This window comes from Macaca mulatta, chromosome 9, assembly GCF_049350105.2.
Source record: "Macaca mulatta isolate MMU2019108-1 chromosome 9, T2T-MMU8v2.0, whole genome shotgun sequence".
Classification (NCBI taxonomy): Eukaryota; Metazoa; Chordata; class Mammalia; order Primates; family Cercopithecidae; genus Macaca; species Macaca mulatta.
The window spans coordinates 42340956-42485134 of record NC_133414.1 but is presented as its reverse complement, the minus strand read 5'-3'; positions in this window follow the sequence as shown (position 1 = coordinate 42485134).

Genomic DNA, 144179 nt, shown 5'->3' with positions numbered 1-144179 from the left:
AGGATATTTCCTTTGGCCCTATAGTCTTCAAAGGGATCCGAAATATCTGTCCTCAGATTCCACAGAAATGAGGCTACCAAAGAGATCCACGACATACACATGTTACTCTGTGAGATGAATTAACAGAACACTAAGCAGTTTCTCAGAAAGCTTCTTTCCAGATTTCATCTGAGGATATTTCCTTTTTCACCAAAGCCCTCTAAGGGCTTCCAAATATCACTTTGCCAATTCCACAAGAACTGTCTTAGCGAAAGGCTTCTTGAGGAGAAAGCTGTAACTCTGTGAGATGATTTCACAGAACTCAAAGAAGTTTATCAGAAAGCGTCTTTCTCTTTGTTATCGGAGGATATTTCCTTTGGCCCTATAGTCTTCAAAGGTATCCGAAATATCTGTTCTCAGATTCCACAGAAATGAGGCTACCAAAGAGATCCACGAAATACACATGTAACTCTGTGAGATGAATTAACAAAACACTGAGCAGTTTCTCAGAAAGCTTCTTTCCAGATTTCATTTGTGGATATTTCCTTTTTCACCATAGCCCTCTATAGGTTTCCAAATATCACTTTGCCAATTCCACAAGAACTGTCTTAGCGAAAGGCTTCTTGAGGGGAAAGATGTAACTCGGTGAGGTGATTTCACAGAACACAAAGAAGTTTCTCAGAAAGCTTCTTTCTCTTTGTTATCGGAGGATATTTCCTTTGGCCCTATAGTCTTCAAAGGGATCCGAAATATCTGTTCTCAGATTCCTCAGAAATAATGCTAGAAAAGAGATCCACGAAATACACATGTAACTCTGTGAGATGAATTAACAGAACACTAAGCAGTTTCTCAGAAAGCTTCTTTCCAGATTTCATCTGAGGATATTTCCTTTTTCACCAGAGCCCTCTATGGGCTTCCAAATATCACTTTGCCAATTCCACAAGAACTGTCTTAGCGAAAGGCTTCTTGAGGGGAAAGCTGTAACTCTGTTAGCTGATTTCACCGAACACAAAGAAGTTTCTCAGAAAGCTTCTTTCTCTTTGTTATCGGAAGATATTTCCTTTGGCACTATTGTCTTCAAAGGGATCCGAAATATCTGTTCTCAGATTCCTCAGAAATAGTGCTAGAAAAGAGATCCACGAAATACACATGTAACTCTGTGAGATGAATTAACAGAACACTAAGCAGTTTCTCAGAAAGCTTCTTTCCAGATTTCATCTGAGGATATTTCCTTTTTCACCATAGCCCTCTAAGGGCTTCCAAATATTACTTTGCCAATTCCACAAGAACTGTCTTAGCGAAAGGCTTCTTGAGGGGAAAGCTGTAACTCTGATAGCTGATTTCACCGAACACAAAGAAGTTTCTCAGAAAGCTTCTTTCTCTTTGTTATCGGAAGATATTTCCTTTGGCCCTATAGTCTTCAAAGGGATCCGAAATATCTGTACTCAGATTCCACAGAAATAAGGGAGCAAAGAGATCCACGAAATACACATATAACTCTGTGAGATGAATTAACAGAACACTAAGCAGTTTCTCAGACAGCTTCTTTGCAGATTTCATCTGGGGATATTTCCTTTTTCAGCCTAGCCCCCTATTGGCTTCCAAATATCACTTTGCCAATTCCACAGGAACTGTCTTAGCGAAAGGCATCTTGAGGGGAAAGCTGTAACTCTGTGAGATGATTTCACAGAACACAAAGAAGTTTCTCAGAAAGCTTCTTTCTCTTTGTTATCGGAGGATATTTCCTTTGGCCCTGTAGTCTTCAAAGGGATCCGAAATATCTGTTCTCAGATTCCAAAGAAATAAGGCTTGCAAAGATATCCACGAAATACACATGTAACTCTGTGAGATGAAGTAACAGAACACTAAAGAGTTTCTCAGAAAGCTTCTTTCCAGATTTCATCTGAGGATATTTCCTTTTTCGCCATAGCCCTCTATGGGCTTCCAAATATCACTTTGCTAATTCCACAAGAACTGTCTTAGCGAAAGGCTTCTTGAGGAGAAAGCTGTAACTCTGTGAGATGATTTCACAGAACTCAAAGAAGTTTATCAGAAAGCGTCTTTCTCTTTGTTATCGGAGGATATTTCCTTTGGCCCTATAGTCTTCAAAGGTATCCGAAATATCTGTTCTCAGATTCCACAGAAATGAGGCTACCAAAGAGATCCACGAAATACACATGTAACTCTGTGAGATGAATTAACAAAACACTGAGCAGTTTCTCAGAAAGCTTCTTTCCAGATTTCATCTGTGGATATTTCCTTTTTCACCATAGCCCTCTATAGGTTTCCAAATATCACTTTGCCAATTCCACAAGAACTGTCTTAGCGAAAGGCTTCTTGAGGGGAAAGATGTAACTCGGTGAGATGATTTCACAAAACACAAAGAAGTTTCTCAGAAAGCTTCTTTCTCTTTGTTATCGGAGGATATTTCCTTTGGCCCTATAGTCTTCAAAGGGATCCGAAATATCTGTTCTCAGATTCCTCAGAAATAATGCTAGAAAAGAGATCCACGAAATACACATGTAACTCTGTGAGATGAATTAACAGAACACTAAGCAGTTTCTCAGAAAGCTTCTTTCCAGATTTCATCTGAGGATATTTCCTTTTTCACCAGAGCCCTCTATGGGCTTCCAAATATCACTTTGCCAATTCCACAAGAACTGTCTTAGCGAAAGGCTTCTTGAGGGGAAAGCTGTAACTCTGTTAGCTGATTTCACCGAACACAAAGAAGTTTCTCAGACAGCTTCTTTCTCTTTGTTATCGGAAGATATTTCCTTTGGCACTATTGTCTTCAAAGGGATCCGAAATATCTGTTCTCAGATTCCTCAGAAATAATGCTAGAAAAGAGATCCACGAAATACACATGTAACTCTGTGAGATGAATTAACAGAACACTAAGCAGTTTCTCAGAAAGCTTCTTTCCAGATTTCATCTGAGGATATTTCCTTTTTCACCATAGCCCTCTAAGGGCTTCCAAATATTACTTTGCCAATTCCACAAGAACTGTCTTAGCGAAAGGCTTCTTGAGGGGAAAGCTGTAACTCTGATAGCTGATTTCACCGAACACAAAGAAGTTTCTCAGAAAGCTTCTTTCTCTTTGTTATCGGAAGATATTTCCTTTGGCCCTATAGTCTTCAAAGGGATCCGAAATATCTGTACTCAGATTCCACAGAAATAAGGGAGCAAAGAGATCCACGAAATACACATATAACTCTGTGAGATGAATTAACAGAACACTAAGCAGTTTCTCAGACAGCTTCTTTGCAGATTTCATCTGGGGATATTTCCTTTTTCAGCCTAGCCCCCTATTGGCTTCCAAATATCACTTTGCCAATTCCACAGGAACTGTCTTAGCGAAAGGCATCTTGAGGGGAAAGCTGTAACTCTGTGAGATGATTTCACAGAACACAAAGAAGTTTCTCAGAAAGCTTCTCTCTCTTGGTTCTCGGAGCATATTTCCCTTGGCCCTAGAGTCTTCAATGGGATCCGAAATATCTGTTCTCAGATTCCTCAGAAATAAGGCTAGAAAAGAGATCCACGACATACACATGTAACTCTATGAGATGAATTAACAGAATACTAAGCAGTTTCTCGGAAACCTTCTTTCCAGATTTCATCTGAGGATATTTCTTTTTTCACCATAGCCCTCTACTGGCTTCCAAATATCACTTTGCCAATTCCACAAGAACTGTCTTAGCGAAAGGCTTCTTGAGGGGAAAGCTGTAACTCTGTTAGATGATTTCACAGAACACAAAGAAGTTGCTCAGAAAGCTGCTTTCTCTTTGTTATCGGAGGATATTTCCTTTGGCCCTATAGTCTTCAAAGGGTTCCGAAATATCTGTTGTCAGATTCCAAAGAAATAAGGCTAAAAAAGAGATCCACGAAATACACATGTAACTCTGTGAGATGAATTAACAGAACAGTAAAGAGTTTCTCAGAAAGCTTCTTTCCAGATTTCATCTGAGGATATTTCCTTTTTCGCCATAGCCCTCTATTGGCTTCCAAATATCACTTTGCCAATTCCACAAGAACTGTCTTAGCGAAAGGCTTCTTGAGGGGAAAGCTGTAACTCTGTGAGATGATTTCACAGAACACAAAGAGGTTTTTCTGAAAGCTTCTCTCTCTTGGTTATCGGAGCATATTTCCCTTGGCCCTAGAGTCTTCAAAGGGATCCGAAATATCTGTTCTCAGATACCTCAGAAATAAGGCTAGAAAAGAGATCCACGACATACACATGTAACTCTATGAGATGAATTAACAGAACACTAAGAAATTTCTCGGAAAGCTTCTTTCCAGATTTCATCTGAGGATATTTCTTTTTTCACCATAGCCCTCTACTGGCTTCCAAATATCACTTTGCCAATTCCACAGGAGCTGTCGTAGCGAAAGGCTTCTTGAGGGGAAAGCTGTAACTCTGTGAGATGATTTCACAGAACACAAAGAAGTTTATCAGAAAGCTTCTTTCTTTTGTTATCGGAGGATATTTCCTTTGGCCCTAGAGTCTTCAAAGGGATCAGAAATATCTGTTCTCAGATTCCTCAGAAATAAGGCTAAAAAAGAGATCCACGAAATACACATGTAACTCTGTGAGATGAATTAACAGAACACTAAGCAGTTTCTCAGAAAGCTTCTTTCCAGATTTCATCTGAGGATATTTCCTTTTTCACCATAGCCCTCTACTGGCTTCCAAATATCACTTTGCCAATTCCACAGGAACTGTCTTAGCGAAAGGCTTCTTGAGGGGAAAGCTGTAACTCTGTGAGATGATTTCACAGAACACAAAGAAGTTCCTCAGAAAGCTTCTTTTTCTTTGTTTTCGGAGGATATTTCCTTTGGCCCTATAGTCTTCAAAGGGATCCGAAATATCTGTTCTCAGATTCCACACAAATAAGGCTAGCAAAGAGATGCACGAAATACACATGTAATTCTGTGAGATGAATTAACAGAACACTAAGCAGTTTCTCAGAAAGCTTCTTTCCAGATTTCATCTGAGGATATTTCCTTTTTCACCAAAGCCCTCTAAGGGCTTCCAAATATCACTTTGCCAATTCCACAAGAACTGTCTTAGCGAAAGGCTTCTTGAGGAGAAAGCTGTAACTCTGTGAGATGATTTCACAGAACACAAAGAAGTTTATCAGAAAGCGTCGTTCTCTTTGTTATCGGAGGATATTTCCTTTGGCCCTATAGTCTTCAAAGGTATCCGAAATATCTGTTCTCAGATTCCACAGAAATGAGGCTACCAAAGAGATCCACGAAATACACATGTAACTCTGTGAGATGAATTAACAAAACACTGAGCAGTTTCTCAGAAAGCTTCTTTCCAGATTTCATCTGTGGATATTTCCTTTTTCACAGTAGCCCTCTATAGGTTTCCAAATATCACTTTGCCAATTCCACAAGAACTGTCTTAGCGAAAGGCTTCTTGAGGGGAAAGATGTAACTCGGTGAGATGATTTCACAGAAGACAAAGAAGTTTCTCAGAAAGCTTCTTTCTCTTTGTTATCGGAGGATATTTCCTTTGGCCCTATAGTCTTCAAAGGGATCCGAAATATCTGTTCTCAGATTCCTCAGAAATAATGCTAGAAAAGAGATCCACGAAATACACATGTAACTCTGTGAGATGAATTAACAGAACACTAAGCAGTTTCTCAGAAAGCTTCTTTCCAGATTTCATCTGAGGATATTTCCTTTTTCACCATAGCCCTCTATGGGCTTCCAAATATCACTTTGCCAATTCCACAAGAACTGTCTTAGCGAAAGGCTTCTAGAGGGGAAAGCTGTAACTCTGTTAGCTGATTTCACCGAACACAAAGAAGTTTCTCAGAAAGCTTCTTTCTCTTTGTTATCGGAAGATATTTCCTTTGGCACTATAGTCTTCAAAGGGATCCGAAATATCTGTTCTCAGATTCCTCAGAAATAATGCTAGCAAAGAGATCCACGAAATACACATGTAACTCTGTGAGATGAATTAACAGAACACTAAGCAGTTTCTCAGAAAGCTTCTTTCCAGATTTCATCTGAGGAAATTTCCTTTTTCACCGTAGCCCTCTATGGGCCTCCAAATATCACTTGGCCAATTCCACAAGAACTGTCTTAGCGAAAGGCTTTTTGAGGGGAAAGCTGTAACTCTGTGAGATGATTTCCCAGAACACAAGGAAGATTCTAGAAAGCTTCTTTCTCTTGTTATCGGAGGATATTTCCTTTGGCCCTTAGTCTTCAATGGGATCCGAAATATCTGTTCTCAGATTCCACAGAAATAAGGCTAGCAAAGAGATCCACGAAATACACATGTAACTCTGTGAGATGAATTAAGAGAACACTAAGCAGTTTCTCAGAAAGCTTCTTTCCAGATATCATCTGAGGATATTTCCTTTTTCATCATAGCCCTCTAAGGGCTTCCAAATATCACTTTGCCAATTCCACAAGAACTGTCTTAGCGAAAGGCTTCTAGAGGGGAAAGCTGTAACTCTGTGAGATGATTTCACAGAACACAAAGAAGTTTCTCAGAAAGCTTCTTTCTCTTTTTTATCGGAGGATATTTCCTTTGGCCCTATAGTCGTCAATGGAATCCGAAATATCTGTTCTCAGATTCCAAAGAAATAAGGCTAGCAAAGAGATCCAGGAAATACACATGTAACACTGTGAGATGAATTAACAGAACACTAAGCAGTTTCTCAGAAAGCTTCTTTTCAGATTTCATCTGAGGATATTTCCTTTTTCACCATAGCCCTCTAGGGGTTCCGAATATCACTTTGCCAATTCCACAAGAACTGTCTTAGCGAAAGGCTTCTTGAGGGGAAAGCTGTAACTCTGTGAGATGATTTCACAGACCCAAAGAAGTTTCTCAGAAAGCTTCTTTCTCTTTGTTATCGGAGGATATTTCCTTTGGTCCTATAGTCTTCAAAGGGATCCGAAATATCTGTTCTTAGATTCCACAAAAATAAGGCTAGCAAAGAGATCCACGAAATATAGATGTTACTCTGTAAGATGAATTAACAGAACACTAAGCAGTTTCTCAGAAAGCTTCTTTCCAGATTTCATCTGAGGATATTTCCTTTTTCACCATAGCCCTCTATGGGCTTCCAAAATCACTTTACCAATTCCACAAGAACTGACTTAGCGAAAGGCTTCTTGAGGGGAAAGCTGTAACTCTGTGAGATGATTTCACAGAACACAAAGAAGTTGCTCAGAAAGCTTCTTTTTCTTTGTTGTCGGAGGATATTTCCTTTGGCCCTATAGTCTTCAAAGGGATCCGAAATATCTGTTCTCAGATTCCACAGTAATAAGGCTAGCAAAGAGATCCACGAAATACACATGTAACTCTGTGAGATGAATTAACAGAACACTAAGCAGTTTCTCAAAATGCTTCTTTCCAGATTTCATCTGAGGATATTTCCTTTTCACCGTAGCCCTCTCTGGGCTTCCAAATATCACTTTGCCAATTCCACAAGAACTGTCTTAGCGAAAGGCTTCTAGAGGGGAAAGGTGTAACTCTGTGAGATGATTTCACAGAACACAAAGAAGTTTCTCAGAAAGCTTTTTTCTCTTTGTTATCGGAAGATATTTCCTTTGGCCCAATAGTCTTCAACGGAATCCGAAATATCTGTTCTCAGATTCCAAAGAAATAAGGCTAGCAAAGAGATCCAGGAAATACACATGTAACTCTGTGAGATGAATTAACACAACACTAAGCAGTTTCTCAGAAAGCTTCTTTCCAGATTTCATCTGAGGATATTTCCTTTTTCACGAAAGCCCTCTAAGGGCTTCCAAATATCACTTTGCCAATTCCACAAGAACTGTCTTAGCGAAAGGCTTCTTGAGGAGAAAGCTGTAACTCTGTGAGATGATTTCACAGAACACAAAGAAGTTTCTCAGAAAGCTTCTTTCTCTTTGTTATCGGAGGATATTTCCTTTGGCCCTATAGTCTTCAAAGGGATCCGAAATATCTGTACTCAGATTCCACAGAAATAAGGCTAGCAAAGATATCCACGAAATACACATGTAACTCTGTGAGATGAATTAACAGAACACTAAGCAGTTTCTCAGAGAGCTTCTTTACAGATTTCATCTGAGGATATTTCCTTTTTCACCATAGCCCTAACTGGCTTCCAAATATCACTTTGCCAATTCCACAGGAACTGTCTTAGCGAAAGGCTTCTTGAGGGGAAAGCAGTAACTCTGTGAGATGATTCCACAGAACACCAAGAAGTTTCTCAGAAAGCTTCTTTCTCTTTGTTATCGGAGGATATTTCCTTTGGCCCTATAGTCTTCAAAGGGATCCGAATAACTCTTCTCAGATTCTACAGAAATAAGGCTAGCAAAGAGATCCACGAAATACACATGTAACTCTGTGAGATGAATTAACAGAACACTTAGCAGTTTCTCAGAAAGCTTCTTTCCAGATTTCATCTGAGGATATTTCCTTTTTCACCATAGCCCTCTATGGGTTTCCAAATATCACTTTGCCATTCCACAAGAACTGTCTTAGAGAAAGGCTTCTAGAGGGGAAAGTTGTAACTCTGTGAGGTGATTTCACAGAACACAAAGAAGTTTCTCAGAAAGCTTCTTCTCTTTGTTATCGGAGGATATTTCTTTGGCCCTAGAGTCTTGAAAGGGATCCGAAATATCTGTTCTCGGATTCCTCAGAAATAAGGCTAGAAAAGAGATCCACGAAATACACATGTAACTCTGTGAGATGAATTAACAAAACACTGAGCAGTTTCTCAGAAAGCTTCTTTCCAGATTTCATCTGAGGATATTTCCTTTTTCACCATAGCCCTCTAAGGGCTTCCAAATATCACTTTGCCAATTCCACAGGAACTGTCTTAGCGAAAGGCTTCTGGAGGGGAAAGCTGTAACTCTGTGAGATGATTTCACAGAACACAAAGAAGTTTCTCAGAAAGCTTCTTTCTCTTTGTTATCGGAGGATATTTCCTTTGGCCCTATAGTCTTCAAAGGGATCCGAAATATCTGTTCTCAGATTCCTCAGAAATAATGCTAGAAAAGAGATCCACGAAATACACATGTAACTCTGTGAGATGAATTAACAGAACACTAAGCAGTTTCTCAGAAAGCTTCTTTCCAGATTTCATCTGAGGATATTTCTTTTTCACCATAGCCCTCTATGGGCTTCCAAATATCACTTTGCCAATTCCACAAGAACTGTCTTAGCGAAAGGCTTCTTGAGGGGAAAGCTGTAACTCTGTTAGCTGATTTCACCGAACACAAAGAAGTTTCTCAGAAAGCTTCTTTCTCTTTGTTATCGGAAGATATTTCCATTGGCCCTATAGTCTTCTAAGGGATCCGAAATATCTTTACTCAGATTCCACAGAAATAAGGCTAGCAAAGAGATCCACGAAATACACATGTAACTCTGTGAGATGAATTAACAGAACACTAAGCAGTTTCTCAGACAGCTTCTTTGCAGATTTCATCTGAGGATATTTCCTTTTTCACAGTAGCCCTCTATGGGCTTCCAAATATCACTTTGCCAATTCCACAAGAACTGTCTTAGCGAAAGTCTTCTTGAGAGGAATGCTGTAACTCTGTGAGATGATTTCACAGAACACAGAGAAGTTTCTCAGAAAGCTTCTTTCTCTTTGTTATCGGAGGATATTTCCATTGGCCCTAGAGTCTTCAAAGGGATCCGAAATATCTGTTCTCAGATTCCTCAGAAATAAGGCTAGAAAAGAGATATACGAAATACACATGTAACTCTGTGAGATGAATTAACAGAACGCTAAGCAGTTTCTCAGAAAGCTTCTTTCCAGATTTCTTCTGAGGATATTTCCTTTTTCAGCCTAGCCCTCTATTGGCTTCCAAATATCACTTTGCCAATTCCACAGGAACTGTCTTAGCGAAAGGCATCTTGAGGGGAAAGCTGTAACTCTGTGAGATGATTTCACAGAACACAAAGAAGTTTCTCAGAAAGCTTCTTTCTCTTTGTTATCGGAGGATATTTCCTTTGGCCCTATAGTCTTCAAAGGGATCCGAAATATCTGTTCTCAGATTCCACAGAAATAAGGCTACCAAAGAGATCCACGAAATACACATGTAACTCTGTGAGATGAATTAACAGAACACTAAGCAGTTTCTCAGAAAGCTTCTTTCCAGATTTCATCTCAGGATATTTCCTTTTTGACCGTAGACGTCTATGGGCTTCCAAATATCTCTTTGCCAATTCCACAAGAAGTGTCTTAGCGAAAGGCTTCTTGAGGGGAAAGCTGTAACTCTGTGAGATGATTTCACAGAACACAAAGAAGTTTTTCAGAAATCTTCTTTCTCTTTGTTATCGGAGGATATTTCCTTTGGCCCTAGAGTCTTCAAAGGGATCCGAAATATCTGTTCTCAGATTCCTCAGAAATAATGCTAGAAAAGAGATCCACGAAATACACATGTAACTCTGTGAGATTAATTAACAGAACACTAAGCAGTTTCTCGGAAAGCTTCTTTCCAGATTTCATCTGAGGATATTTCCTTTTTCACCATAGCCCTCTACTGGCTTTCAAATATCACTTTGCCAATTCCACAGGAACTGTCTTAGCGAAAGGCTTCTTGAGGGGAAAGCTGTAACTCTGTGAGATGATTTCACTGAACACAAAGAAGTTTCTCAGAAAGCTTCTTTCTCTTTGTTATCGGAGGATATTTCCTTTGGCCCTAGAGTCTTCAAAGGGATCAGAAATATCTGTTCTCAGATTCCTGAGAAATAAGGCTAGAAAAGAGATATACGAAATACACATGTAACTCTGTGAGATGAATTAACAGAACACTAAGCAGTTTCTCAGAAAGCTTCTTCCAGATTTCATCTTTGGATATTTCCTTTTTCACCATATCCCTCTATTGGCTTCCAAATATCACTTTGCCAATTCCACAGGAACTGTCTTAGCGAAAGTCATCTTGAGAGGAAAGCTGTAACTCTGTGAGATGATTTCACAGAACACAAAGAAGTTTCTCAGAAAGCTTCTTTCTCTTTGTTATCGGAGGATATTTCTTTTGGCCCTATAGTCTTCAAAGGGATCCGAAATATCTGTTCTCAGATTCCAAAGAAATAAGGCTAGCAAAGAGATCCACGAAATACACATGTAACTCTGTGAGATGAATTAACAGATCACTAAAGAGTTTCTCAGAAAGCTTCTTTCCAGATTTCATCAGAGGATATTTCCTTTTTCGCCATAGCCCTCTATGGGCTTCCAAATATCACTTTGCCAATTCCAAAAGAACTGTCTTAGCGAAAGGCTTCTTGAGGGGAAAGCTGTAACTCTGTGAGATGATTTCACAGAACACAAAGAAGTTTCTCTGAAAGCTTCTCTCTCTTGGTTATCGGAGCATATTTCCCTTGGCCGTTGAGTCTTCAAAGGGATCCGAAATATCTGTTCTCAGATTCCTCAGAAATAAGGCTAGAAAAGAGATCCACGACATACACATGTAACTCTATGAGATGAATTAACAGAACACTAAGCAGTTTCTCGGAAAGCTTCTTTCCAGATTTCATCTGAGGATATTTCTTTTTTCACCATAGCCCTCTACTGGCTTCCAAATATCACTTTGCCACTTCCACAGGAGCTGTCGTAGCGAAAGGCTTCTTGAGGGGAAAGCTGTAACTCTGTGAGATGATTTCACAGAACACAAAGAAGTTTCTCAGAAAGCTTCATTCTTTTGTTATCGGAGGATATTTCCTTTGGCCCTATAGTCTTCAAAGGGATCCGAAATATCTGTCCTCAGATTCCACAGAAATGAGGCTACCAAAGAGATCCACGACATACACATGTTACTCTGTGAGATGAATTAACAGAACACTAAGCAGTTTCTCAGAAAGCTTCTTTCCAGATTTCATCTGAGGATATTTCCTTTTTCACCAAAGCCCTCTAAGGGCTTCCAAATATCACTTTGCCAATTCCACAAGAACTGTCTTAGCGAAAGGCTTCTTGAGGAGAAAGCTGTAACTCTGTGAGATGATTTCACAGAACTCAAAGAAGTTTATCAGAAAGCGTCTTTCTCTTTGTTATCGGAGGATATTTCCTTTGGCCCTATAGTCTTCAAAGGTATCCGAAATATCTGTTCTCAGATTCCACAGAAATGAGGCTACCAAAGAGATCCACGAAATACACATGTAACTCTGTGAGATGAATTAACAAAACACTGAGCAGTTTCTCAGAAAGCTTCTTTCCAGATTTCATTTGTGGATATTTCCTTTTTCACCATAGCCCTCTATAGGTTTCCAAATATCACTTTGCCAATTCCACAAGAACTGTCTTAGCGAAAGGCTTCTTGAGGGGAAAGATGTAACTCGGTGAGATGATTTCACAGAACACAAAGAAGTTTCTCAGAAAGCTTCTTTCTCTTTGTTATCGGAGGATATTTCCTTTGGCCCTATAGTCTTCAAAGGGATCCGAAATATCTTTTCTCAGATTCCTCAGAAATAATGCTAGAAAAGAGATCCACGAAATACACATGTAACTCTGTGAGATGAATTAACAGAACACTAAGCAGTTTCTCAGAAAGCTTCTTTCCAGATTTCATCTGAGGATATTTCCTTTTTCACCAGAGCCCTCTATGGGCTTCCAAATATCACTTTGCCAATTCCACAAGAACTGTCTTAGCGAAAGGCTTCTTGAGGGGAAAGCTGTAACTCTGTTAGCTGATTTCACCGAACACAAAGAAGTTTCTCAGAAAGCTTCTTTCTCTTTGTTATCGGAAGATATTTCCTTTGGCACTATTGTCTTCAAAGGGATCCGAAATATCTGTTCTCAGATTCCTCAGAAATAGTGCTAGAAAAGAGATCCACGAAATACACATGTAACTCTGTGAGATGAATTAACAGAACACTAAGCAGTTTCTCAGAAAGCTTCTTTCCAGATTTCATCTGAGGATATTTCCTTTTTCACCATAGCCCTCTAAGGGCTTCCAAATATTACTTTGCCAATTCCACAAGAACTGTCTTAGCGAAAGGCTTCTTGAGGGGAAAGCTGTAACTCTGATAGCTGATTTCACCGAACACAAAGAAGTTTCTCAGAAAGCTTCTTTCTCTTTGTTATCGGAAGATATTTCCTTTGGCCCTATAGTCTTCAAAGGGATCCGAAATATCTGTACTCAGATTCCACAGAAATAAGGGAGCAAAGAGATCCACGAAATACACATATAACTCTGTGAGATGAATTAACAGAACACTAAGCAGTTTCTCAGACAGCTTCTTTGCAGATTTCATCTGGGGATATTTCCTTTTTCAGCCTAGCCCCCTATTGGCTTCCAAATATCACTTTGCCAATTCCACAGGAACTGTCTTAGCGAAAGGCATCTGGAGGGGAAAGCTGTAACTCTGTGAGATGATTTCACAGAACACAAAGAAGTTTCTCAGAAAGCTTCTTTCTCTTTGTTATCGGAGGATATTTCCTTTGGCTCTGTAGTCTTCAAAGGGATCCGAAATATCTGTTCTCAGATTCCAAAGAAATAAGGCTTGCAAAGATATCCACGAAATACACATGTAACTCTGTGAGATGAAGTAACAGAACACTAAAGAGTTTCTCAGAAAGCTTCTTTCCAGATTTCATCTGAGGATATTTCCTTTTTCGCCATAGCCCTCTATGGGCTTCCAAATATCACTTTGCTAATTCCACAAGAACTGTCTTAGCGAAAGGCTTCTTGAGGAGAAAGCTGTAACTCTGTGAGATGATTTCACAGAACTCAAAGAAGTTTATCAGAAAGCGTCTTTCTCTTTGTTATCGGAGGATATTTCCTTTGGCCCTATAGTCTTCAAAGGTATCCGAAATATCTGTTCTCAGATTCCACAGAAATGAGGCTACCAAAGAGATCCACGAAATACACATGTAACTCTGTGAGATGAATTAACAAAACACTGAGCAGTTTCTCAGAAAGCTTCTTTCCAGATTTCATCTGTGGATATTTCCTTTTTCACCATAGCCCTCTATAGGTTTCCAAATATCACTTTGCCAATTCCACAAGAACTGTCTTAGCGAAAGGCTTCTTGAGGGGAAAGATGTAACTCGGTGAGATGATTTCACAAAACACAAAGAAGTTTCTCAGAAAGCTTCTTTCTCTTTGTTATCGGAGGATATTTCCTTTGGCCCTATAGTCTTCAAAGGGATCCGAAATATCTGTTCTCAGATTCCTCAGAAATAATGCTAGAAAAGAGATCCACGAAATACACATGTAACTCTGTGAGATGAATTAACAGAACACTAAGCAGTTTCTCAGAAAGCTTCTTTCCAGATTTCATCTGAGGATATTTCCTTTTTCACCAGAGCCCTCTATGGGCTTCCAAATATCACTTTGCCAATTCCACAAGAACTGTCTTAGCGAAAGGCTTCTTGAGGGGAAAGCTGTAACTCTGTTAGCTGATTTCACCGAACACAAAGAAGTTTCTCAGAAAGCTTCTTTCTCTTTGTTATCGGAAGATATTTCCTTTGGCACTATTGTCTTCAAAGGGATCCGAAATATCTGTTCTCAGATTCCTCAGAAATAATGCTAGAAAAGAGATCCACGAAATACACATGTAACTCTGTGAGATGAATTAACAGAACACTAAGCAGTTTCTCAGAAAGCTTCTTTCCAGATTTCATCTGAGGATATTTCCTTTTTCACCATAGCCCTCTAAGGGCTTCCAAATATTACTTTGCCAATTCCACAAGAACTGTCTTAGCGAAAGGCTTCTTGAGGGGAAAGCTGTAACTCTGATAGCTGATTTCACCGAACACAAAGAAGTTTCTCAGAAAGCTTCTTTCTCTTTGTTATCGGAAGATATTTCCTTTGGCCCTATAGTCTTCAAAGGGATCCGAAATATCTGTACTCAGATTCCACAGAAATAAGGGAGCAAAGAGATCCACGAAATACACATATAACTCTGTGAGATGAATTAACAGAACACTAAGCAGTTTCTCAGACAGCTTCTTTGCAGATTTCATCTGGGGATATTTCCTTTTTCAGCCTAGCCCCCTATTGGCTTCCAAATATCACTTTGCCAATTCCACAGGAACTGTCTTAGCGAAAGGCATCTTGAGGGGAAAGCTGTAACTCTGTGAGATGATTTCACAGAACACAAAGAAGTTTCTCAGAAAGCTTCTCTCTCTTGGTTCTCGGAGCATATTTCCCTTGGCCCTAGAGTCTTCAATGGGATCCGAAATATCTGTTCTCAGATTCCTCAGAAATAAGGCTAGAAAAGAGATCCACGACATACACATGTAACTCTATGAGATGAATTAACAGAATACTAAGCAGTTTCTCGGAAACCTTCTTTCCAGATTTCATCTGAGGATATTTCTTTTTTCACCATAGCCCTCTACTGGCTTCCAAATATCACTTTGCCAATTCCACAAGAACTGTCTTAGCGAAAGGCTTCTTGAGGGGAAAGCTGTAACTCTGTTAGATGATTTCACAGAACACAAAGAAGTTGCTCAGAAAGCTGCTTTCTCTTTGTTATCGGAGGATATTTCCTTTGGCCCTATAGTCTTCAAAGGGTTCCGAAATATCTGTTGTCAGATTCCAAAGAAATAAGGCTAAAAAAGAGATCCACGAAATACACATGTAACTCTGTGAGATGAATTAACAGAACAGTAAAGAGTTTCTCAGAAAGCTTCTTTCCAGATTTCATCTGAGGATATTTCCTTTTTCGCCATAGCCCTCTATGGGCTTCCAAATATCACTTTGCCAATTCCACAAGAACTGTCTTAGCGAAAGGCTTCTTGAGGGGAAAGCTGTAACTCTGTGAGATGATTTCACAGAACACAAAGAGGTTTTTCTGAAAGCTTCTCTCTCTTGGTTATCGGAGCATATTTCCCTTGGCCCTAGAGTCTTCAAAGGGATCCGAAATATCTGTTCTCAGATACCTCAGAAATAAGGCTAGAAAAGAGATCCACGACATACACATGTAACTCTATGAGATGAATTAACAGAACACTAAGAAATTTCTCGGAAAGCTTCTTTCCAGATTTCATCTGAGGATATTTCTTTTTTCACCATAGCCCTCTACTGGCTTCCAAATATCACTTTGCCAATTCCACAGGAGCTGTCGTAGCGAAAGGCTTCTTGAGGGGAAAGCTGTAACTCTGTGAGATGATTTCACAGAACACAAAGAAGTTTATCAGAAAGCTTCTTTCTTTTGTTATCGGAGGATATTTCCTTTGGCCCTAGAGTCTTCAAAGGGATCAGAAATATCTGTTCTCAGATTCCTCAGAAATAAGGCTAAAAAAGAGATCCACGAAATACACATGTAACTCTGTGAGATGAATTAACAGAACACTAAGCAGTTTCTCAGAAAGCTTCTTTCCAGATTTCATCTGAGGATATTTCCTTTTTCACCATAGCCCTCTACTGGCTTCCAAATATCACTTTGCCAATTCCACAGGAACTGTCTTAGCGAAAGGCTTCTTGAGGGGAAAGCTGTAACTCTGTGAGATGATTTCACAGAACACAAAGAAGTTCCTCAGAAAGCTTCTTTTTCTTTGTTTTCGGAGGATATTTCCTTTGGCCCTATAGTCTTCAAAGGGATCCGAAATATCTGTTCTCAGATTCCACACAAATAAGGCTAGCAAAGAGATGCACGAAATACACATGTAATTCTGTGAGATGAATTAACAGAACACTAAGCAGTTTCTCAGAAAGCTTCTTTCCAGATTTCATCTGAGGATATTTCCTTTTTCACCAAAGCCCTCTAAGGGCTTCCAAATATCACTTTGCCAATTCCACAAGAACTGTCTTAGCGAAAGGCTTCTTGAGGAGAAAGCTGTAACTCTGTGAGATGATTTCACAGAACACAAAGAAATTTATCAGAAAGCGTCGTTCTCTTTGTTATCGGAGGATATTTCCTTTGGCCCTATAGTCTTCAAAGGTATCCGAAATATCTGTTCTCAGATTCCACAGAAATGAGGCTACCAAAGAGATCCACGAAATACACATGTAACTCTGTGAGATGAATTAACAAAACACTGAGCAGTTTCTCAGAAAGCTTCTTTCCAGATTTCATCTGTGGATATTTCCTTTTTCACAGTAGCCCTCTATAGGTTTCCAAATATCACTTTGCCAATTCCACAAGATCTGTCTTAGCGAAAGGCTTCTTGAGGGGAAAGATGTAACTCGGTGAGATGATTTCACAGAAGACAAAGAAGTTTCTCAGAAAGCTTCTTTCTCTTTGTTATCGGAGGATATTTCCTTTGGCCCTATAGTCTTCAAAGGGATCCGAAATATCTGTTCTCAGATTCCTCAGAAATAATGCTAGAAAAGAGATCCACGAAATACACATGTAACTCTGTGAGATGAATTAACAGAACACTAAGCAGTTTCTCAGAAAGCTTCTTTCCAGATTTCATCTGAGGATATTTCCTTTTTCACCATAGCCCTCTATGGGCTTCCAAATATCACTTTGCCAATTCCACAAGAACTGTCTTAGCGAAAGGCTTCTAGAGGGGAAAGCTGTAACTCTGTTAGCTGATTTCACCGAACACAAAGAAGTTTCTCAGAAAGCTTCTTTCTCTTTGTTATCGGAAGATATTTCCTTTGGCACTATAGTCTTCAAAGGGATCCGAAATATCTGTTCTCAGATTCCTCAGAAATAATGCTAGCAAAGAGATCCACGAAATACACATGTAACTCTGTGAGATGAATTAACAGAACCCTAAGCAGTTTCTCAGAAAGCTTCTTTAAAGATTTCATCTGAGGAAATTTCCTTTTTCACCGTAGCCCTCTATGGGCCTCCAAATATCACTTGGCCAATTCCACAAGAACTGTCTTAGCGAAAGGCTTTTTGAGGGGAAAGCTGTAACTCTGTGAGATGATTTCCCAGAACACAAGGAAGATTCTAGAAAGCTTCTTTATCTTTGTTATCGGAGGATATTTCCTTTGCCCTTAGTCTTCAATGGGATCCGAAATATCTGTTCTCAGATTCCACAGAAATAAGGCTAGCAAAGAGATCCACGAAATACACATCTACCTCTGTGAGATGAATTAACAGAACAGTAACCAGTTTCTCAGAAAACTTCTTTCCAGATTTCATCTGAAGATATTTCCTTTTTCACCCTAGCCCTCTATGGGCTTCCAAATACCACTTTGCCAATTTCACAAGAACTGTCTTAGCGAAAGTCTTCCTGAGGGGAAAGCTGTAACACTGTGAGATGATTTCGCAGAACACAAAGAAGTTTCTCAGAAAGCTTCTTTCTCTTTGTTATAGGAGGATATTTCCTTTGGCCCTATAATCTTCAATGTGATCCGAAATATCTGTTCTCAGATTCCACAGAAATAAGGCTAGCAAAGAGATCCACGAAATACACATGTAACTCTGTGAGATGAATTAAGAGAACACTAAGCAGTTTCTCAGAAAGCTTCTTTCCAGATTTCATCTGAGGATATTTCCTTTTTCATCATAGCCCTCTAAGGGCTTCCAAATATCACTTTGCCAATTCCACAAGAACTGTCTTAGCGAAAGGCTTCTAGAGGGGAAAGCTGTAACTCTTTGAGATGATTTCACAGAACACAAAGAAGTTTCTCAGAAAGCTTCTTTTTCTTTTTTATCGGAGGATATTTCCTTTGGCCCTATAGTCGTCAATGGAATCCGAAATATCTGTTCTCAGATTCCAAAGAAATAAGGCTAGCAAAGAGATCCAGGAAATACACATGTAACACTGTGAGATGAATTAACAGAACACTAAGCAGTTTCTCAGAAATCTTCTTTTCAGATTTCATCTGAGGATATTTCCTTTTTCACCACAGCCCTCTAGGGGTTCCGAATATCACTTTGCCAATTCCACAAGAACTGTCTTAGCGAAAGGCTTCTTGAGGGGAAAGCTGTAACTCTGTGAGATGATTTCACAGAACCCAAAGAAGTTTCTCAGAAAGCTTTTTTCTCTTTGTTATCGGAGGATATTTCCTTTGGTCCTATAGTCTTCAAAGGGATCCGAAATATCTGTTCTTAGATTCCACAAAAATAAGGCTAGCAAAGAGATCCACGAAATATAGATGTTACTCTGTGAGATGAATTAACAGAACACTAAGCAGTTTCTCAGAAAGGTTCTTTCCAGATTTCATCTGAGGATATTTCCTTTTTCACCATAGCCCTCTATGGGCTTCCAAAATCACTTTACCAATTCCACAAGAACTGGCTTAGCGAAAGGCTTCTTGAGGGGAAAGCTGTAACTCTGTGAGATGATTTCACAGAACACAAAGAAGTTGCTCAGAAAGCTTCTTTTTCTTTGTTGTCGGAGGATATTTCCTTTGGCCCTATACTCTTCAAAGGGATCCGAAATATCTGTTCTCAGATTCCACAGTAATAAGGCTAGCAAAGAGATCCACGAAATACACATGTAACTCTGTGAGATGATTTCACAGAACACAAAGAAGTTTCTCAGAAAGCTTTTTTCTCTTTGTTATCGGAAGATATTTCCTTTGGCCCAATAGTCTTCAACGGAATCCGAAATATCTGTTCTCAGATTCCAAAGAAATAAGGCTAGCAAAGAGATCCAGGAAATACACATGTAACTCTGTGAGATGAATTAACACAACACTAAGCAGTTTCTCAGAAAGCTTCTTTCCAGATTTCATCTGAGGATATTTCCTTTTTCACCATAGCCCTCTATGGGCTTCCAAATATAACTTTTTCAATTCCACAAGAACTGTCTTAGCGAAAGGCTTCTTGAGGGGAAAGCTGTAACTCTGTGAGATTATTTCACAGAACACAAAGAAGTTTCGCAGAAAGCTTCTTTCTCTTTGTTATTGGAGGATAGTTCCTTTGGCCCTATAGTCTTCAAAGGGATCCGAAATATCTGTTCTCAGATTCCACAGCAATAAGGCTAGAAAAGAGATCCAGGAAATACACATGTACCCCTGTGAGATGAATTAACGGAACACCAAGCAGTTTCTCAGAAAGCTTCTTTCCAGATTTCATCTGAGGATATTGCCTTTTTCACAAGAGCCCTCTATGGGCTTCCAAATATCACGTTGCCAATTCCACAAGAACTGCCTTAGCGAAAGGCTTCCTGAGGGGAAAGCTGTAACACTGTGAGATGATTTCAGAGAACACAAAAAGTTTCTCAGAAAGCTTCTTTCTCTTTGTTATCATAGGATATTTCCTTTGGCCCTCAGTCTTCAAGGGGATCCGAAATATCTGTTCTCAGATTCCACAGAAATAAGGCTAGCAAAGAGATCCACGAAATACACAAGTAACTCTGTGAGATGAATTAACAGAACACTAAGCAGTTTCTCAGAAAGCTTCTTTCCAGATTTCATCTGAGGATATTTCCTTTTTCACCGTAGCCCTCGATGGGCTTCCAAATATCACTTTGCCAATTCCACAAGAACTGTCTTAGCGAAAGGCTTTTTGAGGGCAAAGCTGTAACTCTGTGAGATGATTTCCCAGAACACTAGGAAGTTTCTCAGAAAGCTTCTTTCTCTTTGTTATCGGAGGATATTTCCTTTGGCCCTTAGTCTTCAATGGGATCCGAAATATCTGTTCTCAGATTCCACAGAAATTAGGCTAGCAAAGAGATCCACGAAATACACATCTACCTCTGTGAGATGAATTAACAGAACAGTAACCAGTTTCTCAGAAAGCTTCTTTCCAGATTTCATCTGAAGATATTTCCTTTTTCACCATAGCCCTCTATGGGATTCCAAATATCACTTTGCCAATTACACAAGAAATGTCTTAGCGAAAGGCTTCCTGAGGGGAAAGCTCTAACTCTGTGAGATGATTTCACAGAACACAAAGAAGTTTCTCAGAATGCTTCTTTCTCTTTGGTATCGGAGGATATTTCCTTTGGCCCTCTAGTCTTCAATGGGATCCGAAATGTCTGTTCTCAGATTCCACAGAAATAAGGCTAGCAAAGAGATCCTCGAAATACCCAGGTAACTCTGTGAGATGAATTAACAGAACACTAAGCAGTTTCTCAGAAAGCTTCTTTCCAGATTTCATCTGAGGATATTTCCTTTTTCACCATAGCCCTCTAGGGGTTCCAAATATCACTTTGCCAATTCCATAAGAACTGTCTTAGCGAAAGGCTTCTTGAGGGGAAAGCTGTAACTCTGTGAGATGATTGCACAGAACACAAAGAAGTTTCTCAGAAAGCTTCTTTATCTTTGTTATCGGAGGATATTTCCTTTGGCCCTTAGTCTTCAATGCGATCCGAAATATCTGTTCTCAGATTCCACAGAAATAAGGCCAGCAAAGAGATCCACGAAATACACAAGTAACTCCGTAAGATGAATTAACAGAACACTGAGCAGTTTCTCAGAAAGCTTCTTTCCAGATTTCATCTGAGGATATTTCCTTTTTCACCGTAGACCTCTATGGGCTTCCAAATATCACTTTGCCAATTCCAGAAGAACTGTCTTAGCGAAAGGCTTCTTGAGGGGAAAGCTGTAACTCTGTGAGATGATTTCTCAGAACACAAAGAACTTTCTCAGAAAGATTCTTTCTCTTTGTTATCGGAGGATATTTCCTTTGGCCCTATAATCTTCAACGGAATCCGAAATATCTGGTCTCAGATTCCACAGAAATAAGGCTAGCAGAGACATCAACTAAATACAGATGTAACTCTGTGAGTTGAAGTAACAGAACACTAAGCAGATTCTGAGAAAGTTTCTTTCCAGATTTCATCTGAGGATATTTCCTTTTTCACCATAGCCCTCTAGGGGTTCCAAATATCAATTTGCCCATTCTACAAGAACTGTCTTAGCGAAAGGCTTCTTGAGAGGAAAGCTGTAACTCCGTGAGATGATTTGACAGAACACGAAGAAGTTTCTCAGAAAGCTTCTTCCTTTTTGTTATCAGAGGAGATTTCCTTTGGCCCTATAGTCTTCAATGGGATCCGAAATATCTGTTCTCAGATTCCACAGAAATAAGGCTAGCAAAGAGATCCACGAAATACAGATGTAACTCTGTGAGATGAATTAACAGAACACTAAGCAGTTTCTCAGAAAGCTTCTTTTCAGATTTCATCTGAGAATATTTCCTATTTCACCATAGCCGTCTATGGGCTTCCAAATATAACTTTGCCAATTCCACAAGAACTGTCTTAGTGAAAGGCTACTTGAGGGGAAAGCTGTAACTCTGTGCGATGGTTTCACAGAACACAAAGAAGTTTCTCAGAAAGCTTCTTTCTCTTTGTTATCGGAGGATATTTCCTTTGGCCCTATAGTGTTCAAAGGGATCCGAAATATTTGTACTCAGATACCACAGAAATAAGGCTAGCAAAGAGATCCACGAAATACACATGTAACTCTGTGAGATGAATTAACAGAACACTAAGCAGTTTCTCAGAAAGCTTCTTTCCAGATTTCATCTGAGGATATTTCCTTTTTCACCATAGCCCTCTAGGGGTTCCAAATATCACTTTGCCAATTCCACAAGGACTGTCTTAGCGAAAGGCTTCTTGAGGGGAAAGCTGTACCTCTGTGAGATGATTTCACAGAACACAAAGAAGTTTCTCAGAAAGCTTCTTTCTCTTTGTTATCGGAGGATATTTCATTTGGCTCTATAGTCTTCAAAGGGATCCGAAATATCTGTTCTCCAATTCCACAGAAATAAGGGTAGCAAAGAGATCCACGAAATACATATGTAACTCTGTGAGATGAATTAACAGAACACTAAGCAGTTTCTCAGAAAGCTTCTTTCCAGATTTCATCTGAGGATATTTCCTTTTTCACCATAGCCCTCTATGTGCTTCCAAATATCAGTTTGCCAATTCCACAAGAACTGTCTTAGCGAAAGGCTTCTTGAGGGGAAAGCTGTAACTCTGTGAGATAATTTCACAGAACACAAAGAAGTTTCTCAGAAAGCTTCTTTCTCTTTGTTATCGGAGGATATTTCCTTTGGCCCTATAGTCTTCAAAGGGATACGAAATATCCGTTCTCAGATTCCACAGAAATAAGGCAAGCAAAGAGATCCACGAAATACACATGTACTCTGTGATATGAATTAACAGAACACTAAGCAGTTTCTCAGAAAGCTTCTTTCCAGATTTCATCTGAGGATATTTCCTTATTCACATTAGCCCTCTATAGGATTCCAAATATCATTTTGCCAATTCCACAAGAACAGTCTTAGCGAAAGGCTTATTGGGGGAAAAGCTGTAACTCTGTGAGATGATTTCACAGAACACCAAGAAGTTTCTCAGAAAGCTTCTTTCTCTTTGTTATCGGAGGATATTTCCTTTGGCCTTATAGTCTTCAAAGGGATCCGAAATATCTGTTCTCAGATTCCACAGAAATAAGGCTAGCAAAGAGATCAACTAAATACAGATGGAACTCTGTGAGTTGAAATAACAGAACACTAAGCAAATACTGAGAAAGCTTCTTTCCAGATTTCATCTGAGGATATATCCTTTTTCACCATAGCCCTCTAGGGGTTCCAAATATCACCTTGCCCATTACACAACAACTGTCTTAGCGAAAGGCTTCTAGAGAGGAAAGCTGTAACTCTGTGAGATGATTTCACAGAACACAAAGAAGTTTCTCAGAAAGCTTTTTTCTCTTTGTTATCGGAGGATATTTCCTTTGGCCCTTAGTCTTCAATGGGATCTGAAATATCTGTTCTCAGATTCCACAGAAATAAGTCTAGCAAAGATATCCAAGAAATACACATGTAACTCTGGGAGATGAATTAACAGAACACTAAGCAGTTTCTCAGAAAGCTTTTTTCCAGATTTCATCTGAGGATATTTCTTTTCTCATGTAGCTCTCTATGGGCTTCCAAATATCACTTTGCCAATTCCACAAGAACTGTCTTAGCGAAAGGCTTCTTGAGGGGAAAGCTGTAACTCTGTGAGATGATTTCCCAGAACACAAGGAAGATTCTCACAAAGCTTCTTTCTCTTTGTTATCGGAGGATATTTCCTTTGGCCCTTAGTCTTCAAAGGGATCCGAAATATCTGTTCTCAGATTCCACAGAAATAAGGCTAGCAAAGAGATCCACGAAATACACATGTAACTCTGTGAGATGAATTAACAGAACAGTAACCAGTTTCTCAGAAAGCTTCTTTCCAGATTTCATCTGAAGATATTTCCTTTTTCACCATTGCCCTCTAAGGGCTTCCAAATATCACTTTGCCAATTCCACAAGAATTGTCTTAGAAAGAGATTTCATGAGGGGAAAGCTGTAACTCTGTGAGATGATTTCACAGAACACAAGGAAGTTTCTCAGAAATCTTCTTTCTCTTTGTTATCGGAGGATATTGCCTTTGGCCCTGTAGTCTTCAAAGGGATCCGAAATATCTGTTCTCAGATTCCACAGAAATAAGGCTAGCAAAGAGATCCACAAAATACACATGTAACGCTGTGAGATGAATTAACGGAACACTAAGCAGTTTCTCAGAAAGCTTCTTTCCAGATTTCATCTGAGGATATTTCCTTTTTCACCATAGCCCACTATGGGCTTCCAAATATCACTTTGTCAATTCCACAAGAACTGTCTTAGCGAAAGGCTTCTGGAGGGGAAAGCTGTAACCCTGTGAGATGATTTCACAGAAAACAAAGAAGTTTCTCATAAAGCTTCTTTCTCTTTGTTATCGGAGGATATTTCCTTTGGCCCTTAGTCTTCAATGGGTTCCGAAATATCTGTTCTCAGATTCCACAGAAATAAGGCTAGCAAAGAGATCCACGAAATATACATGTAACTCTGTGAGATGAATTAACAGAACACTAAGCAGTTTCTCAGAAAGCTTCTTTCCAGATTTCATCTGAGGATATTTCCTTTTTCACGATAGCCGTCTATGGGCTTCCAAATATCACTTTGCCAATTCCACAAGAACTGTCTTAGCGAAAGGCTTCTTGAGGACAAAGCTGTAACTCTGTGAGATGATCTCACAGAACACAAAGAAGTTTCTCAGAAAGCTTCTTTCTCTTTCTTATCAGAGGATATTTCCTTTGGCCCTATAGTCTTCAATGGGATCCGAAATATCTGTTCTCAGATTCCACAGAAATACGGCTAGCAAAGAGAACCAAGAAATACACATGTAACACTGTGAGATGAATTAACAGAACACTAAGCAGTTTCTCAGAAAGCTTCTGTCCTGATTTTATCAGAGGATATTTCCTTTTTCACCGTAGCCCTCTATGGGCTTCCAAATATCACTTTGCCAATTCCACAAGAACTGTCTTAGTGAAAGGCTTCTGGAGGGGAAAGCTGTAACTCTGTGAGATGATTTCAAAGAAGTCCAAAAAGTTTCTCAGAAAGTTTCTTTCTCTTTGTTATCGGAGAATATTTCCTTTGGCCCTATAGTCTTCAAAGGGATCCGAAATATATGTTCTCAGATTCCACAGAAATAAAGCTAGCAAAGAGATCCACGAAATACACATGTAACTCTGTGAGATGAATTTACAGAACACTAAGCAGTTCCTCAGAAAGCTTCTTTCCAGATTTCATCTGAGGATATTTCCTTTTTCACCATAGTCCTCTATGGGCTTCCAAATACCACTTTGCCAATTCCACAAGGACTGTCTTAGCAAAAGGCTTCTTTTGGGGAAAGCTGTAACTCTGTGAGATGATTTCACAGAACACAAAGAAGTTTCTCAGAAAGCTTCTTTCTCTTTGTTATCGGAGGATATTTCCTTTGGCCCTGTAGTCTTCAAGGGGATCCGAAATATCTGTTCTCAGATTCCACTGAAATAAGGCTGGTAAGGAGATCCACGAAATACACATGTAACTCTGTGAGATGAATTAACAGAACACTAAGCAGTTTCTCACAAAGCTTCTTTCCAGATTTCATCTGAGGATATTTCCTTTTTCACCATAGAACTCTATGGGCTTCCAAATATCACTTTGCCAATTCCACAAGAACTGTCTTAGCGAAAGGCTTCTGGAGGGGAACGCTGTAACACTGTGAGATGATTTCACACAACACAAAGAAGTTATTCAAAAAGCTTCTTTCTCTTTGTTATCGGAGGATATTTCCTTTAGCCCTATAGTCTTCAAAGGGATCCGAAATATCTATTCTCAGATTCCACAGAAATAAGAATAGTAAAGAGATCCACGAAATACACATGTAACTCTGTGAGATGAATTAACAGAACACTAAGCAGTTTCCCAGAAAGCTTCTTCCCACATTTCTTCTGAGGATATTTCCTTTTTCATTCTTGACCTCTATGGGCTTCCAAATATCACAATGTCAATTCCAAAAGAACTGTCTTAGCGAAAGGATTCTTGAGGGGAACGCTGTAACTCTGTGAGATGACTTCACAGAACACAAAGAAGTTCCTCAGAAAGCTTCTTTCTCTTTGTTATCAGAGGACATTTTCTTTGGCCCTAAAGTCTTTAAAGGGATCTGAAATATCTGTTCTCAGAATCCACAGAAATAAGGCTAGCAAGGAGATCCACGAAATACACATGTAACTCTGTGAGATGAATTAACAGAACACTAAGCAGTTTCTCAGAAAGCTTCTTTCCAGATTTCATCTGAGGATATTTCCTTTTTCACCGTAGCCTTCTATTGGCTTCCAAATATCACTTTGCCAATTCCACAAGAACTGTCATAGCGAAAGGCTTCTTGAGGGGAAAGCTGTAACTCTGTGAGATGATTTTACAGAACACAAAGAAGTTTCACAGAAAGCTTCTTTCTCTTTGTTATCGGACGTGTCTCCTTTGGCCCAAGTGTCTTCAAAGGGATCCGAAATATCTGTTCTCAGATTCCACAGAAATAAGGCTAGCAAAGAGATACACGAAATACACATGTAACACTGTGAGATGAATTAACAGAACACTAAGCAGTTTCTCAGAAAGCTTCTTTCCAGATTTCATTTGAGGATATTTCGCTTTTCACCCTAGCCCTCTATGGGCTTCTAAATATCACTATGCCAATTCCACAAGAACTGTCGTAGCGAAAGGCTTCTTGAGGGGAAAGCTGTAACTCTGTGAGATGATTTCACAGAACACAAAGAAGTTTCTAAGAAAGCTTCTTTCTCTTTCTTATCGGAGGATATTTCCTTTGGCCTTGTAGTCTTCAGGGGTTCCGAAATATCTGTTCTCAGATTCCACTGAAATAAGGCTGGTAAGGAGATCCACGGAATACACATGTAACTCTGTGAGATGAATTAACAGAACACTAACCAGTTTCTCAGAAAGCTTCTTTCCAGATTTCATCTGAGGATATTTCCTTTTTCACCATAGCCCTCTATGGGCTTCCTAATGTCACTTTCCCAATTCCACAAGAACTGTCTTAGCAAATGGCTTCTTGAGGGGAAAGCTGTAGCTCTGTGAGACGATTTCACAGAACACAAAGAAGTTTCTCTGAAAGCTTCTTTATCTTTCTTATCGGAGGATATTTCCTTGGGCCCTATAGTCTTCAATGGGATCCGAAATATCTGTTCTCAGATTTCACAGAAATAAGGCTAGCAAAGAGATCCGCGAAATACACATGTAACTCTGAGAGATGAATTAACAGAACACTAAGCAGTTTCTCAGAAAGCTTCTTTCCAGATTTCAACTGAGGATATTTCCTTTTTCACCATAGCCCTCTATGGGCTTCCAAATATCACTTTGCCAATTCCACAAGAACTGTCTTAGCGAAAGGCTTCTTGAGGGCAAAGCTGTGACTCTGTGAGATGATTTCCCGGAACACAAAGAAGTTTCTCAGAAAGCTTCTTTCTCTTTGATATCGGAGGATATTTCCTTTGGCCCTATAGTCTTCAAAGGGATCCGAAATAATTGTTCTCATATTCCACAGAAATAAGGCTAGCAAAGAGATCCAGGAAATACACATGTAACTCTGTGAGATGAATTATCAGAACACTAAGCAGTTTCTCAGAAAGCTTCTTTCCAGATTTCATCTGAGGATATTTCCCTTTTCACCATAGCCCTCTATGGGCTTCCAAATATCACTTTGCAAATTCCAAAAGAACTGTTTTCGCGAAAGACTTCTTGAGGGGAAAACTGTAACTCTGTGAGATGATTTCCCAGAACACAAAGAAGTTTCTCAGAAAGCTTCTTTCTCTTTGTTATCGGAGGATATTTCCTTTGGCCCTATGGTCTTCAAAGGGATCCGAAATATCTGTTCTCAGATTCCACAGAAATAAGGCTAGCAAAGAGATCCAAGAAATACACATGTGACTCTGTGAGATGAATTAACAGAACACTAAGCAGTTTCTCAGAAAACTTCTTTCAGATTTCATCTGAGGATATTTCCTTTTTCAACGTAGCCCTCTATGGGCTTCTAAATATCACTATGCCAATTCCACAAGAACTGTCTTAGCGAAAGGCTTCTTGAGGGGAAAGCTGTAACTCTGTGAGATGATTTCACAGAACACTAAGAAGTTTCTCAGAAAGCTTCTTTCTCTTTGTTATCGGAGGATATTTCCTTTGGCCCTGGAGTCTTCAAAGGGATCCGAAATATCTGTTCTCAGATTCCACCGAAATAAGGCTAGTAAAGAGATCCACGAAATACCCATGTATCTCTGTGAGATGAATTAACAGAACACTAAGCAGTTTCTCAGAAAGCTTCTTTCCACATTTCATCTGAGGATATTTCCTTTTGAACCGTAGCCCTCTATGGGCTTCCAAATATCACTTTGCAATTCCACAAGAACTGTCTTAGCGAAAGGCTTCTTGAGGGGAAAGCTGTAACTCTGTGAGATGATTTCACAGAACCCAAAGAAGTTTCTCAGAAAGCTTCTTTCACTTTGTTATCGGAAGATATTTCCTTTGGCCTTATAGTCTTCAAAGGGATCCGAAATATCTCTTCTCAGATTCCACAGAAATAAGGCTAGCAAGGAGATCCACGAAATACACATGTAACTCTGTGAGATGAATTAACAGAACACTAAGCAGTTTCTCAGAAAGTTTCTTTCCAGATTTCAACTGAGGATATTTCCTTTTTCACCATAGCCCTCTATGGGCTTCCAAATATCACTTTGCCAATTCCACAAGAACTGTCTTAGCGAAAGGCTTCTTGAGGTGAAAGCTGTAACTCTGTGAGATGATTTCACAGAACACAAAGAAGTTACTCAGAAAGCTTCTTTCTCTTTATTATCCGAGGATATTTCCTTTAGCCCTATAGTCTTCAAAGGGATCCGAGATATCTGTTCTCAGATTCCACAGAAATAAGGCTAGCAAAGAGATCCACGAAATACACATGTAACTCTGTGAGATGAATTAACAGAACACTAAGCAGTTTCTCAGAAAGCTTCTTTCCAGATTTCATCTGAGGATATTTCCTTTTTCACCATTGCCCTCTATGGGCTTCCAAATGTCACTTTGCCAATCACACAAGAACTGTCTTAGCGAAAGACTTCTTGAGGGGAAATTTGTAACTCTGTGAGATGATTTCACAGAACACAAAGAAGTTTCTCAGAAAGCTTCTTTCTCTTTGTTATCGGAGGATATTTCCTTTGGCCCTATAGTCTTCAAAGGGATCCGAAATATCTGTTCTCATATTCCACAGAAATAAGACTAGCAAAGAGATCCACGAAATACAGATGTATCTCTGTGTGATTAATTAACAGAACACTAAGCAGTTTCTCAGAAAGCTTCTTTCCAGATTTAATCTGAGGATATTTCCTTTTTCACCATAGCATTCTATGGGCTTCCAAATATCACTTTGCCAATTCCACAAGAACCGTCTTAGCGAAAGGCTTCTTGAGGGGAAAGCTGTAACTCTGTGAGATGATTTCACAGAACACAAAGAAGTTTCTCAGAAAGCTTCTTTCTCTTTGTTACCGGAGGATATTTCCTTTGGCCCTGTAGTCTTCAAAGGGATCCGAAATATCTGTTCTCAGATTCCACTGAAATAAGGCTAGTAAAGAGATCCACGAAATACACATGTATCTCTGAGAGATGAATTAACAGAACACTAAGCAGTTTCTGAGAAAGCTTCTTTCCAGATTTCATCTGAGGATATTTCCTTTTTCACAATAGCCCTCTATGGGCTTCCAAATATCACTTTGCCAATTCCACAAGAACTGTCTTAGCGAAAGGCTTTTTGAGGGGAATGTGTAACTCTGTGATTTGATTTCACAGAACACAAAGAAGTTTCTCAGAAAGCTTCTTTCTCTTTGTTATCGGAAGATATTTCCTTTGGCCCTATAGTCTTCAAAGGGATCCGAAATATCTCTTCTCAGATTCCACAGAAATAAGGCTAGCAAGGAGATCCACGAAATACACATGTAACTCTGTGAGATGAATTAACAGAACACTAAGCAGTTTCTCAGAAAGCTTCTTTCCAGATTTCAACTGAGGATATTTCCTTTTTCACCATAGCCCTCTATGGTCTTCCAAATATCACTTTGCCAATTCCACAAGAACTGTCTTTGTGAAAGGCTTCTTGAGGGGAAAGCTGTAACTCTGTGAAATGATTTCACAGAACACAAAGAAGTTTCTCAGAAAACTTCTTTCTCTTTGTTATCGGAGGATGTTTCCTTTGGCCCTATAGTCTTCAAAGGGATCCATAATATCTCTTCTCAGATTCCACAGAAATAAGGCTAGTAAAGAGATCCACGAAATACACATGTAACTCTGTGAGATGAATTAACAGAACACTAAGCAGTTTCTCAGAAAGCTTCTTTCCAGATTTCAACTGAGGATATTTCCTTTTTCACCATAGCCCTCTATGGGCTTCCAAATATCACTTTGCCAATTCCACAAAACTGTCTTTGTGAAAGGCTTCTTGAGGGGAAAGCTGTAACTCTGTGAAATGATTTCACAGAACACAAAGAAGTTTCTCAGTAAACTTCTTTCTCTTTGTTATCGGAGGATGTTTCCTTTGGCCCTATAGTCTTCAAAGGGATCCATAATATCTGTTCTCAGATTCCACAGAAATAAGGCAAGTAAAGAGATCCACGAAATACACATGTAACTCTGTGAGATGAATTAACAGAACACTAAGCAGTTTCTCAGAAAGCTTCTTTCCAGATTTCATCTGAGGATATTTCCTTTTTCACCATAGCCCTCTATGGGCTTCCAAATGTCACTTTCCCAATTCCACAAGAACTGTCTAAGCGAAAGGCTTATTGAGGGGAAAGCTGTAACTCTGTGTGATGATTTCACAGAACACAAAGTACTTCTCAGAAATCTTCTTCTCTTTGTTATCGGAGGATATTTCCTTTGGCCCTATAGTCTTCAAAGGGATCCGAAATATCTGTTCTCAGATTCCACAGAAATAAGGCTAGCAAAGAGATCCACGAAATACACATGTAACTCTGTGAGATGAATTAACAGAACACTAAGCAGTTTCTCACAAAGCATCTTTCCAGATTTCATCTGAGGATATTTCCTTTTTCACTATATACCTCTATGGGCTTCCAAATATCACTTTGCCAATTCCACAAGGACTGTCGTAGCGAAAGGCTTCTTGAGGGGAAAGCTGTAACTCTGTGAGATGATTTCACAGAACACAAAGAAGTTACTAAGAAAGCTTCTTTCTCTTTCTTATCGGAGGATTTTTCCTTTAGCCCTATAGTATTCAAAGGGATCCGAAATATCTGTTCTCAGATTCCACAGAAATAAGGCTAGCAAAGAGATCCACGAAATACACATGTAACTCTGTGAGATGAATTAACAGAACACTAAGCAGTTTCTCAGAAAGCTTCTTCCCAGATTTCATCTGAGGATATTTCCTTTTTCACCATAGCCCTCTATGGGCTTCCAAATATCACTTTGCCAATTCCACAAGAACTTTCATAGCAAAAGGCTTCTTGAGGGGAAAGCTGTAACTCTGTGAGACGATTTCACAGAACACAAAGAAGTTTCTCAGAAAGCTTCTTTCTCTTTGTTATCGGAGGATATTTCCTTTGGCCCTGTAGTCTTCAAAGGTATCCGAAATATCTGTTCTCAGATTCCACTGAAATAAGGCTAGTAAAGAGATCCACGAAATACACATGTATCTCTGAGAGATGAATTAACAGAACACTAAGCAGTTTCTCAGAAAGCTTCTTTCCAGATTTCATCTGAGGATATTTCCTTTTTCACAATAGCCGCCTATGGGCTTCCAAATATCACTTTGCCAATTCCACAAGAACTGTCTTAGCGAAAGGCTTCTTGAGGGGAATACTGTAACTCTGTGATATGATTTCACAGAACCCAAAGAAGTTTCTCAGAAAGCTTCTTTCTCTTTGTTATCGGAAGATATTTCCTTTGGCCCTATAGTCTTCAAAGGGATCCGAAATATCTCTTCTCAGATTCCACAGAAATAAGGCTAGCAAGGAGATCCACGAAATACACATGTAACTCTGTGAGATGAATTAACAGAACACTAAGCAGTTTCTCACAAAACTTCTTTCAGATTTCATCTGAGGATATTTCCTTTTTCAACGTAGCCCTCTATGGGCTTCTAAATATCACTATGCCAATTCCACAAGAACTGTCTTAGCGAAAGGCTTCTTGAGGGGAAAGCTGTAACTCTGTGAGATGATTTCACAGAACACAAAGAAGATTCTCAGAAAGCTTCTTTCTCTTTGTTATCGGAGGATATTTCCTTTGGCCCTGGAGTCTTCAAAGGGATCCGAAATATCTGTTCTCAGATTCCACTGAAATAAGGCTAGTAAAGAGATCCACGAAATACCCATGTATCTCTGTGAGATGAATTAACAGAACCCTAAGCAGTTTCTCAGAAAGCTTCTTTCCAGATTTCATCTGAGGATATTTCCTTTTTCACCATAGCCCTCTATCGGCTTCCAAATATCACTTTGCCAATTCCACAAGAACTGTCTTAGCGAAAGGCTTCTTGAGGGGAAAGCTGTAACTCTGTGAGATGATTTCACAGAACCCAAAGAAGTTTCTCAGAAAGCTTCTTTCACTTTGTTATCGGAAGATATTTCCTTTGGCCCTATAGTCTTCAGAGGGATCTGAAATATCTCTTATCAGATTCCACAGAAATAAGGCTAGCAAGGAGATCCACGAAATACACATGTAACTCTGTGAGATGAATTAACAGAACACTAAGCAGTTTCTCAGAAAGCTTCTTTCCAGATTTCAACTGAGGATATTTCCTTTTTCACCATAGCCCTCTATGGGCTTCCAAATATCACTTTGCCAATTCCACAAGAACTGTCTTAGCGAAAGGCTTCTTGAGGGGAAAGCTGTAACTCTGTGAGATGATTTCACATAACACAAAGAAGTTACTCAGAAAGCTTCTTTCTCTTTGTTATCGGAGGATATTTCCTTTAGCCCTATAGTCTTCAAAGGGATCCGAGATATCTGTTCTCAGATTCCACAGAAATAAGGCTAGCAAAGAGATCCACGAAATACACATGTAACTCTGTGAGATGAATTAACAGAACACTAAGCAGTTTCTCAGAAAGCTTCTTTCCAGATTTCATCTGAGGATATTTCCTTTTTCACCATAGCCGTCTATGGGCTTCCAAATATCACTTTGCTAATTCCACAAGAACTGTCTTAGCGAAAGGCTTCTTGAGGGCAAAGCTGTAACTCTGTGAGATGATTTCACAGAACACAAGGAAGTTTCTCAGAAACCTTCTTTCTCTTTGTTATCGGAGGATATTTCCTTTGGCCATATAGTCTTCAATGGGATCCGAAATATGTGTTCTCAGATTCCACAGAAATAAGAATAGTAAAGAGATCCCCGAAATACACTTGTAACTCTGTGAGATGAATTAACAGAACACTAAGCAGTTTCTCAGAAAGCTTCTTTCCACATTTCATCTGAGGATATTTCCTTTTTCAACATTGCCCTCTATGGGCTTCCAAATATCACTTTGCCAATTCCACAAGAACTGTCTTGGCGAAAGGCTTCTTGAGGGCAACGCTGTATCTCTGTGAGATGACTTCACAGAACACAAAGAAGTTCCTTAGAAAGCTTCTTTCTCTTTGTTATCAGAGGATATTTCCTTTGGCCCTATAGTCTTCAAAGGGATCTGAAATATCTGTTCTCAGATTCCCCAGAAATAAGGCTAGCAAGGAGTTCCACGAAATACAGATGTAACTCTGTGAGATGAATTAACAGAACACTAAGCAGTTTCTCAGAAAGCTTCTTTCCAGATTTCATCTGAGGATATTTCCTTTTTCACCCTAGCCCTCTATGGGCTTCCATATATCACTTTGCCAATTCCACAGGAACTGTCATAGCAAAAGGCTTCTTGAGGGGAAAGCTGTAACTCAGTGAGACGATTTCACAGAACACAAAGAAGTTTCTCTGAAAGCTTCTTTCTCTTTGTTATCGGAGGATATTTCCTTTGGCCCTATAGTCTTGAAAGGGATCCGAAATATCTGTTCTCAGATTTCACAGAAATAAGGCTAGCAAAGAGATCCACGAAATACACATGTAACTCTGTGAGATGAATTAACAGAACACTAAGCAGTTTCTCAGAAAGCTTCTTTCCAGATTTCATCTGAGGATATTTACTTTTTCACCATAGCCCTCTATGGGCTTCAAAATATCACTTTTCCAATTCCACAAGAACTGTCCTAGCGAAAGGCTTCTTGAGGGCAAAGCTGTGACTCTGTGAGATGATTTCCCGGAACAAAAAGAAGTTTCTCAGAAAGCTTCTTTCTCTTTGTTATCGGAGGATATTTCCATTGGCACTATAGTCTTCAAAGGCATCCGAAATAATTGTTCTAATATTCCACAGAAATAAGGCTAGCGAAGAGATCCAAAAATACACATGTAACTCTGTGAGATGAATTATCAGAACACTAAGCAGTTTCTCAGAAAGCTTCTTTCCAGATTTCATCTGAGGGTATTTCCCTTTTCACCATAGCCCTCTATGGGCTTCCAAATATCACTTTGCCAATTCCAAAAGAACTGTCTTTGCGAAAGACTTCTTGAGGGGAAAACTGTAACTTTGAGAGATGATTTCCCAGAACACAAAGAAGTTTCTCAGAAAGCTTCTTTCTCTTTGTTATCGGAGGATATTTCCTTTGGCCCTGGAGTCTTCAAAGGGATCCGAAATATCTGTTCTCAGATTCCAATGAAATAAGGCTAGGAAAGAGATCCACGAAATACACATGTATCTCTGTGAGATGAATTAACAGAACCCTAAGCAGTTTCTCAGAAAGCTTCTTTACAGATTTCATCTGAGGATATTTCCTTTTTCACCGCAGCCCTCTATGGGCTTCCAAATATCACTTTGCCAATTCCACAAGAACTGTCTTAGCGAAAGGCTTCTTGAGGGCAAAGCTGTGACTCTGTGAGATGATTTCACAGAACCCAAAGAAGTTTCTCAGAAAGCTTCTTTCACTTTGTTATCGGAAGATATTTCCTTTGGCCCTATAGTCTTCAAAGGGATCCTAAATATCTCTTCTCAGATTCCACAGAAATAAGGCTAGCAAGGAGATCCACGAAATACACATGTAACTCTGTGAGTTGAATTAACAGAACACTAAGCAGTTTCTCAGAAAGCTTCTTTCCAGACTTCAACTGAGGATAATTCCTTTTCACCATAGCCCTCTATGGGCTTCCAAATATCACTTTGCCAATTCCACAAGAACTGTCTTAGCGAAAGGCTTCTTGAGGGGAAAGCTGTAACTCTGTGAGATGATTTCACAGAACACAAAGAAGTTACTCAGAAAGCTTCTTTCTCTTTGTTATCGGAGGATATTTCCTTTAGCCCTATAGTCTTCAAAGGGATCCGAAATATCTGTTCTCAGATTCCACAGAAATAAGGCTAGCAAAGAGATCCACGAAATACACATGTAACTCTGTGAGATGAATTAACAGAACACTAAGCAGTTTCTCAGAAAGCTTCTTTCCAGATTTCATCTGAGGATATTTCCTTTTTCACCATAGCCGTCTATGGGCTACCAAATATCACTTTGCTAATTCCCCAAGAACTGTCTTAGCGAAAGGCTTCTTGAGGGCAAAGCTGTAACTCTGTGAGATGATTTCACAGAACACAAAGAAGTTTCTCAGAAAGCTTCTTTCTCTTTGTTATCGGAGGATATTTCCTTTGGCCCTATAGTCTTCAATGGGATCCGAAATATGTGTTCTCAGATTCCACAGAAATAAGAGTAGTAAAGAGATCCCCGAAATACACATGTAACTCTGTGAGATGAATTAACAGAACACTAAGCAGTTTCTCAGAAAGCTTCTTTCCAGATTTCATCTGAGGATATTTCCTTTTTCACCATAGCCCTCTATGGGCTTCCAAATATCACTTTGCAAATTCCACAAGAACTGTCTTAGCGAAAGGCTTCTTGAGGGCAAAGCTGTGACTCTGTGAGATGACTTCCCAGAACACAAAGAAGTTTCTCAGAAAGCTTCTTTCTCTTTGTTATCGGAGGATATTTCTTTTGGCCCTATAGTCTTCAAAGGGATCCGAAATATCTGTTCTCAGATTCCACAGAAATAAGGCTAGCGAAGAGATCCACGAAATACACATGTAACTCGGTGAGATGAATTAAGAGAACACAAAGAAGTTTCCCAGAATGCTTCTTCCCAGATTTCATCTGAGGATATTTCCTTTTTCACTATAGACCTCTATGGGCTTCCAAATATCACTTTGCCAATTCCACAAGAACTGTCTTAGCGAAAGGCTTCTTGAGGGGAAAGCTGTAACTCTGTGAGATGATTTCACAGAACACAAAGAAGTTTCTCAGAAAGCTTCTTTCTCTTTGTTATCGGAGGATATTTCCTTTGGCCCTATAGTCTTCAAAGGGATCCGAAATATCTGTTCTCATATTCCACAGAAATAAGGCTAGCAAAGAGATCCACGAAATACAGATGTATCTCTGTGAGATGAATTAACAGAACACTAAGCAGTTCTCAGAAAGCTTCTTTCCAGATTTCATCTTAGGATATTTCCTTTTTCACCGTAGCCCTCTATGGGCTTCCAAATATCACTTTGCCAATTCCACAAGAACTGTCTTAGCGAAAGGCTTCTTGAGGGGAAAGCTGTAACTCTGTGAAATGATTTCACAGAACACAAAGAAGTTTCTCAGAAAACTTCTTTCTCTTTGTTATCGGAAGATGTTTCCTTTGGCCCTATAGTCTTCAAAGGGATCCATAATATCTGTCCTCAGATTCCACAGAAATAAGGCTAGTAAAGAGATCCACGAAATACACATGTAACTCTGTGAGATGAATTAACAGAACACTAAGCAGTTTCTCAGAAAGCTTCTTTCCAGATTTCATCTGAGGATATTTCCTTTTTCACCGTAGCCCTCTATGGGCTTCCAAATGTCACTCTCCCAATTCCACAAGAACTGTCCAAGCGAAAGGCTTATTGAGGGGAAAGCTGTAACTCTGTGTGATGATTTCACAGAACTCAAAGTAGTTTCTCAGAAATCTTCTTCTCTTTGTTATCGGAGGATATTTCCTTTGGCCCTATAGTCTTCAAAGGGATCCGAAATATCTGTTCTCATATTCCACAGAAATAAGGCTAGCAAAGAGGTCCACGAAATACACATGTAACTCTGTGAGATGAATTAACAGAACACTAAGCAGTTTCTCAGAAACCTTCTTTCCAGATTTCATCTGAGGATATTTCCTTTTTCACCATAGCCGTCTACGGGCTTCCAAATATCACTTTGCAAATTCCACAAGAACTGTCTTAGCGAAAGGCTTCTTGAGGGCAAAGCTGTGACTCTGTGAGATGATTTCGCAGAACACAGAGAAGTTTCTCTGAAAGCTTCTTTCTCTTTCTTATCGGAGGATATTTTCTTTGGCCCTATAGTCTTGAAAGGGATCCGAAATATCTGTTCTCAGATTTTACAGAAATAAGGCTAGCAAATGGATCCACGAAATACACATGTAACTCTGTGAGATGAATTAACAGAACACTAAGCAGTTTCTCAGAAAGCTTCTTTCCAGATTTCATCTGAGGATGTTTCCCTTTTCACCATAGCCCTCTATGGGCTTCCAAATATCACTTTGCCAATTCCAAAACAACTGTCTTCGCGAAAGGCTTCTTGAGGGGAATACTGTAACTCTGTGAGATGATTTCCCAGAATACAAAGAAGTTTCTCAGAAAGCTTCTTTCTCTTTGTTATCGGAGGATATTTCCTTTGGCCCTATGGTCTTCAAAGGGATCCGAAATACCTGTTCTCAGATTCCTCAGAAATAAGGCGAGTAAAGAGATCCAAGAAATACACATGTAACACTGTGAGATGAATTAACAGAACACTAAGCAGTTTCTCAGAATGCTTCTTTTAGATTTCATCTGTGGATATTTCCTTTTTCAACGTAGCCCTCTATGGGCTTCTAAATATCACTATGCCAATTCCACAAGAACTGTCTTAGCGAAAGGCTGCTTGAGGGGAAAGCTGTAACTCTGTGAGATGATTTCACAGAACACAAAGAAGTTTCTCAGAAGGCTTCTTTCTCTTTTTTATCGGAGGATATTTCCTTTGGCCCTGTAGTCTTCAAAGGGATCCGAAATATCTGTTCTCAGATTCCACTGAAATAAGGCTAGTAAAGAGATCCACCAAATACACATGTATCTCTGTGAGATGAATTAACAGAACACTAAGCAGTTTCTCAGAAAGCTTCTTTCCAGATTTCATCTGAGGATATTTCCTTTTTCACCATAGCCCTCTATGGGCTTCCAAATATCACTTTGCCAATTCCACAAGAACTGTCTTAGAGAAAGGCTTCTTGAGGGGAAAGCTGTAACTCTGTGAGATGATTTCACAGAACCCAAAGAAGTTTCTGAGAAAGCTTCTTTCTCTTTGTTATCGGAAGATATTTCCTTTGGCCCTATAGTCTTCAAAGGGATCCGAAATATCTCTTCTCAGATTCCACAGAAATAAGGCTAGCAAGGAGATTCACGAAATACACATGTAACTCTCTGAGATGAATTAACAGAGCACTAAGCAGTTTCTCAGAAAGCTTCTTTCCAGATTTCAACTGAGGATATTTCCTTTTTCACCATAGTCCTCTATGGGCTTCCAAATATCACTTTGCCAATTCCACAAGAACTGTCTTAGCGAAAGGCTTCTTGAGGGGTAAGCTGTAACTCTGTGAGATGATTTCACAGAACACAAAGAAGTTTCTCAGAAAGCTTCTTTGTCTTTGTTATCGGAGGATGTTTCCTTTGGCCCTATAGTCTTCAAAGGGATGCGAAATATCTGTTCTCAGATTCCACAGAAATAAGGCTAGTAAAGAGATCCAAGAAATACACATGTAACTCTGTAAGATGAATTAACAGAACACTAAGCAGTTTCTCAGAAAGCTTCTTTCAGATTTCATCTGAGGATATTTCCTTTTGCAACGTAGCCCTCTATGGGCTTCTAAATATCACTATGCCAATTCCAAAAGAACGGTCTTAGCGAAAGGCTTCTTGAGGGCAAAGCTGTAACTCTGTGAGACGATTTCACAGAACACAAAGAAGATTCTCAGAAACCTTCTTTCTCTTTGTTATCGGAGGATATTTCTTTTGGCCCTATAGTCTTCAAAGGGATCCGAAATATCTGTACTCAGATTCCACAGAAATAAGGCTAGCAAAGAGATCCACGAAATACACATGTAACTCTGTGAGATGAATTCACAGAACACTAAGCAGTTTCTCAGAAAGCTTCTTTCCAGATTTCATCTGAGGATATTTCCTTTTTCACCATGGCCCTGAAAGGGCTTCCAAATATTACCTTGCCAATTCCACAAGAACTGTCTTAGCGAAAGGCTTGTTGAGGGGAAAGCTGTAACTCTGTGAGATGATTTCACAGAACACAAAGAAGTTTCTCAGAAAGCTTCTTTCTCTTTGTTATCGGAGGACGTTTCCTTTGGCCCTCTAGTCTTCAAAGGGATCCGCAATATCTGTTCTCAGATTCCACAGAAATAAGGCTAGTAAAGAGATCCACGAAATACAAATGTAACTCTGTGAGATGATTTCACAGAACACAAAGAAGTGTCTCAGAAACCTTCTTTCTCTTTGTTATCGGAGGATGTTTCCTTTGGCCCTATAGTCTTCAAAGGGATCCGAAATATCTCTTCTCAGATTCCATAGAAATAAGGCTAGCAAAGAGAATCACGAAATACACATGTAACACTGTGAAGTGAATTATCAGAACACTAAGCAGTTTCTCAGAAAGCTTCTTTCCAGAATTCATCTGAGGATATTTCCTTTTTCACCATTTCCCTCTAACGGCTTCCAACTATCACTTTGCCAATTCCACAAGAACTGTCTTACCGAAAGGCTTCTTGAGGGGAAAGTTGTAACTCTGTGAGATGATTTCACAGAATACAAAGAAGTTTCTCATAAAGCTTCTTTCTCTTTGTTATCGGGGGATGTTTCCTTTGGCGCTCTAGTCTTCAAAGGGATCCGAAATATCTGTTCTCAGATTCCACAGAAAAAAGGCTAGCAAAGAGATCCACGAAATACACATGTAACTCTGTGAGATGAATTAACAGAACACTAAGCAGTTTCTCAGAAAGCTTCTTTCAGATTTCATCTGAGGATATTTCCTTCTACAACGTAGCCCTCTATGGGCTTCTAAATATCACTATGCCAATTCCACAAGAACTGTCTTAGCGAAAGTCTTCTTGAGGGGAAAGCTGTAACTCTGTGAGATGATTTCACAGAACACAAAGAAGTTTCTCAGAAAGCTTCTTTCTCTTTGTTTTCGGAGGATATTGCCTTTGGCCCTGTAGTCTTCAAAGGGATCCGAAATATCTGTTCTCAGATTGCACTGAAATAAGGCTGGCAAAGATATCCACGAAATACACATGTAACTCTGTGAGATGAATTAACAGAACACTATGCAGTTTCTCAGAAAGCTTCTTTCCAGATTTCATCTGAGGATATTTCCTTTTTCAACATAACCCTCTATGGGCTTCCAAATGTCACTTTCCCAATTCCACAAGAACTGTCTAAGCGAAAGGCTTATTGAGGGGAAAGCTGTAACTCTGTGTGATGATTTCACAGAACACAAAGTAGTTTCTCAGAAAGCTTCTTCTCTTTGTTATCGGAGGATATTTCCTTTGGCCCTATAGTCTTCAATGGGATCCGAAATATGTGTTCTCAGATTCCACAGAAATAAGAATAGTAAAGAGATCCACGAAATACACATGTAACTCTGTGAGATGAATTAACAGAACACTAAGCAGTTTTCCAGAAACCTTCTTTCCACATTTCATCTGAGGATATTTACTTTTTCAACGTTGCCCTCTATGGGCTTCCAAATATCACTTTGCCAATTCCACAAGAACTGTCTTAGCGAAAGGCTTCTTGAGGGGAACGCTGTAACTCTGTGAGATGACTTCACAGAACACAAAGAAGTTCCTCAGAAAGCTTCTTTCTCTTTGTTATCGGATGATATTTCCTTTGCCCCTATAGTCTTCAAAGGGATCCGACATATCTGTTCTCAGATTCCACAGAAATAAGGCTAGCAAAGAGATCCACGAAATACTCATGTAACTCTGTGAGATGAATTAACAGAACACTAAGCAGTTTCTCAGAAAGCTTCTTTCCAGATTTCATCTGAGGATATTTCCTTTTTCACCATAGCCCTCTATGGGCTTCCAAATATCACTTTGCCAATTCCACAAGAACTGTCTTAGCGAAAGGCTTCTTGAGGGCATAGCTGTGACACTGTGATATGATTTCCCAGAACACAAAGAAGTTTCTCAGAAAGCTTCTTTCTCTTTGTTATCGGAGGATATTTGCTTTGGCCCTATAGTCTTCAAAGGGATCCGAAATATCTGTTCTCAGATTCCACAGAAATAAGGCTAGCAAAGAGATCCACGAAATACACATGTAACTCGGTGAGATGAATTAACAGAACACTAAGCAGTTTCTCAGAAAGCTTCTTTCCAGATTTCATCTGAGGATATTTCCTTTTTCACTATAGCCCTCTATGGGCTTCCAAATACCACTTTGCCAATTCCACAAGAACTGTCTTAGCGAAAGGCTTCTTGAGGGGAAAGCTGTAACTCTGTGAGATGATTTCACAGAACACGAAGAAGTTTCTCAGAAAGCTTCTTTCTCTTTGTTATCGGAGGATATTTCCATTGGCCCTATACTCTAAAAAAGGGATCCGAAATATCTGTTCTCATATTCCACAGAAATAAGGCTATCAAAGAGATCCACGAAAAACAGATGTATCTCTGTGAGATGAATTAACAGAACACTAAGCAGTTTCTCAGAAAGCTTCTTTCCAGATTTCATCTGAGGATATTTCCTTTTTCACCATGGCCCTCTAGGGGCTTCCAAATATCACTTTGACAATTCCACAACAACTGTCTTAGCGAAAGGCTTCTTGAGGGGAAAGCTGTAACTCTGTGAGATGATTTCACAGAACACAAAGAAGTTTCTCAGAAAGCTTCTTTCTCTTTGTTATCGGAGGACGTTTCCTTTGGCCCTATAGTCTTCAAAGGGATCCGAAATATCTGTTCTCAGATTCCACAGAAATAAGGCTAGTAAAGAGATCCACGAAATACAAATGTAACTCTGTGAGATGATTTCACAGAACACAAAGAAGTGTCTCAGAAAGCTTCTTTCTCTTTGTTATCGGAGGATGTTTCCTTTGGCCCTATAGTCTTCAAAGGGATCCGAAATATCTCTTCTCAGATTCCATAGAAATAAGGCTAGCAAAGAGAATCACGAAATACACATGTAACACTGTGAAGTGAATTATCAGAACCCTAAGCAGTTTCTCAGAAAGCTTCTTTCCAGAATTCATCTGAGGATATTTCCTTTTTCACCATTGCCCTCTAACGGCTTCCAAATATCACTTTGCCAATTCCAAAAGAACTGTCTTCCCGAAATGCTTCTTGAGGGGAAAACTGTATCTCTGTGAGATGATTTCCCAGAACACAAAGAAGTTTCACAGAAAGTTTCTTTCTCTTTGTTATCGGAGGATATTTCCTTTGGCCCTATGGTCTTCAAAGGGATCCGAAATATCTGTTCTCAGATTCCACAGAAATAAGGCTATTAAAGAGATACAAGAAATACACATGTAACTCTGTGAGATGAATTAACAGAACACTAAGCAGTTTCTCAGAAAGCTTCTTTCAGATTTCATCAGATTATATTTCCTTCTACAACGTAGCCCTCTATGGGCTTCTAAATATCACTATGCCAATTCCACAAGAATTGTCTTAGCGAAAGGCTTCTTGAGGGGAAAGCTAACTCTGTGAGATGATTTCACAGAACACAAAGAAGTTTCTCAGAAAGCTTCTTTCTCTTTGTTTTCGGAGGATATTTCCTTTGGCACTGTAGTCTTCAAAGGGATCCGAAATATCTGTTCTCAGATTCCCCCGAAATAAGGCTAGCAAAGAGATCCACGATATACACATGTAACTCTGTGAGATGAATTAACAGAACACTATGAAGTTTCTCAGAAAGCTTCTTTCCAGATTTCATCTGAGGATATTTCCTTTTTCACCATAGCCCTCTATGGGCTTCCAAATGTCACTTTCCCAATTCCACAAGAACTGTCTAAGCGAAAGGCTTATTGAGGGGAGAGCTGTAACTGTGTGTGATGATTTCACAGAACACAAAGTAGTTTCTCAGAAAGCTTCTTCTCTTTGTTATCAGAGGATATTTCCTTTGGCCCTATAGTCTTTTATGGGATCCGAAATATGTGTTCTCAGATTCCCCAGAAATAAGACTAGTAAAGAGATCCACGAAATACACATGTAACTCTGTGAGATGAATTAACAGAACACGAAGCAGTTTCTCAGAAAGCTTCTTTCCAGATTTCATCTGAGGCTATTTCCTTTTTCACCATAGCCCTCTATGGGCTTCCAAATATCACTTTGCCAATTCCACAAGAACTGTCTTAGTGAAAGGCTTCTGGAGGGGAACGCTGTAACTCTGTGAGATGATTTCACAGAACACAAGTAAGTTTCTCAGAAAGCTTCTTTCTCTTTGTTATCAGAGGATATTTCCTTTGGCCCTATAGTCTTCAAAGGGAAATAAAATATCTGTTCTCATATTCCCCCGAAATAAGGCTAGCAAAGAGATCCCCGAAATATACATGTAACTCTGTGAATTGAGTTAACGGAACACTAACCTGTTTCTCAGAAAGCTTCCTTCCAGATTTCATCTGAGGATATTTCCTTTTTCACCATAGCCCTCTATGGGCTTGCAAATATCACTTTGCCAATTCCACAAGAACTGTCTTAGCGAAAGGATTCTTGAGGGGTAGGCTGAAACTCTGTGAGATGATTTCACAGAACACAAAGAAATTTCTCAGAAAGCTTCCTTCTCTTTGTTATCGGAGGATATTTCCTTTGGCCCTAAAGTCTACAATGGGATCTGAAATAACTGTTCTGAGAATCCACAGAAATAAGGCTAGCAAAGAGATCCACGAAATACAGAAGTAACTCCGTGAGATGAATTAACAGAACACTAAGCAGTTTTTCAGAAAGCTTCTTTCCAGATTTCATCTGAGGATATTTCCTTTTTCACCATAGCCCACTATGGGCTTCCAAATATCACTTTGCCAATTCCACAAGAACTGTCTTAGCGAAAGGCTTCTTGAGGGGAAAGCTGTAACTCTGTGAGATGATTTCACAGAACACAAACAAGTTTCTCAGAAAGCTTCTTTCTCGTTGTTATCTGAGGATATTTCCTTTGGCCCTATAGTCTTCAAAGGGATCCGAAATATCTCTTCTCAGATTCCACAGAAATAAGGCTAGCAAAGAGATGCACGAAACACACATGTAATTCTGTGAGATGAATTAACAGAACACTATGCTGTTTCTCAGAAAGCTTCTTTCCAGATTTCATCGGAGGATATTTCCTTTTTCACCATAGAACTCTATGGGATTCCAAATATCACTTGCCAATTCCACAAGAACTGTCTTAGCGAAAGGCTTCTTGAGGGTAAAGCTGTGCCTCTGTGAGATGATTTCACAGAACACAAAGAAGTTTCTCAGAAAGCTTCTTTATATTTATTATCGGAGGGTATTTCCTTTGGCCCTATGGTCTTCAAAGGGATCCGAAATATCTGTTCTCAGATTCCACAGAAATAAGGCTAGTAAAGAGATCCAAGAAACACACATGTAACTCTGTGAGATGAATTAACAGAACACTAAGCAGTTTCTCAGAAAGCTTCTTTCAGATTTCATCTGAGGATATTTCCTTTTTCAACATTGCCCTCTATGGGCTTCCAAATGTCACTTTTCCAATTCCACAAGAACTGTCTTAGTGAAAGGCTTCTTGAGGGGAACGCTGTAACTCTTTGAGATGATTTCACAGAACACAAGTAAGTTTCTCAGAAAGCTTCTTTCTCTTTGTTATCAGAGGATATTTCCTATGGCCCTATAGTCTTCAAAGGGAAATGAAATATCTGTTCTCAGATTCCCCAGAAATAGGCTAGCAAAGTGATCCACGAAATATACATGTAACTCTGTGAGATGAGTTAACAGAACTCTAAGTTGTTACTGAGAAAGCTTCCTTCCAGATTTCATCTGAGGATATTTCCTTTTTCAACATAGCAATCTACGAGCTTCCAAATATCACTTTGCCAATTCCACAAGAACTGTCTTAGCGAAAGGCTTGTTGAGGGGAAAGCTGTAACTCTGTGAGATGATTTCACAGAACACAAAGACGTGTCTCAGAAAGCTTCTTTCTCTTTGTTATCGGAGGATATTTCCTTTGGACCTATAGTCTTCAAAGGGATCCGAAATATCTGTTCTAAGATTCCACAGAAATAAGGCTGGCAAAGAGATCCACGAAATACACATGTAACTCTGTGAGGTGAATTAACAGAACACTAAGCAGTTTCTCAGAAAGCTTCTTTCCAGATTTCATCTGAGGATATTTCCTTTTTCACCATAGCCCTCCATGGGCTTCCAAATATCACATTGCCAATTCCACAAGAACTGTCTTAGCGAAAGGCTTCTTGAGGGGAAAGCTGTAATTCTGTGAGATGATTTCACAGAACACAAAGAATTTTCTCAGAAAGCTTCTTTCTCTTTGTTATCGGAGGATATTTCCTATGGCCCTATAGTCTTCAATGGGATCCGAAATATCTTTTCTCAGAATCCCCAGAAATAAGACTAGTAAAGAGATCCACGAAATACACATGTAACTCTGAGAGATGAGTTAAGAGAACACCAAGGAGTTTCTCAGAAAGCTTCTTTCCACATTTCATCTGAGGATATTTCCTTTTTCAACATTGCCCTCTATGGGCTTCCAAATATCACATTGCCAATTCCACAAGAACTGTCTTAGCGAAAGGCTTCTTGAGGGGAACGCTGTAACTCTGTGAGATGATTTCACAGAACACAAAGAAGTTTCTCAGAAAGCTTCTTTCTCTTTTTTATCGTAGGATATTTCCTTTGGCCCTATAGTCTTCAAAGGGATCTGAAATATCTGTTCTCAGATTCCACAGAAATAAGGCTATCACAGAGATCCACGAAATACACATGTAACTCTGTGAGATGAATTAACAGAACACTAAGCAGTTTCTCAGAAAGCTTCTTTCCAGATTTCTTATGAGGATATTTCCTTTTTCAACCTAGTCCTCTATGGGCTTCCAATTATCAGTTTGCCAATTCCACAAGAACTGTCTTAGCAAAAGGCTTCTTGAGGGGAAAGCTGTAACTCTGTGAGATGATTTCACAGAACACAAAGAAGTTTCTCAGAAAGCTTCTTTCTCTTTGTTATCGGAGGACGTTTCCTTTGGCCCTATACTCTTTAAAGGGATCCGAAATATCTGTTCTCAGATTCCACAGAAATAAGGCTAGTAAAGAGATCCACGAAATACAGATGTAACTCTGTGAGATGATTTCACAGAACACAAAGAAGTTTCTCAGAAAGCTTCTTTCTCTTTGTTATCGGAGGATGTTTCCTTTGGCCCTATAATCTTCAAAGGGATCCGAATTATCTGTTCTCAGTTTCCACTAAAATAAGGCTAGCAAAGAGAATCACGAAATACACATGTAACTCTGTGAGATGAATTATCAGAACACTAAGCTGTTTCTCAGAAAGCTTCTTTCCAGATTTCATCTGAGGATATTTCCTTTTTCACCATAGCCCTCTACTGGCTTCCAAATATCACTTTGCCAATTCCACAGGAACTGTCTTAGCGAAAGGCTTCTTGAGGGGAAAGCTGTAATTCTGTGAGATGATTTCACAGAACACAAAGAATTTTCTCAGAAAGCTTCTTTCTCTTTGTTATCGGAGGATATTTCCTTTGGCCCTATAGTCTTCAATGGGATCCGAAATATCTTTCCTCAGATTCCCCAGAAATAAGACTAGTAAAGAGATCCACGAAATACACATGTAACTCTGTGAGATGAATTAGAAGAACACTAAGGAGTTTCTCAGAAAGATTCTTTCCACATTTCATCTGAGGATATTTCCTTTTTCAACATTGCCCTCTATGGTCTTCCAAATATCACATTGCCAATTCCACAAGAACTGTCTTACCAAAAGGCTTCTTGAGGGGAACGCTGTAACTATGTGAGATGATTTCACAGAACACAAAGAAGTTTCTCAGAAAGCTTCTTTCTCTTTGTTATCAGAGGATATTTCCTTTGGCCCTATAGTCTTCAAAGGGATCTGAAATATCTGTTCTCAGATTCCACAGAAATAAGGCTAGCAAAGAGATCCAAGAAATACACATGTAACTCTGTGAGATGAATTAACAGAACACTAAGCAGTTTCTCAGAAAGCTTCTTTCCAGATTTCATATGAGGATATTTCCTTTTTCACCCTAGTCCTCTATGGGCTTCCAAATATCAGTTTGCCAATTCCACAAGAACTGTCTAAGCAAAAGGCTTCGTGAGGGGAAAGCTGTAACTCTGTGAGACGATTTCACAGAACACAAAGAAGTTTCTCTGAAAGCTTCTTTCTCTTTGTTATCGGAGGATATTTCCTTTGGCCCTATAGTCTTGAAAGGGATCCGAAATATCTGTTCTCAGATTTCACAGAAATAAGGCTAGCAAAGAGATCCACGAAATACACATGTAATTCTGTGAGATGAATTTACAGAACACTAAGCTGTTTCTCAGAAAGCTTCTTTCCAGATTTCATCTGAGGATATTTCCTTTTTCACCGTAGCCCTCTATGGGCTTCCAAATATGACTTTGCCAATTCCACAAGAACTTCCTTAGCGAAAGGCTTCTTGAGGGGAAAGCTGTAACTCTGTGAGATTATTTCCCAGAACACAAAGAAGTTTCTCAGAAAGCTTCTTTCTCTTTGTTATCAAAGGATATTTCCTTTGCCCCTATAGTCTTCAAAGGGATCCGACATATCTGTTCTCAGATTCCACAGAAATAAGACTAGTAAAGAGATCCACGAAATACACATGTAACTCTGTGAGATGAATTAACAGAACACTAAGAAGTTTCTCAGAAACCTTCTTTCCAGATTTCATCTGAGGATATTTCCTTTTTCACCGTAGCCCTGTATGGTCTTCAACATATCACTTTGCCAATTCCACAAGAACTGTCTTACCGAAAGGCTTCCTGAGGGGAAAGCTGTAACTCTGTGAGTTGATTTCACAGAACACAAAGAAGTTTCTCAGAAAGCTTCTTTCACTTTTTTATCGGAGGACGTTTCCTTTTTCCCTATACTCTTTAAAGGGATCCGAAATATCTGTTCTCAGATTCCAAAGAAATAAGGCTAGTAAAGAGATCCACGAAATACAGATGTAACTCTGTGAGATGATTTCACAGAACACAAAGAAGTTTCTCAGAAAGCTTCTTTCTCTTTGTTATCGGAGGATATTTCCTTTGGCCCTATAGTCTTCAAAGGGATCCGAAATATCTCTTCTCAGATTCCACAGAAATAAGGCTAGTAAAGAGATCCACGAAATACACATGTAACTCTGTGAGATGAATTAACAGAACACTAAGCAGGTTCTCAGAAAGCTTCTTTCCAGATTTCATCTGAGGATATTTCCTTTTTCAACATTGCCCTCTATGGGCTTCCAAAAGTCACTTTGCCAATTCCACAAGAACTGTCTTAGTGAAAGGCTTCTTCAGGGGAACGCTGTAACTCTTTGAGATGATTTCACAGAACAGAAGTAAGTTTCTCAGAAAGATTCTTTCTCTTTGTTATCAGAGGATATTTGCTTTGGCCCTATAGTCTTCAAAGGGATCCGAAATATCTGTTCTCAGATTCCACAGAAATAAGGCTAGTAAAGAGATCCACGAAATACAGATGTAACTCTGTGAGATGATTTCACAGAACACAAAGAAGTTTCTCAGAAAGCTTCTTTCTCTTTGTTATCAGAGGATGTTTCCTTTGGCCCTATAGTCTTCAAAGGGATCCGAATTATCTGTTCTCAGTTTCCACTGAAATAAGGCTAGCAAATAGAATCAGAAATACACATGTAACTCTGTGAGATGAATTATCAGAACACTAAGCAGTTTCTCAGAAAGCTTCTTTCCAGATTTCATCTGAGGATATTTCCTTTTTCAACATAGCCCTATATGGGCTTCCAAATATCACTTTGCTAATTCCACAAGAACTGTCTTCGCGAAAGGCTTCCTCAGGGGAAAACTGTAACTCTGTGAGATGATTTCCCAGAACACAAAGAAGTTTCTCAGAAAGCTTCTTTCTCTTTGTTATCGTAGGATATTTCCTTTGGCCCTATGGTCTTCAAAGGGATCCGAAATATCTGTTCTCAGATTCCACAGAAATAAGGCTAGTAAAGAGATCCAAGAAATACACATGTAACTGTGTGTGATGAATTAACAGAACACTAAGCAGTTTCTCAGAAAGCTTTTTTCAGATTTCATCTGAGGATATTTCCTTTTTCACCGTAGCCCTCTATGGTCTTCCAAATATCACTTTGCCAATTCCACAAGAACTGTCTTAGCGAAAGTTTTCTTGTGGGGAAAGCTGTAACTCTGTGAGATGATTTCACAGAACACAAAGAAGTTTCTCAGAAAGCTTCTTTCTCTTTGATATGGGAGGATATTTCCTTTGGCCCCGTAGTCTTCAAAGGGATCCGAAATATCTCTCCTCAGATCCCACAGAAATAAGGCTAGTAAAGAGGTACACGAAATACACATGTAACTCTGTGAGATGAATTATCCGAACACTAAGCAGTTTATCAGAAAGTTTCTTTCCAGATTTCATCTGAGGATATTTCCTTTTTCACCATTGCCCTCTATGGGCTTCCAGATATCACTTTGCCAATTCCACAAGAACTGTCTTAGCGAAAGGCTTCCTGAGGGGAAAGCTGTAACTCTGTGAGATGATTTCACAGAACACAAAGAAGTTTCTCAGAAAGCTTCTTTCTCTTTGTTATCGGAGGATGTTTCCTTTGGCCCTAGTGTCTTCAGAGGGATCCGAAATATCTGTTCTCAGATTCCACAGAAATAAGGCTAACAAAGAGATCCACGAAATACACATGTAAGTCTGTGAGATGAATTAACGGAACACTAAGCAGTTTCTCAGAAAGCTTCTTTCCAGATTTCATCTGAGGATATTTCCTTTTTCAACATAGCCCTATATGGGCTTCCAAATATCACTTTGCCAATTCCACAAGAACTGTCTTCGCGAAAGGATTCCTCAGGGGAAAACTGTAACTCTGTGAGATGATTTCCCAGAACACAAAGAAGTATCTCAGAAAGTTTCTTTCTCTTTGTTATCGGAGGATATTTCTTTTGGCCCTATGGTCTTCAAAGGGATCCGAAATATCTGTTCTCAGATTCCACAGAAATAAGGCTAGTAAAGAGATCCAAGAAATACTCATGTAACTGTGTGTGATGAATTAACAGAACACTAAGCAGTTTCTCAGAAAGCTTCTTTCAGATTTCATCTGAGGATATTTCCTTTTTCAACATAGCCCTCTATGGGCTTCTAAATATCACTATGCCAATTCCACAAGAACTGTCTTAGCGAAAGGCTTCTTGAGGGGAAAGCTGTAACTACGTGAGATGATTTCACAAAACACAAAGAAGTTTCTCAGAAAGCTTCTTTCTCTTTGTTATCGGAGGATATTTCCTTGGCCCTGTAGTCTTCAAAGGGCTCCGAAATATCTGTTCTCAGATTCCACTGAAACAAGGCTAGTAAAGAGATCCACGAAATACACATGTAACTCTGTGAGATGAATTAACAGAACACTAAGCAGTTTCTCAGAAAGCTTCTTTCCAGATTTCATCTGAGGATAATTCCTTTTTCACCATAACCCTCTATGGGCTTCCAAATGTCACTTTCCCAATTCCACAAGAACCGTCTAAGCGAAAGGCTTATTGAGGGGAAAGCTGTAACTCTGTGTGATGATTTCACAGAACACAAAGAAGTTTCTCAGAAAGCTTCTTTTTCTTTGTTATCGGAAGATATTTCCTTTGGCCCTATAGTCTTCAAAGGGATTCGAAATAGCTGTTCTCAGATTCTACAGAAATAAGGCTAGTAAAGAGATCCAAGAAATACACATGTAACTGTGTGAGATGAATTAACAGAACACTAAGCAGTTTCTCAGAAAGCTTCTTTCCAGATTTCATCTCAGGATATTTCCTTTTTCACCCTAGCCCTCTATGGGCCGCCAAATATCACTTTTCCAATTCCACAAGAACTGTCTTAGCGAAAGGCTTCTTGTGGGGAAAGCTGTAACTCTGTGAGATGATTTCATGGAACACAAAGATGTTTCTCAGAAAGCTTCTTTCTCTTTGTTATCGGAGGATATTTCCTTTGGCCCTATAGTCTTCAAAGGGATCCGAGATATCTGTTCTCAGATTCCACAGAAATAAGGCTAGCAAAGAGATCCACGAAATACACATGTAACTCTGTGAGATGAATTAACAGAACACTAAGCAGTTTCTCAGAAAGCTTCTTTCCAGATTTCATCTGAGGATATTTCCTTTTTCACCATAGCCCTCTATGGGCTTCCAAATATCACCTTTCCAATTCCACAGGAACTGTCTTAGCGAAAGGCTATTTGAGGGGAAAGCTGTAACTCTGTGAGATGATTTCACAGAACACAAAGAAATTTCTCAGAAAGCTTCTTTCTCTTTGTTATCGGAGGATATTTGCTTTGGCCCAATAGTCTTCAAAGGGATCCGAAATATCTGTTCTCAGATTCCACAGAAATAAGGCTAGCAAAGAGATACACGAAATACACATGTAATTATGTGAGATGAATTAACAGAACACTAAGCAGTTTCTCAGAAAGCTTCTTTCCAGATTTCATCTGAGGATATTTCCTTTTTCACCATAGCCCTCTAGGGGCTTCCAAATATCACTTTGCCAATTCCACAAGAACTGTCTTAGCGAAAGGCTTCTAGAGGGGAAAGGTGTAACTCTGTGAGATGATTTCACAGAACACAAAGAAGATTTTCAGAAAGCTTCTTTCTCTTTGTTATCGGAGGATATTTCCTTTGACCCTATAGTCTTCAAAGGGATCCGAAATATCTGTACTCAGATTCCACAGAAATAAGGCTAGCAAAGTGATCCACGAAATACACATGTAACTCTGTGAGATGAATTAGCAGAACACTAAGCAGTTTCACAGAAATCTTCTTTCCACATTTCATCTGAGGTATTTCCTTTTTCACCGTAGCTCTCTATGGGCTTCCAAATATCACTTTGCCAATTCCCCAAGAACTGTTTTAGCGAAAGGCTTCTTGTGGAGAAAGCTGTAACTCTGTGAGATTATTTCAAAGAACACAAAGAAGTTTCTCAGAAAGCTTCTTTCTCTTTGTTATCGGAGGATATTTCCTTTGGCCCTATAGTCTTCAAAGGGATCCGAAATATCTGTACTCAGATTCCACAAAAATAAGGCTAGCAAAGAGATCCACGAAATACACATGTAACTCTGTGAAATGAATTAACAGAACACTAAGCAGTTTCTCAGAAAGCTTCTTTCCAGATTTCATCTGAGGATATTTCCCTTTTCACAATAGCCCTCTATGGGCTTCCAAATATCACTTTGAGAATTCCACAGGAACTGTCTTAGCGAAAGGCTTCTTGAGGGGAAAGCGGTAACTCTGAGAGATGATTTCACAGAACACAAAGAGGATTCTCAGAAAGCTTCTTTCTCTTTGTTATCGGAGGATATTTCCTTTGGCCCTATAGTCTTCAAAGGGATCCGAAATATCTGTACTCAGATTCCACAGAAATAAGGCTAGCAAAGAGATATACGAAATACACATGTAACTCTGTGAGATGAAATAACAGAACTCTAAGCAGTTTCACAGAAAGCCTCTTTCCAGATTTCATGTGAGGATATTTCCTTTTTCACCGTAGCTGTCTATGGGCTTCCAAATATCAATTTGCCAATTCCCCAAGAACTGTCTTAGCGAAAGGCTTCTTGAGGAGAAAGCTGTAACTCTGTGAGATTATTTCAGAGAACACAAAGAAGTTTCTCAGAAAGCTTCTTTCTCTTTGTTAACGGAGGATATTTCCTTTGGCCCCAGAGTCTTCAAAGGGATCCGAAATATATGTACTCAGATTCCTCAGAAATAAGGCTAGGAAAGAGATCCACGAAATACACATGTAACACTGTGAGATGAATTAACAGAACACTAAGCAGTTTCTCAGAAAGCTTCTTTCCAGATTTCCTCTGAGGATATTTCCTTTTTCAACATAGCCCTCTAAGGGCTTTCAAATATCACTTTGCCAATTCTACAGGAACTCTCTTAGCGAAAGACTTCTTGAGGGGAAAGCTGTAACTATGTTAGATGATTTCACAGAACACAAAGAAGTTTCTCAGACAGCTTCTTTCTCTTTGTTATCGGAGGATATTTCCTTTGGCCCTATAGTCTTCAAAGGGATCCGAAATATGTGTTCTCAGATTCCAAAGAAATAAGGCTAGCAAAGAGATCCACGAAATACACATGTAACTCTGTGAGATGAATTAACAGAACACTAAGCAGTTTCTCAGAAAGCTTCTTTCCAGATTTCATCTGAGGATATTTCCTTTTTCACCATAGCCCTCTATGGGCTTCCAAATATCACTTTGCCAATTCCACAAGAACTGTCTTAGCGAAAGGCTTCTTGAGGGGAAAGCTGTAACTCTGTGAGATGATTTCACAGAACACAAAGAAGTTTCTCAGAAAGCTTCTTTCTATTTTTTATCGGAGGATATTTCCTTTGGCCCTAGGGTCTTCAAAGGGATCCGAAATAGCTGTTCTCAGATTCCTCAGAAATAAGGCTAGGAAAGAGATCCACGAAATACACATGTAACTCTGTGAGATGAATTAACAGAACACTAAGCAGTTTCTCAGAAAGCTTCTTTCCAGATTTCATCTGAGGATATTTCCTTTTTCACCGTAGCCCTCTACGGGCTTCCAAATATGACTTTGCCAATTCCACAAGAACTTCCCTAGCGAAAGGCTTCTTGAGGGGAAAGCTGTAACTCTGTGAGATTATTTCCCAGAACACAAAGAAGTTACTCAGAAAGCTTCTTTCTCTTTGTTATCGGACGATATTTCCTTTGCCCCTATAGTCTTCAAAGGGATCCGACATATCTGTTCTCAGATTCCACAGAAATAAGACTAGCAAAAAGATCCACGAAATGCACATGTAACTCTGTGAGATGAATTAACAGAACACTAAGAAGTTTCTCAGAAACCTTCTTTCCAGATTTCATTTGAGGATATTTCCTTTTTCACCATAGCCCTGTATGGGCTTCAAAATATCACTTTGCCAATTCCACAAGAACTGTCTTACCGAAAGGCTTCCTGAGGGGAAAGCTGTAACTCTGAGAGTTGATTTCACAGAACACAAAAAGTTTCTCAGAAAGCTTCTTTCACTTTGTTATCGGAGGACGTTTCCTTTTTCCCTATACTCTTTAAAGGGATCCGAAATATCTGTTCTCAGATTCCACTGAAATAAGGCTAGTAAAGAGATCCACGAAATACAGATGTAACTCTGTGAGATGATTTCACAGAACACAAAGAAGTTTCTCAGAAAGCTTCTTTCTCTTTGTTATCGGAGGATATTTCCTTTGGCCCTATAGTCTTCAAAGGGATCCGAAATATCTCTTCTCAGATTCCACAGAAATAAGGCTAGTAAAGAGATCCACGAAATACAAATATAACTCTGTGAGATGAATTAACAGAACACTAAGCAGTTTCTCAGAAAGTTTCTTTCCAGATTTCATCTGAGGATATTTCCTTTTTCACCGTAGCCCTCTATGGTCTTCCAAATATCACTTTGCCAATTCCACAAGAACTGTCTTAGCGAAAGATTTCTTGTGGGGAAAGCTGTAACTCTGTGAGATTATTTCAGAGAACACAAAGAAGTTTCTCAGAAAGCTTCTTTCTCTTTGTTAACGGAGGATATTTCCTTTGGCCCTAGAGTCTTCAAAGGGATCCGAAATATATGTACTCAGATTCCTCAGAAATAAGGCTAGGAAAGAGATCCACGAAATACACATGTAACACTGTGAGATGAATTAACAGAACACTAAGCAGTTTCTCAGAAAGCTTCTTTCCAGATTTCCTCTGAGGATATTTCCTTTTTCACCATAGCCCTCTATGGGCTTTCAAATATCACTTTGCCAATTCTACAGGAACTCTCTTAGCGAAAGACTTCTTGAGGGGAAAGCTGTAACTATGTTAGATGATTTCACAGAACACAAAGAAGTTTCTCAGACAGCTTCTTTCTCTTTGTTATCGGAGGATATTTCCTTTGGCCCTACAGTCTTCAAAGGGATCCGAAATATGTGTTCTCAGATTCCAAAGAAACAAGGCTAGCAAAGAGATCCACGAAATACACATGTAACTCTGTGAGATGAATTAACAGAACACTAAGCAGTTTCTCAGAAAGCTTCTTTCCAGATTTCATCTGAGGATATTTCCTTTTTCACCATAGCCCTCTATGGGCATGCAAATATCACTTTGCCAATTCCACAAGAACTGTCTTAGCGAAAGGCTTCTTGAGGGGAAAGCTGTAACTCTGTGAGATGATTTCACAGAACACAAAGAAGTTTCTCAGAAAGCTTCTTTCTATTTTTTATCGGAGGATATTTCCTTTGGCCCTAGGGTCTTCAAAGGGATCCGAAATATCTGTTCTCAGATTCCTCAGAAATAAGGCTAGCAAAGAGATCCACGAAATACACATGTAACTCTGTGAGATGAATTAACAGAACACTAAGCCGTTTCTCAGAAAGCTTCTTTCCAGGTTTCATCTGAGGATATTTCCTTTTTCACCGTAGCCCTCTATGAGCTTCCAAATATCACTTTGCCAATTCCACAGGAACTGTCTTAGTGAAAGGCTTCTTTAGGGGAAAGCTGTAACTCTTTGAGATGATTTCACAGAACACAAAGAAGTTTCTCAGAAAGCTTCTTTCTCTTTGTTATCGGAGGATATTTTCTTTGGCCCTATAGTCTTCAAAGGGATCCGAAATATCTGTTCTCAGATTCCACAGAAATAAGGCTACCAAAGAGATCCACGAAATACAAATGTAACTCTGTGAAATGAATTAACAGAACACTAAGCAATTTCTCAGAAAGCTTCTTTCCAGATTTCATGTAAGGATATTTCCCTTTTCACCATAGACCTCTATGGGCTGCCAAATGTCACTTTGCCAATTCCACAAGAACTGTCTTAGCAAAAGGCTTCTTGAGGGGAACGCTGTAACTCTGTGAGATTATTTCCCAGAACACAAAGAAGTTTCTCAGAAAGCTTCTTTCTCTTTGTTATCGGAGGATATTTCCTTTGCCCCTATAGTCTTCAAAGGGATCCGACATATCTGTTCTCAGATTCCACAGAAATAAGACTAGCAAAGAGATCCACGAAATACACATGTAACTCTGTGAGATGAATTAACAGAACACTAAGAAGTTTCTCAGAAACCTTCTTTCCAGATTTCATTTGAGGATATTTCCTTTTTCACCATAGCCCTGTATGGGCTTCAAAATATCACTTTGCCAATTCCACAAGAACTGTCTTACCGAAAGGCTTCCTGAGGGGAAAGCTGTAACTCTGAGAGTTGATTTCACAGAACACAAAGAAGTTTCTCAGAAAGCTTCTTTCACTTTGTTATCGGAGGACGTTTCCTTTTTCCCTATACTCTTTAAAGGGATCCGAAATATCTGTTCTCAGATTCCACAGAAATAAGGCTAGTAAAGAGATCCACGAAATACAGATGTAACTCTGTGAGATGATTTCACAGAACACAAAGAAGTTTCTCAGAAAGCTTCTTTCTCTTTGTTATCGGAGGATATTTCCTTTGGCCCTATAGTCTTCAAAGGGATCCGAAATATCTCTTCTCAGATTCCACAGAAATAAGGCTAGTAAAGAGATCCACGAAATACACATGTAACTCTGTGAGATGAATTAAGAGAACACTAAGCAGTTTCTCAGAAAGCTTCTTTCCAGATTTCATCTGAGGATATTTCCTTTTTCACCGTAGCCCTCTATGGTCTTCCAAATATCACTTTGCCAATTCCAAAAGAACTGTCTTAGCGAAAGACTTCTTGTGGGGAAAGCTGTAACTCTGTGAGATGATTTCACAGAACACAAAGAAGTTTCTCAGAAAGCTTCTTTCTCTTTGATATGGGAGGATATTTCCTTTGGCCCCGTAGTCTTCAAAGGGATCCGAAATATCTGTCCTCAGATTCCACAGAAATAAGGCTAGTAAAGAGATACACGAAATACACATGTAACTCCGTGAGATGAATTATCCGAACACTAAGCAGTTTATCAGAAAGTTTCTTTCCAGATTTCATCTGAGGATATTTCCTTTTTCACCATTGCCCTCTATGGGCTTCCAGATATCACTTTGCCAATTCCACAAGAACTGTCTTAGCGAAAGGCTTCTTGAGGGGAAAGCTGTAACTCTGTGAGATGATTTCACAGAACACAAAGAAGTTTCTCAGAAAGCTTCTTTCTCTTTGTTATCTGAGGATATTTCCTTTAGCCCCATAGTCTTCAAAGGGATCCGAAATATCTGTACTCAGATTCCACAGAAAAAAGGCTAGCAAAGAGATCAACGAAATACACATGTAACCCTGTGAGATGAATTAACAGAACACTAAGCAGTTTCTCAGAAAGCTTCTTTCCGGATTTCATCTGAGTATATTTCCTTTTTCACCATAGCCCTCTATGGGCTTGCAAATATCACTTTGCCAATTCCACAAGAACTGTCTTAGCGAAAGGCTTCTTGAGGGGAAAGCTGTAACTCTGTAAGATGATTTCACAGAACACAAAGAAGTTACTCAGAAAGCTTCTTTCTCTTTGTTATTGGAGGATATTTCCTTTGGCCCTATAGTCTTCAAAGGGATCCGAAATATCTGTACTCAGATTCCACAGAAATAAGTCTAGCAAAGAGATCCACGAAATACACATGTAACTCTGTGAGATGAATTAACAGAACTCTGAGCAGTTTCACAGAAAGCCTCTTTCCAGATTTCATGTGAGGATATTTCCTTTTTCACCGTAGCTCTCTATGGGCTTCCAAATATCAATTTGCCAATTCCCCAAGAACTGTCTTAGCGAAAGGCTTCTTGAGGAGAAAGCTGTAACTCTGTGAGATTATTTCAGAGAACACAAAGAAGTTTCTGAGAAAGCTTCTTTCTCTTTGTTAACGGAGGATATTTCCTTTGGCCCTAGAGTCTTCAAAGGGATCCGAAATATATGTACTCAGATTCCTCAGAAATAAGGCTAGGAAAGAGATCCACGAAATACACATGTAACACTGTGAGATGAATTAACAGAACACTAAGCAGTTTCTCAGAAAGCTTCTTTCCAGATTTCCTCTGAGGATATTTCCTTTTTCACCATAGCCCTCTATGGGCTTTCAAATATCACTTTGCCAATTCTACAGCAACTCTCTTAGCGAAAGGCTTCTTGAGGGGAAAGCTGTAACTATGTTAGATGATTTCACAGAACACAAAGAAGTTTCTCAGACAGCTTCTTTCTCTTTGTTATCGGAGGATATTTCCTTTGGCCCTACAAGCTTCAAAGGGATCCGAAATATGTGTTCTCAGATTCCAAAGAAATAAGGCTAGCAAAGAGATCCACGAAATACACATGTAACTCTGTGAGATCAATTAACAGAACACTAAGCAGTTTCTCAGAAAGCTTCTTTCCAGATTTCATCTGAGGATATTTCCTTTTTCACCATAGCCCTCTATGGGCTTCCAAATATCACGTTGCCAATTCCACAAGAACTGTCTTAGCGAAAGGCTTATTGAGGGGAAAGCTGTAACTCTGTGAGATGATTTCACAGAACACAAAGAAGTTTCTCAGAAAGCTTCTTTCTCTTTGTTATTGGAGGATATTTCCTTTGGCCCTAGAGTCTTCAAAGGCATCCGAAATATCTGTTCTCAGATTCCTCTGAAAAAAGGCTACAAAAGAGATCCACGAAATACACATGTAACTCTGTGAGGTGTATTAACAGAACACTAAGCAGTCTCTCAGACAGCTTCTTTCCAGATTTCATCTGAGGATATTTCCTTTTTCACCATAGCCCTCTATGGGCTTCCAAATATCACTTTGGCAATTCCACAGGAACTGTCTTAGCGAAAGACTTCTTGAGGGGAAAGCTGTAACTCTGAGAGATGATTTCACAGAACACACAGAAGTTTCTCAGAAAGCTTCTTTCTCTTTGTTATCTGAGGATATTTCCTTTAGCCCCATAGTCTTCAAAGGGATCCGAAATATCTGTTCTCAGATTCCTCAGAAATAAGGCTAGCAAAGAGATCCACGAAATACACATGTAACTCTGTGAGATGAATTAACAGAACACTAAGCCGTTTCTCAGAAAGCTTCTTTCCAGGTTTCATCTGAGGATATTTCCTTTTTCACCGTAGCCCTCTATGGGCTTCCAAATATCACTTTGCCAATTCCACAGGAACTGTCTTAGTGAAAGGCTTCTTGAGGGGAAAGCTGTAACTCTGTGAGATGATTTCACAGAACAACAAAGAAGTTTCTCAGAAAGCTTCTTTCTCTTTGTTATCGGAGGATATTTCCTCTGGCACTATAGTCTTCAAAGGGATCCGACATATCTGTTCTCAGATTCCACAGAAATAAGGCTAGCAAAGAGATCCACGAAATACACGTGTAACTCTGTGAGATGAATTAACAGAACACTAAGAAGTTTCTCAGAAACCTTCTTTCCAGATTTCATTTGAGGATATTTCCTTTTTCACCATAGCCCTGTATGGGCTTCAAAATATCACTTTGCCAATTCCACAAGAACTGTCTTACCGAAAGTCTTCCTGAGGGGAAAGCTGTAACTCTGAGAGTTGATTTCACAGAACACAAAGAAGTTTCTCAGAAAGCTTCTTTCACTTTGTTATCGGAGGACGTTTCCTTTTTCCCTATACTCTTTAAAGGGATCCGAAATGTCTGTTCTCAGATTCCACAGAAATAATGCTAGTAAAGAGATCCACGAAATATAGATGTAACTCTGTGAGATGATTTCACAGAACACAAAGAATTTTCTCAGAAAGCTTCTTTCTCTTTGTTATCGGAGGATATTTCCTTTGGCCCTATTGTCTTCAAAGGGATCCGAAATATCTCTTCTCAGATTCCACAGAAATAAGGCTAGTAAAGAGATCCACGAAATACACATGTAACTCTGTGAGATGAATTAACAGAACACTAAGCAGTTTCTCAGAAAGCTTCTTTCCAGATTTCATCTGAGGATATTTCCTTTTTCACCGTAGCCCTCTATGGTCTTCCAAATATCACTTTGCCAATTCCACAAGAACTGTCTTAGCGAAAGACTTCTTGTGGGGAAAGCTGTAACTCTGTGAGATGATTTCACAGAACACAAAGAAGTTTCTCAGAAAGCTTCTTTCTCTTTGATATGGGAGGATATTACCTTTGGCCCCGTAGTCTTCAAAGGGATCCGAAATATCTGTCCTCAGATTCCACAGAAATAAGGCTAGTAAAGAGATACACGAAATACACATGTAACTCTGTGAGATGAATTATCCGAACACTAAGCAGTTTATCAGAAAGTTTCTTTCCAGATTTCATCTGAGGATATTTCCTTTTTCACCATTGCCCTCTATGGGCTTCCAGATATCACTTTGCCAATTCCACAAGAACTGTCTTAGCGAAAGGCTTCTTGAGGGGAAAGCTGTAACTCTGTGAGATGATTTCACAGAACACAAAGAAGTTTCTCAGAAAGCTTCTTTCTCTTTGTTATCGGAGGATGTTTCCTTTGGCCCTAGTGTCTTCAAAGGGATCCGAAATATCTGTTCTCAGATTCCACAGAAATAAGGCTAACAAAGAGATCCACGAAATCCACATGTAAGTCTGTAAGATGAATTAACGGAACACTAAGCAGTTTCTCAGAAAGCTTCTTTCCAGATTTCATCTGAGGATATTTCCTTTTTCAACATAGCCCTATATGGGCTTCCAAATATCACTTTGCCAATTCCACAAGAACTGTCTTCGCGAAAGGATTCCTCAGGGGAAAACTGTAACTCTGTGAGATGATTTCCCAGAACACAAAGAAGTTTCTCAGAAAGTTTCTTTCTCTTTGTTATCGGAGGATATTTCCTTTGGCCCTGTGGTCTTCAAAGGGATCCGAAATATCTGTTCTCAGATTCCACAGAAATAAGGCTAGTAAAGAGATCCAAGAAATACACATGTAACTGTGTGTGGTGAATTAACAGAACACTAAGCAGTTTCTCAGAAAGCTTCTTTCAGATTTCATCTGAGGATATTTCCTTTTTCAACGTAGCCCTCTATGGGCTTCTAAATATCACTATGCCAATTCCACAAGAACTGTCTTAGCGAAAGGCTTCTTGAGGGGAAAGCTGTAACTACGTGAGATGATTTCACAAAACACAGAGAAGTTTCTCAGAAAGCTTCTTTCTCTTTGTTATCGGAGGATATTTCCTTGGCCCTGTAGTCTTCAAAGGGATCCGAAATATCTGTTCTCAGATTCCACTGAAACAAGGCTAGTAAAGAGATCCACGAAATACACATGTAACTCTGTGAGATGAATTAACAGAACACTAAGCAGTTTCTCAGAAAGCTTCTTTCCAGATTTCATTTGAGGATATTTCCTTTTTCACCATAGCCCTGTATGGGCTTGAAAATATCACTTTGCCAATTCCACAAGAACTGTCTTACCGAAAGTCTTCCTGAGGGGAAAGCTGTAACTCTGAGAGTTGATTCCACAGAACACAAAGAAGTTTCTCAGAAAGCTTCTTTCACTTTGTTATCGGAGGACGTTTCCTTTTTCCCTATACTCTTTAAAGGGATCCGAAATATCTGTTCTCAGATTCCACAGAAATAAGGCTAGTAAAGAGATCCACGAAATACAGATGTAACTCTGTGAGATGATTTCACAGAACACAAAGAAGTTTCTCAGAAAGCTTCTTTCTCTTTGTTATCGGAGGATATTTCCTTTGGCCCTATAGTCTTCAAAGGGATCCGAAATATCTCTTATCAGATTCCACAGAAATAAGGCTAGTAAAGAGATCCACGAAATACACATGTAACTCTGTGAGATGAATTAACAGAACACTAAGCAGTTTCTCAGAAAGCTTCTTTCCAGAATTCATCTGAGGATATTTCCTTTTTCACCGTAGCCCTCTATGGTCTTCCAAATATCACTTTGCCAATTCCACAAGAACTGTCTTAGCGAAAGACTTCTTGTGGGGAAAGCTGTAACTCTGTGAGATGATTTCACAGAACACAAAGAAGTTTCTCAGAAAGCTTCTTTCTCTTTGATATGGGAGGATATTACCTTTGGCCCCGTAGTCTTCAAAGGGATCCGAAATATCTGTCCTCAGATTCCACAGAAATAAGGCTAGTAAAGAGATACACGAAATACACATGTAACTCTGTGAGATGAATTATCCGAACACTAAGCAGTTTATCAGAAAGTTTCTTTCCAGATTTCATCTGAGGATATTACCTTTTTCACCATTGCCCTCTATGGGCTTCCAGATATCACTTTGCCAATTCCCCAAGAACTGTCTTAGCGAAAGACTTCTTGTGGAGAAAGCTGTAACTCTGTGAGATTATTTCAGAGAACACAAAGAAGTTTCTCAGAAAGCTTCTTTCTCTTTGTTATCGGAGGATATTTCCTTTGGCCCTATAGTCTTCAAAGGGATCTGAAATATCTGTTCTCAGATTAAACAGAAATAAGGCTAGCAAAGAGATCCACGAAATACACATGTAACTCTGTGAGATGAATTTACAGAACACTAAGCAGTGTCACAGAAATCTTCTTTCCAGATTTCATCTGAGGATATTTCCTTTTTCACCGTAGCTCTCTATGGGCTTCCAAATATGAGTTTGCCAATTCCCCAGGAACTGTCTTAGCGAAAGGCTTCTTGAGGAGAAAGCTGTAACTCTGTGAGATTATTTCAGAGAACACAAAGAAGTTTCTCAGAAAGCTTCTTTCTCTTTGTTATCGGAGGATATTTCTTTGGCCCTAGAGTCTTCAAAGGGATTCGAAATATATGTACTCAGATTCCTCAGAAATAAGGCTAGGAAAGCGATCCACGAAATACACATGTAACACTGTGAGATGAATTAACAGACCACTACGCAGTTTCTCAGAAAGCTTCTTTCCAGATTTCATCTGAGGAGATTTCCTTTTTCACCATAGCCCTCTATGGGCTTCCAAATATCACTTTGCCAATTCCACAAGAACTGTCTTAGCGAAAGGCTTCTTGAGGGGAAAGCTGTAACTCTGTGAGATGATTTCACAGAACACAAAGAAGTTTCTCAGAAAGCTTCCTTCTATTTTTTATCGGAGGATATTTCCTTTGGCCCTAGGGTCTTCAAAGGGATCCGAAATATCTGTTCTCAGATTCCTCAGAAATAAGGCTAGCAAAGAGACCTACGAAATACACATGTAACTCTGTGGATTGAATTAACAGAACACTAAGCCGTTTCTCAGAAAGCTTCTTTCCAGGTTTCATCTGAGGATATTTCCTTTTTCACCGTAGCCCTCTATGGGCTTCCAAATATCACTTTGCCAATTCCACAGGAACTGTCTTAGTGAAAGGCTTCTTGAGGGGAAAGCTGTAACTCTGTGAGATGATTTCACAGAACAGAAAGAAGTTTCTCAGAAAGCTTCTTTCTCTTTGTTATCGGAGGATATTTCCTTTGGCCCTATTGTCTTCAATGGGATCCGAAATATTTGTTCTCAGATTCCACAGAAATAAGGCTAGCAAAGAGATCCACGAAATACACATGTAACACTGTGAGATGAATTAACAGAACACTGAGCAGTTTCTCAGAAAGCTTCTTTCCAGATTTCATCTGCGGATATTTCCTTTTTCAGCATAGCCCTCTATGTGCTTCCAAATATCACTTTGCCAAATCCACAAGAACTGTCTTAGCGAAAGGCTTCTTGAGGGGAAAGCTGTCAGTCCGTGAGATGATTTCAAAGAACACAAAGAAGTTTCTCAGAAAGCTTCTTTCTCTTTGTTATCGGAGGATATTTCCTTTGGCCCTATAGTCTTCAAAAGGATCCGAAATATCTGTACTCAGATTCCACAGAAAAAAGGCTAGCAAAGAGATCCACGAAATACACATGTGACACTGTGGGATGAATTAACAGAACACTAAGCAGTTTCTCAGAAAGCTTCTTTCCAGATTTCATCTGAGGATATTTCCTTTTTCACCGTAGCCCTCTATTGCTTCCAAATATCTCTTTGCTAATTCCACAAGAACTGTCTTAGAGAACGATTTCTTGAGGGGAAAGCTGTAACTCTGTGAGATGATTTCAAAGAACACAAAGAAGTTTCTCAGAAATCTTCTTTCTCTTTGTTATCGGAGGATATTTCCTTTGGCCCTATAGTCTTCAAAGGGATCCGAAATATCTGTTCTCAGATTCCACAGAAATAAGGCTAGAAAAGAGATCCACGAAATACACATGTAACTCTCTGAGATGAATTAACAGAACACTAAGCAGTTTCTCAGAAAGCTTCTTTCCAGATTTCATCTGAGGAGATTTCCTTTTTCACCTTAGCCCTCTATGGGCTTCCAAATATCACTTTGCCAATTCCACAAGAACTGTCTTAGCGAAAGGCTTCTAGAGGGGAAAGCTGTAACTCTGTGAGATGATTTCACAGAACACAAAGAAGATTCTCAGAAAGTTCTTTCTCTTTGTTATCGGAGGATATTTCCTTTGGCCCTATAGTCTTTAAAGGGATCCGAAATATCTGTACTCAGATTCCACAGAAATAAGGCTATCAAAGAGATCCACGAAATACACATGTAACTCTGTGAGATGAATTAACAGAACACTAAGCAGTTTCACAGAAAGCTTCTTTCCAGATTTCATCTGAGGATATTTCCTTTTTCACCGTAGCTCTCTATGGGCTTCCAAATATCAGTTTGCCAATTCCACAAGAACTGTCTTAGCGAAAGGCTTCTTGTGGAGAAAGCTGTAATTCTGTGAGATGATTTCAGAGAACACAAAGAAGTTTCTCAGAAAGCTTCTTTCTCTTTGTAATCTGAGGATATTTCCTTTGGCCCTATAGTCTTCAAAGGGATCCGAAATATCTGTACTCAGATTCCACAGAAATAAGGCTAGCAAAGAGATCCACGAAATACACATGTAACTCTGTGAGATGAATTAACAGACCACTAAGCAGTTTCTCTGAAAGCTTCTTTCCAGATTTCATCTGAGGATATTTCCTTTTTCACCGTAGCCCTCTATGGGCTTCCAAATATCACTTTGCCAATTCCACAAGAACTGTCTTAGCGAAAGGCTTCTTGAGGGGAAAGCTGTAACTCTGTGAGATGATTTCACAGAACACAAAGAAGTTTCTCAGAAAGCTTCTTTCTCTTTGTTATCGGAGGATATTTCCTTTGGCCCTTTAGTCTTCAATGGGATCCGGAATATCTGTTCTCAGATTCCACAGAAATAAGGCTAGCAAAGAGATCCACGAAATACACATGTAACTCTGTGAGATGAATTAACAGAACACTAAGCAGTTTCTCAGAAAGCTTCTTTCCAGATTTCATCTCAGGATATTTCCTTTTTCACCCTAGCCCTCTATGGTCTGCCAAATATCACTTTTCCAATTCCACAAGAACTGTCTTAGCGAAAGGCTTCTTGAGGGGAAAGCTGTAACTTTGTGAGATGATTTCACAGAACACAAAGAAGTTTCTCAGGAAGCTTCTTTCTCTTTTTATTGGAGGATATTTCCTTTGGCCCTAGATCTTCAAAGGGATCCGAGATATCTGTTCTCAGATACCTCAGAAATAAGGCTAGAAAGGAGATCCACGAAATACACATGTAACACTGTGAGATGAATTAACAGAACACTAAGCAGTTTCTCAGAAAGCTTCTTTCCAGATTTCATCTGAGGATATTTCCTTTTTCACCGTAGCCCTCTATGGGCTTCCAAATATCACTTTGCCAATTCCACAGGAACTGTCTTAGCGAAAGGCTTCTTGAGGGGAAAGCTGTAACTCTGTGAGATGATTTCACAGAACACAAAGAAATTTCTCAGAAAGCTTCTTTCTCTTTGTTATCGGAGGATATTTGCTTTGGCCCAATAGTCTTCAAAGGGATCCGAAATATCTGTTCTCAGATTCCACAGAAATAAGGCTAGCAAAGAGATACACGAAATACACATGTAACTCTGTGAGATGAATTAAAAGAACACTATGCAGTTTCTCAGAAAGCTTCTTTCCTGATTTCATCTGAGGATATTTCCTTTTTCACCATAGCCCTCTAGGGGCTTCCAAATATCACTTTGCCAATTCCACAAGAACTGTCTCAGCGAAAGGCTTCTAGAGGGGAAAGCTGTAACTCTGTGAGATGATTTCACAGAACACAAAGAAGATTCTCAGAAAGCTTCTTTCTCTTTGTTATCGGAGGATATTTCCTTTGGCCCTATAGTCTTCAAAGGGATCCGAAATATCTCTACTCAGATTCCACAGAAATAAGGCTAGCAAAGTGAACCACGAAATACACATGTAACTCTGTGAGATGATTTAGCAGAACACTAAGCAGTTTCACAGAAAACTTCTTTCCACATTTCATCTGAGGATATTTCCTTTTTCACCGTAGCTCTCTATGGGCTTCCAAATATCACTTTGCCAATTCCCCAAGAACTGTCTTAGCGAAAGGCTTCTTGTGGAGAAAGCTGAAACTCTGTGAGATTATTTCAGAGAACACAAAGAAGTTTCTCAGAAAGCTTCTTTCTCTTTGTTATCGGAGGATATTTCCTTTGGCTCTATAGTCTTCAAAGGGATCCGAAATATCTGTACTCAGATTCCACAGAAATAAGGCTAGCAAAGAGATCCACGAAATACACATGTAACTCTGTGAAATGAATTAACAGAACACTAAGCAGTTTCTCAGAAAGCTTCTTTCCAGATTTCATCTGAGGATATTCCCTTTTTCACCGTAGCCCTGAATGGGCTTCCAAATATCACTTTGCCAATTCCCCAAGAACTGTCTTAGCGAAAGGCTTCTTGAGGGGAAAGCTGTAACTCTGTGAGATGATTTCACAGAACACAAAGAAGTTTCTCAGAAAGCTTCTTTCTCTTTGTTATCGGTGGATATTTCCTTTGGCCCTATAATCTTCAAAGGGATCCGAAATATCTGTTCTCAGATTCCACAGAAATAAGGCTAGCAAAGAGATCCACGAAATACACATGTAACTCTGTGAGATGAATTAACAGAACACTAAGCAGTGTCACAGAAATCTTCTTTCCAGATTTCATCTGAGGATATTACATTTTTCACCGTAGCTCTCTATGGGCTTCCAAATATCAGTTTGCCAATTCCCCAGGAACTGTCTTAGCGAACGGCTTCTTGAGGAGACAGCTGTAACTCTCGGAGATGATTTCAGAGAACACAAAGAAGTTTCTCAGAAAGCTTCTTTCTCTTTGTTATCGGAGGATATTTCCTTTGGCCCTAGAGTCTTCAAAGGGATCCGAAATATATGTACTCAGATTCCTCAGAAATAAGGCTAGGAAAGAGATCCACGAAATACACATGTAACACTGTGAGATGAATTAACAGAACACTAAGCAGTTTCTCAGAAAGCTTCTTTCCAGATTTCCTCTGAGGATATTTCCTTTTTCACCATAGCCCTCTATGGGCTTCCAAATATCACTTTGCCAATTCTACAAGAACTGTCTTAGCGAAAGGCTTCTTGAGGGGAAAGCTGTAACTCTGTGAGATGATTTCACAGAACACAAAGAAGTTTCTCAGAAAGCTTCTTTCTCTTTTTTATCGGAGGATATTTCCTTTGGCCCTAGGGTCTTCAAAGGGATCCGAAATATCTGTTCTCAGATTCCTCAGAAATAAGGCTAGCGAAGAGATCCACGAAATACACAAGTAACTCTGTGAGATGAATTAACAGAACACTAAGCCGTTTCTCAGAAAGCTTCTTTCCAGGTTTCATCTGAGGATATTTCCTTTTTCACCATAGCCATCTATGGGCTTCCAAATATCACTTTGCCAATTCCACAGGAATTGTATTAGTGAAAGGCTTCTTGAGGGGAAAGCTGTAACTCTGTGAGATGATTTCACAGAACACAAAGAAGTTTCTCAGAGAGCTTCTTTCTCTTTGTTATCGGAGGATATTTCCTTTGGCCCTATTGTCTTCAAAGGGATCCGAAATATCTGTACTCAGATTCCACAGAAATAAGGCTAGCAAAGAGATCCACGAAATACACATGTAACTCTGTGAGATGAATTAACAGAACACTAAGCAGTTTCACAGAAAGCCTCTTTCCAGATTTCATGTGAGGATATTTCCTTTTTCACCGTAGCTCTCTATGGGCTTCCAAATATCAATTTGCCAATTCCCCAAGAACTGTCTTAGCGAAAGGCTTCTTGAGGAGAAAGCTGTAACTCTGTGAGATTATTTCAGAGAACACAAAGAAGTTTCTCAGAAAGCTTCTTTCTCTTTGTTAACGGAGGATATTTCCTTTGGCCCTAGAGTCTTCAAAGGGATCCGAAATATATGTACTCAGATTCCACAGAAAAAAGGCTAGCAAAGAGATCCACGAAATACACATGTTACTCTGTGAGATGAATTAACAGAACACTAAGCAGTTTCTCAGAAAGCTTCTTTCCGGATTTCATCTGAGGATATTTCCTTTTTCACCATAGCCCTCTATGGGCTTGCAAATATCACTTTGCCAATTCCACAAGAACTGTCTTAGCGAAAGGCTTCTTGAGGGGAAAGCTGTAACTCTGTGAGATGATTTCACAGAACACAAAGAAGTTTCTCAGAAAGCTTCTTTCTCTTTGTTATCAGAGGACATTTTCTTTGGCCCTATAGTCTTCAAAGGGATCCGAAATATCTGTTCTCAGATTCCACAGAAATAAGGCTACCAAAGAGATCCACGAAATACAAATGTAACTCTGTGAAATGAATTAACAGAACACTAAGCAATTTCTCAGAAAGCTTCTTTCCAGATTTCATCTGAGGATATTTCCCTTTTCACCATAGACCTCTATGGGCTGCCAAATGTCACTTTGCCAATTCCACAAGAAATTTCTTAGCGAATGGCTTCTTGTGGGGAAAGCTGTAACTCTGTGAGATGATTTCACAGAACACAAAGAAGTTTCTCAGAAAGCTTTTTTCCCTTTGTTATCGGAGGATATTTCCTTTGTCCCTATAGTCTTCAATGGGATCCGAAATATTTGTTCTCAGATTCCACAGAAATAAGGCTAGCAAAGAGATCCACGAAATACACATGTAACACTGTGAGATGAATTAACAGAACACTGAGCAGTTTCTCAGAAAGCTTCTTTCCAGATTTCATCTGCGGATATTTCCTTTTTCAGCATAGCCCTCTATGTGCTTCCAAATATCACTTTGCCAAATCCACAAGAACTGTCCTAGCGAAAGGCTTCTTGAGGGGAAAGCTGTCAGTCCGTGAGATGATTTCAAAGAACACAAAGAAGTTTCTCAGAAAGCTTCTTTCTCTTTGTTATCGAAGGATATTTCCTTTGGCCCTATAGTCTTCAAAAGGATCCGAAATATCTGTACTCAGATTCCACAGAAAAAAGGCTAGCAAAGAGATCCACGAAATACACATGTGACTCTGTGGGATGAATTAACAGAACACTAAGCTGTTTCTCAGAAAGCTTCTTTCCAGATTTCATCTGAGGATATTTCCTTTTTCACCGTAGCCCTCTATTGCTTCCAAATATCTCTTTGCTAATTCCACAAGAACTGTCTTAGAGAAAGATTTCTTGAGGGGAAAGCTGTAACTCTGTGAGATGATTTCACAGAACACAAAGAAGTTTCTCAGAAATCTTCTTTCTCTTTGTTATCGGAGGATATTTCCTTTGGCCCTATAGTCTTCAAAGGGATCCGAAATATCTGTTCTCAGATTCCACAGAAATAAGGCTAGAAAAGAGATCCACGAAATACACATGTAACTCTCTGAGATGAATTAACAGAACACTAAGCAGTTTCTCAGAAAGCTTCTTTCCAGATTTCATCTGAGGAGATTTCCTTTTTCACCGTAGCTCTCTATGGGCTTCCAAATATCACTTTGCCAATTCCTCAAGAACTGTCTTAGCGAAAGGCTTCTTGTGGAGAAAGCTGTAATTCTGTGAGATGATTTCAGAGAACACAAAGATGTTTCTCAGAAAGCTTCTTTCTCTTTGTAATCTGAGGATATTTCCTTTGGCCCTATAGTCTTCAAAGGGATCCGAAATATCTGTACTCAGATTCCACAGAAATAAGGCTAGCAAAGAGATCCACGAAATACACATGTAACTCTGTGAGATGAATTAACAGACCACTAAGCAGTTTCTCTGAAAGCTTCTTTCCAGATTTCTTCTGAGGATATTTCCTTTTTCACCGTAGCCCTCTATGGGCTTCCAAATATCACTTTGCCAATTCCACAAGAACTGTCTTAGTGAAAGGCTTCTTGAGGGGAAAGCTGTAACTCTGTGAGATGATTTCACAGAACACAAAGAAGTTTCTCAGAAAGCTTCTTTCTCTTTGTTATCGGAGGATATTTCCTTTGGCCCTTTAGTCTTCAATGGGATCCGAAATATCTGTTCTCAGATTCCACAGAAATAAGGCTAGCAAAGAGATCCACGAAATACACATGTAACTCTGTGAGATGAATTAACAGAACACTAAGCAGTTTCTCAGAAAGCTTCTTTCCAGATTTCATCTCAGGATATTTCCTTTTTCACCCTAGCCCTCTATGGGCTCTCAAATATCACTTTTCCAATTCCACAAGAACTGTCTTAGCGAAAGGCTTCTTGAGGGGAAAGCTGTAACTTTGTGAGATGATTTCACAGAACACAAAGAAGTTTCTCAGGAAGCTTCTTTCTCTTTTTATTGGAGGATATTTCCTTTGGCCCTAGATCTTCAAAGGGATCCGAGATATCTGTTCTCAGATACCTCAGAAATAAGGCTAGAAAGGAGATCCACGAAATACACATGTAACACTGTGAGATGAATTAACAGAACACTAAGCAGTTTCTCAGAAAGCTTCTTTCCAGATTTCATCTGAGGATATTTCCTTTTTCATTATAGCCCTCCATGGGCTTCCAAATATCACTTTGCCAATTCTACAGGAACTGTCTTAGCGAAAGGCTTCATGAGGGGAAAGCTGTAACTCTGTGAGATGATTTCACAGAACACAAAGAAGTTTCTCGAAAGCTTCTTTCTCTTTGTTATCAGAGGATATTTTCTTTGGCCCTATAGTCTTCAAAGGGATCCGAAATATCTGTCTCAGATTCCAAAGAAATAAGGCTAGCAAAGAGATCCACGAAATACACATGTAACTCTGTGAGATGAATTAACAGAACACTAAGCAATTTCTCAGAAAGCTTCTTTCCAGATTTCATCTGAGGATATTTCCTGTTTCACTATAGCCCTCTTTGGGCTTCCAAATATCACTTTGCCAATTCCACAAGAACTGTCTTAGCGAAAGGCTTCTTGAGGGGAAAGCTGTATCTCTGTGAGATGATTTCACGGAACACAAAGAAGATTCTCAGAAAGCTTCTTTCTCTTTGTTATCAGAGGATATTTCCTTTGGCCCTATAGTCTTCAAAGGGATCCGAAATATCTGTTCTCAGATTCCACAGAAATAAGGCTAGCAAAGAGATCCACGAAATACACATGTAACTCTGTGAGATGAATTAACAGAACACTAAGCAGTTTCTCAGAAAGCTTCTTTCCAGATTTCATCGCAGGATATTTCCTTTTTCACCATAGCCCTCTATGGGCTTCCAAATATCACTTTGCCAATTCCACAGGAACTGTATTAGCGAAAGGCTTCTTGAGGGGAAAGCTGCAACTCTGTGAGATAATTTCACAGAACACAAAGCAATTTCTCAGAAAGCTTCTTTCTCTTTGTTATCGGAGGATATTTGCTTTGGCCCAATAGTCTTCAAAGGGATCCGAAATATCTGTTCTCAGATTCCACAGAAATAAGGCTAGCAAAGAGATACACGAAATACACATGTAACTCTGTGAGATGAATTAAAAGAACACTATGCAGTTTCTCAGAAAGCTTCTTTCCAGATTTCATCTGAGGATATTTCCTTTTTCACCATAGCCCTCTAGGGGCTTCCAAATATCACTTTGCCAATTCCACAAGAACTGTCTCAGCGAAAGTTTTCTAGAGGGGAAAGCTGTAACTCTGTGAGATGATTTCACAGAACACAAAGAAGATTCTCAGAAAGCTTCTTTCTCTTTGTTATCAGAGGATATTTCCTTTGGCCCTATAGTCTTCAAAGGGATCCGAAATATCTCTACTCAGATTCCACAGAAATAAGGCTAGCAAAGTGAACCACGAAATACACATGTAACTCTGTGAGATGATTTAGCAGAACACTAAGCAGTTTCACAGAAAGCTTCTTTCCACATTTCATCTGAGGATATTTCCTTTTTCACCGTAGCTCTCTATGGGCTTCCAAATATCACTTTGCCAATTCCCCAAGAACTGTCTTATCGAAAGGCTTCTTGTGGAGAAAGCTGAAACTCTGTGAGATTATTTCAGAGAACACAAAGAAGTTTCTCAGAAAGCTTCTTTCTCTTTGTTATCGGAGGATATTTCCTTTGGCCCTATAGTCTTCAAAGGGATCCGAAATATCTGTACTCAGATTCCACAGAAATAAGGCTAGCAAAGAGATCCACGAAATACACATGTAACTCTGTGAAGTGAATTAACAGAACACTAAGCAGTTTCTCAGAAAGCTTCTTTCCAGATTTCATCTGAGGATATTCCCTTTTTCACCGTAGCCCTCTATGGGCTTCCAAATATAACTTTGCCAATTCCCCAAGAACTGTCTTAGCGAAAGGCTTCTTGAGGGGAAAGCTGTAACTCTGTGAGATGATTTCACAGAACACAAAGAAGTTTCTCAGAAAGCTTCTTTCTCTTTGTTATCGGAGGATATTTCCTTTGGCCCTATAATCTTCAAAGGGATCCGAAATATCTGTTCTCAGATTCCACAGAAATAAGGCTAGCAAAGAGATCCACGAAATACACATGTAACTCTGTGAGATGAATTAACAGAACACTAAGCGGTGTCACAGAAATCTTCTTTCCAGATTTCATCTGAGGATATTACCTTTTTCACCGTAGCTCTCTATGGGCTTCCAAATATCACTTTGCCAATTCCCCAGGAACTGTCTTAGCGAACGGCTTCTTGAGGACACAGCTGTAACTCTGGGAGATGATTTCAGAGAACACAAAGAAGTTTCTCAGAAAGCTTCTTTCTCTTTGTTATCGGAGGATATTTCCTTTGGCCCTAGAGTCTTCAAAGGGATCCGAAATATATGTACTCAGATTCCTCAGAAATAAGGCTAGGAAAGAGATCCACGAAATACACATGTAACACTGTGAGATGAATTAACAGAACACTAAGCAGTTTCTCAGAAAGCTTCTTTCCAGATTTCCTCTGAGGATATTTCCTTTTTCACCATAGCCCTCTATGGGCTTCCAAATATCACTTTGCCAATGCTACAAGAACTGTCTTAGCGAAAGGCTTCTTGAGGGGAAAGCTGTAACTCTGTGAGATGATTTCACAGAACACAAAGAAGTTTCTCAGAAAGCTTCTTTCTCTTTTTTATCGGAGGATATTTCCTTTGGCCCTAGGGTCTTCAAAGGGATCCGAAATATCTGTTCTCAGATTCCTCAGAAATAAGGCTGGAAAGGAGATCCACGAAATACACATGTAACACTGTGAGATGAATTAACAGAACACTAAGCAGTTTCTCAGAAAGCTTCTTTCCAGATTTCATCTGAGGATATTTCCTTTTTCATAATAGCCCTCCATGGGCTTCCAAATATCACTTTGCCAATTCTACAGGAACTGTCTTAGCGAAAGGCTTCTTGAGGGGAAAGCTGTAACTCTGTGAGATGATTTCACAGAACACAAAGAAGTTTCTCGAAAGCTTCTTTCTCTTTGTTATCAGAGGATATTTTCTTTGGCCCTATAGTCTTCAAAGGGATCCGAAATATCTGTCTCAGATTCCAAAGAAATAAGGCTAGCAAAGAGATCCACGAAATACACATGTAACTCTGTGAGATGAATTAACAGAACACTAAGCAATTTCTCAGAAAGCTTCTTTCCAGATTTCATCAGAGGATATTTCCTGTTTCACTATAGCCCTCTTTGGGCTTCCAAATATCACTTTGCCAATTCCACAAGAACTGTCTTAGCGAAAGGCTTCTTGAGGGGAAAGCTGTATCTCTGTGAGATGATTTCACGGAACACAAAGAAGTTTCTCAGAAAGCTTCTTTCTCTTTGTTATCAGAGGATATTTCCTTTGGCCCTATAGTCTTCAAAGGGATCCGAAATATCTGTTCTCAGATTCCACAGAAATAAGGCTAGCAAAGAGATCCACGAAATACACATGTAACTCTGTGAGATGAATTAACAGAACACTAAGCAGTTTCTCAGAAAGCTTCTTTCCAGATTTCATCTGAGGATATTTCCTTTTTCACCATAGCCCTCTATGGGCTTCCAAATATCACTTTGCCAATTCCACAGGAACTGTCTTAGCGAAAGGCTTCTTGAGGGGAAAGCTGCAACTCTGTGAGATGATTTCACAGAACACAAAGAAATTTCTCAGAAAGCTTCTTTCTCTTTGTTATCGGAGGATATTTGCTTTGGCCCAATAGTCTTCAAAGGGATCCGAAATATCTGTTCTCAGATTCCACAGAAAAAAGGCTAGCAAAGAGATACACGAAATACACATGTAACTCTGTGAGATGAATTAAAAGAACACTATGCAGTTTCTCAGAAAGCTTCTTTCCAGATTTCATCTGAGGATATTTCCTTTTTCACCATAGCCCTCTAGGGGCTTCCAAATATCACTTTGCCAATTCCACAAGAACTGTCTCAGCGAAAGTTTTCTAGAGGGGAAAGCTGTAACTCTGTGAGATGATTTCACAGAACACAAAGAAGATTCTCAGAAAGCTTCTTTCTCTTTGTTATCGGAGGATATTTCCTTTGGCCCTATAGTCTTCAAAGGGATCCGAAATATCTCTACTCAGATTCCACAGAAATAAGGCTAGCAAAGTGAACCACGAAATACACATGTAACTCTGTGAGATGATTTAGCAGACACTAAGCAGTTTCACAGAAAGCTTCTTTCCACATTTCATCTGAGGATATTTCCTTTTTCACCGTAGCTCTCTATGGGCTTCCAAATATCACTTTGCCAATTCCCCAAGAACTGTCTTATCGAAAGGCTTCTTGTGGAGAAAGCTGAAACTCTGTGAGATTATTTCAGAGAACACAAAGAAGTTTCTCAGAAAGCTTCTTTCTCTTTTTTATCGGAGGATATTTCCTTTGGCCCTAGGGTCTTCAAAGGGATCCGAAATATCTGTTCTCAGATTCCTCAGAAATAAGGCTAGCAAGGAGATCCACGAAATACACAAGTAACTCTGTGAGATGAATTAACAGAACACTAAGCCGTTTCTCAGAAAGCTTCTTTCCAGGTTTCATCTGAGGATATTTCCTTTTTCACCATAGCCATCTATGGGCTTCCAAATATCACTTTGCCAATTCCACAGGAACTGTATTAGTGAAAGGCTTCTTGAGGGGAAAGCTGTAACTCTGTGAGATGATTTCACAGAACACAAAGAAGTTTCTCAGAGAGCTTCTTTCTCTTTGTTATCGGAGGATATTTCCTTTGGCCCTATAGTCTTCAAAGGGATCCGAAATATCTCTACTCAGATTCCACAGAAATAAGGCTAGCAAAGTGAACCACGAAATACACATGTAACTCTGTGAGACGATTTAGCAGAACACTAAGCAGTTTCACAGAAAGCTTCTTTCCACATTTCATCTGAGGATATTTCCTTTTTCACCGAAGCTCTCTATGGGCTTCCAAATATCACTTTGCCAATTCCCCAAGAACTGTCTTATCGAAAGGCTTCTTGTGGAGAAAGCTGAAACTCTGTGAGATTATTTCAGAGAACACAAAGAAGTTTCTCAGAAAGCTTCTTTCTCTTTGTTATCGGAGGATATTTCCTTTGGCCCTATAGTCTTCAAAGGGATCCGAAATATCTGTTCTCAGATTCCTCAGAAATAAGGCTAAAAAAGAGATCCACGAAATACACATGTAACTCTGTGAGATGAATTAAGAGAATACTAAGCAGTTTCTCAGAAAGCTTCTTTCCAGATTTCATCTGAGGATATTTCCTTTTTCACCATAGACCTCTATGGGCTTCCAAATATCACTTTGCCAATTACACAGGAACTGTCTTAGCGAAAGCCTTCTTGAGGGGAAAGCTGTAACTCTGTGAGATGATTTCACAGAACACAAAGAAACTTCTCAGAAAGCTTCTTTCGCTTTGTTATCGGAGGATATTTTCTTTGGCCCTATAATCTACAAAGGGATCCGAAATATCTGTTCTCACATTCCACTGAAATAAGGCTAGCAAAGAGATCCACGAAATTCACATGTAACTCTGTGAGATGAATTAACAGGACACTAAGCAGTTTCACAGAAAGCTTCTTTCCAGATTTCATCTAAGGATATTTCCTTTTTCACCGTAGCCCTCTATGGGCTTCCAAATATAACTTTGCCAATTCCACAGGAACTGTCTTAGCGAAAGGCTTCTTGAGGAGAAAGCTGTAACTCTGTGAGATGATTTCACAGAACACAAAGAAGTTTCTCAGAAAGCTTCTTCATCTTTGTTATCTGAGGATATTTCCTTTGGCCCTAGAGTCTTAAAAGGGATCCGAAGTATCTGTTCTCAGATTCCAAAGAAATAAGGCTAGCAAAGAGATCCACGAAATACACATGTAACTCTGTGAGATGAATTAACAGAACACTAAGCAGTTTCTCAGAAAGCTTCTTTCCAGATTTCATCTGAGGATATTTCCTTTTTCACCAAAGCCCTCTATGGGCTTCCAAATATCACTTTGCCAATTCCACAAGAACTGTCTTAGCGAAAGGCTTCCTGAGGGGAAAGCTGTAACTCTGTGAGATGATTTCACAGAACACAAAGAGGTTTCTCAGAAAGCTTCTTCCTCTTTGTTATCGGAGCATATTTCCTTTGGCCCTAGATTCTTCAAAGGGATCCGAAATATCTGTTCTCAGATTCCTCACAAATAAGGCTAGCAAAGAGATCCACGAAATACCCATGTAATTCTGTGAGATGAATTAACAGAACACTAAGAAGTTTCTCAGAAAGCTTCATTCCAGATTTCATCTGAGGATATTTCCTTTTTCACCATAGCCCTCTATGGGCTTCCAAATATAACTTTGCCAATTCCACAGGAACTGTCTTAGCGAAAGGCTTCTTGAGGAGAAAGCTGTAACTCTGTGAGATGATTTCACAGAACACAAAAAAGTTTCTCAGAAAGCTTCTTTCTCTTTGTTATCGGAGGATATTTGCTTTGGCCCTATAGTCTTCAAACGGATCAGAAATATCTGTACTCAGATTCCACAGAAATAAGGCTAGCAAAGAGATACACGAAATACACATGTAACTCTGTCAGATGAATTAACAGAACACTAAGCAGTTTCACAGAAAGCTTCTTTCCAGATTTCATCTGAGGATATTTCCTTTTTCACCGTAGCTCTCTATGGGCTTCCAAATATCACTTTGCCAATTCCACAAGAACTGTCATAGCGAAAGGCTTCTTGAGGAGAAAGTTGTAACTCTGTGAGATCATTTCACAGAAGAAAAAGAAGTTTCTCAGAAAGCTTCTTTCTCTTTGTTATCGGAGGATATTTCCCTTGGCCCTAGAGTCTTCAATGGGATCCGAAATATCTGTTCTCAATTCCTCAGAAATAAGGCTAGAAAAGAGATCCACGAAATACACATGGAACACTGTGAGACGAATTAACAGAACACTAAGCAGTTTCTCAGAAAGCTTCTTTCCAGATTTCATCTGAGGATATTTCCTTTTTCACCATAGCCCTCCATGGGCTTCCAAATATCACTTTGCCAATACTACAGGAACTGTCTTAGCGAAAGCCTTCTTGAGGGGAAAGCTGTAACTCTGTGAGATGATTTCACAGAACACAAAGAAGTTTCTCAGAAAGCTTCTTTCTCTTTGTTATCGAAGGATATTTCCTTTGGCCCTAGAGTCTTCAAAGGGATCCGAAATATCTGTTATCAGATTCCAAAGAAATAAGGCTAGCAAAGAGATCCACGAAATACACATGTAACTATGTGAGATGAATTAACAGAACACTAAGCAGTTTCTCAGAAAGCTTCTTTCCAGATTTCATCTGAGGATATTTCCTTTTTCACCGTAGCCCTCTATGGTCTTCCAAATATCACTTTGCCAATTCCACAAGAACTGTCTTAGCGAAAGGCTTCTTTAGGGGAAAGCTGTAACTCTGTGAGATGATTTCACAGAACACAAAGAAGTTTCTCAGAAAGCTTCTTTCTCTTTGTTATCGGAGGATATTGCCTTTGGCCCTAGTGTCTTCAAAGGGATCCGAAATATCTGTTCTCAGATTCCTCAGAAAAAAGTGTAGAAAAGAGATACACAAAATACACATGTAACTCTGTGAGATGAATTAACAGAACACTAAGCAGTTTCTCAGAAAGCTTCCTTCCAGATTTCATCTGAGGATATTTCCTTTTTCACCATAGCCCTCTATGGGCTTCCAAATATCACTTTGCCAATTCCACAGGAACTGTCTTAGTGAATGGCTTCTTGAGGGGAAAGCTGTAACTCTGTGAGATGATTTCACAGAACACAAAGAAATTTCTCAGAAAGCTTCTTTCTCTTTGTTATCGGAGGATATTTCCTTTGGCCCTATAGTCTTCAAAGGGATCTGAAATATCTGTTCTCAGATTCCACAGAAATAAGGCTAGCAAAGAGATCCACTAAATACAGCTGTAACTCTGTGTGATGAATTTACAGAACACTAAGCAATTTCTCAGAAAGCTTCTTTCCAGTTTTCATCTGAGGATATTTCCTTTTTCACCATAGCCCTCTATGAGCTTCCAAATGTCACTTTGCCAATTCCACAAGAACGGTCTTAGCGAAAGGCTTCTTAAGGGGAAAGCTGTAACTCTGTGAGAATATTTCACAGAACACAAAGAAGTTTCTCAGAACGCTTCTTTCTCTTTGTTATCTGAGGATATTTCCTTTGGCCCTATAGTCTTCAATGGGATCCGAAATATCTGTTCTCAGATTCCACAGAAATAAGGCTAGCAAAGAGATCCACGAAATACACATTTAACTCTGTGAGATGAATTACCAGAACACTAAGCAGTTTCTCAGAAAGCTTCTTTCCAGATTTCATCTGCGGATATTTCCTTTTTCACCGTAGCCCTCTATGTGTTTCCAAATATCACTTTGGCAATTCCACAAGAACTGTCTTAGCGAAAGGCTTCTTGAGGGTAAAGCTGTAACTCTGTGAGATGATTTCACAGAACACAAAGAAGTTTCTCAGAAAGCTTCTTCATCTTTGTTATCGGAGGATATTTCCTTTGGCCCTAGAGTCTTCAAAGGGATCCGAAATATGTGTTCTCAGATCCCTCAGAAATAGGGCTAGAAAAGAGATCCACGAAATACACATGTTACTCTGTGACATGAATTAACAGAACACTAAGTAGTTTCTCAGAAAGCTTCTTTCCAGATTTCATCGCAGGATATTTCCTTTTTCACCATAGCCCTCTATGGGCTTCCAAATATCACTTTGCCAATTCCACAAGAACTGTCTTAGCGAAAGGCTTCTTGAGGGGAAAGCTGTAACTCTGTGAGATGTTTTCACAGAACACAAAGAAGTTTCTCAGAAAGCTTCTTTCTCTTTGTTATCGGAGGATATTTCCTTTGGCCCTAGAGTCTTCAAAGGGATCCGAAATATCTGTTCTCAGATTCCTCAGAAATAAGGTTAGAAAAGAGATCCACGAAATCCACATGTAACTCTGTGAGATGAATTAACAGAACACTAAGCAGTTTCTCAGAAAGCTTCTTTCCAGATTTCATCTGAGGATATTTCCTTTTTCACCATAGCCCTCTATGGGCTTCTAAATATCACTTTGCCAATTCCACAAGAACTGTCTTAGCGAAAGTCTTCTTTAGGGGAAAGCTGTAACTCTGTGAGATGATATCACAGAACACAAAGTAGTTTCTCAGAAAGCTTCTTTCTCTTTGTTATCGGAGGATATTTCCTTTGGCCCTATAGTCTTCAAAGGGATCCGAAATATCTGTTCTCAGATTCCTCAGAAATAAGGCTAGCAAAGAGATCCACGAAATACACAGGTAACTCTGTGTGATGAATTAAGAGAACACTAAGCAGTTTCTCAGAAAGCTTCTTTCCAGATTTCATCTGAGAATATTTCCTTTTTCACCATAGCCCTCTAAGGGCTTCCAAATATCACTTTGCCAATTCCACAGGAATTGTCTTAGCGAAAGGCTTCTTGAGGGGAAAGATGTAACTCTCTGAGATGATTTCACAGAACACAAAGAAGGTTCTCAGAAAGCTTCTTTCTCTTTGTTATCGGAGGATATTTCCTTTGGCCATAGAGTCTTCAAAGGGATCCGAAATATCTGTTCTCAGATTCCAAAGAAATAAGGCTAGCAAAGAGATCCACGAAATACCCATGTATCTCTGTGAGATGAATTAACAGAACACTAAGCAGTTTCTCAGAAAGTTTCTTCCAGATTTCATCTGAGGATATTTCCTTTTTCACCATAGCCCTCTATGGGCTTCCAATTATCACTTTGCCAATTCCACAAGAACTGTCTTAGCGAAAGGCTTCTTGAGGGGAAAGCTGTAACTCTGTGAGATGATTTCACAGAACACAAAGAATTTTCTCAGAAAGCTTCTTTCTCTTTGTTATCGGAGGATATTTCCTTTGGCCCTATAGTCTTCAAAGGGATCCGAAATATCTGTTCTCAGATTCCACAGAAATAAGGCTAGCAAAGAGTTCCACTAAATACACATGTAACTCTGTGTGATGAATTAACAGAACACTAAGCAATTTCTCAGAAAGCTTCTTTCCAGATTTCATCTGAGGATATTTCCTTTTTCACCATAGCCCTCTATGAGCTTCGAAATGTCACTTTGCCAATTCCACAAGAACTGTCTTAGCGAAAGGCTTCTTGAGGGGAAAGCTGTAACTATGTGAGAATATTTCACAGAACACAAAGAAGTTTCTCAGAACGCTTCTTTCTCTTTGTTATCGGAGGATATTTCCTTTGGCCCTATAGTCTTCAATGGGATCCGAAATATCTGTTCTCAGATTCCACAGAAAAAAGGCTGGCAAAGAGATCCACGAAATACACATGTAACTCTGTGAGATGAATTAACAGAACACTAAGCCGTTTCTCAGAAAGCTTCTTTCCAGATTTCATCTGAGGATATTTCCTTATTGACCATAGCCCTCTATGGGCTTCCAAATATCACTTTGCCAATTCCACAGGAACTGTCTTAGCGAAAGGCTTCTTGAGGGGAAAGCTGTAAATCTGTGACATGATTTCACAGAACACAAAGAAGTTTCTCAGAAAGCTTCTTTCTCTTTGTTATCGGAGGATATTTCCTTTGGCCCTAGACTCTTCAAAGGGATCCGAAATATCTGTTCTCAGATTCCAAAGAAATAAGGCTAGCAAAGAGATCCACGAAATACCCATGTAACTCTGTGAGATGAATGAAAAGAACACTAAGCAGTTTCTCAGAAAGCTTCTTCCAGATTTCATCTGAGGATATTTCCTTTTTCACCGTAGCTCTCTATTGGCTTCCAAATATCACGTTGCCAAATCCCCAAGAACTGTCTTAGCGAAAGGCTTCTTGAGGAGAAAGTTGTAATTCGGTGAGATGATTTCAGAGAACACAAAGAAGTTTCTCAGAAAGCTTCTTTCTCTTTTTATCGGAGGGTATTTCCTTTCGCCCTATAGTCTTCAAAGGGATCCGAAATATTTGTTCTCAGATTCCTCAGAAATAAGGTTAGAAAAGAGATCCACCAAATACACATGTAACTCTATGAGATGAATTAACAGAACACTAAGCAGTTTCTCAGAAAGCTTCTTTCCAGATTTCATCTGAGGACATTTACTTTTTCACCAAAGCCCTCTATGGGCTTCTAAATATCACTTTGCCAATTCCAGAAGAACTATCTTAGCGAAAGGCTTCTTGAGGGGAAAGCTGTAACTCTGTGAGATGATTTCACAAAACACAAAGAAGTTTCTCAGAAAGCCTCTTTCTCTTTGTTATCGGAGGATATTTCCTTTGGCCCTATAGTCTTCAAAGGGATCCGAAATATCTGTTCTCAGTTTCCACAGAATTAAGGTTAGCAAAGAGATCCACGAAATACCCATGTAACACCGTGAGATGAATTAACAGAACACTAAGCAGTTTCTCAGAACGCTACTTTCCAGATTTCATCTGAGGATATTTCCTTTTTCACCATAGCCCTCCATGGGCTTCCAAATATCACTTTGCCAATTCCACAGGAACTATCTTAGCGAAAGGCTTCTTGAGGGGAATGCTGTAACTCTGTGAGATGATTTCACAGAACACAAAAAAGTTTCTCAGAAAGCTTCTTTCTCTTTGTTATCGGAGGATATTTGCTTTGACCCTATAGTCTTCAAAGGGATGCGAAATATCTGTTCTCAGATTCCACAGAAATAAGGCTAGCAAAGAGATCCGAGAAATACCCATGTAACTCTGTGAGATGAATTAACAGAACACTAAGCAGTTTCTCAGAAAGCTTCTTTCCAGATTTCATCTGAGGATATTTCCTTTTTCACCATAGCCCTCTATGGGCTTCCAAATATCACTTTGCCAATTGCACAGGAACTGTCTTAGCAGAAGCCTTCTTGAGGGGAAAGCTGTAACTCTGTAAGATGATTTCACAGAACACAAAGAAGTTTCTCAAAAAGCTTCTTTCTCTTTGTTATCGAAGGATATTTGCTTTGGCCCCATAGTCTTCAAAGGGATCTGAAATATCTGTTCTCAGATTCAACAGAAATAAGGCTAGCAAAGAGATCCACGAAATACACTTGTAACTCTGTGAGATGAATTAACAGAACACTAAGCAGTTTCTCAAAAGCTTCTTTCCAGATTTCATCTGAGGATATATCATTTTTCACCATAGCCCTCTATGGGCTTCCAAATATCACTTTGCCAATTCCACAAGAACTGTCTTAGCGAAAGGCTTCTTGAGGGGAAAGCTATAACTCTGTAAGATGATTTCACAGAACACAAAGAAGTTTCTCAGAAAGCTTCTTTCTCTTTTTATCGGAGGATATTTCCTTGGGCCCTATAGTCTTCAAAGGGATCGGAAATATCTGTTCTCAGATTCCACAGAAATAAGGCTAGCAAAGAGATCCACGACATACAGATGCAACTCTGTGAGTGAAAGTCACACATCACACAGCAGTTTCTCAGAAAGCTTCTTTAAAGATTTCATCTGAGGATATTTCCTTTTTCACCGTAGTCATCTACGGGCTTCCAATTCTCACTTTGCCAATTCCACAAGCACTGTCTTAGCGAAAGGGTTCTTGAGGGGAAAGCTGTAACTCTGTGAGATGATTTCACAGAACAAAAAGAAGTTCCTCAGAAATCTTCTTTCTCTTTGTTATCGGAGGATATTTCCTTTGGCACTATAGTCTTCAAAGGGATCCGTAATATCTGTTCTCAGATTCCACAGAAATAAGGCCCGCAAACACATCCACGAAAAACAGATGTAACTCTGTGAGTGGAAGTCACACATCACAGAGTAGTTTCTCAGAAAGCTTCTTTCTAGATTTCCTCTGAGTATATTTCCTTTTTCACCATAGCCATCTACGGGATTCAAAATCTCACTTTGCCAATTCCACAAGCACTGTCTTAGCGAAAGGCTTCTTGAGGGGAAAGCTGTAACTCTGTGAGATGATTTCACAGAACACAAAGAAGTTTCTCAGAATGCTTCTTTCTCTTTGTTATCGGAGGATATTTCCTTTGGCCCTATAGTCTTCAAAGGGATCGAAATATCTGTTCTCAGATTCCACAAAAATAAGGCTAGCAAAGAGATCCACGAAATACACATGTAACACTGTGAGATGAATTAACAGAACACTAAGCAGTTTCTCAGGAAGCTTCTTTCCAGATTTCATCTGAGGATATTTCCTTTTTCACCATAGCCCTCTATGGGCTTCCAAATATCACTTTGCCAATTCCACAGGAACTGTCTTAGCGAAAGGCTTCTTGAAGGGAAAGCTGTAACTCTGTGAGATGATTTCACAGAACACAAAGAAGTTTCTCAGAAGGCTTCTTTCTCTTTGTTATCGGAGGATATTTCCTTTGGCCCTATAGTCTTCAAAGGGATCCGAAATATCTGGACTCAGATTCCACAGATAAAGGGTAGCAAAGAGATTCACGAAATACACATGTAACTCTGTGAGATGAATTAACAGAACACTAAGCAGTTTCTCAGAAAGCTTCTTTCCAGATTTCATCTGAGGATATTTCTTTTTTCTCCGTAGCCCTATATAGTCTTCCAAATATCACTTTGCCAATTCCCCAAGAACTGTCTTAGCGAAAGGATTCTTGAGGGGAAAGCTGTAACTCTGTGAGATGATTTCACAGAACACAAAGAAGTTTCTCAGAAAGCTTCTTTCTCTTTGTTATCGGAGGATATTTCCTTTGGACCAAGAGTCTTCAATGGGATCCGAAATATCTGTTCTCAGATTCCTCAGAAATAAGGCTAGAAAAGAGATCTACGAAATACACATGAACTCTGTGAGATGAATTAACAAAACACTAAGTAGTTTCTCAGAAACTTCTTTCCAGATTTCATCTGAGGATATTTCCTTTTTCACCATAGCCCTCTGTGGGTTTCCAAATATCTCTTTGCCAATTCCACAAGAACTGTCTTAGCGAAAGGCTTCTTGAGGGGAAAGCTGTAACTCTGTGAGATGATTTCACAGAACACAAAGAAGTTTCTCAGAAACCTTCTTTCTATTTGTTATCGGAGGATATTGCCTTTGGGCCTATAGTCTTCAAGGGGATCCGAAATATCTGGTCTCCGATTCCACAGAAATAAGGCTAGCAAAGAGATTCACGAAATACACATGTAACTCTGTGAGATGAATTAACAGAACACTAAGCAGTTTCTCAGAAAGCTTCTTTCCCGATTTCATCTGAGGATATTTCCTTTTTCACCATAGCCCTCTAAGGGCTTCCAAATATCACTTTGCCAATTCCAAAAGAACTGTCTTAGCAAAAGGCTTCTTGAGGGGAAAGCTGTAACTCTGTGAGATGATTTCAGAGAACACAAAGAAGTTTCTCAGAAAGCTTCTTTCTCTTTGTTATCGGAGGATATTTTCTTTGGACCTAGAGTCTTCAAAGGGATCCGAAATATCTCTTCTCAGATTCCTCAGAAATAAGGCTAGAAAAGAGATCCACGAAATACACATGTAACACTGTGAGGTGAATTAACAGAACACTAAGCAGTTTCTCAGAAAGCTTCTTTCCAGATTTCATCTGAGGATATTTCCTTTTTCACCATAGCCCTCTATGGGCTTCCAAATATCACTTTGCTAATTCTACAGGAACTGTCTTAGCCAAAGGCTTCTTGCGGGGAAGGCTGTAACTCTGTGAGATAATTTCATAGAACACAAAGAAGTTTCTCAGAAAGCTTCTTTCTCTTTGTTATCGAAGGATATTTCCTTTGGCCCTAGAGTCTTCAAAGGGATCCGAAATATCTGTTATCAGATTCCAAAGAAATAAGGCTAGCAAAGAGATCCACGAAATACACATGTAACTATGTGAGATGAATTAACAGAACACTAAGCAGTTTCTCAGAAAGCTTCTTTCCAGATTTCATCTGAGGATATTTCCTTTTTCACCATAGCCCTCTATGGTCTTCCAAATATCACTTTGCCAATTCCACAAGAACTGTCTTAGCGAAAGGCTTCTTTAGGGGAAAGCTGTAACTCTGTGAGATGATTTCACAGAACACAAAGAAGTTTCTCAGAAAGCTTCTTTCTCTTTGTTATCGGAGGATATTGCCTTTGGCCCTAGTGTCTTCAAAGGGATCCGAAATATCTGTTCTCAGATTCCTCAGAAAAAAGTGTAGAAAAGAGATACACAAAATACACATGTAACTCTGTGAGATGAATTAACAGAACACTAAGCAGTTTCTCAGAAAGCTTCCTTCCAGATTTCATCTGAGGATATTTCCTTTTTCACCATAGCCCTCTATGGGCTTCCAAATATCACTTTGCCAATTCCACAGGAACTGTCTTAGTGAATGGCTTCTTGAGGGGAAAGCTGTAACTCTGTGAGATGATTTCACAGAACACAAAGAAATTTCTCAGAAAGCTTCTTTCTCTTTGTTATCGGAGGATATTTCCTTTGGCCCTATAGTCTTCAAAGGGATCTGAAATATCTGTTCTCAGATTCCACAGAAATAAGGCTAGCAAAGAGATCCACTAAATACAGCTGTAACTCTGTGTGATGAATTTACAGAACACTAAGCAATTTCTCAGAAAGCTTCTTTCCAGTTTTCATCTGAGGATATTTCCTTTTTCACCATAGCCCTCTATGAGCTTCCAAATGTCACTTTGCCAATTCCACAAGAACGGTCTTAGCGAAAGGCTTCTTAAGGGGAAAGCTGTAACTCTGTGAGAATATTTCACAGAACACAAAGAAGTTTCTCAGAACGCTTCTTTCTCTTTGTTATCTGAGGATATTTCCTTTGGCCCTATAGTCTTCAATGGGATCCGAAATATCTGTTCTCAGATTCCACAGAAATAAGGCTAGCAAAGAGATCCACGAAATACACATTTAACTCTGTGAGATGAATTACCAGAACACTAAGCAGTTTCTCAGAAAGCTTCTTTCCAGATTTCATCTGCGGATATTTCCTTTTTCACCGTAGACCTCTATGTGTTTCCAAATATCACTTTGCCAATTCCACAAGAACTGTCTTAGCGAAAGGCTTCTTGAGGGTAAAGCTGTAACTCTGTGAGATGATTTCACAGAACACAAAGAAGTTTCTCAGAAAGCTTCTTCATCTTTGTTATCGGAGGATATTTCCTTTGGCCCTAGAGTCTTCAAAGGGATCCGAAATATCTGTTCTCAGATCCCTCAGAAATAGGGCTAGAAAAGAGATCCACGAAATACACATGTTACTCTGTGACATGAATTAACAGAACACTAAGTAGTTTCTCAGAAAGCTTCTTTCCAGATTTCATCGCAGGATATTTCCTTTTTCACCATAGCCCTCTATGGGCTTCCAAATATCACTTTGCCAATTCCACAAGAACTGTCTTAGCGAAAGGCTTCTTGAGGGGAAAGCTGTAACTCTGTGAGATGTTTTCACAGAACACAAAGAAGTTTCTCAGAAAGCTTCTTTCTCTTTGTTATCGGAGGATATTTCCTTTGGCCCTAGAGTCTTCAAAGGGATCCGAAATATCTGTTCTCAGATTCCTCAGAAATAAGGTTAGAAAAGAGATCCACGAAATCCACATGTAACTCTGTGAGATGAATTAACAGAACACTAAGCAGTTTCTCAGAAAGCTTCTTTCCAGATTTCATCTGAGGATATTTCCTTTTTCACCATAGCCCTCTATGGGCTTCTAAATATCACTTTGCCAATTCCACAAGAACTGTCTTAGCGAAAGTCTTCTTTAGGGGAAAGCTGTAACTCTGTGAGATGATATCACAGAACACAAAGTAGTTTCTCAGAAAGCTTCTTTCTCTTTGTTATCGGAGGATATTTCCTTTGGCCCTATAGTCTTCAAAGGGATCCGAAATATCTGTTCTCAGATTCCTCAGAAATAAGGCTAGAAAAGAGATCCACGAAATACACATGTAACTCTGTGTGATGAATTAAGAGAACACTAAGCAGTTTCTCAGAAAGCTTCTTTCCAGATTTCATCTGAGAATATTTCCTTTTTCACCATAGCCCTCTAAGGGCTTCCAAATATCACTTTGCCAATTCCACAGGAATTGTCTTAGCGAAAGGCTTCTTGATGGGAAAGATGTAACTCTCTGAGATGATTTCACAGAACACAAAGAAGGTTCTCAGAAAGCTTCTTTCTCTTTGTTATCGGAGGATATTTCCTTTGGCCATAGAGTCTTCAAAGGGATCCGAAATATCTGTTCTCAGATTCCAAAGAAATAAGGCTAGCAAAGAGATCCACGAAATACCCATGTATCTCTGTGAGATGAATTAACAGAACACTAAGCAGTTTCTCAGAAAGTTTCTTCCAGATTTCATCTGAGGATATTTCCTTTTTCACCATAGCCCTCTATGGGCTTCCAATTATCACTTTGCCAATTCCACAAGAACTGTCTTAGCGAAAGGCTTCTTGAGGGGAAAGCTGTAACTCTGTGAGATGATTTCACAGAACACAAAGAATTTTCTCAGAAAGCTTCTTTCTCTTTGTTATCGGAGGATATTTCCTTTGGCCCTATAGTCTTCAAAGGGATCCGAAATATCTGTTCTCAGATTCCACAGAAATAAGGCTAGCAAAGAGTTCCACTAAATACACATGTAACTCTGTGTGATGAATTAACAGAACACTAAGCAATTTCTCAGAAAGCTTCTTTCCAGATTTCATCTGAGGATATTTCCTTTTTCACCATAGCCCTCTATGAGCTTCGAAATGTCACTTTGCCAATTCCACAAGAACTGTCTTAGCGAAAGGCTTCTTGAGGGGAAAGCTGTAACTATGTGAGAATATTTCACAGAACACAAAGAAGTTTCTCAGAACGCTTCTTTCTCTTTGTTATCGGAGGATATTTCCTTTGGCCCTAGACTCTTCAAAGGGATCCGAAATATCTGTTCTCAGATTCCAAAGAAATAAGGCTAGCAAAGAGATCCAGGCAATACCCATGTAACTCTGTGAGATGAATGAAAAGAACACTAAGCAGTTTCTCAGAAAGCTTCTTCCAGATTTCATCTGAGGATATTTCCTTTTTCACCGTAGCTCTCTATTGGCTTCCAAATATCACGTTGCCAAATCCCCAAGAACTGTCTTAGCGAAAGGCTTCTTGAGGAGAAAGTTGTAATTCGGTGAGATGATTTCAGAGAACACAGAGAAGTTTCTCAGAAAGCTTCTTTCTCTTTTTATCGGAGGGTATTTCCTTTGGCCCTATAGTCTTCAAAGGGATCCGAAATATGTGTTCTCAGATTCCTCAGAAATAAGGTTAGAAAAGAGATCCACGAAATACCCATGTAACTCTGTGAGATGAATTAACAGAACACTAAGCAGTTTCTCAGAACGCTACTTTCCAGATTTCATCTGAGGATATTTCCTTTTTCACCATAGCCCTCCATGGGCTTCCAAATATCACTTTGCCAATTCCACAGGAACTATCTTAGCGAAAGGCTTCTTGAGGGGAATGCTGTAACTCTGTGAGATGATTTCACAGAACACAAAAAAGTTTCTCAGAAAGCTTCTTTCTCTTTGTTATCGGAGGATATTTGCTTTGACCCTATAGTCTTCAAAGGGATGCGAAATATCTGTTCTCAGATTCCACAGAAATAAGGCTAGCAAAGAGATCCGAGAAATACCCATGTAACTCTGTGAGATGAATTAACAGAACACTAAGCAGTTTCTCAGAAAGCTTCTTTCCAGATTTCATCTGAGGATATTTCCTTTTTCACCATAGCCCTCTATGGGCTTCCAAATATCACTTTGCCAATTGCACAGGAACTGTCTTAGCAGAAGCCTTCTTGAGGGGAAAGCTGTAACTCTGTAAGATGATTTCACAGAACACAAAGAAGTTTCTCAAAAAGCTTCTTTCTCTTTGTTATCGAAGGATATTTGCTTTGGCCCCATAGTCTTCAAAGGGATCTGAAATATCTGTTCTCAGATTCAACAGAAATAAGGCTAGCAAAGAGATCCACGAAATACACTTGTAACTCTGTGAGATGAATTAACAGAACACTAAGCAGTTTCTCAAAAGCTTCTTTCCAGATTTCATCTGAGGATATATCATTTTTCACCATAGCCCTCTATGGGCTTCCAAATATCACTTTGCCAATTCCACAAGAACTGTCTTAGCGAAAGGCTTCTTGAGGGGAAAGCTATAACTCTGTAAGATGATTTCACAGAACACAAAGAAGTTTCTCAGAAAGCTTCTTTCTCTTTTTATCGGAGGATATTTCCTTGGGCCCTATAGTCTTCAAAGGGATCGGAAATATCTGTTCTCAGATTCCACAGAAATAAGGCTAGCAAAGAGATCCACGACATACAGATGCAACTCTGTGAGTGAAAGTCACACATCACACAGCAGTTTCTCAGAAAGCTTCTTTAAAGATTTCATCTGAGGATATTTCCTTTTTCACCGTAGTCATCTACGGGCTTCCAATTCTCACTTTGCCAATTCCACAAGCACTGTCTTAGCGAAAGGGTTCTTGAGGGGAAAGCTGTAACTCTGTGAGATGATTTCACAGAACAAAAAGAAGTTCCTCAGAAATCTTCTTTCTCTTTGTTATCGGAGGATATTTCCTTTGGCACTATAGTCTTCAAAGGGATCCGTAATATCTGTTCTCAGATTCCACAGAAATAAGGCCCGCAAACACATCCACGAAAAACAGATGTAACTCTGTGAGTGGAAGTCACACATCACAGAGTAGTTTCTCAGAAAGCTTCTTTCTAGATTTCCTCTGAGTATATTTCCTTTTTCACCATAGCCATCTACGGGATTCAAAATCTCACTTTGCCAATTCCACAAGCACTGTCTTAGCGAAAGGCTTCTTGAGAGGAAAGCTGTAACTCTGTGAGATGATTTCACAGAACACAAAGAAGTTTCTCAGAATGCTTCTTTCTCTTTGTTATCGGAGGATATTTCCTTTGGCCCTATAGTCTTCAAAGGGATCGAAATATCTGTTCTCAGATTCCACAAAAATAAGGCTAGCAAAGAGATCCACGAAATACACATGTAACACTGTGAGATGAATTAACAGAACACTAAGCAGTTTCTCAGGAAGCTTCTTTCCAGATTTCATCTGAGGATATTTCCTTTTTCACCATAGCCCTCTATGGGCTTCCAAATATCACTTTGCCAATTCCACAGGAACTGTCTTAGCGAAAGGCTTCTTGAAGGGAAAGCTGTAACTCTGTGAGATGATTTCACAGAACACAAAGAAGTTTCTCAGAAGGCTTCTTTCTCTTTGTTATCGGAGGATATTTCCTTTGGCCCTATAGTCTTCAAAGGGATCCGAAATATCTGGACTCAGATTCCACAGATAAAGGGTAGCAAAGAGATTCACGAAATACACATGTAACTCTGTGAGATGAATTAACAGAACACTAAGCAGTTTCTCAGAAAGCTTCTTTCCAGATTTCATCTGAGGATATTTCTTTTTTCTCCGTAGCCCTATATAGTCTTCCAAATATCACTTTGCCAATTCCCCAAGAACTGTCTTAGCGAAAGGATTCTTGAGGGGAAAGCTGTAACTCTGTGAGATGATTTCACAGAACACAAAGAAGTTTCTCAGAAAGCTTCTTTCTCTTTGTTATCGGAGGATATTTCCTTTGGACCAAGAGTCTTCAATGGGATCCGAAATATCTGTTCTCAGATTCCTCAGAAATAAGGCTAGAAAAGAGATCTACGAAATACACATGAACTCTGTGAGATGAATTAACAAAACACTAAGTAGTTTCTCAGAAACTTCTTTCCAGATTTCATCTGAGGATATTTCCTTTTTCACCATAGCCCTCTGTGGGTTTCCAAATATCTCTTTGCCAATTCCACAAGAACTGTCTTAGCGAAAGGCTTCTTGAGGGGAAAGCTGTAACTCTGTGAGATGATTTCACAGAACACAAAGAAGTTTCTCAGAAACCTTCTTTCTATTTGTTATCGGAGGATATTGCCTTTGGGCCTATAGTCTTCAAGGGGATCCGAAATATCTGGTCTCCGATTCCACAGAAATAAGGCTAGCAAAGAGATTCACGAAATACACATGTAACTCTGTGAGATGAATTAACAGAACACTAAGCAGTTTCTCAGAAAGCTTCTTTCCCGATTTCATCTGAGGATATTTCCTTTTTCACCATAGCCCTCTAAGGGCTTCCAAATATCACTTTGCCAATTCCAAAAGAACTGTCTTAGCAAAAGGCTTCTTGAGGGGAAAGCTGTAACTCTGTGAGATGATTTCAGAGAACACAAAGAAGTTTCTCAGAAAGCTTCTTTCTCTTTGTTATCGGAGGATATTTTCTTTGGACCTAGAGTCTTCAAAGGGATCCGAAATATCTCTTCTCAGATTCCTCAGAAATAAGGCTAGAAAAGAGATCCACGAAATACACATGTAACACTGTGAGGTGAATTAACAGAACACTAAGCAGTTTCTCAGAAAGCTTCTTTCCAGATTTCATCTGAGGATATTTCCTTTTTCACCATAGCCCTCTATGGGCTTCCAAATATCACTTTGCTAATTCTACAGGAACTGTCTTAGCCAAAGGCTTCTTGCGGGGAAGGCTGTAACTCTGTGAGATAATTTCATAGAACACAAAGAAGTTTCTCAGAAAGCTTCTTTCTCTTTGTTATCGGAGGATATTTCCTTTGGCCCTATAGTCTTCAAAGGGATCCGAAATATCTGTTCTCAGATTCCAAGAAATAAGGCTAGCAAAGAGATCCACGAAATACACATGTAACTCTGTGAGATGAATTAACAGAACACTAAGCAGTTTCTCAGAAAGCTTCATTCCAGATTTCATCTGAGGATATTTCGTTTTTCACCATAGCCCTCTAGGGGCTTCCAAATATCACTTTGCCAATTCCACAAGAACTGTCTTAGCGAAAGGCTTCTTTAGGGGAAAGCTGTAACTCTGTGAGATGATTTCACAGAACACAAAGAAGTTTCTCAGAATGCTTCTTTCTGTTTGTTATCGGAGGATATTTCCTTTGGCAATAGAGCCTTCAAAGGGATCCGAAATATCTGTTCTCAGATTCATCAGAAAAAAGTCTAGAAAAGAGATCCACGAAATACAGCTGTAACTCTGTGAGATGAATTAACAGAACACTAAGCAGTTTCTCAGAAAGCTTCTTTCCAGATTTCATCTGAGGATATTTCCTTTTTCACCATAGCCCTCTATGGGCTTCCAAATATCACTTTGCCAATTCCACAGGAACTGTCTTAGCGAAAGGCTTCTTGAGGGGAAAGCTGTAACTCTGTGAGATGATTTCACAGAACACAAAGAAGTTTCTCAGAAAGCTTCTTTCTCTTTGTTATCGGAGGATATTTTCTTTAGCCCTATAGTCTTCAAAGGGATCCGAAATATCTGTTCTCAGATTCCACAGTAATAAGGCTAGCAAAGAGATCCACGAAATACACATGTAACTCTGTGAGATGAATTAACAGAACACTAAGCAGTTTCTCAGGAAGCTTCTTTCCAGATTTCATCTGAGGATATTTCCTTTTTCACCATAGCCCTCTATGGGCTTCCAAATATCACTTTGCCAATTCCACAGGAACTGTCTTAGCGAAAGGCTTCTTGAAGGGAAAGCTGTAACTCTGTGAGATGATTTCACAGAACACAAAGAAGTTTCTCAGAAGGCTTCTTTCTCTTTGTTATCGGAGGATATTTCCTTTGGCCCTATAGTCTTCAAAGGGATCCGAAATATCTGTACTCAGATTCCACAGAAATAAGGGTAGCAAAGAGATCCACGAAATACACATGTAAATCTGTGAGATGAATTAACGGAACACTAAGCAGTTTCTCAGAAAGCTTCTTTCCAGATTTCATCTGAGGATATTTCTTTTTTCACCGTAGCCCTATATAGTCTTCCAAATATCACTTTGCCAATTCCCCAAGAACTGTCTTAGCGAAAGGCTTCTTGAGGGGAAAGCTGTAACTCTGTGAGATGATTTCACAGAACACAAAGAAGTTGCTCAGAAAGCTTCTTTCTCTTTGTTATCGGAGGATATTTCCTTTGGACCAAGAGTCTTCAATGGGATCCGAAATATCTGTTCTCAGATTCCTCAGAAATAAGGCTAGAAAAGAGATCCAAGAAATACACATGAACTCTGTGAGATGAATTAAGAAAACACTAAGAAGTTTCTCAGAAACTTCTTTCCAGATTTCATCTGAGGATATTTCCTTTTTCACCATAGCCCTCTATGGGCTTCCAAATATCTCTTTGCCAATTCCACAAGAACTGTCCTAGCGAAAGGCTTCTTGAGGGGAAAGCTGTAACTCTGTGAGATGATTTCACAGAACACAAAGAAGTTTCTCAGAAACCTTCTTTCTATTTGTTATCAGAGGATATTGCCTTTGGGCCTATAGTCTTCAAGGGGATCCGAAATATCTGGTCTCCGATTCCCCAGAAATAAGGCTAGCAAAGAGATCCACGAAACACACATGTAACTCTGTGAGATGAATTAACAGAACACTAAGCAGTTTCTCCAAAAACTTCTTTCCAGATTTCATCTGAGGATATTTCCTTTTTCACCGTAGCACTCTATGGGCTTCAAAATATCACCTTGTGAATTCCACAAGAACTGTCTCAGCGAAAGGCTTCTTGAAGGGAAAGCTGTAACTCTGTGAGATTATTTCAGAGAACACAAAGAAGTTTCTCAGAAAGCTTCTTTCTCTTTGTTATGGGAGGATATTTCCTTTGGCCCTATAGTCTTTAAAGGGATGCGAAATATCTGTACTCAGATTCCCCAGAAATAAGGCTAGCAAAGAGATCCACGAAATACACATGTACCTCTGTGAGATGAATTAACAGAACACTAAGCAGTTTCTCAGAAAGCTTCTTTCCAGATTTCATCTGAGGATATTTCCTTTTTCACCATAGCCCTCTAGGGGCTTCCAAATATCACTTTGCCAATTCCACAAGAACTGTCTTAGCGAAAGTCTTCTTTAGGGGAAAGCTGTAACTCTGTGAGATGATTTCACAGAACACAAAGAAGTTTCTCAGAATGCTTCTTTCTGTTTGTTATCGGAGGATATTTCCTTTGGCTCTAGAGCCTTCAAAGGGATCCGAAATATCTGTTCTCAGATTCCTCAGAAATAAGGCTAGGAAAGAGATCCACGAAATACACATGTAACCCTGTGAGATGAATTCACAGAACTCTAAGCTGTTTCTCAGAAAGCTTCTTTCCAGATTACATCTGAGGATATTTCCTTTTTCACCATATACCTCTATGGGCTTCCAAATATCACTTTGCCAATTCCACAGGAACTGTCTTAGCGAAAGGCTTCTTGAGGGGAAAGCTGTAACTCTGTGAGATGATTTCACAGAACACAAAGAAGTTTCTCAGAAAGCTTCTTTCTCTTTGTTAATGGAGGATATTTCGTTTGGCCCTGTAGTCTTCGAAGGGATCCAAAATATCTGTTCTCAGATTCCACAGAATTAAGGCTAGGAAAGAGATCCACGAAATACACATATAACTCTGTGAGATGAATTAACAGAACACTAAGCAGTTTCTCTGAAATCTTCTTTCCAGATTTCATCTGAGGATATTTCCTTTTTCACCATAGCCATCTATGGGCTTCCAAATATCACTTTGCAAATTCCACAAGAACTGTCTTAGCGAAAGGCTTCCTGAGGGGAAAGCTTTAACTCTGTGAGATGATTTCACAGAACACAAAGATGTTTCTCAGAAAGCTTCTTTCTCTTTGTTATCAGAGGGTATTTCCTTTTGGCCCTATAGTCTTCAAAGGGATCCGAAATATCTATTCTCAGATTCCACAGAAATAAGGCTAGCAAAGAGATCCACGAAATACACATGTAACTCTGTGAGATGAATTAACAGAACACTAAGCAATTTCTCAGAAAGCTTCTTTCCAGATTTCATCTGAGGATATTTCCTTTTTCACCATAGCCCTCTAAGGGCTTCGAAATATCACTTTGCCAATTCCACAGGAACTGTCTTAGCGAAAGGCTTCTTGAGTGGAAAGCTGTAACTCTGTGAGATGATTTCACAGAACACAAAGAAGTTTCTCAGAAAGCTTCTTTCTCTTTGTTATCGGAGGATATTTCATTTGGCCCCATATTCTTCAAAGGGATCCGAAATATCTGTACTCAGATTCCACAGAAATAAGGCTAGCAAAGAGATCCACGAAATACACATGTAACTCTGTTAGATGAATTAACAGAACACTAAGCAGTTTCTCAGAAACCTTCTTTCCAGATTTCATCTGAGGATATTTCCTTTTTCACCATAGCCCTCTAAGGGCTTCCAAATATCACTTTGCCAATTCCACAGGAACTGTCGTAGCGAAAGGCTTCTTGAGGGGAAAGCTGTAACTCTGTGAGATGACTTCACAGAACACAAAGAAGTTTCTCAGAAAGCTTCTTTCTCTTTGTTATCGGAGGATATTTCCTTTGGCCCTAAGGTCTTCAAAGGGATCCGAAATATCTGTTCTCAGATTCCACAGAAATAAGCCTAGCAAAGAGATCCACAAAATACAACTGTAACTCGGTGAGATGAATTAAAAGAACCCTAAGCAGTTTCTCAGAAAGCTTCTTTACAGATTTCATCGCAGGATATTTCCTTTTTCACCATAGCCCTCTATGGTCTTAAAAATATCACTTTGCCAATTCCACAAGAACTGTCTTACCGAAAGGCTTCTTGAGGGGAAAGCTGTAACTCTGTGAGATGATTTCACAGAACACGAAGAAGTTTCTCAGAAAGCTTCTTTCTCTTTGTTATCGGAGGATATTTCCTTTGGCCCCCAGAGTCTTCAAAGGGATCCGAAATATCTGTTCTCAGATTCCTCAGAAATAAGGCTAGAAAAGAGATCCACGAAATACACATGTAACTCTGTGAGATGAATTAACAGAACACTAAGCAGTTTCTCAGAAAGCTTCTTTCCAGATTTCATCTGAGGATATTTCCTTTTTCACCATAGCCCTCCATGGGCTTCCAAATATCACTTCGCAAATTCCACAGGAACTGTCTTAGCGAAAGGCTTCTTGAGGGGAAAGCTGTAACTCTGTGAGATGATTTCACAGAACACAAAGAAATTTCTCAGAAAGCTTCTTTCTCTTTGTTATCGGAGGATATTTCCTTTGGCCATATAGTCTTCAACGGGATCCGAAATAAATGTTCTCAGATTCCACAGAAATAAGGCTAGCAAAGAGATCCACGAAATACACATGTAACTCTGTGAGATGAATTAACAGAACACTAAGCAGTTTCTCAGAAAGCTTCTTTCCAGATTTCATCTGAGCATATTTCCTTTTTCACCGTAGCCCTCTATGGGCTTCCCAATATCACTTTGCCAATTCCGCAAGAACTGTCTTAGCGAAAGGCTTCTTGAGGGGAAAGCTGTAACTCTGTGAGATGATTTCACAGAACACAAAGAAGTTTCTCCGAAAGCTTCTTTCTCTTTGTTATCGGAGGATATTTCCTTTGGCCTATAGTCTTCAAAGGGATCCGAAATATCTGTACTCAGATTCCACAGACATAAGGCTAGCAAAGAGATCCACCAAATACACATGTAACTCTGTGAGATGAATTAACAGAACACTAAGCAGTTGCTCAGAAAGCTTCCTTCCAGATTTCATCTGAGGATATTTCCTTTTTCACCATAGCCCTCTATGGGCTTCCAAATATCACTTTGCCAATTCCACCAGAACTGTCTTAGCGAAAGGCTTCTTGAGGGGAATGCTGTAACTCTGTGAGATCATTTCACACAAAACAAAGAAGTTTCTCAGAAAGCTTCTTTCTCTTTGTTATCGGAGGATATTTCCTTTGGCCCTATAGTCTTCAAAGGGATCCGAAATATCTGTACTCAGATTCCACAGAAATAAGGCTAGCAAAGAGATCCACGAAATACACATGTAACTCTGTGAGATGAATTAACAGAACACTAAGCAGTTTCTCAGAAAGCTTCCTTCCAGATTTCATCGGAGGAAATTTCCTTTTTCACCATAGCCCTCTATGAGCTTCCAAATATCACTTTGCCAATTCCACAAGAACTGTCTTAGCGAAAGGCTTCTTGAGGGGAAAGCTGTAACTCTGTGAGATGATTTCACAGAACACAAAGAAGTTTCTCAGAAAGCTTCTTTCTCTTTGTTATCGGAGGATATTTCCTTTGGCCCTATAGTCTTCAAAGGGATCCGGAATATCTGTACTCAGATTCCACAGAAATAAGGCTAGCAAAGAGATCCACGAAATACACATATAACTCTGTGAGATGAATTAACAGAACACTAAGCAGTTTCTCAGAAAGCTTCTTTCCAGATTGCATCTGAGGATATTTCCTTTTTCACCATAGCCATCTATGGGCTTCCAAATATCACTTTGCCAATTCCACAAGAACAGTCTTACCGAAAGGCTTCTTGAGGGGAAAGCTGTAACTCTGTGAGATGATTTCACAGAACACGAAGAAGTTTCTCAGAAAGCTTCTTTCTCTTTGTTATTGGAGGGTATTTCCTTTGGCCCTAGAGTCTTCAAAGGGATCCGAAATATCTGTTCTCAGATTCCTCAGAAATAAGGCTAGAAAAGAGATCCACGAAATACACATGTAACTCTGTGAGATGAATTAAGAGAATACTAAGCAGTTTCTCAGAAAGCTTCTTTCCAGATTTCATCTGAGGATATTTCCTTTTTCACCATAGACCTCTATGGGCTTCCAAATATCACTTTGCCAATTCCACAGGAACTGTCTTAGCGAAAGCCTTCTTGAGGGGAAAGCTGTAACTCTGTGAGATGATTTCACAGAACACAAAGAAACTTCTCAGAAAGCTTCTTTCGCTTTGTTATCGGAGGATATTTTCTTTGGCCCTATAATCTTCAAAGGGATCCGAAATATCTGTTCTCACATTCCACTGAAATAAGGCTAGCAAAGAGATCCACGAAATTCACATGTAACTCTGTGAGATGAATTAAGAGAACACTAAGCAGTTTCACAGAAAGCTTCTTTCCAGATTTCATCTAAGGATATTTCCTTTTTCACCGTAGCCCTCTATGGGCTTCCAAATATCACTTTGCCAATTCCCCAAGAACTGTCTTAGCAAAAGGCTTCTTGACGAGAAAGCTCTAACTCTGTAAGATGATTTCAGAGAACACAAAGAAGTTTTTCAGAAAGCTTCTTTCTCTTTGTTATCGAAGGATATTTCCTTTGGCCCTAGAGTCTTCAAAGCGATCCGAAATATCTGTTCTCAGATTCCTCAGAAATAAGGTTAGATAAGAGATACACGAAATACACGTGTAACTCTGTGAGATGAATTAACAGGACACTAAGCAGTTTCTCAGAAAGCTTCTTTCCAGATTTCATCTGAGGATATTTCCTTTTTCACCATAGCCCTCTATGGGCTTCTAAATATCACTTTGCCAATTCCACAAGAACTGTCTTAGCGAAAAGCTTCTTGAGGGGAAAGCTGTAACTCTGTGAGATGATTTCACAGAACACAAAGAAGTTTCTCAGAAAGCTTCTTCCTCTTTGTTATCGGAGGATATTTCCTTTGGCCCTAGAGTCTTCAAAGGGATCCGAGATATCTCTTCTCAGATTCCTCAGAAATAAGGATAGAAAAGAGATCCACGAAATACACATGTAACTCTGTGAGATGAATTAACAGAACACAAAGCAGTTTCTCAGAAACATTCTTTCCAGGTTTCATCTGAGGATATTTCCTTTTTCACCGTAGCTCTCTATGGGCTTCCAAATATCACTTTGCCAATACCATAAGAACTGTCTTAGGGAAAGGCTTCTTGAGGGGAAAGCTGTAACTCTGTGAGATTATTTCACAGAACACAAAGAAGTTTCTCAGAAAGCTTCTTTCTCTTTGTTATCTGAGGATATTTCCTTTGGCCCTAGAGTCTTAAAAGGGATCCGAAATATCTGTTCTCAGATTCCAAAGAAATAAGGCTAGCAAAGAGATCCACGAAATACACATGTAACTCTGTGAGATGAATTAACAGAACACTAAGCAGTTTCTCAGAAAGCTTCTTTCCAGATTTCATCTGAGGATATTTCCTTTTTCACCAAAGCCCTCTATGGGCTTCCAAATATCACTTTGCCAATTCCACAAGAACTGTCTTAGCGAGAGGCTTCCTGAGAGGAAAGCTGTAACTCTGTGAGATGATTTCACAGAACACAAAGAGGTTTCTCAGAAAGCTTCTTCCTCTTTGTTATCGGAGCATATTTCCTTTGGCCCTAGATTCTTCAAAGGGATCCGAAATATCTGTTCTCAGATTCCTCACAAATAAGGCTAGCAAAGAGATCCACGAAATACCCATGTAACTCTGTGAGATGAATTAACAGAACACTAAGAAGTTTCTCAGAAAGCTTCATTCCAGATTTCATCTGAGGATATTTCCTTTTTCACCATAGCCCTCTATGGGCTTCCAAATATAACTTTGCCAATTCCACAGGAACTGTCTTAGCGAAAGGCTTCTTGAGGAGAAAGCTGTAACTCTGTGAGATGATTTCACAGAACACAAAAAAGTTTCTCAGAAAGCTTCTTTCTCTTTGTTATCGGAGGATATTTGCTTTGGCCCTATAGTCTTCAAACGGATCAGAAATATCTGTACTCAGATTCCACAGAAATAAGGCTAGCAAAGAGATACACGAAATACACATGTAACTCTGTCAGATGAATTAACAGAACACTAAGCAGTTTCACAGAAAGCTTCTTTCCAGATTTCATCTGAGTATATTTCCTTTTTCACCGTAGCTCTCTATGGGCTTCCAAATATCACTTTGCCAATTCCACAAGAACTGTCATAGCGAAAGGCTTCTTGAGGAGAAAGTTGTAACTCTGTGAGATGATTTCACAGAAGAAAAAGAAGTTTCTCAGAAAGCTTCTTTCTCTTTGTTATCGGAGGATATTTCCCTTGGCCCTAGAGTCTTCAATGGGATCCGAAATATCTGTTCTCAATTCCTCAGAAATAAGGCTAGAAAAGAGATCCACGAAATACACATGTAACACTGTGAGACGAATTAACAGAACACTAAGCAGTTTCTCAGAAAGCTTCTTTCCAGATTTCATCTGAGGATATTTCCTTTTTCACCATAGCCCTCCATGGGCTTCCAAATATCACTTTGCCAATACTACAGGAACTGTCTTAGCGAAAGCCTTCTTGAGGGGAAAGCTGTAACTCTGTGAGATGATTTCACAGAACACAAAGAAGTTTCTCAGAAAGCTTCTTTCTCTTTGTTATCGAAGGATATTTCCTTTGGCCCTAGAGTCTTCAAAGGGATCCGAAATATCTGTTATCAGATTCCAAAGAAATAAGGCTAGCAAAGAGATCCACGAAATACACATGTAACTCTGTGAGATGAATTAACAGAACACTAAGCAGTTTCTCAGAAAGCTTCTTTCCAGATTTCATCTGAGGATATTTCCTTTTTCACCATAGCCCTCTATGGTCTTCCAAATATCACTTTGCCAATTCCACAAGAACTGTCTTAGCGAAAGGCTTCTTTAGGGGAAAGCTGTAACTCTGTGAGATGATTTCACAGAACACAAAGAAGTTTCTCAGAAAGCTTCTTTCTCTTTGTTATCGGAGGATATTGCCTTTGGCCCTAGTGTCTTCAAAGGGATCCGAAATATCTGTTCTCAGATTCCTCAGAAAAAAGTGTAGAAAAGAGATACACAAAATACACATGTAACTCTGTGAGATGAATTAACAGAACACTAAGCAGTTTCTCAGAAAGCTTCCTTCCAGATTTCATCTGAGGATATTTCCTTTTTCACCATAGCCCTCTATGGGCTTCCAAATATCACTTTGCCAATTCCACAGGAACTGTCTTAGTGAATGGCTTCTTGAGGGGAAAGCTGTAACTCTGTGAGATGATTTCACAGAACACAAAGAAATTTCTCAGAAAGCTTCTTTCTCTTTGTAATCGGAGGATATTTCCTTTGGCCCTATAGTCTTCAAAGGGATCTGAAATATCTGTTCTCAGATTCCACAGAAATAAGGCTAGCAAAGAGATCCACTAAATACAGCTGTAACTCTGTGTGATGAATTTACAGAACACTAAGCAATTTCTCAGAAAGCTTCTTTCCAGATTTCATCTGAGGATATTTCCTTTTTCACCATAGCCCTCTATGAGCTTCCAAATGTCACTTTGCCAATTCCAGAAGAACGGTCTTAGCGAAAGGCTTCTTAAGGGGAAAGCTGTAACTCTGTGAGAATATTTCACAGAACACAAAGAAGTTTCTCAGAACGCTTCTTTCTCTTTGTTATCTGAGGATATTTCCTTTGGCCCTATAGTCTTCAATGGGATCCGAAATATCTGTTTTCAGATTCCACAGAAATAAGGCTAGCAAAGAGATCCACGAAATACACATTTAACTCTGTGAGATGAATTACCAGAACACTAAGCAGTTTCTCAGAAAGCTTCTTTCCAGATTTCATCTGCGGATATTTCCTTTTTCACCGTAGCCCTCTATGTGTTTCCAAATATCACTTTGCCAATTCCCCAAGAACTGTCTTAGCGAAAGGCTTCTTGAGGGGAAAGCTGTAACTCTGTGAGATGTTTTCACAGAACACAAAGAAGTTTCTCAGAAAGCTTCTTCTCTTTGTTATCGGAGGATATTTCCTTTGGCCCTAGAGTCTTCAAAGGGATCCGAAATATCTGTTCTCAGATTCCTCAGAAATAAGGTTAGAAAAGAGATCCACGAAATCCACATGTAACTCTGTGAGATGAATTAACAGAACACTAAGCAGTTTCTCAGAAAGCTTCTTTCCAGATTTCATCTGAGGATATTTCCTTTTTCACCATAGCCCTCTATGGGCTTCTAAATATCACTTTGCCAATTCCACAAGAATTGTCTTAGCGAAAGTCTTCTTTAGGGGAAAGCTGTAACTCTGTGAGATGATATCACAGAACACAAAGTAGTTTCTCAGAAAGCTTCTTTCTCTTTGTTATCGGAGGATATTTCCTTTGGCCCTATAGTCTTCAAAGGGATCCGAAATATCTGTTCTCAGATTCCTCAGAAATAAGGCTAGAAAAGAGATCCACGAAATACACATGTAACTCTGTGTGATGAATTAAGAGAACACTAAGCAGTTTCTCAGAAAGCTTCTTTCCAGATTTCATCTGAGAATATTTCCTTTTTCACCATAGCCCTCTAAGGGCTTCCAAATATCACTTTGCCAATTCCACAGGAACTGTCTTAGCGAAAGGCTTCTTGAGGGGAAAGATGTAACTCTCTGAGATGATTTCACAGAACACAAAGAAGTTTCTCAGAAAGCTTCTTTCTCTTTTTTATCGGAGGATATTTCCTTTGGCCATAGAGTCTTCAAAGGGATCCGAAATATCTGTTCTCAGATTCCAAAGAAATAAGGCTAGCAAAGAGATCCACGAAATACCCATGTATCTCTGTGAGATGAATTAACAGAACACTAAGCAGTTTCTCAGAAAGTTTCTTCCAGATTTCATCTGAGGATATTTCCTTTTTCACCATAGCCCTCTATGGGCTTCCAATTATCACTTTGCCAATTCCACAAGAACTGTCTTAGCGAAAGGCTTCTTGAGGGGAAAGCTGTAACTCTGTGAGATGATTTCACAGAACACAAAGAATTTTCTCAGAAAGCTTCTTTCTCTTTGTTATCGGAGGATATTTCCTTTGGCCCTATAGTCTTCAAAGGGATCCGAAATATCTGTTCTCAGATTCCACAGAAATAAGGCTAGCAAAGAGTTCCACTAAATACACATGTAACTCTGTGTGATGAATTAACAGAACACTAAGCAATTTCTCAGAAAGCTTCTTTCCAGATTTCATCTGAGGATATTTCCTTTTTCACCATAGCCCTCTATGAGCTTCGAAATGTCACTTTGCCAATTCCACAAGAACTGTCTTAGCGAAAGGCTTCTTGAGGGGAAAGCTGTAACTATGTGAGAATATTTCACAGAACACAAAGAAGTTTCTCAGAACGCTTCTTTCTCTTTGTTATCGGAGGATATTTCCTTTGGCCCTATAGTCTTCAATGGGATCCGAAATATCTGATCTCAGATTCCACAGAAAAAAGGCTGGCAAAGAGATCCACGAAATACACATGTAACTCTGTGAGATGAATTAACAGAACACTAAGCCGTTTCTCAGAAAGCTTCTTTCCAGATTTCATCTGAGGATATTTCCTTATTGACCATAGCCCTCTATGGGCTTCCAAATATCACTTTGCCAATTCCACAGGAACTGTCTTAGCGAAAGGCTTCTTGAGGGGAAAGCTGTAAATCTGTGACATGATTTCACAGAACACAAAGAAGTTTCTCAGAAAGCTTCTTTCTCTTTGTTATCGGAGGATATTTCCTTTGGCCCTAGACTCTTCAAAGGGATCCGAAATATCTGTTCTCAGATTCCAAAGAAATAAGGCTAGCAAAGAGATCCACGAAATACCCATGTAACTCTGTGAGATGAATGAAAAGAACACTAAGCAGTTTCTCAGAAAGCTTCTTCCAGATTTCATCTGAGGATATTTCCTTTTTCACCGTAGCTCTCTATTGGCTTCCAAATATCACGTTGCCAAATCCCCAAGAACTGTCTTAGCGAAAGGCTTCTTGAGGAGAAAGTTGTAATTCGGTGAGATGATTTCAGAGAACACAAAGAAGTTTCTCAGAAAGCTTCTTTCTCTTTTTATCGGAGGGTATTTCCTTTGGCCCTATAGTCTTCAAAGGGATCCGAAATATGTGTTCTCAGATTCCTCAGAAATAAGGTTAGAAAAGAGATCCACCAAATACACATGTAACTCTATGAGATGAATTAACAGAACACTAAGCAGTTTCTCAGAAAGCTTCTTTCCAGATTTCATCTGAGGACATTTACTTTTTCACCAAAGCCCTCTATGGGCTTCTAAATATCACTTTGCCAATTCCAGAAGAACTGTCTTAGCGAAAGGCTTCTTGAGGGGAAAGCTGTAACTCTGTGAGATGATTTCACAAAACACAAAGAAGTTTCTCAGAAAGCCTCTTTCTCTTTGTTATCGGAGGATATTTCCTTTGGCCCTATAGTCTTCAAAGGGATCCGAAATATCTGTTCTCAGATTCCACAGAATTAAGGCTAGCAAAGAGATCCACGAAATACCCATGTAACTCTGTGAGATGAATTAACAGAACACTAAGCAGTTTCTCAGAACGCTACTTTCCAGATTTCATCTGAGGATATTTCCTTTTTCACCATAGCCCTCCATGGGCTTCCAAATATCACTTTGCCAATTCCACAGGAACTATCTTAGCGAAAGGCTTCTTGAGGGGAATGCTGTAACTCTGTGAGATGATTTCACAGAACACAAAAAAGTTTCTCAGAAAGCTTCTTTCTCTTTGTTATCGGAGGATATTTGCTTTGACCCTATAGTCTTCAAAGGGATGCGAAATATCTGTTCTCAGATTCCACAGAAATAAGGCTAGCAAAGAGATCCGAGAAATACCCATGTAACTCTGTGAGATGAATTAACAGAACACTAAGCAGTTTCTCAGAAACCTTCTTTCCAGATTTCATCTGAGGATATTTCCTTTTTCACCATAGCCCTCTATGGGCTTCCAAATATCACTTTGCCAATTGCACAGGAACTGTCTTAGCAGAAGTCTTCTTGAGGGGAAAGCTGTAACTCTGTAAGATGATTTCACAGAACACAAAGAAGTTTCTCAAAAAGCTTCTTTCTCTTTGTTATCGAAGGATATTTGCTTTGGCCCCATAGTCTTCAAAGGGATCTGAAATATCTGTTCTCAGATTCAACAGAAATAAGGCTAGCAAAGAGATCCACGAAATACACTTGTAACTCTGTGAGATGAATTAACAGAACACTAAGCAGTTTCTCAAAAGCTTCTTTCCAGATTTCATCTGAGGATATATCATTTTTCACCATAGCCCTCTATGGGCTTCCAAATATCACTTTGCCAATTCCACAAGAACTGTCTTAGCGAAAGGCTTCTTGAGGGGAAAGCTATAACTCTGTAAGATGATTTCACAGAACACAAAGAAGTTTCTCAGAAAGCTTCTTTCTCTTTTTATCGGAGGATATTTCCTTGGGCCCTATAGTCTTCAAAGGGATCGGAAATATCTGTTCTCAGATTCCACAGAAATAAGGCTAGCAAAGAGATCCACGACATACAGATGCAACTCTGTGAGTGAAAGTCACACATCACACAGCAGTTTCTCAGAAAGCTTCTTTAAAGATTTCATCTGAGGATATTTCCTTTTTCACCGTAGTCATCTACGGGCTTCCAATTCTCACTTTGCCAATTCCACAAGCACTGTCTTAGCGAAAGGGTTCTTGAGGGGAAAGCTGTAACTCTTTGAGATGATTTCACAGAACAAAAAGAAGTTCCTCAGAAATCTTCTTTCTCTTTGTTATCGGAGGATATTTCCTTTGGCACTATAGTCTTCAAAGGGATCCGTAATATATGTTCTCAGATTCCACAGAAATAAGGCCCGCAAACACATCCACAAAAAACAGATGTAACTCTGTGAGTGGAAGTCACACATCACAGAGTAGTTTCTCAGAAAGCTTCTTTCTAGATTTCCTCTGAGTATATTTCCTTTTTCACCATAGCCATCTTCGGGCTTCAAAATCTCACTTTGCCAATTCCACAAGCACTGTCTTAGCGAAAGGCTTCTTGAGGGGAAAGCTGTAACTCTGTGAGATGATTTCACAGAACACAAAGAAGTTTCTCAGAATGCTTCTTTCTCTTTGTTATCGGAGGATATTTCCTTTGGCCCTATAGTCTTCAAAGGGATCGAAATATCTGTTCTGATTCCACAAAAATAAGGCTAGCAAAGAGATCCACGAAATACACATGTAACACTGTGAGATGAATTAACAGAACACTAAGCAGTTTCTCAGGAAGCTTCTTTCCAGATTTCATCTGAGGATATTTCCTTTTTCACCATAGCCCTCTATGGGCTTCCAAATATCACTTTGCCAATTCCACAGGAACTGTCTTAGCGAAAGGCTTCTTGAAGGGAAAGCTGTAACTCTGTGAGATGATTTCACAGAACACAAAGAAGTTTCTCAGAAGGCTTCTTTCTCTTTGTTATCTGAGGATATTTCCTTTGGCCCTATAGTCTTCAAAGGGATCCGAAGAATCTGGACTCAGATTCCACAGATAAAGGGTAGCAAAGAGATCCACGAAATACACATGTAACTCTGTGAGATGAATTAACAGAACACTAAGCAGTTTCTCAGAAAGCTTCTTTCCAGATTTCATCTGAGGATATTTCTTTTTTCTCCGTAGCCCTATATAGTCTTCCAAATATCACTTTGCCAATTCCCCAAGAACTGTCTTAGCGAAAGGATTCTTGAGGGGAAAGCTGTAACTCTGTGAGATGATTTCACAGAACACAAAGAAGTTTCTCAGAAAGCTTCTTTCTCTTTGTTATCGGAGGATATTTCCTTTGGACCAAGAGTCTTCAATGGGATCCGAAATATCTGTTCTCAGATTCCTCAGAAATAAGGCTAGAAAAGAGATCTACGAAATACACATGAACTCTGTGAGATGAATTAAGAAAACACTAAGAAGTTTCTCAGAAACTTCTTTCCAGATTTCATCTGAGGATATTTCCTTTTTCACCATAGCCCTCTGTGGGTTTCCAAATATCTCTTTGCCAATTCCACAAGAACTGTCTTAGCGAAAGGCTTCTTGAGGGGAAAGCTGTAACTCTGTGAGATGATTTCCCAGAACACAAAGAAGTTTCTCAGAAACCTTCTTTCTATTTGTTATCGGAGGATATTGCCTTTGGGCCTATAGTCTTCAAGGGGATCCGAAATATCTGGTCTCCGATTCCACAGAAATAAGGCTAGCAAAGAGATTCACGAAATACACATGTAACTCTGTGAGATGAATTAACAGAACACTAAGCAGTTTCTCAGAAAGCTTCTTTCCAGATTTCATCTGAGGATATTTCCTTTTTCACCATAGCCCTCTAAGGGCTTCCAAATATCACTTTGCCAATTCCAAAAGAACTGTCTTAGCAAAAGGCTTCTTGACGGGAAAGCTGTAACTCTGTGAGATGATTTCAGAGAACACAAAGAAGTTTCTCAGAAAGCTTCTTTCTCTTTGTTATCGGAGGATATTTTCTTTGGACCTAGAGTCTTCAAAGGGATCCGAAATATCTCTTCTCAGATTCCTCAGAAATAAGGCTAGAAAAGAGATCCACGAAATACACATGTAACACTGTGAGGTGAATTAACAGAACACTAAGCAGTTTCTCAGAAAGCTTCTTTCCAGATTTCATCTGAGGATATTTCCTTTTTCACCATAGCCCTCTATGGGCTTCCAAATATCACTTTGCCAATTCTACAGGAACTGTCTTAGCCAAAGGCTTCTTGCGGGGAAGGCTGTAACTCTGTGAGATAATTTCATAGAACACAAAGAAGTTTCTCAGAAAGCTTCTTTCTCTTTGTTATCGGAGGATATTTCCTTTGGCCCTATAGTCTTCAAAGGGATCCGAAATATCTGTTCTCAGATTCCAACAAATAAGGCTAGCAAAGAGATCCACGAAATACACATGTAACTCTGTGAGATGAATTAACAGAACACTAAGCAGTTTCTCAGAAAGCTTCATTCCAGATTTCATCTGAGGATATTTCGTTTTTCACCATAGCCCTCTAGGGGCTTCCAAATATCACTTTGCCAATTCCACAAGAACTGTCTTAGCGAAAGGCTTCTTTAGGGGAAAGCTGTAACTCTGTGAGATGATTTCACAGAACACAAAGAAGTTTCTCAGAATGCTTCTTTCTGTTTGTTATCGGAGGATATTTCCTTTGGCTCTAGAGCCTTCAAAGGGATCCGAAATATCTGTTCTCAGATTCATCAGAAAAAAGTCTAGAAAAGAGATCCACGAAATACAGCTGTAACTCTGTGAGATGAATTAACAGAACACTAAGCAGTTTCTCAGAAAGCTTCTTTCCAGATTTCATCTGAGGATATTTCCTTTTTCACCATAGCCCTCTATGGGCTTCCAAATATCACTTTGCCAATTCCACAGGAACTGTCTTAGCGAAAGCCTTCTTGAGGGGAAAGCTGTAACTCTGTGAGATGATTTCACAGAACACAAAGAAGTTTCTCAGAAAGCTTCTTTCTCTTTGTTATCGGAGGATATTTTCTTTAGCCCTATAGTCTTCAAAGGGATCCGAAATATCTGTTCTCAGATTCCACAGTAATAAGGCTAGCAAAGAGATCCACGAAATACACATGTAACTCTGTGAGATGAATTAACAGAACACTAAGCAGTTTCTCAGGAAGCTTCTTTCCAGATTTCATCTGAGGATATTTCCTTTTTCACCTTAGCCCTCTATGGGCTTCCAAATATCACTTTGCCAATTCCACAGGAACTGTCTTAGCGAAAGGCTTCTTGAAGGGAAAGCTGTAACTCTGTGAGATGATTTCACAGAACACAAAGAAGTTTCTCAGAAGGCTTCTTTCTCTTTGTTATCGGAGGATATTTCCTTTGGCCCTATAGTCTTCAAAGGGATCCGAAATATCTGTACTCAGATTCCACAGAAATAAGGGTAGCAAAGAGATCCACGAAATACACATGTAAATCTGTGAGATGAATTAACGGAACACTAAGCAGTTTCTCAGAAAGCTTCTTTCCAGATTTCATCTGAGGATATTTCTTTTTTCACCGTAGCCCTATATAGTCTTCCAAATATCACTTTGCCAATTCCCCAAGAACTGTCTTAGCGAAAGGATTCTTGAGGGGAAAGCTGTAACTCTGTGAGATGATTTCACAGAACACAAAGAAGTTGCTCAGAAAGCTTCTTTCTCTTTGTTATCGGAGGATATTTCCTTTGGACCAAGAGTCTTCAATGGGATCCGAAATATCTGTTCTCAGATTCCTCAGAAATAAGGCTAGAAAAGAGATCCAAGAAATACACATGAACTCTGTGAGATGAATTAAGAAAACACTAAGAAGTTTCTCAGAAACTTCTTTCCAGATTTCATCTGAGGATATTTCCTTTTTCACCATAGCCCTCTATGGGCTTCCAAATATCTCTTTGCCAATTCCACAAGAACTGTCCTAGCGAAAGGCTTCTTGAGGGGAAAGCTGTAACTCTGTGAGATGATTTCACAGAACACAAAGAAGTTTCTCAGAAACCTTCTTTCTATTTGTTATCAGAGGATATTGCCTTTGGGCCTATAGTCTTCAAGGGGATCCGAAATATCTGGTCTCCGATTCCCCAGAAATAAGGCTAGCAAAGAGATCCAGGAAATACACATGTAACTCTGTGAGATGAAATAAAAGAAAACTAAGCAGTTTCTCAGAAAGCTTCTTTCCAGATTTCATCTGAGGATATTTCCTTTTTCACCATAGCCCTCTAAGGGCTTCCAAATATCACTTTGCCAATTCCAAAAGAACTGTCTTAGCGAAAGGCTTCTTGAGGGGAAAGCTGTAACTCTGTGAGATGATTTCACAGAATACAAAGAAGTTTATTAGAAAGCTTCTTTCTCTTTGTTATCGGAGGATATTTCCTTTGGCCCTAGAGTCTTCAAATGGATCCGAAATATCTGTTCTCAGATTCCACAGAAATGAGGCTAGCAAAGAGATCCACGAAACACACATGTAACTCTGTGAGATGAATTAACAGAACACTAAGCAGTTTCTCCAAAAACTTCTTTCCAGATTTCATCTGAGGATATTTCCTTTTTCACCGTAGCACTCTATGGGCTTCAAAATATCACCTTGTGAATTCCACAAGAACTGTCTCAGCGAAAGGCTTCTTGAGGGGAAAGCTGTAACTCTGTGAGATTATTTCAGAGAACACAAAGAAGTTTCTCAGAAAGCTTCTTTCTCTTTGTTATGGGAGGATATTTCCTTTGGCCCTATAGTCTTCAAAGGGATCCGAAATATCTGTACTCAGATTCCCCAGAAATAAGGCTAGCAAAGAGATCCACGAAATACACATGTACCTCTGTGAGATGAATTAACAGAACACTAAGCAGTTTCTCAGAAAGCTTCTTTCCAGATTTCATCTGAGGATATTTCCTTTTTCACCATAGCCCTCTAGGGGCTTCCAAATATCACTTTGCCAATTCCACAAGAACTGTCTTAGCGAAAGGCTTCTTTAGGGGAAAGCTGTAACTCTGTGAGATGATTTCACAGAACACAAAGAAGTTTCTCAGAATGCTTCTTTCTGTTTGTTATCGGAGGATATTTCCTTTGGCTCTAGAGCCTTCAAAGGGATCCGAAATATCTGTTCTCAGATTCCTCAGAAATAAGGCTAGGAAAGAGATCCACGAAATACACATGTAATCCTGTGAGATGAATTCACAGAACTCTAACCTGTTTCTCAGAAAGCTTCTTTCCAGATTACATCTGAGGATATTTCCTTTTTCACCATATACCTCTATGGGCTTCCAAATATCACTTTGCCAATTCCACAGGAACTGTCTTAGCGAAAGGCTTCTTGAGGGGAAAGCTGTAACTCTGTGAGATGATTTCACAGAACACAAAGAAGTTTCTCAGAAAGCTTCTTTCTCTTTGTTATCGGAGGATATTTCGTTTGGCCCTGTAGTCTTCGAAGGCATCCAAAATATCTGTTCTCAGATTCCACAGAATTAAGGCTAGGAAAGAGATCCACGAAATACACATATAACTCTGTGAGATGAATTAACAGAACACTAAGCAGTTTCTATGAAATCTTCTTTCCAGATTTCATCTGAGGATATTTCCTTTTTCACCATAGCCATCTATGGGCTTCCAAATATCACTTTGCAAATTCCACAAGAACTGTCTTAGCGAAAGGCTTCCTGAGGGGAAAGCTTTAACTCTGTGAGATGATTTCACAGAACACAAAGAAGTTTCTCAGAAAGCTTCTTTCTCTTTGTTATCAGAGGGTATTTCCTTTTGGCCCTATAGTCTTCAAAGGGATCCGAAATATCTATTCTCAGATTCCACAGAAATAAGGCTAGCAAAGAGATCCACGAAATACACATGTAACTCTGTGAGATGAATTAACAGAACACTAAGCAATTTCTCAGAAAGCTTCTTTCCAGATTTCATCTGAGGATATTTCCTTTTTCACCATAGCCCTCTAAGGGCTTGCAAATATCACTTTGCCAATTCCACAGGAACTGTCTTAGCGAAAGGCTTCTTGAGTGGAAAGCTGTAACTCTGTGAGATGATTTCACAGAACACAAAGAAGTTTCTCAGAAAGCTTCTTTCTCTTTGTTATCGGAGGATATTTCATTTGGCCCCATATTCTTCAAAGGGATCCGAAATATCTGTACTCAGATTCCACAGAAATAAGGCTAGCAAAGAGATCCACGAAATACACATGTAACTCTGTGAGATGAATTAACAGAACACTAAGCAGTTTCTCAGAAAGCTTCTTTCCAGATTTCATCTGAGGATATTTCCTTTTTCACCATAGCCCTCTAAGGGCTTCCAAATATCACTTTGCCAATTCCACAGGAACTGTCGTAGCGAAAGGCTTCTTGAGGGGAAAGCTGTAACTCTGTGAGATGACTTCACAGAACACAAAGAAGTTTCTCAGAAAGCTTCTTTCTCTTTGTTATCGGAGGATATTTCCTTTGGCCCTAAGGTCTTCAAAGGGATCCGAAATATCTGTTCTCAGATTCCACAGAAATAAGGCTAGCAAAGAGATCCACAAAATACAACTGTAACTCGGTGAGATGAATTAAAAGAACCCTAAGCAGTTTCTCAGAAAGCTTCTTTACAGATTTCATCGCAGGATATTTCCTTTTTCACCATAGCCCTCTATGGTCTTAAAAATATCACTTTGCCAATTCCACAAGAACTGTCTTACCGAAAGGCTTCTTGAGGGGAAAGCTGTAACTCTGTGAGATGATTTCACAGAACACGAAGAAGTTTCTCAGAAAGCTTCTTTCTCTTTGTTATCGGAGGATATTTCCTTTGGCCCCCAGAGTCTTCAAAGGGATCCGAAATATCTGTTCTCAGATTCCTCAGAAATAAGGCTAGAAAAGAGATCCACGAAATACACATGTAACTCTGTGAGATGAATTAACAGAACACTAAGCAGTTTCTCAGAAAGCTTCTTTCCAGATTTCATCTGAGGATATTTCCTTTTTCACCATAGCCCTCTATGGGCTTCCAAATATCACTTCGCAAATTCCACAGGAACTGTCTTAGCGAAAGGCTTCTTGAGGGGAAAGCTGTAACTCTGTGAGATGATTTCACAGAACACAAAGAAATTTCTCAGAAAGCTTCTTTCTCTTTGTTATCGGAGGATATTTCCTTTGGCCATATAGTCTTCAACGGGATCCGAAATAAATGTTCTCAGATTCCACAGAAATAAGGCTAGCAAAGAGATCCACGAAATACACATGTAACTCTGTGAGATGAATTAACAGAACACTAAGCAGTTTCTCAGAAAGCTTCTTTCCAGATTTCATCTGAGCATATTTCCTTTTTCACCGTAGCCCTCTATGGGCTTCCCAATATCACTTTGCCAATTCCGCAAGAACTGTCTTAGCGAAAGGCTTCTTGAGGGGAAAGCTGTAACTCTGTGAGATGATTTCACAGAACACAAAGAAGTTTCTCCAAAAGCTTCTTTCTCTTTGTTATCGGAGGATATTTCCTTTGGCCTATAGTCTTCAAAGGGATCCGAAATATCTGTACTCAGATTCCACAGACATAAGGCTAGCAAAGAGATCCACCAAATACACATGTAACTCTGTGAGATGAATTAACAGAACACTAAGCAGTTGCTCAGAAAGCTTCCTTCCAGATTTCATCTGAGGATATTTCCTTTTTCACCATAGCCCTCTATGAGCTTCCAAATATCACTTTGCCAATTCCACAAGAACTGTCTTAGCGAAAGGCTTCTTGAGGGGAAAGCTGTAACTCTGTGAAGTGATTTCACAGAACACAAAGAAGTTTCTCAGAAAGCTTCTTTCTCTTTGTTATCGGAGGATATTTCCTTTGGCCCTATAGTCTTCAAAGGGATCCGGAATATCTGTACTTAGATTCCACAGAAATAAGGCTAGCAAAGAGATCCACGAAATACACATATAACTCTGTGAGATGAATTAACAGAACACTAAGCAGTTTCTCAGAAAGCTTCTTTCCAGATTGCATCTGAGGATATTTCCTTTTTCACCATAGCCATCTATGGGCTTCCAAATATCACTTTGCCAATTCCACAAGAACAGTCTTACCGAAAGGCTTCTTGAGGGGAAAGCTGTAACTCTGTGAGATGATTTCACAGAACACGAAGAAGTTTCTCAGAAAGCTTCTTTCTCTTTGTTATTGGAGGATATTTCCTTTGGCCCTAGAGTCTTCAAAGGGATCCGAAATATCTGTTCTCAGATTCCTCAGAAATAAGGCTAGAAAAGAGATCCACGAAATACACATGTAACTCTTTGAGATGAATTAAGAGAATACTAAGCAGTTTCTCAGAAAGCTTCTTTCCAGATTTCATCTGAGGATATTTCCTTTTTCACCATAGACCTCTATGGGCTTCCAAATATCACTTTGCCAATTCCACAGGAACTGTCTTAGCGAAAGCCTTCTTGAGGGGAAAGCTGTAACTCTGTGAGATGATTTCACAGAACACAAAGAAACTTCTCAGAAAGCTTCTTTCTCTTTGTTATCGGAGGATATTTCATTTGGCCCCATATTCTTCAAAGGGATCCGAAATATCTGTACTCAGATTCCACAGAAATAAGGCTAGCAAAGAGATCCACGAAATACACATGTAACTCTGTGAGATGAATTAACAGAACACTAAGCAGTTTCTCAGAAAGCTTCTTTCCAGATTTCATCTGAGGATATTTCCTTTTTCACCATAGCCCTCTAAGGGCTTCCAAATATCACTTTGCCAATTCCACAGGAACTGTCGTAGCGAAAGGCTTCTTGAGGGGAAAGCTGTAACTCTGTGAGATGACTTCACAGAACACAAAGAAGTTTCTCAGAAAGCTTCTTTCTCTTTGTTATCGGAGGATATTTCCTTTGGCCCTAAGGTCTTCAAAGGGATCCGAAATATCTGTTCTCAGATTCCACAGAAATAAGGCTAGCAAAGAGATCCACAAAATACAACTGTAACTCGGTGAGATGAATTAAAAGAACCCTAAGCAGTTTCTCAGAAAGCTTCTTTACAGATTTCATCGCAGGATATTTCCTTTTTCACCATAGCCCTCTATGGTCTTAAAAATATCACTTTGCCAATTCCACAAGAACTGTCTTACCGAAAGGCTTCTTGAGGGGAAAGCTGTAACTCTGTGAGATGATTTCACAGAACACGAAGAAGTTTCTCAGAAAGCTTCTTTCTCTTTGTTATCGGAGGATATTTCCTTTGGCCCCCAGAGTCTTCAAAGGGATCCGAAATATCTGTTCTCAGATTCCTCAGAAATAAGGCTAGAAAAGAGATCCACGAAATACACATGTAACTCTGTGAGATGAATTAACAGAACACTAAGCAGTTTCTCAGAAAGCTTCTTTCCAGATTTCATCTGAGGATATTTCCTTTTTCACCATAGCCCTCTATGGGCTTCCAAATATCACTTCGCAAATTCCACAGGAACTGTCTTAGCGAAAGGCTTCTTGAGGGGAAAGCTGTAACTCTGTGAGATGATTTCACAGAACACGAAGAAGTTTCTCAGAAAGCTTCTTTCTCTTTGTTATTGGAGGATATTTCCTTTGGCCCTAGAGTCTTCAAAGGGATCCGAAATATCTGTTCTCAGATTCCTCAGAAATAAGGCTAGAAAAGAGATCCACGAAATACACATGTAACTCTGTGAGATGAATTAAGAGAATACTAAGCAGTTTCTCAGAAAGCTTCTTTCCAGATTTCATCTGAGGATATTTCCTTTTTCACCATAGACCTCTATGGGCTTCCAAATATCACTTTGCCAATTCCACAGGAACTGTCTTAGCGAAAGCCTTCTTGAGGGGAAAGCTGTAACTCTGTGAGATGATTTCACAGAACACAAAGAAACTTCTCAGAAAGCTTCTTTCGCTTTGTTATCGGAGGATATTTTCTTTGGCCCTATAATCTTCAAAGGGATCCGAAATATCTGTTCTCACATTCCACTGAAATAAGGCTAGCAAAGAGATCCACGAAATTCACATGTAACTCTGTGAGATGAATTAACAGAACACTAAGCAGTTTCACAGAAAGCTTCTTTCCAGATTTCATCTAAGGATATTTCCTTTTTCACCGTAGCCCTCTATGGGCTTCCAAATATCACTTTGCCAATTCCCCAAGAACTGTCTTAGCAAAAGGCTTCTTGAGGAGAAAGCTCTAACTCTGTAAGATGATTTCAGAGAACACAAAGAAGTTTTTCAGAAAGCTTCTTTCTCTTTGTTATCGAAGGATATTTCCTTTGGCCCTAGAGTCTTCAAAGCGATCCGAAATATCTGTTCTCAGATTCCTCAGAAATAAGGTTAGATAAGAGATACACGAAATACACATGTAACTCTGTCAGATGCATTAGCAGAACACTAAGCAGTTTCTCAGAAAGCTTCTTTCCAGATTTCATCGCAGGATATTTCCTTTTTCACCTTAGCCCTCTATGGGCTTCTAAATATCACTTTGCCAATTCCACAAGAACTGTCTTAGCGAAAAGCTTCTTGAGGGGAAAGCTGTAACTCTGTGAGATGATTTCACAGAACACAAAGAAGTTTCTCAGAAAGCTTCTTCCTCTTTGTTATCGGAGGATATTTCCTTTGGCCCTAGAGTCTTCAAAGGGATCCGAGATATCTCTTCTCAGATTCCTCAGAAATAAGGATAGAAAAGAGATCCACGAAATACACATGTAACTCTGTGAGACGAATTAACAGAACACAAAGCAGTTTCTCAGAAACATTCTTTCCAGGTTTCATCTGAGGATATTTCCTTTTTCACCGTAGCTCTCTATGGGCTTCCAAATATCACTTTGCCAATACCATAAGAACTGTCTTAGGGAAAGGCTTCTTGAGGGGAAAGCTGTAACTCTGTGAGATTATTTCACAGAACACAAAGAAGTTTCTCAGAAAGCTTCTTTCTCTTTGTTATCTGAGGATATTTCCTTTGGCCCTAGAGTCTTAAAAGGGATCCGAAATATCTGTTCTCAGATTCCAAAGAAATAAGGCTATCAAAGAGATCCACGAAATACACATGTAACTCTGTGAGATGAATTAACAGAACACTAAGCAGTTTCTCAGAAAGCCTCTTTCCAGATTTCATCTGAGGATATTTCCTTTTTCACCAAAGCCCTCTATGGGCTTCCAAATATCACTTTGCCAATTCACAAGAACTGTCTTAGCGAAAGGCTTCCTGAGGGGAAAGCTGTAACTCTGTGAGATGATTTCACAGAACACAAAGAGGTTTCTCAGAAAGCTTCTTCCTCTTTCTTATCGGAGCATATTTCCTTTGGCCCTAGATTCTTCAAAGGGATCCGAAATATCTGTTCTCTGATTCCTCACAAATAAGGCTAGCAAAGAGATCCACGAAATACCCATGTAACTCGGTGAGATGATCTCACAGAACACAAAGAATTTTCTCAGAAAGCTTCTTTCTCTTTGTTATCGGATGATACTTCCTTTGGCTCTACAGTCTTCAATGGGATCCGAAATATCTGTTGTCAGATTCCACAGAAATAAGGCTAGCAAAGATATCCACGAAATACAGATGTAACTCTGTGAGATGAATTAACAGAACACTAAGCAGTTTCTCAGAAAGCTTCTTTCCAGATTTCATCTGAGGATATTTACTTTTTCATCATAGCCCACTATGGTTTCCAAATATCACTTTCACAATTCCACAAGAACTGTCTTAGCGAACGGCTTCTTGAGTGGAAAGCTGTAACTCTGTGAGATGATTTCACAGAACACAAAGAAGTTTCTCAGAAAGCTTCTTTCTTTTTGTTATCGGAGGATATTTCCTTTGGCTCTATAGTCTTCAAATGGATCCGAAATATCTGTTCTCAGATTCCACAGAAATAAGGCTAGCAAAGAGATCCACGAAATACACATGTAACTCACTGAGATGAATTAACAGAACGCTAAGCAGTTTCTCAGAAAGCTTCTTTCCAGATTTCATCTGAGGATATTTCCTTTTTCACCATAGCCCTCTATGGGTTTCCAAATATCACTTTGCAAATTCCACAAGAACTGTCTTAGCGAAAGGCTTCTTGAGGGGAAAACTGTAACTCTGTGAGATGATTTCACAGAACACAAAGAAGTTTCTCAGAAAGCTTCTTTCTCTTTGTTATCGGAGGATATTTCCTTTGGCCCTATAGTCTTCAATGGGATCCGAATTATCTGTTCTCAGATTCCACGGAAATAAGGCTAGCAAAGACATCCATGAAATACACATGTAACTCTGAGAGATGAATTATCCGAACATTAAGCAGTTTCTCAGAAAGCTTCTTTCCAGATTTCATCTGAGGATGTTTCCTTTATCACCATAGCCTTCTATGGGCTTCCAAATATCACTTTGCCAATTCCACAAGAACTGTCTTAGCATAAGGCTTCTTGAGTGTAAAGCTGTAACTCTGTGAGATGATTTCACAGAACACAAAGAAGTTTCTCAGAAAGCTTCTTTCTCTTTGTTATCGGAGGATATTTCCTTTGGCCCTATAGTCTTCAAAGTGATCCGAAATATCTATTCTCAGATTCCACAGAAATAAGTCTAGCAAAGAGATCCACGAAATACAGATGTAACACTGTGAGATGAATTAACAGAACACTAAGCAGATTCTCAGAAACCTTCTTTCCAGATTGCATCTGAGGATATTTCGTTTTTCACCGTAGCCCTCTATGGGCTTCCAAATATCATTTTGCCAATTCCACAATAATTGCCTTAGCGAAAGGCTTCTTGAGAGGAAAGGTATAACTCTCTGAGATGATTTCACAGAACACAAAGAAGTTTCTCAGAAAGCTTCTTTCTCTTTGTTATCGGAGGATATTTCCATTGGCCCTATAGTCTTCAAAGGGATCCGAAATATCTGTTCTCAGATTCCACAGAAATAAGTCTAGCAAAGAGATCCACGAAACACAGATGTAACACTGTGAGATGAATTAACAGAACACTAAGCAGATTCTCAGAAACCTTCTTTCCAGATTGCATCTGAGGTATTTCGTTTTTCACCGTAGCCCTCTATGGGCTTCCAAATATCACTTTGCCAATTCCACAATAATTGTCTTAGCGAAAGGCTTCTTGAGAGGAAAGGTATAACTCTCTGAGATGATTTCACAGAACACAAAGAAGTTTCTCAGAAAGCTTCTTTCTCTTTGTTATCGGAGGATATTTCCTTTGGCCCTATAGTCTTCAAAGGGATCCGAAATATCTGTTCTCATATTCCACGGAAATAAGGCTAGCAAAGAGATCCACGAAATACACATGTAACTCTGTGAGATGAATTAACAGACCACTAAGCAGTTTCTCTGAAAGCTTCTTTCCAGATTTCATCTGAAGATATTTCCTTTTTCACCATAGCCAGCAATGGGCTTCCAAATATCACTTTGCCAATTCCACAAGAACTGTCTTAGCGAAAGGCTTCTTGAGGGGAAAGCTGTAACTCTGTGAGATGATCTCACAGAACACAAAGAAGTTTCTCAGAAAGCTTCTTTCTCTTTGTTATCGGAGGATATTTCCCTTGGCCCAATAGTCTTCAATGGGATCCGAAATATCTGTTCTCAGATTCCACAGAAATAAGGGTAGCAAAGAGATCCACGAAATACACATGTAACTCTGAGAGATGAAATAACAGAACACTAAGCAGTTTCTCAGAAAGCTTCTTTCCAGATTTCATCTGAGGATATTTCCTTTTTCACCATAGCCCTCTATGGGCTTCCAAATATCACTTTGCCAATTCCACAAGAACTCGCTTAGCGAAAGGCTTCTTGAGGGGAAAGCTGTAACTCTCTGAGATGATTTCACAGAACACAAAGAAGTTGCTCTGAAAGCTTCTTTCTCTTTGTTATCGGAGGATATTTCCTTTGGCCATATACTCTTCAATGCGATCCGAAATATCTGTTCTCAGATTCCACAGAAATAAGGCTAGCAAAGAGATCCACCAAATACACATGTAACTCTGTGAGATGAAAGAACAGAACACTAGGCAGTTTCTCAGAAAGCTTCTTTCCAGATTTCATCTGAGGATATTTCCTTTTTCACCATAGCCCTCTAAGGGCTTCGAAATATCACTTTGCCAATTCCACAAGAACTGTCTTAGCGAAAGTCTTCTTGAGGGGAAAGCTGTAACTCTGTGAGATGATTTCACAGAACACAAAAAAGTTTCTCAGAAAGCTTCTTTCTCTTTGTTATCGGAGGATATTTCCTTTGGCCCTATAGTCTTCAAAGGGATCCGAAATATCTGTTCTCATATTCCATGGAAATAAGGATAGCAAAGAGATCCACGAAATACACATGTAACTCTGAGAGATGAATTAACAGAACACTAAGCAGTTTCTCAGAAAGCTTCTTTCCAGATTTCATCTGAAGATATTTCCTTTTTCACCATAGCCCTCTATGGGCTTCCAAATATCACTTTGCCAATTCCACAAGAACTGTCTTAGCGAAAGGCTTCTTGAGGGGAAAGCTGTAACTCTGTGAGATGATCTCACAGAACACAAAGAAGTTTCTCAGAAAGCTTCTTTCTCTTTGTTATCGGATGATACTTCCTTTGGCTCTACAGTCTTCAATGGGATCCGAAATATCTGTTCTCAGATTCCACAGAAATAAGGCTAGCAAAGAGATCCACGAAATACACATGTAACTCTGTGAGATGAATTAACAGAACACTAAGCAGTTTCTCAGAAAGCTTCTTCCCAGGTTTCATCTGAGGATATTTCCTTTTTCACCATAGCCCTCTATGGGCTTCCAAATATCACTTTGCCAATTCCACAATAACTGTCTTAGCGAAAGGCTTCTTGAGTGGAAAGCTGTAACTCTGTGAGATGATTTCACAGAACACAAAGAAGTTGCTCTGAAAGCTTCTTTCTCTTTGTTATCGGAGGATATTTCCTTTGGCCATATAGTCTTCAACGCGATCCGAAATATCTGTTCTCAGATTCCACAGAAATAAGGCTGGCAAAGAGATCCACCAAATACACATGTAACTCTGTGAGATGAAAGAACAGAACACTAAGCAGTTTCTCAGAAAGCTTCTTTCCAGATTTCATCTGAGGATATTTCCTTTTTCACCATAGCCCTCTAAGGGCTTCGAAATATCACTTTGCCAATTCCACAAGAACTGTCTTAGCGAAAGTCTTCTTGAGGGGAAAGCTGTAACTCTGTGAGATGATTTCACAGAACACAAAAAAGTTTCTCAGAAAGCTTCTTTCTCTTTGTTATCGGAGGATATTTCCTTTGGCCCTATAGTCTTCAAAGGGATCCGAAATATCTGTTCTCATATTCCACGGAAATAAGGCTAGCAAAGAGATCCACGAAATACACATGTAACTCTGAGAGATGAATTAACAGAACACTAAGCAGTTTCTCAGAAAGCTTCTTTCCAGATTTCATCTGAAGATATTTCCTTTTTCACCATAGCCAGCAATGGGCTTCCAAATATCACTTTGCCAATTCCACAAGAACTGTCTTAGCGAAAGGCTTCTTGAGGGGAAAGCTGTAACTCTGTGAGATGATCTCACAGAACACAAAGAAGTTTCTCAGAAAGCTTCTTTCTCTTTGTTATCGGAGGATATTTCCCTTGGCCCAATAGTCTTCAATGGGATCCGAAATATCTGTTCTCAGATTCCACAGAAATAAGGGTAGCAAAGAGATCCACGAAATACACATGTAACTCTGAGAGATGAAATAACAGAACACTAAGCAGTTTCTCAGAAAGCTTCTTTCCAGATTTCATCTGAGGATATTTCCTTTTTCACCATAGCCCTCTATGGGCTTCCAAATATCACTTTGCCAATTCCACAAGAACTCGCTTAGCGAAAGGCTTCTTGAGGGGAAAGTTGTAACTCTCTGAGATGATTTCACAGAACACCAAGAAGTTTCTCAGAAAGCTTCTTTCTCTTTGTTATCGGAGGATATTTCCATTGGCCCTATAGTCTTCAAAGTGATCCGAAATATCTGTTCTCAGATTCCACAGAAATAAGGCTAGAAAAGAGATCCACGAAATACACATGTAACTCTGTGAGATGAATTAACAGAACACTAAGCAGTTTCTCAGAAAGCTTCTTTCCAGATTTCATCTGAGGATATTTCCTTTTTGACCATAGCCCTCTATGGGCTTCCAAATATCACTTTGCCAATTCCACAAGAACTGTCTTAGCGAAAGGCTTCTTGAGGGGAAAGCTGTAACTCTGTGAGATGATTTCACAGAACACAAAGAAGTTGCTCAGAAACCTTCTTTCTCTTTGTTATCGGAGGATATTTCCTTTGGCCCTATAGTCTTCAATGGGATCCGAAATATCTGTTCTCAGATTCCACAGAAATAAGGGTAGAAATGATATCCACGAAATACACATGTAACTCTGAGAGACGAATTAACAGAACACTAAGCAGTTTCTCAGAAAGCTTCTTTCCAGATTTCATCTGAGGATATTTCCTTTTTCACCATAGCCCTCTAGGGGCTTCCAAATATCACTTTGCCAATTCCACAAGAACTGTCTTAGGGAAAGTCTTCTTGAGGGGAAAGCTGTAACTCTGTGAGATGATTTCACAGAACACAAAGAAGGTTCTCTGAAAGCTTCTTTCTCTTTGTTATCGGAGGATATTTCCTTTGGCCCTATAGTCTTCAAAGGGATCCGAAATATCTGTTCTCAGATTCCACAGAAATAAGGCTAGCAAAGAGATCCACGAAATACACATGTAACTCTGAGAGATGAATTAACAGAACACTAAGCAGTTTCTCAGAAAGCTTCTTTCCAGATTTCATCTGAAGATATTTCCTTTTTCACCATAGCCAGCAATGGGCTTCCAAATATCACTTTGCCAATTCCACAAGAACTGTCTTAGCGAAAGGCTTCTTGAGGGGAAAGCTGTAACTCTGTGAGATGATCTCACAGAACACAAAGAAGTTTCTCAGAAAACTTCTTTCTCTTTGTTATCGGAGGATATTTCCCTTGGCCCAATAGTCTTCAATGGGATCCGAAATATCTGTTCTCAGATTCCTCAGAAATAAGGGTAGCAAAGAGATCCACGAAATACACATGTAACTCTGAGAGATGAAATAACAGAACACTAAGCAGTTTCTCAGAAAGCTTCTTTCCAGACTTCATCTGAGGATATTTCCTTTTTCACCATAGCCCTCTATGGGCTTCCAAATATCACTTTGCCATTTCCACAAGAACTCGCTTAGCGAAAGGTTTCTTGAGGGGAAAGCTGTAACTCTCTGAGATGATTTCACAGAACACCAAGAAGTTTCTCAGAAAGCTTCTTTCTCTTTGTTATCGGAGGATATTTCCATTGGCCCTATAGTCTTCAAAGTGATCCGAAATATCTTTTCTCAGATTCCACAGAAATAAGGCTAGCAAAGAGATCCACGAAATACACATGTAACTCTGTGAGATGAATTAACAGAACACTAAGCAGTTTCTCAGAAAGCTTCTTTCCAGATTTCATCTTTGGATATTTCCTTTTTCACCATAGCCCTCTATGGGCTTCCAAATATCACTTTGCCAATTCCACAAGAACTGTCTTAGCGAAAGGCTTCTTGAGGGGAAAGCTGTAACTCTGTGAGATGATTTCACAGAACACAAAGAAGTTGCTCAGAAAGCTTCTTTCTCTTTGTTATCGGAGGATATTTCCTTTGGCCCTATAGTCTTCAATGGGATCCGAAATATCTGTTCTCAGATTCCACAGAAATAAGGGTAGAAATGAGATCCACGAAATACACATGTAACTCTGAGAGACGAATTAACAGAACACTAAGCAGTTTCTCAGAAAGCTTCTTTCCAGATTTCATCTGAGGATATTTCCTTTTTCACCATAGCCCTCTAGGGGCTTCCAAATATCACTTTGCCAATTCCACAAGAACTGTCTTAGCGAAAGTCTTCTTGAGGGGAAAGCTGTAACTCTGTGAGATGATTTCACAGAACACAAAGAAGTTTCTCAGAAAGCTTCTTTCTCTTTGTTATCTGAGGATATTTCCTTTGGCCCTATAGTCTTCAAAGGGATCCGAAATATCTGTTCTCAGATTCCACAGAAATAAGGCTAGCAAAGAGATCCACGAAATACATATGTAACTCTCTGAGATGAATTAACAGAACACTAAGCAGTTTCTCAGAAACCTTCTTTCCAGATTTCATCTGAAGATATTTACTTTTTCACCATAGCCCTCAATGGGCTTCCAAATATCACTTTGCAAATTCCACAAGAACTGTCTTAGCGAAAGGCTTCTTGAGGGGAAAGCTGTAACTCGGTGAGATGATCTCACAGAACACAAAGAAGTTTCTCAGAAAGCTTCTTTCTCTTTGTTATCTGATGATACTTCCTTTGGCTCTACAGTCTTCAATGGGATCTGAAATATCTGTTCTCAGATTCCACAGAAATAAGACTAGCAAAGAGATCCACGAAATACAGATGTAACTCTGTGAGATGAATTAACAGAACACTAAGCAGTTTCTCAGAAAGCTTCTTTCCAGATTTCATCTGAGGATATTTCCTTTTTCACCATAGCCCTCTATGGGCTTCCAAATATCACTTTGCCAATTCACAATAACTGTCTTAGCGAAAGGCTTCTTGAGGGGAAAGCTGTAACTCTGTGAGATGATTTCACAGAACACAAAGAAGTTGCTCAGAAAGCTTCTTTCTCTTTGTTATCGGAGGATATTTCCTTTGGCCCTATAGTCTTCAAAGGGATCCGAAGTATCTGTTCTCAGATTCCACAGAAATAAGGCTAGCAAAGAGATCCACGAAATACACATGTAACTCTGTGAGATGAATTAACAGAACACTAAGCAGTTTCTCAGAAAGCTTCTTTCCAGATTTCATCTGAGGATATTTCCTTTTTCACCATAGCCCTCTAACGGCTTCGAAATATCACTTTGCCAATTCCACAAGAACTGTCTTAGCGAAAGTCTTCTTGAGGGGAAAGCTGTAACTCTGTGAGATGATTTCACAGAACACAAAGAAGTTTCTCAGAAAGCTTCTTTCTCTTTGTTATCGGAGGATATTTCCTTTGGCCCTATAGTCTTCAAAGGGATCCGAAATATCTGTTCTCAGATTCCACAGAAATAAGGCTAGCAAAGAGATCCACGAAATACACATGTAACTCTGTGAGATGAATTAACAGAACACTAAGCAGTTTCTCAGAAACCTTCTTTCCAGATTTCATCTGAAGATATTTCCTTTTTCACCCTAGCCCTCTATGGGCTTCCAAATATCACTTTGCCAATTCCACAAGAACTGTCTTAGCGAAAGGCTTCTTGAGGGGAAAGCTGTAACTCTGTGAGATCATCTCACAGAACACAAAGAAGTTTCTCAGAAAGCTTCTTTCTCTTTGTTATCGGATGGTACTTCCTTTGGCTCTACAGTCTTCAATGGGATCCGAAATATCTGTTCTCAGATTCCACAGAAATAAGACTAGCAAAGAGATCCACGAAATACAGATGTAACTCTGTGAGATGAATTAACAGAACACTAAGCAGTTTCTCAGGAAGCTTCTTTCCAGATTTCATCTGAGGATATTTCCTTTTTCACCGTAGCCCTCTATGGGCTTCGAAATATCACTTTGCCAATTCCAGAAGAACTGTCTTAGCGAATGTCTTCTTGAGGGGAAAGCTGTAACTCTGTGAGATGATTTCCCAGAACACAAAGAAGTTTCTCAGAAAGCTTCTTTCTCTTTGTTATCGGAGGATATTTTCTTTGGCCCTGAAGTCTTCAAAGGGATCCAAAATATCTGTTCTCAGATTCCACAGAAATAAGGCTAGCAAAGAGATCCACGAAATACACATTTAACTCTGTGAGATGAATTAACAGAACACTAAGCAGTTTCTCAGAAAGCTTCTTTCCAGATTTCATCTGCTGATATTTCCTTTTTCACCGTAGCCCTCTATGGGCTTCCAAATATCACTTTGCCAATTCCATAATAACTGTTTTAACGAAAGGCTTCTTGAGGGGAAAGCTGTAACTCTGTGAGATGATTTCACAGAACACAAAGAAGTTTCTCAGAAAGCTTCTTTCTCTTTGTTATCGGATGATATTTCCTTTGGCTCTACAGTCTTCAACGGGACCGAAATATCTCTTCTCAGATTCCACAGAAATAAGGCTAGCAAAGAGATCCACGAAATACAGATGTAACTCTGTGAGATGAATTAACAGAGCACTAAGCAGTTTCTTAGATAGCTTCTTTCCAGATTTCATCTGAGGATATTTCCTTTTTCACCGTAACCCTCTATGGGCTTCCAAATATCACTTTGCCAATTCCACAAGAACTGTCTTAGCGAAAGACTTCTTGAGGGGAAAGCTGTAATTGTGTGAGATGATTTCACAGAACACGAAGAAGTTTCTCAGAAAGCTTCTTTCTCTTTGTTATGGGAGGATATGTCCTTTGGCCCAATAGTCTTCAATGGGATCCGAAATAGCTGTTGTCAGATTCCTCAGAAATAAAGCTAGCAAAGAGATCCACAAAATAGACATGTAATCGGTGAGATGAATTAACAGAACACTAAGCAGTTTCTCAGAAAGCTTCTTTTCAGATTTCATCTGAGGATATTTCCTTTTTCAACATAGCCCTCTAAAGGCTTGCAAATATCACTTTGCCAATTCCACAATAACTGTCTTAGCGAACGGCTTCTTGAGGGAAAAGCTGTAACTCTGTGAGATGATTTCACAGAACACAAAGAAGTTTCTCAGAAAGCTTCTTTCTCTTTGTTATCGGAGAATATTTCCTTTGGCCCTATAGTCTTCAAAGTGATTCGAAATATCTGTTCTCAGATTCCACAGAAATAAGGCTAGCAAAGAGATCCACGAAATACACATGTAACTCTGTGAGATGAATTAACAGAACACTAAGCAGTTTCTCAGAAAGCTTCTTTCCAGATTTCATCTGAGGATATTTCCTTTTTCAGCTTAGCCCTCTATGGGCTTCGAAATATCACTTTGCCCATTCCACAAGAACTGTCTTAGCGAAAGTCTTCTTGAGGGGAAAGCTGTAACGCTGTGAGATGATTTCACAGAGCACAAAGAAGTTTCTCAGAAAGGTTCTTTCTCTTTGTTATCGGAGAATATTTCCTTAGGCCCTATAGTCTTCAATGGGATCCGAAATATCTGTTCTCAGATTCCACAGAAATGAGTCTAGCAAAGAGAGCCACGAAATACACATGTAACTCTGTGAGATGAATGAAAAGAGTACTAAGCAGTTTCTCAGAAAGCTTCTTTCCACATTTCATCTGAGGAGATTTCCTTTTTCACCATAGCCCTCTATGGGCTCCCAAATATCACTTTGCCAATTCCACAAGAACTGTCTTAGCGAAAGGCTTCTTGAGGGGAAAGCTGTAACTCTGTGAGATGATTTCACAGAACACAAAGAAGTTTCTTAGAAAGCTTCTTTCTCTTTGTTATCGGAGGATATTTCCTTTGGCCCTGAAGTCTTCAAAAGGATCCGAAATATCTGTTCTCAGATTCCACAGAAATAAGGCTAGCAAAGAGATCCATGAAATCCACATGTAACTCTCTGAGATGAATTAACAGAACACTAAGCAGTTTCTCAGAAAGCTTCTTTTCAGATTTCTTCTGAGGATATTTCCTTTTTCACCATAGCCCTCTATGGGCTTCCAAATATCACTTTGCCAATTCCAAAAGAACTGTCTTAGCGAAAGGCTTCTTGAGGGCAAAGCTGTAACGCTGTGAGATGATTTCAGAGAACACAAAGAAGTTTCTCAGAAAGCTTCTTTCTCTTTGTTATCGGAGAATATTTCCTCAGGCCCTATAGTCTTCAAAGGGATCCGAAATATCTGTACTCAGATTCCAAAGAAATGAGTTTAGAAAAGAGAGCCACGAAATGCACATGTAACTCTGTGACTTGAATGAAAAGAACACTAAGGAGTTTATCAGAAAGCTTCTTCCCAGATTTCTTCTGAGGATATTTCCTTTTTCACGATAGCTGTCTATGGCTTCCAAATATCACTTTGCCAATTCCACAAGAACTGTCTTAGCGAAAGGCTTCTTGAGGGGAAAGCTGTAATTCTGTGAGATGATTTCACAGAACACAAAGAAGTTTCTCAGAAGGCTTCTTTCTCTTTGTTATCGGAGGATATTTCCTTTGGCTCTATAGTCTCCAAAGGGTTCCGAAATATCTGTTCTCAGATTCCACAGAAATAAGGCTAGCAAAGAGACCCACGAAATACACATGCAACTCTGTGAGATGAATTAACAGAACACTAAGCAGTTTCTCAGAATGCTTCTTTCCAGATTTCATCTGAGGATATTTCCTTTTTCAATATAACCCTCTATGGGCTTCGAAATATCATTTTGCCAATTCCACAAGAACTGTCTTAGCGAAAGTCTTCTTGAGGGGAAAGCTGTAACTCTGTGAGATGATTTCACAGAACACAAAGAAGTTTCTCAGAAAACTTCTTTCTCTTTGTTATCGGAGGATATTTCCTTTGGCCTATAGTCTTCAAAGGGATCCGAAATATCTGTTCTCAGATTCCACAGAAATAAGGCTAGCAAAGAGATCCACGAAATATACATGTAAGTCTGCGAGATGAATTAACAGAACACTAAGCAGTTTCTCCGAAAGCTTCTTTCCTGATTTCATCTGAGGATATTTCCTTTTTCACCATAGCCCTCTATAGGCTTCCAAATATCACTTTGCCAATTCCACAAGAACTGTCTTAGCGAAAGTCTTCTTGAGGGGAAAGCTGTAACTCTGTGAGATGATTTCACAGAACACAAAGAAGTTTCTGAGAAAGCTTCTTTCTCTTTGTTATCGGAGAATATTTCCTTAGGCCCTGAAATCTTCAATGGGATCCGAAATATCTGTTCTCAGATTCCACAAAAATAAGTCTAGCAAAGAGATCCACGAAATACACATGTAACACTGTGATATGAATTAACAGAACACTAAGCAGTTTCTCAGAAACCTTCTTTCCAGATTTCATCTGAGGTTATTTCCTTTTTCACCATAGCCCTCTATGGGCTTCCAAATATCACTTTGCCAATTCCACAAGAACTGTCTTAGCGAAAGGCTTCTTGAGAGGAAAGCTGTAACTCTGTGAGATGATTTGAAAGAACACAAAGAAGTTTCTCAGAAAGCTTCTTTCTCTTTGTTTTCGGAGGAGATTTCCTTTGGCCCTATAGTCTTCAAAGGGATCCGAAATATCTGTTCTCAGATTCCACAGAAATCAGGCTAGCAAAGAGATCCACGAAATACACATGTAACTCTGAGAGATGAATTAACAGAACACTAAGCAGTTTCTCCGAAAGCTTCTTTCCAGATTTCATCTGAGGATATTTCCTTTTTCACCATAGCCCTCTATGGGCTTCCAAATATCACTTTGCCAATTCCACAAGAACTGTCTTAGCGAAAGGCTTCTTGAGGGGAAAGCTGTAAATCTGTGAGATGATCTCCCAGAACACAAAGAGTTTCTCAGAAAGCTTCTTTCTCTTTGTTATCGGAGGATATTTCCTTTGGCCCTATAGTCTTCAATGGGATCCGAAATATCTGTTCTCAGATTCCACAGAAATAAGGCTAGCAAAGAGATCCACGAAATACACATGTAACTCTGAGAGATGAATTAACAGAATACTAAGCAATTTCTCAGAAAGCTTCCTTCCAGATTTCATATGAGGACATTTCCTTTATCACCGTAGCCCTCTATGGGCTTCCTAATATCACTTTGCCAATTCCACAAGAACTGTCTTAGCGAAAGGCTTCTTGAATGTAAAGCTGTAACTCTGTGAGATGATTTCACAGAACACAAAGAAGTTTCTCAGAAAGCTTCATTCTCTTTGTTATCGGAGGATATTTCCTTTGGCCCTATATTTTTCAAAGGGATCCGAAATATCTGATCTCAGATTCCACAGAAATAAGGCTAGCAAAGAATACACTAAATACACATGTAACTCTCTGAGATGAATTAACAGAACACTAAGCAGTTTCTCAGAAGGCTTCTTTCCAGATTTCATCTGAGGATATTTCCTTTTTCACCGAAGCCCTCTATGGGCTTCCAAATATCACTTTGCCAATTCCACAAGAACTGTCTTAGCGAAAGGCTTCTTGAGTGGAAAGCTGTAACTCTGTGAGATGATTTCACAAAACACAAAGAAGTTTCTCAGAAAGCTTCCTTCTCTTTGTTATCGGAGGATATTTCCTTTGGCCCTATAGTCTTCAAAGGGATCCGAAATATCTGTTCTCAGATTCCACAGAAATAAGGCTAGCAAAGAGATCCACGAAATACACATGTAACTCTGAGAGATGAATAAACAGAACACTAAGCAGTTTCTCAGAAAGCTTCTTTCCAGATTTCATCTGAAGATATTTCCTTTTTCACCATAGCCCTCTATGGGCTTCCAAATATCACTTTGCCAATTCCACAAGAACTGTCTTAGCGAAAGGCTTCTTGAGGGGAAAGCTGTAACTCTGTGAGATGATCTCACAGAACACAAAGTGTTTCTCAGAAAGCTTCTTTCTCTTTGTTATCGGAGGATATTTCCTTTGGCCCTATAGTCTTCAAAGGGATCCGAAATATCAGTTCTCAGATTCCACAGAAATAAGGCTAGCAAAGAGACCTACGAAATACACATGTAACTCTGAGAGATGAATTAACAGAACACTAAGCAGTTTCTCAGAAAGCTTCTTTACAGATTTCATCTGAGGATATTTCCTTTTTCACCATAGCAATCTATGGGCTTCCAAATATCACTTTGCCAATTCCACAAGAACTGTCTTACCGAAAGGCTTCTTGAGTGGAAAGCTGTAACTCTGTGAGATGATTTCACAGAACACAAAGAAGTTTCTCAGAAAGCTTCTTTCTCTTTGTTATCCGAGGATATTTCCTTTGTCCCTATATTCTTCAAAGGGATCCGAAATATCTGTTCTCAGATGCCACAGAAATAAGGTTAGCAAAGAGATCCATGAAATACACATGTAACACTGTGAGATGAAATAACAGAACACTAAGCAGTTTCTCAGAAAGCTTCTTTCCAGATTTCATCTGAGGATATTTCCTTTTTCACCGAAGCCCTCTATGGGCTTCCAAATATCACTTTGCCAATTCCACAAGAACTGTCTTAGCGAAAGGCTTCATCAGGGGAAAGCAGTAACACTGTGGGATGATTTCACAGAACACAAAGAAGTTTCTCAGAAAGCATCTTTCTCTTTGTTATCGGAGGATATTTCCTTTGGCCCTATAGTCTTCAATGGGATCCGAAATATCTGTTCTCAGATTCCACAGATATAAGGCTAGCAAAGTGATCCACGAAATACACACGAAACTCTGTGAGATGAATTAACAGGAAACTAAGCAGTTTCTCAGAAAGCTTCTTTCCAGATTTCATCTGAGAATATTTTCATTTTCACCATAGCCCTCTATGGGCTTCCAAATATCACTTTGCCAATTCCACAAGAAGTGTCTTAGCGAAAGGCTTCTTAAGGGGAAAGCTGTAACTCTATGAGATGATTTCACAGAACACAAAGAAGTTTCTCAGAAAGCTTCTTTCTCTTTGTTAACGGAGGATATTTCCTTAGGCCCTATAGTCTTCAAAGGGATCCGAAATATCTGTTCTCAGATTCCACAGAAATGAGTCTAGCAAAGAGAGCCACGAAATACACATGTAACCCTGTGAGATGAATGAAAAGAACACTAAGCAGTTTATCAGAAAGCTTCTTTCCAGATTTCATCTGAGGATATTTCCTTTTTCACTATAGCCCTCTATGGGCTTCCAAATATCACTTTGCCGATTTCACAAGAAGTGTCTTAGCGAAAGGTTTCTTGAGGGGAAAGCTGTACCTCTGTGGGATGATTTCACAGAACACAAAAAAGTTTCTCAGAAAGCTTCTTTCTCTTTGTTATCGGAGGATATTTCCTTTGGCCCTATAGTCTTCAAAGGGATCCGAAATATCTGTTCTCAGATTCCACAGAAATAAGGCTAGCAAAGAGATCCACGAAATACACATGTAACACTGTGAGATGAATTAACAGAACTCTAAGCAGTTTCTCAGAAAGCTTTTTTCCAGATTTCATCTGAGGATATTTCCTTTTTCACCATAGTCCTCTATGGGCTTCCAAATATCACTTTGCCAATTCCACAAGAACTGTCTTAGCGAAAGGCTTCTTGAGGCGAAAGCTGTAACTCTGTGAGATGATTTCACAGAACACAAAGAAGTTGCTCTGAAAGCTTCTTTCTCTTTGTTATCGGAGGATATTTCCTTTGGCCCTATAATCTTCAAAGGGATCCGAAATATCTGTACTCAGATTCCAAAGAAATAAGGCTAGCAAAGAGATCCACGAAATACACATGTAACTCTGTGAGATGAACTAACAGAATACTAAGCAATTTCTCAGAAAGCTTCTTTCCAGATTTCATCTGAGGATATTTCCTGTTTCACTATAGCCCTCTTTGTGCTTCCAAATATCACTTTTTAAATTCCACAAGAAATGTCTTAGCGAAAGGCTTCTTGAGGGGAAAGCTGTAACTCTGTGAGATGATTTCACAGAACACAAAGAAGTTTCTCAGAAATCTTCTTTCTCTTTGTTATCGGAGGATATTTCCTTTGGCCCTATCGTCTTCAAAGGGATCCGAAATATCTGTTCTCAGATTCCACAGAAATAAGGCTAGAAAAGAGATCCACGAAATACACATGAAACTCTGTGAGATGAATTATCAGAACACTAAGCAATTTCTCAGAAAGCTTCTTTCCAGATTTCATCTAAGGATATTTCCTTTTTCGCCATAGCCCTCTATGGGCTTCCAAATCTCACATTGCCAATTCCACAAGAACTGTCTTAGCGAAAGGCTTCTGGAGGGGAAAGCTGTTACTCTGTGAGATGATATCAGAGAACACAGAGAAGTTTCTCAGAAAGCTTCTTTCTCTTTGTTATCGGAGGATATTTCCTTTGGCCCTATAGTCTTCAATGGAATCCGAAATATCTGTTCTCAGATTCCACAGAAATAAGGCTAGCAAAGAGATCCACGAAATACACATATAACTCTGTGAGATGAATGAACAGAACACTAAACAGTTTCTCTGAAAGCTTCTTTCCAGATTTCATCTGATGATATTTCCTTTTTCACCATAGCTGTCTATAGGCTTCCAAATATCACTTTGCAATTCCACAAGAACTGTCTTAGCGAAAGGCTTCTTGAGCGGAAGGCTGTAACTCTGTGAGATGATTTCACAGAACACAAAGAAGTTTCTCAGAAAGCTTCTTTCTCTTTGTTATCGGAGGTTATTTCCTTTGGCCCTATATTCTTCAAAGCGATCCGAAATATCTATTCTCAGATTCAACAGAAATAAGGCTAGCAAAGAGATCCACGAAATACACATGTAACTCTGTGAGATGAATTAACAGAACACTAAGCAGTTTCTCAGAAAGCTTCTTTCCAGATTGCATCTGAGGATATTTCCTTTTTCACCATAGCCCTCTATGGGCTTCCAAATATCACTTTGCCAATCCCACAAGAACTGTCTTAGCGAAAGACTTCTTGAGGGGAAATTTGTAACTCTGTGAGATGATTTCACAGAACACAAAGAAGTTTCTCAGAAAGCTTCTTTCTCTTTGTTATCGGAGGATATTTCCTTTGGCCCTAGGGTCTTCAAAGGGATCCGAAATATCTGTTCTCAGATTCCACAGAAATAAGGCTAGCAAAGAGATCCACAAAATACAACTGTATCTCTGTGAGATGAATTAACAGAACACTAAGCAGTTTCTCAGAAAGCTTCTTTCCAGATTTCATCGCAGGATATTTCCTTTTTCACCATAGCCCTCTATGGTCTTCCAAATATCACTTTGCCAATTCCACAAGAACTGTCTTACCGAAAGGCTTCTTGAGGGGAAAGCTGTAACTCTGTGAGATGATTTCACAGGACACGAAGAAGTTTCTCAGAAAGCTTCTTTCTCTTTGTTATCGGAGGATATTTCCTTTGGCCCTAGAGTCTTCAAAGGGATCCGAAATATCTGTTCTCAGATTCCTCAGAAATAAGGCTAGAAAAGAGATCCACGAAATACACATGTAACTCTGTGAGATGAATTAACAGAACACTAAGCAGTTTCTCAGAAAGCTTCTTTCCAGATTTCATCTGAGGATATTTCCTTTTTCACCATAGACCTCTATGGGCTTCCAAATATCACTTCGCCAATTCCACAGGAACTGTCTTAGCGAAAGGCTTCTTGAGGGGAAAGCTGTAACTCTGTGAGATGATTTCACAGAACACAAAGAAATTTCTCAGAAAGCTTCCTTCTCTTTGTTATCGGAGGATATTTTCTTTGGCCCTATAGTCTTCAAAGGGATCCGAAATATCTGTTCTCAGATACCACCGAAATAAGGCTAGCAAAGAGATCCACGAAATACACATGTAACTCTGTGAGATGAATTAACAGAACACTAAGCAATTTCTCAGAAAGCTTCTTTCCAGATTTCATCTGAGGATATTTCCTTTTTCACCATAGCCCTCTATGGACTTCCAAATATCACTTTGCCAATTCCACAAGAACTGTCTTAGCGAAAGGCTTCTTGAGGAGAAAGCTGTAACTCTGTGAGATGATTTCACAGAACAGAAAGAAGTTTCTTAGAAATCTTCTTTCTCTTTGTTATCGGAGGATATTTCCTTTGGCCATATAGTCTTCAATGGGATCCGAAATATCTGTTCTCAGATTCCACAGAAATAAGGCTAGCAAAGACATCCAAGAAATACACATGTAACTCTGTGAGATGAATTAACAGAACACTAAGTAGTTTCTCAGAAAGCTTCTTTCCAGATTTCATCTTAGGATATTTCCTTTTTCACCATTGGCCTCTATGGGCTTCCAAATATCACTTTGCCAATTCCACAAGAACTGTCTTAGCGAAAGGCTTCTTGAGGGGAAAGCTGTAACTCTGTGAGATGATTTCACAGAACACAAAGAAGTTTCTCAGAAAGCTTCTTTCTCTTTGTTATCGGAGGATATTCCCTTTGGCCCTATAGTCTTCAATGGGATCCGAAATAAATGTTCTCAGATTCCACAGAAATAAGGCTAGCAAAGAGATCCACGAAATACACATGTAACTCTATGAGATGAATTAACAGAACACTAAGCAGTTTCTCAGAAAGCTTCTTTCCAGATTTCATCTGAGGATATTTCCTTTTTCACCGTAGCCCTCTATGAGCTTCCCAATATCACTTTGCCAATTCCGCAAGAACTGTCTTAGCGAAAGGCTTCTTGAGAGGAAAGCTGTAACTCTGTGAGATGATTTCACAGAACACAAAGAAGTTTCTCCGAAAGCTTCTTTCTCTTTGTTATCGGAGGATATTTCCTTTGACCTATAGTCTTCAAAGGGATCCGAAATATCTGTACTCAGATTCCACAGACATAAGGCTAGCAAAGAGATCCACCAAATACACATGTAACTCTGTGAGATGAATTAACAGAACACTAAGCAGTTTCTCAGAAAGCTTCTTTCCAGATTTCATCTGAGGATATTTCCTTTTTCACAATAGCCCTCTATGGGCTTCCAAATATCACTTTGCCAATTCCACCAGAACTGTCTTAGCGAAAGACTTCTTGAGGGGAAAGCTGTAACTCTGTGAGATGATTTCACAGAACCCAAAGAAGTTTCTCAGAAAGCTTCTTTCTCTTTGTTATCAGAGGATATTTCCTTTGGCCCCATAGTCTTCAAAGGGATCCGAAATATCTGTACTCAGATTCCACAGAAATAAGGCTAGCAAAGTGATCCACGAAATACACATGTAACTCTGTGAGATGAATTAACAGAACACTAAGCAGTTTCTCAGAAAGCTTCTTTCCAGATTTCATCTGAGGATATTTCCTTTTTCATCCTAACCCTCTATGGGCTTCCAAATATCTCTTTGCCAATTCCACAAGAACTGTCTTAGAGAAAGGCTTCTTGAGGGGAAACCTGTAACTCTGTGAGATGATTTCACAGAACACAAAGAAGTTTCTCAGAAATCTTCTTTCTCTTTGTTATCGGAGGATATTTCCTTTGGCCCTATAGTCTTCAAAGGGATCCGAAATATCTGTTCTCAGTTTCCACAGAAATAAGGCTAGCAAAGAGATCCACGAAATACACATGTAACTCTGTGAGATGAATTAACAGAACTCTAAGCAGTTTCTCAGAAAGCTTCTTTCCAGATTTCCTCTGAGGAGATTTCCTTTTTCACCATAGCCCTCTATGGGCTTCCAAATATCACTTTGCCAATTCCACAGGAACTGTCTTAGCGAAAGGCTTCTTGAGGGGAAAGCTGTAACTCTGTGAGATGATTTCACAGAACACAAAGAAGTTTCTCAAAAACCTTCTTTCTCTCTGTTATCGGAGGATATTTCGTTTGGCCCTGTAGTCTTCGAAGGGATCCGAAATATCTGTTCTCAGATTCCACAGAATTAAGGCTAGCAAAGAGATCCACGAAATACACATATAACTCTGTGAGATGAATGAACAGAACACTAAACAGTTTCTCTGAAAGCTTCTTTCCAGATTTCATCTGAGGATATTTCCTTTTTCACCATAGCTGTCTATAGGCTTCCAAATATCACTTTGCAATTCCACAAGAACTGTCTTAGCGAAAGGCTTCTTGAGCGGAAGGCTGTAACTCTGTGAGATGATTTCACAGAACACAAAGAAGTTTCTCAGAAAGCTTCTTTCTCTTTGTTATCGGAGGTTATTTCCTTTGGCCCTATATTCTTCAAAGCGATCCGAAATATCTATTCTCAGATTCAACAGAAATAAGGCTAGCAAAGAGATCCACGAAATACACATGTAACTCTGTGAGATGAATTAACAGAACACTAAGCAGTTTCTCAGAAAGCTTCTTTCCAGATTGCATCTGAGGATATTTCCTTTTTCAACATAGCCCTCTATGGGCTTCCAAATATCACTTTGCCAATCCCACAAGAACTGTCTTAGCGAAAGACTTCTTGAGGGGAAATTTGTAACTCTGTGAGATGATTTCACAGAACACAAAGAAGTTTCTCAGAAAGCTTCTTTCTCTTTGTTATCGGAGGATATTTCCTTTGGCCCTAGGGTCTTCAAAGGGATCCAAAATATCTGTTCTCAGATTCCACAGAAATAAGGCTAGCAAAGAGATCCACAAAATACAACTGTATCTCTGTGAGATGAATTAACAGAACACTAAGCAGTTTCTCAGAAAGCTTCTTTCCAGATTTCATCGCAGGATATTTCCTTTTTCACCATAGCCCTCTATGGTCTTCCAAATATCACTTTGCCAATTCCACAAGAACTGTCTTACCGAAAGGCTTCTTGAGGGGAAAGCTGTAACTCTGTGAGATGATTTCACAGGACACGAAGAAGTTTCTCAGAAAGCTTCTTTCTCTTTGTTATCGGAGGATATTTCCTTTGGCCCTAGAGTCTTCAAAGGGATCCGAAATATCTGTTCTCAGATTCCTCAGAAATAAGGCTAGAAAAGAGATCCACGAAATACACATGTAACTCTGTGAGATGAATTAACAGAACACTAAGCAGTTTCTCAGAAAGCTTCTTTCCAGATTTCATCTGAGGATATTTCCTTTTTCACCATAGACCTCTATGGGCTTCCAAATATCACTTCGCCAATTCCACAGGAACTCTCTTAGCGAAAGGCTTCTTGAGGGGAAAGCTGTAACTCTGTGAGATGATTTCACAGAACACAAAGAAATTTCTCAGAAAGCTTCCTTCTCTTTGTTATCGGAGGATATTTTCTTTGGCCCTATAGTCTTCAAAGGGATCCGAAATATCTGTTCTCAGATACCACCGAAATAAGGCTAGCAAAGAGATCCACGAAATACACATGTAACTCTGTGAGATGAATTAACAGAACACTAAGCAATTTCTCAGAAAGCTTCTTTCCAGATTTCATCTGAGGATATTTCCTTTTTCACCATAGCCCTCTATGGACTTCCAAATATCACTTTGCCAATTCCAAAAGAACTGTCTTAGCGAAAGGCATCTTGAGGGGAAAGCTGTAACTCTGTGAGATGATTTCACAGAACAGAAAGAAGTTTCTTAGAAATCTTCTTTCTCTTTGTTATCGGAGGATATTTCCTTTGGCCATATAGTCTTCAAGGGGATCCGAAATATCTGTTTTCAGATTCCACAGAAATAAGGCTCGCAAAGACATCCAAGAAATACACATGTAACTCTGTGAGATGAATTAACAGAACACTAAGTAGTTTCTCAGAAAGCTTCTTTCCAGATTTCATCTTAGGATATTTCCTTTTTCACCATAGGCCTCTATGGGCTTCCAAATATCACTTTGCCAATTCCACAAGAACTGTCTTAGCGAAAGGCTTCTTGAGGGGAAAGCTGTAACTCTGTGAGATGATTTCACAGAACACAAAGAAGTTTCTCAGAAAGCTTCTTTCTCTTTGTTATCGGAGGATATTCCCTTTGGCCCTATAGTCTTCAATGGGATCCGAATTAAATGTTCTCAGATTCCACAGAAATAAGGCTAGCAAAGAGATCCACGAAATACACATGTAACTCTATGAGATGAATTAACAGAACACTAAGCAGTTTCTCAGAAAGCTTCTTTCCAGATTTCCTCTGAGGATATTTCCTTTTTCACCGTAGCCCTCTATGAGCTTCCCAATATCACTTTGCCAATTCCGCAAGAACTTTCTTAGCGAAAGGCTTCTTGAGAGGAAAGCTGTAACTCTGTGAGATGATTTCACAGAACACAAAGAAGTTTCTCCGAAAGCTTCTTTCTCTTTGTTATCGGAGGATATTTCCTTTGACCTACAGTCTTCAAAGGGATCCGAAATATCTGTACTCAGATTCCACAGACATAAGGCTAGCAAAGAGATCCACCAAATACACATGTAACTCTGTGAGATGAATTAACAGAACACTTAGCAGTTTCTCAGAAAGCTTCTTTCCAGATTTCATCTGAGGATATTTCCTTTTTCACAATAGCCCTCTATGGGCTTCCAAATATCACTTTGCCAATTCCACCAGAACTGTCTTAGCGAAAGGCTTCTTGAGGGGAAAGCTGTAACTCTGTGAGATGATTTCACAGAACCCAAAGAAGTTTCTCAGAAAGCTTCTTTCTCTTTGTTATCGGAGGATATTTCCTTTGGCCCTATAGTCTTCAAAGGGATCCGAAATATCTGTACTCAGATTCCACAGAAATAAGGCTAGCAAAGAGATCCACGAAATACACATGTAACTCTGTGAGATGAATTAACAGAACTCTAAGCAGTTTCTCAGAAAGCTTCTTTCCAGATTTCATCTGAGGAGATTTCCTTTTTCACCATAGCCCTCTATGGGCTTCCAAATATCACTTTGCCAATTCCACAGGAACTGTCTTAGCGAGAGGCTTCTTGAGGGGAAAGCTGTAACTCTGTGAGATGATTTCACAGAACACAAAGAAGTTTCTCAAAAACCTTCTTTCTCTCTGTTATCGGAGGATATTTCCTTTGGCCCTATATTCTTCAAAGCGATCCGAAATATCTATTCTCAGATTCAACAGAAATAAGGCTAGCAAAGAGATCCACGAAATACACATGTAACTCTGTGAGATGAATTAACAGAACACTAAGCAGTTTCTCAGAAAGCTTCTTTCCAGATTGCATCTGAGGATATTTCCTTTTTCAACATAGCCCTCTATGGGCTTCCAAATATCACTTTGCCAATCCCACAAGAACTGTCTTAGCGAAAGACTTCTTGAGGGGAAATTTGTAACTCTGTGAGATGATTTCACAGAACACAAAGAAGTTTCTCAGAAAGCTTCTTTCTCTTTGTTATCGGAGGATATTTCCTTTGGCCCTAGGGTCTTCAAAGGGATCCAAAATATCTGTTCTCAGATTCCACAGAAATAAGGCTAGCAAAGAGATCCACAAAATACAACTGTATCTCTGTGAGATGAATTAACAGAACACTAAGCAGTTTCTCAGAAAGCTTCTTTCCAGATTTCATCGCAGGATATTTCCTTTTTCACCATAGCCCTCTATGGTCTTCCAAATATCACTTTGCCAATTCCACAAGAACTGTCTTAGCGAAAGGCTTCTTGAGGGGAAAGCTGTAACTCTGTGAGATGATTTCACAGGACACGAAGAAGTTTCTCAGAAAGCTTCTTTCTCTTTGTTATCGGAGGATATTTCCTTTGGCCCTAGAGTCTTCAAAGGGATCCGAAATATCTGTTCTCAGATTCCTCAGAAATAAGGCTAGAGAAGAGATCCACGAAATACACATGTAACTCTGTGAGATGAATTAACAGAACACTAAGCAGTTTCTCAGAAAGCTTCTTTCCAGATTTCATCTGAGGATATTTCCTTTTTCACCATAGACCTCTATGGGCTTCCAAATATCACTTCGCCAATTCCACAGGAACTGTCTTAGCGAAAGGCTTCTCGAGGGGAAAGCTGTAACTCTGTGAGATGATTTCACAGAACACAAAGAAATTTCTCAGAAAGCTTCTTTCTCTTTGTTATCGGAGGATATTTTCTTTGGCCCTATAGTCTTCAAAGGGATCCGAAATATCTGTTCTCAGATACCACCGAAATAAGGCTAGCAAAGAGATCCACGAAATACACATGTAACTCTGTGAGATGAATTAACAGAACACTAAGCAATTTCTCAGAAAGCTTCTTTCCAGATTTCATCTGAGGATATTTCCTTTTTCACCATAGCCCTCTATGGTCTTCCAAATATCACTTTGCCAATTCCACAAGAACTGTCTTAGCGAAAGGCTTCTTGAGGGGAAAGCTGTAACTCTGTGAGATGATTTCACAGAACACAAAGAAGTTTCTCAGAAATCTTCTTTCTCTTTGTTATCGGAGGATATTTCCTTTGGCCATATAGTCTTCAATGGGATCCGAAATATCTGTTCTCAGATTCCACAGAAATAAGGCTAGCAAAGACATCCACGAAATACACATGTAACTCTGTGAGATGAATTAACAGAACACTAAGCAGTTTCTCAGAAAGCTTCTTTCCAGATTTCATCTTAGTATATTTCCTTTTTCACCATAGGCCTCTATGGGCTTCCAAATATCACTTTGCCAATTCCACAAGAACTGTCTTAGCGAAAGGCTTCTTGAGGGGAAAGCTGTAACTCTGTGAGATGATTTCACAGAACACAAAGAAGTTTCTCAGAAAGCTTCTTTCTCTTTGTTATCGGAGGATATTCCCTTTGGCCCTATAGTCTTCAACGGGATCCGAAATAAATGTTCACAGATTCCACAGAAATAAGGCTAGCAAAGAGATCCACGAAATACACATGTAAGTCTATGAGATGAATTAACAGAACACTAAGCAGTTTCTCAAAAAGCTTCTTTTCAGATTTCATCTGAGGATATTTCCTTTTTCACCGTAGCCCTCTATGAGCTTCCCAATATCACTTTGCCAATTCCGCAAGAACTGTCTTAGCGAAAGGCTTCTTGAGAGGAAAGCTGTAACTCTGTGAGATGATTTCACAGAACACAAAGAAGTTTCTCCGAAAGCTTCTTTCTCTTTGTTATCGGAGGATATTTCCTTTGGCCTATAGTCTTCAAAGGGATCCGAAATATCTGTACTCAGATTCCACAGACATAAGGCTAGCAAAGAGATCCACCAAATACACATGTAACTCTGTGAGATGAATTAACAGAACACTAAGCACTTTCTCAGAAAGCTTCTTTCCAGATTTCATCTGAGGATATTTCCTTTTTCACAATAGCCCTCTATGGGCTTCCAAATATCACTTTGCCAATTCCACCAGAACTGTCTTAGCGAAAGGCTTCTTGAGGGGAAAGCTGTAACTCTGTGAGATGATTTCACAGAACCCAAAGAAGTTTCTCAGAAAGCTTCTTTCTCTTTGTTATCGGAGGATATTTCCTTTGGCCCTGTAGTCTTCAAAGGGATCTGAAATATCTGTACTCAGATTCCACAGAAATAAGGCTAGCAAAGAGATCCACGAAATACACATGTAACTCTGTGAGATGAATTAACAGACACTAAGCAGTTTTTCAGAAAGCTTCCTTCCAGATTTCATCGGAGGAAATTTCCTTTTTCACCATAGCCCTCTTTGGGCTTCCAAATATCACTTTGCCAATTCCACAAGAACTGTCTTAGCGAAAGTCTTCTTGAGGGGAAAGCTGTAACTCTGTGAGATGATTTCACAGAACACAAAGAAGTTTCTCAGAAAGCTTCTTTCTCTTTGTTATCGGAGGATATTTCCTTTGGCCCTATAGTCTTCAAATGGATTCTGAATATCTGTACTCAGATTCCACAGAAATAAGGCTAGCAAAGAGACCCACGAAATACACATATAACCTGTGAGATGAATTAACAGAACACTAAGCAGTTTCTCAGAAAGTTGCTTTCCAGATTGCATCTGAGGATATTTCCTTTTTCACCATAGCCCTCTATGGGCTTCCAAATATCACTTTGCCAATCCCACAAGAACTGTCTTAGCGAAAGGCTTCTTGAGGGGAAAGCTGTAACTCTGTGAGATGATTTCACAGAACACAAAGAAGTTTCTCAGAAAGCTTCTTTCTCTTTGTTATCGGAGGATATTTCCTTTGGCCCTAGGGTCTTAAAGGGATCCGAAATATCTGTTCTCAGATTCCACAGAAATAAGGCTAGCAAAGAGATCCACAAAATACAACTGTAACTCTGTGAGATGAATTAACAGAACACTAAGCAGTTTCTCAGAAAGCTTCTTTCCAGATTGCATCTGAGGATATTTCCTTTTTCAACATAGCCCTCTATGGGCTTCCAAATATCACTTTGCCAATCCCACAAGAACTGTCTTAGCGAAAGACTTCTTGAGGGGAAATTTGTAACTCTGTGAGATGATTTCACAGAACACAAAGAAGTTTCTCAGAAAGCTTCTTTCTCTTTGTTATCGGAGGATATTTCCTTTGGCCCTAGGGTCTTCAAAGGGATCCAAAATATCTGTTCTCAGATTCCACAGAAATAAGGCTAGTAAAGAGATCCACAAAATACAACTGTATCTCTGTGAGATGAATTAACAGAACACTAAGCAGTTTCTCAGAAAGCTTCTTTCCAGATTTCATCGCAGGATATTTCCTTTTTCACCATAGCCCTCTATGGTCTTCCAAATATCACTTTGCCAATTCCACAAGAACTGTCTTACCGAAAGGCTTCTTGAGGGGAAAGCTGTAACTCTGTGAGATGATTTCACAGGACACGAAGAAGTTTCTCAGAAAGCTTCTTTCTCTTTGTTATCGGAGGATATTTCCTTTGGCCCTAGAGTCTTCAAAGGGATCCGAAATATCTGTTCTCAGATTCCTCAGAAATAAGGCTAGAGAAGAGATCCACGAAATACACATGTAACTCTGTGAGATGAATTAACAGAACACTAAGCAGTTTCTCAGAAAGCTTCTTTCCAGATTTCATCTGAGGATATTTCCTTTTTCACCATAGACCTCTATGGGCTTCCAAATATCACTTCGCCAATTCCACAGGAACTGTCTTAGCGAAAGGCTTCTCGAGGGGAAAGCTGTAACTCTGTGAGATGATTTCACAGAACACAAAGAAATTTCTCAGAAAGCTTCTTTCTCTTTGTTATCGGAGGATATTTTCTTTGGCCCTATAGTCTTCAAAGGGATCCGAAATATCTGTTCTCAGATACCACCGAAATAAGGCTAGCAAAGAGATCCACGAAATACACATGTAACTCTGTGAGATGAATTAACAGAACACTAAGCAATTTCTCAGAAAGCTTCTTTCCAGATTTCATCTGAGGATATTTCCTTTTTCACCATAGCCCTCTATGGTCTTCCAAATATCACTTTGCCAATTCCACAAGAACTGTCTTAGCGAAAGGCTTCTTGAGGGGAAAGCTGTAACTCTGTGAGATGATTTCACAGAACACAAAGAAGTTTCTCAGAAATCTTCTTTCTCTTTGTTATCGGAGGATATTTCCTTTGGCCATATAGTCTTCAATGGGATCCGAAATATCTGTTCTCAGATTCCACAGAAATAAGGCTAGCAAAGACATCCACGAAATACACATGTAACTCTGTGAGATGAATTAACAGAACACTAAGCAGTTTCTCAGAAAGCTTCTTTCCAGATTTCATCTTAGTATATTTCCTTTTTCACCATAGGCCTCTATGGGCTTCCAAATATCACTTTGCCAATTCCACAAGAACTGTCTTAGCGAAAGGCTTCTTGAGGGGAAAGCTGTAACTCTGTGAGATGATTTCACAGAACACAAAGAAGTTTCTCAGAAAGCTTCTTTCTCTTTGTTATCGGAGGATATTCCCTTTGGCCCTATAGTCTTCAACGGGATCCGAAATAAATGTTCACAGATTCCACAGAAATAAGGCTAGCAAAGAGATCCA